At 38.8% G+C, this 144,179-nt stretch overlaps 1 protein-coding gene across 1 annotated transcript; it reads left to right on the forward strand.

Annotated features, from left to right (window-relative positions):
- Nucleotides 1–17,388: 17,388 nt before the first annotated feature.
- On the forward strand, nucleotides 17,389–103,873 carry Csnk1g3 (casein kinase 1 gamma 3). The gene is made up of 14 exons (XM_028871838.2): nucleotides 17,389–17,647; nucleotides 41,305–41,730; nucleotides 47,706–47,746; nucleotides 51,342–51,411; nucleotides 58,676–58,824; nucleotides 60,773–61,007; nucleotides 73,145–73,243; nucleotides 73,351–73,434; nucleotides 75,706–75,854; nucleotides 76,606–76,701; nucleotides 80,117–80,212; nucleotides 93,591–93,697; nucleotides 94,351–94,374; nucleotides 101,530–103,873. Exons 2-14 carry the CDS (start codon nucleotides 41,553–41,555, stop codon nucleotides 101,582–101,584), a joined length of 1,383 nt encoding a protein of 460 aa, XP_028727671.1. The 5' UTR covers nucleotides 17,389–17,647; nucleotides 41,305–41,552; the 3' UTR covers nucleotides 101,585–103,873.
- The last annotated feature ends 40,306 nt before the right edge of the window (nucleotides 103,874–144,179 follow it).

Consider the following 144,179-nt stretch of genomic DNA (forward strand, 5'->3'; position numbering starts at 1 on the left):
TGAAATTAAAGGTTTTAAAAAAATCTTACATATTTCATGGAATCGACAAAAATTTACTCTGGAAAGGATGTGGGTCCAGGAGACCTTTGAAGGTCAATGTGGTTGGATTGCTTGCACATGGGCCCACATGGAGTACGTGCTATTAAATATGTGGGCTTGTGGGTAGGAGGGATGTGTGTGTGTGTGTTGGATGATGGTGGTGGATGGATAGCATACAAAACAAATGTGACACTAAACAACTATTTATCTATGTAGTATACAATAAATATACAGTATTTTATGTGTATAGACTATATATGCAATAATTATACACACTATGTTCTATAAACTGTATGTTATCAATGTGCTTTATACATGTGCATTTAGAATGTAGTTAGCTATAAAGCTGTAGTGATTTCTTTTGTGACTACTTCATCTCAAACGAATCTTGGTTCATACTAGCTTTACAGTATGGTGGTAGCCTTACACCACATTAAAGGATCCTTGGAACATATAATCTACTTGGAGACAGTAGAGACACGTATGGAAACAGCACTACCAAGACCACAAGGAGGCAATCATAAAGGAGACAGCCTTGTTTGTGGCAAGAAGAGAGCAAAAATGAGAGCTTTGCCGAGACTGAATGTCTATAGCACGCCACACTGCTTTGAAACACACTCTCTGTTTAGGCATGGACTCGGTAACCCACTGTTTAATCAGATTCTCGAGGCAGGAGACCTAGCAAAGATTTAAATTTGTTCTCATATTTTCATTTCCCAGCTGTTAGAATCCCCAGTGCTCTTATTTACATATAAAGTTGCTATATTAAATCAGGGGACGTTTCTAAAGGGGACGGTCAAAAATAACTAAGGTGCCTTGTAATCTCAGCCACACTTCCAAGGACACAGCCTCCTACCCTCTGCCCCTCCATGTCCCATGTACTGGGTGTGACGCTGAGTCTCCTCACAGGAGAGCTGATGTGGCACTTGCTGAAGCTGGAAGAACAGAGCAAAGAAGGTGGGAGGCAGCTTCCTCCACAGCGAAATCACAACCTTTCTTTAAGAGGCACCCTTGACGGGTGGCACTACATTCTCTGGGGAAGGGAGGGGGGACCCTCCCTGACTTCATCTTCCATGGGGACTGCGGTGTATGCGGAACTGCTTTTGACATGTGGTAACCTTCATTTCATCTCAGAGGCTATTGGTTTTGAGGACAAGCAGCGTGTAAAGACGCCAGTAAGCCACCAGCCAGGTATAGATTTATAAAAATGGGTTAATTTAAGATAAAAGAACAGTTAGCAAGAAGCCTGCCACGGCCATACAGTTTATAAGTGATATAAGTGTCTGAGTGATTATTTTATAAGTGGATTGTGGGACTGCAGGGCTTGGGGAACCTGGAGAGAAGCCCTCCAGCAACAAATGGCGCCCAACGGCTCGAGTTTCTACCTTAAACCTGAGAATATTTAATAACCAATTCTAAACAGAGCCAAAACCAGGTTCCTGCTTCATGTCTCATACCAGCAGCTAGACGCCGCAAACCGCAGGTTTGAACACTGGCGGGTTCCTGGCGTGTGCGTTTGACCGGCAGTATGGCGGAAATGAGGCGTCTGCCAGCGGCACATTAAGCTGTGTGGTAGATTTAGTCTTTAGTAGTATTTAAAAAAAAAAAAGAAAGAAAGAAAGAGGTTTCTGGGCCACACCCTGCTTTGATAAGAAGCATAGACCCACTATTTCTGAGAATTGATGGCTCCCAGAGCTGGTGGAAAACGTACCACCGCCATAATTATGAGAATTATAAGAATTACGTTATAAAAAATTGTGGATGATTCCAGACATCAGCCTCAGACCTCCATACTTATCGACATACACCCATAGATGTGAATGTGTATACATGTGCATGCACACCACACATAGACACTTGAAACAGAAAGCTAAAATAATTATTAATAATTGAAAACAAATACGGCTGAAAAGATTAAATATGTAACTAAACCATTATTCTACAAATAATAGTTCTTTGGCTTAAAGAACTTGTAATTCGTTAAGATTTATTGCTTTTGGTTTTGAGTCAGGGTCTTGGCTGGCTTGGAACTCACTATGTAAGTCAGGCTGACCCTGACCCACATGGAGACCTGCCTGCCTCTGCCTCTGCCTCTGCCTCTGCCTCCCTAGTGCTAGGATTAAAGACTCATGCCACCAAGCAAGATGTGACAACCAGAATAAGAATTAAAACTTTTTTAACTATATAGATGATAGACAGTCTCTGAAGTTCTTTCTCATTTTTAAGTCTTAATAACGTCTCTTCAATGTGTCTTTTTACCTGGGTCTTCCAAGTGTAGTCTTTCAGCCATTCAAATTTAGCTTTGTGTGAATCACTAATTTAGCTGGAGTGGGGTGAGAGTGAGGCTAGGTGTTGGGAAGGTGGCATGTAGCTATGATCCTCGTACATTGCTGGTGGATGCAGGGGGGAACAGGAGTTCAAAGTCATCCTCAGCTAGATAGAGAGACCTTGAGGCAAATCTGGATTAAACAAGGCACTACCTCCAAACAAAACATCATTAATTAGGATACATCTTGTTCTTCTTTCTTCTTTTCCTGTCCTCCCTTACGTAAGCAAGTTCAGGGTATAAAAGTTCATTGTAGACTGATAGTGTATCCCAGAGTCTCCTTATTTATCTTTCCTACCACATCAAGAGAAATGGTGTCAATAGGTCAGCATTAGAGTCAGTCACATCTGTTTGTGAATCCTAGCTCTGTCACAGATTTATTTTATTTTTCACCATGTGGATGGATATGTGTGTTTCTGTGTGTGGGTCTGTGCAAATGAGTGTAGGTGCTTGTGCAGGACAGTAGAGGACATCAGATACCCTAGAGCTAGAATTACAGGTGACTGTGGGCTACAGAACATAGACTATGGGAATTTACATCCTTTTTGAGAACATTCTTCACCACTGAACTGTTTCTTCAGCTCCAACTCTGAGTCTTCTCTTCTATGAAAGTGGAAAATGACACCTACGAACCAGAACAAATATTGGGAAAATAATGGACATTCTTCAGTAGTTTTTAGTTTTATCCCATCCCATTTATGACTGCACAGATCCTCTAGGTAGCTGTCAATTAATTATTCTAAGAACCAGATGTGGCAGTAGAGCTTTATCAGCAAGCTCTTTCTAACCTCCAAACCTATGAAATACTAAATTTGCATTCTTTGAAGCTACTAGGTTTGGGATGATTTGCAGCTGGTGGAGAGTAATATAGTGCTATGCTATATTTGGAGTCTGAAATAAGGAGCTTGTCTTCGAGCCTTTTCAGTGAACCAAGCCACACAATGCTTGTGAGATCGTGATGATATTCACACTTCCAAATCAAATTTAGCTTGTCTCTCTTCATTTGTATGCAAAAGGTAACTTAGATAGAGGCATACACCAAATCTGGCTTTATATGTTTGAACTGGAATTGAGAATCGGGTGTCGCTGTCAGTGCCATGGCTACATGACACATGACAAGGAGGGAGGGATTTAAAATCCTGTCTCACCAAGAAGGACTGACTGATACAAGAGCTCTGAAGTGATTGGTTCTGTTAGTCTGTGTCCGCTTGACACAGACTGGAATCCTCTGCAATGGTCTTGCTTTAGCATACACATGACTTGGTAAGTTTTAGAAAGTTATGAATGATTCTCCTCCACCCATTCTATTGTGTAGTCTGTTCTAGAACTTTCCATAATTTAAATAGTCTTTAAACACCGCGAACATGGAAAATGAAGGTGTTTATTATCCCTCCCTTAATTATGATTTTCATATTTATGAATAGCAATAAGTGAATGAGATGAAATCCCAGACAAAAAATTTAAAAGAATATTCCTAAAAATATTTAGTGAAATCAAAGAGGCTATAAATAATCTTAAAAATGAATTATAAGGGAATACAAATAAACAACTGAGTGGACAAAGGAAATCAATACAAGGACTTGAAACAGGAATTCAAAAAAGAGAAAGTTTTACTGAAAAAAATCAAATTGAAGTTGAGAAATGAAAAGTTCAGTTAATCAAGTAAGAATCACCAGTAGAATGGATGGAGCGGAAGTCAGAAGGTCAGGAATGGGAGACAAAATAGATGAGTTAGAACAATCAACCCTTACAAAGATAAAACAAAATGAAAGTGTGAACAGATGAGATCTATGAAATAGCAATAAAAGACCAAACCTATAAATCATGGGGATAGAAGGAGGAGAGGAATTTAAGACTAAACACACCAACAACATTCAATAAAATCATACCAGGAGGTTCCCCAAATCTAGCAAGATTACAGTCTAGACTCATGAGGCGTTTAGATCACCAAACAGGCAAGACTAGAAAGAACCTCCCTAGATCATACTGTAACACTAAAAGCAGTAAACACTGAACATGGAGGAAAAGCAGACTGATGGCCACAAGAGAGAAGCGCTAGGTCACAGAGAGATGAACCCTTCACAACCACAGCAACATTTCTCAACAGACACTCTAAAAGCTGGGAAAGAAGGACAAAATGTGTCCCAAGCACTGAAATACAGTGATTGTCAGGCTATATTACTATATCCAGCAACATGACCTGTCACTATAGAAGAAAAGAGAACTTTCTATGACAAAAACAAGCTAAAGGAATTCATGACCACTTCATCAATGCTACAGAAGATATCTGATTGAACCCTTAAGACTAAAGAGAAAATCCAGGAAGCTATAACAAAGACTAGTGGAGGCTAGAAGAGTAGGAAGCAAAGGAAGACCAGGAAGACATCAAACATCACATCAACAAAATGGCAGGAATTAGCACCCATGGTTCCATTATAACCTTGAATATTAATGGCCTAAATTCCCCAAATCAAAAGATTAGCAGATTGGATTAATAAGTAGGGTCCATCTATTTGTTGCCTGTAAAAATGTACCTTACCGTCAAAGACAAACGTTAAGCTTAAGGTGAAGAGATCAAAAAAGGTGTTCCAAGGCAATGGAACTAGAACGCTAGCAGAGGTGCTGTTAGAATACTTGACAAAACAGACTTCAAACTGAAATACGGCAGAAAAGATGAAGGTCACTTCATACTGACAATATTGCAATTTTGAATATATACACGGTAAACAGTTGTGTATCCAATTTAATAAAATAAACAGTAATGTTTGTAAAGGCACAGATTAACCCAATACAGTAATAATGGGTGACTTCCAATAAGCCCTTCTTACCAATAGGTAATCTTGACACAAAATAATCAGAGCAACATTTGAGTTAGATGATACCTTAAATGAAATGAACCTAACAGCCATCTACGGAACATCTCATCTAAACACTACAAAATATCCATCCTTCTCAATAGTCTATAAAAATGTCTCTGAAATAGATCGCATAATGTGATACAGAGAAAAATCTTAACCAATATTGGAAAATTGAAATAACTCTTCTATTCTGCCTGGCCTCGCTGGAATAAACCTAGAAGTCAACAGCAAGAGAAAATACAGAACACACACAAATTCATGGAGATCGAGTCACACACTATTGAAAAATAAGTGAATATAGAAGAAATAAGGAAGGAAATTAAAAATTTCCTAGGAACGAAGATGAAAATACAACATACCAAAGTGTATTCGGTACAATGAAGTGGAGCTAAGAGGTAAGTTGAGTCACAAGTGCTCACTTAAAAAAAAAAATCAGAGAAAGCCAGGCTTAGTGCTAGCAGTCCAAACCTTTGCAAGGTGGAGGCTAGAAAATCAAGAGTTCAATGTTAGCTTGAATTTCTTGAGGCAAATGGTGTACCGAAATTAAACCAAGATGCAATAAACAATTTAAATAGAGTTATAACAAGGAATTAAATAGAAACGGTAATAATAATTTTATAGCTAAGAACCCCCAGGTCCTGATGAATCCATTGCTGAATTATATCAGATGTTTAAAGGAGAAGTAACACAAATGTTTCTGGAACTACTCATAAAATAAAAAAGAAATTCATGCTACCAAATGCTTTTTTATGCAACCAGTATCACCCTGATGTAACAACCAGATAATGATAGAACAGTAAGAATAAACGAAAATTACAAGCCAATCTTCCTGGTGAACATAGACGCAAAAGTTGCCAATAAGATACTTGCAAATTGAATGTTAGAACACTTCAAAATGATCAGTCACCATAATGGAATTGGCTTCATCCCAGAGATACAGGAATGGTTCAACATATGCAAATCAGTAAATGTCATATATCACCCAAATGGATTCAAGGACAATATCACATGATCAGCTCAGTACATGTAGCCACAGCTTTCTTTATAGAGGCCTTGTAGAGACAAAGAATATAAAGGATATATTTCAATGTAATAAAGGCTATATATGATAAAGCTATAGTTAACACCCGGGGAAGAAACCTCAGACTAAAACCAAGAACAAGACAAAGGTGCCCACTTACTGTACTCTTATGCTGGAAGTCTTAGCTAGAGCCAATAAAAGGGATACAAATAGGAAAGGAAGAAGTCAAAGAACCCTTATTTGAAAATGGTATGATTTTATCCATAAGATACCCTAAAGCAGTGGTTCTCATCTTCTTAATGCAGAGACCCTTTAATGCAGTTCCTCATGTTGTGATAACCCTCCTCCAATCATCAGATTATTTTGTTGCTACTTCATAACTGTAATTTTGCTACTGTTATGAACTGTACTGTAAGTATCTGTGATTTCTGATGATCTTAGGCAATCCCTGTAAAAAGTTCATTCAACTCCCAAAGGGGTCATGACCCACAGGTTGAGAACCAGTGATCTAAACTTTCTCAAAAAGTTATGCCCACAACTGACAAATGTGATTTCATGAAATTAAAAGGCTTCTGCACATAAACGAAACAACCAGTATAGAGACAGCCTATAGAATTGGAGAAAAATCGTTGAGGCTATACCTCTGACAGAACATTAACACCTAGTATATACAAAGAACTGAGAAAACCCAAAACACCAAGAAATCTGACAACCCAATCAATCAATGGGCTAATGAAATGAGCAGACATTTCTCAACAGATAAAGTTCAAGTGGCCAATAAACATAAGAAAAAACTTAGATCTGACTAGCCAGGAGAGAAATGAAAAGTAAAACAAAAGTGAGATTGTATTTTATCCTAGTCAGAACAACAGTCATTAATAAAGCCAATAACAGCACTCGGGAGGCAGAATCAGGCGGATCTCTGTGAGTTTGATGCCAGACTGGTCTACAGAGCGAGATCCAGGAGAGCCAGAGCTACACAGAGAAACCCAATCTCAAATAAATAAATAAATAAATAAATAAATAAATAAATAAATAAATAAATAGCAAATGCTAGGGAGAATATAGACAAAGGCTTATGGGAATATAAACAAGTACAGTCACTATGGAAATCTAAACACACAAAACACACACAAAACAAACAAACAAACAAACAAACAAACAAACAAAAAAACCAGAACTACCATATGACCTAGTTATACCATACCTGGCTATTTTCCTAAAGGAATACAAATCAATGTAGTCCAGACTTGCACTTCAGTGTTTATTACACACTATTCAGAATTAGCTAAATCATGGAATCAACCTACACATCTACCAACAAAGGAATAGATAAAGAACTGTGGTATATACAGAATGGAACTTTTTTCAGCCATAAAGGAGAAAGAAGTTTTATGTCATTTGCAGGAAAACCGATGCAAAGGTAGAGAATTATAATGAGTTAAATTAGTCTTTGGAAGACATTTGTGTATTTTAGATGCTATGTGGACAGTTAAAATCATGTATGTGATACGAAAACAGAAGCCAACTGCCTAGGGAGACAAGGGTTTAATAGGAGCTCATTTTATATTGACAAGATCAAATTGTTACCATTTTCTTTCATCTATTGATTGTAATCCTAGTATTTACTACAATTTTAATTACTTTGCTCAGTGTTTTATTTTGAGTGCAGTAATAATAAGCCATTATTATTAACACTTAATCTCATCCAAGTGAGTTTCCTGATATCTGGAAAAGTATTGTAAAGCCAGATTTTTATTGTAACCTTGATCATGATTGCAGAGCACCCTTTTCACACCACTTATAGACTTCCAGTGAAAAATTAATGTGTAATCAAAAGATATCAGAAGGAAGCCCAGGACTGCATCATCTGTTCATAGAACTCATGCTCTGTAACTGGATTGTCTTAAATGTTCCCTAACAAGAACTGGTTTTGTTAGAGAACTTGCAAAAAAGCTGAACAAACCAACAACTTGCTACCCTATCACCAAGTGCCCAGATGGCAACACGAAATTTACAACACAAGCCGGGCGGTGGTGGCACACACCTTCAATCCCAGTACTCAGGAGGCAGAGGTGGTTGGATCTTGGTGAGTTCGAGGCCAGCCTGGTCTACAAAGCAAGTTCCAGGAGAGCCAGAGCTACACAGAGAAAGCCTATCTCAAAAACCATAGGAAAAAGAGAGGCAGGGGGGGGGGGGGAACTTAGTAAAGAAACCAGTTGGTTTTTCTTTTTGTTTCTTTTTTTAAAGATTTATTTTGTATTTAGTTTTTTTTATTATGTGTGTGTGTGTGTGTGTGTGTGTGTGTGTGTGTGTGTGTGTGTGAATGCAGGTGCTTGAAGAGTCCAGAAGAGGGTGTTGGATCCCTTGAAGCTGGAGTTAGAGGCGGCTGTGAAACCTCTGATGTGGGTGCTGGGATCTGAACTCAGGTCTTGGGCAAGAGCAGTACTTGCTTTTAACTGCTGAGCCATCTCTTCAGCCCCAGATGGTATTTCATGATCAGCTAGACCATAAAGAAGACCATAAATAAGAAAGGTGCATGGGATATTGGACTGTACCGACTTTCATTATTATATTATTATAGATATACATTGATAAATATACATTAATACATATGAACGGAACAGTTCTGGAAAGCAGCAAGTGTTGGCAGTGGGGTTGAAATGTGTCGTCTGTTAGATCAGGTTACTCAAGCTGGCAGAAGACAAAGCTTTTAAGTCACAGTCCGAAGGGTTAGGCCTGTAACTGGCAGGGTGTCAGTAAGGAGCTGAGGTAGACTGCCTGGTGACAGGATGCAGCTGTACTGGAACACAAAGCTTTGGCAGGGTGGGATCAGCTCTGTCGATTATCAGAACACGAGCCAGAGTCCAGAGGGATGGGCGGGTAGCAACCGGAGTGAAGCAAGGCTGAATTCAAAAGTTCACAGGGCAGAGTCAGAGCAGGCAAAGGGAAGCCAATGCACGCTCCTCTCTCTTTGTCCCGCCCCAGCCTGTGGCATGCCTACAGGAGGTAGGGCCCTCACTGCTGAGCAAAGAGAAATGGGGGGAAAATCATCCAAAGGAAATCAGAGTGCCTTCAGGAAACGATATACAGGTGGGGGTCAGATAATATCCCATAAATGTTCATATACATCTATGAAAATCAAGACTCCTAGGGCCCGAAGGAGGTTCACATGATGTTTCACCACGGGCTCCAACAGTTTAAGACCATAGATCCAGTTCTAAGTCTTAAAATCTTACAGTAGGGATTATCTTGGAACTTGCTGGTTTCACTTCCAATCACTGTTAATGCCGGGCTGGAAAACAGAGATTCCTGGGGGCCTTGTGGTGTCTAATAATAGCTGTCTATTTAGTGCTTCCTGTATGCCGGACAATGTGGTAAGTATATTACAGATTTATCACTGCATTTAGTCTTTCTGGTGTCAGTATGCTATAGGTGTTACTGGCCCACTTTACAGAGCAACTAAAGTCAAAACTACTTAAGCAGCTTATGCCAAGAAGGAATATAGAAGAAATCTCCGAAGACACCTAACTCTATAGTTGCAGAAAGAAAGTAAATGGAAGTATCTTCTTGCATCAATTTTAACTTTTGTTAAACTGATATTTGTCCCATCAAATATGAAAACAACACCCTCAGAGAAGCAGGTGAGAGGATACAGAAATGTGGAGAATTCAGCAGTATAAGGTGGTGAAGACAGGGATGACGTTAACAGGAGGAATTATCCAAGTAAAACAGAGATTAAAGAAACAGAATTAGACAAAGAAGCCAGCTTCCTTGTTTACGGTCCAAAGGACACACGAAGTTCTCCCTGCCATTGGCACCAGTGAGGTCCCTACCAAGCAGAATGATTCAGCAATGGGGCATGATGATTCGCTTAGAAGCGTGAAGCAGCCTTGTCCAGTGACGTATGCTCAAGTCGAAACTGGAGCTAAGTGAAGAGAATTTCCGTGCAAATGCATACCTGCCGTGTGCTGGTTGGGAGTTTAGGAAAGGTTCCAATTTTATTTAGGAAAGGAAGCTGAAGACTCTAGTGTTACACACGCAGCAGGCATTAGGCAGATGGGTGAGTGGCAGAGCTCAAAGTCTACTGTCCCCAGAGCTCAGAGGCAGCGGGCAGAGCCCTGCCTGATTCTTACCGATGGAAACTGACTAGACATCGAGTCTTGCTCAGATTTGGCTCAGGAGCTGTGATGGGCTCCTGAGGTGAAGGTAGGGAGATAGGATTCCAGAATCATAGAAGACAAGAGGGGAGGAAAGGAGCAGAGACAAATTATTAAGATTACCTAGAGAAGCCAGGATTCATGTGTTACCCAGAATTCAAGCTATCCTGGAAACCATTAAAGGAGAAAACAAGACAGCTTTAGCTAAGTCTTCCATTTGTCACAAAGCAACATTCTCTGAATAAATAGTCTTGCTTCAAAGCTGCCAAAATTCAGGACTCCTAATGGAAAAAAAAAAAATTGCCTAGCAGGGGATTAGCTACTCTTCTTGGCAAAACTTTTTTTTTTTTTTTTTTAATTTTTAGCTTTTTTTTTATGGTGTTTTGCGTGTTGGAAGATTTTCTTTTGAAGTTCTTAAGCACTTGGCATGGTTATCCAAAAGTTGCTGTTTCTTATTTACAATGTATCTGCCCTTTGGTTTCTCTTTTATTAAAGATGAACTACTTCCTATACCAAGTGTATTATTTTGAGGAGTGCTTAGGAGTGAATTTTTGTCTTTCCAAAGTTTATGTACTCAAACTTTAAATCCTAACACCATGGTGGTATTTGCAAGTGGAGCCTTTGGGAGGTAAGCCAGTTCTGGGTCAAAGTCAGGGTACGGAGCCTTCAAGATGGGATTAAGGTGAGGACAAGAGAGATCACTGTCTTCCCTGTCCACACACAGAGGTACAGGCATTTGAGGACACAGGAAGACTCTAATCTCAAAGTCTAGACAAAAGCTCTCTCCAGAACTTCGCTTCCCTGACAGTTAGGTGCTGGAGTTCCCACCTCTAAAAATGTGAGAAAATAAATTCATAATTTTAAAACATTCAACTTGTTATATTTTGTTGCAACAGTCTGCCTTAGTCTGTTTCCCACTGAATAACATAGCACACAGTCTGAGTAATTTATAAAGAGATTTATCTGATGTCTTAGTCAGGGTTACTATTGTTGTGATGAAACACCATGACCAAAAACAACTTGGGGAGGAAAGGGCTTATTTCACTCACAGTTCCAAACAACAGTTCATCATCAAAGGAAGTCAGGACAGGAACTGAAGCAGGGCAGGAGCCTAGAGGCAGGAGCTGATGCAGAAGCCATGGAGGGGAGCTGCTTATTGGCTTACTCTCCATGGCTTGTTCAGCCCACCTTCTTATAGAACCCAGGACCACCAGCCCCAGGGATGACACCATCCACATTGGGCTGGGCCCTCCCCCACAAATCAGTAATTAAGAAAACACCTAGCCGGGCGGCGGCGGCGGCAGCGCTCACCTTTAATCCTAGCATTTGGGAGGTAGAACCAGGTGGATCTCTGTGAGTTTGAGGTCAGCCTGGGCTACAGAGTGAGATCCAGGACAGACACCAAAGCTACACAGAGAAACCCTGTCTCGAAAAACCAAAAAGAAAAAAAAGAAAAGAAAAGAAAAGAAAAGAAAAGAAAAGAAAAGAAAAGAAAAGGAAGCACCTTACAGACAGATCTTACAGAGGTATTTTCTCAACTGAAGCTCCCTCCTCTCCGATGACTCTAGTTTGTGTCAAGTTGACATAAAACTAGACAGGACATTTGGGTTCACAGTACTGGAAGCTGGGAAGTCCAAGACCAGGTGGCTGAATGGCAGAGGGTGTAGGGGCTAAGGGGCACACAAAAGACCGAGTGAGGAGCGGACTTGCTTTATAGCAACCTGCTTTCAAAGTAAGCCACGCAGTTCTGTGAAAGGATTCACTCGCCACGTACAAAAGGCATTAATGTACTCTAAGAAGCTCTGCTCCCATAACTCAAATGACTCCCATCAGGCATTTCTGCAGGGAAGAATTTCCCTGACCATTTGGGGAATGGTCCAAACCTTGGTTCAGCTTGAATTAAGAGAAGTCCAAAAATTGGGGTTTTTATTAAACTTTTGTTTTGTTTTTTTAGAGACAGGGTTTCTCTGTGTGGTTTTGGTGCCTGTCCTGGAGCTAGCTCTGTAGACCAGGCTGACCTTGAAGTCACAGAGATCTGTCTGGCTCTGCCTCCTGAGTTCTGGGGTCAAAGGCGTGCACCACTACCACCTGTCTTTATTAAACATTTCTAAAGATCATTTTTATAAGATGATAAAAACTCATGAAAGTTTTGTGATTGTTGTATATACATTTTTTCCACCTACAGAATGCTTTAAAAATCCTACTGAGGATGGTAGAAACCAGCATGTTGACTCTTTCTAGCAATAGTCGTGTAACAGTTGGTGTTTCATGAACCTTGGGGACACCTAAAGCAATGTTTACTCACCCTAAATAAGCACTGAGCACAGATCAAAAGTTCCAACTTGGTGAACTGGTACGTTTATTTGGCTTAGTTATAGAACGTGGCCGAGGGATTACTTCCAGGTGTGTGGGTAACTGCTCCGCAAACAGCTGCATCACCAAAAAGTCTCACTCTACATAGATAATAATCTACGCCCCCCCCCCTTTAACTTACTGCACTTTATATATTCAGACACCTCCTGAGAACATGAGAACATGTGAAGCTTGGGCAGAATTACAGTAGGAAGGAGTGACTGGAATCTTGGATGGATGTTTAATGACCTTTCTAACCCCTTTCTTCTATAAGGGAACATCAGGGCGATCGTTTTAAACATTTATTGATAATTCCTTATGTATACTTTGATCATGTTCCTCCTCTGTTACCTACCCTCTTTTATCCCCCTCCCATTCCCTCCAGACCACGTCTTCTCAAAAACTCCCTTTTATACGTCCATTTTTTTCTCTTGATCCACTGAATTTAATTAGGGCTTTTTGCAATGCGTAAGGGAAGGGCTATTTATTGGAACACGGGCAACTTACTGTTGGCTATATCACTGAAGGGAAGTAAGAAATGACTCTCCCTTCCTCGGGAGTCATTCACCACAGAGAACTCCTCTGCAAGGGATGGGGCCTCATGAGCACCTCCCCCATCTGTGATGGAATGTTTATAGGCTTGCTCGTGGGGAGGTCCTGTACAAACAGCCTGGCTGCTCCGAGTTCATGAGTGCAATGGACCACGCTAGGTCCAGAACACAGTGTTTCACAGTGTTCTTCCTCATCCTCCAGCTCTCACATTATTTATGCTCCTTCTGTGATATTTCCTAAGCCTCAGGCATGGTGTAGGGGTGTGTGTGTGTGTGTGTGTGTGTGTGTGTGTGTGTGTGTGTGTGTGTGTGTGATATAGATGTTCCATTTAGGGCGCAGCCATTAACAATCACGTGTTCTCGGCACTTTTACCAGGTATGAGTGTGCATTAACCTGTGCTTACTGAAAAAGAAGCTTCTTTGACCAAGACTGAAAGTAGCATTAATCTATGGGTATAAACATAAATATTTAGAGGCCAGTTTGACACCATTTCCAATGAGCAAAATGACAGTGGTAGGGAGGTTCCCTCTTAGAGCCTATGATGTCACTGACCAACAGGCTTTTGACCAGGCCTATAGTACCCAGCATGAATTCCCTCCTGTGGAGAAGGCTTTGAGTCTAGGAAGAAAGTCAGTCCGTATTCCCATTACAGTCATACCACTATTGAATCAGTGGGCACATCTTGTTGGGAATGTCAGTGTTGTAGTATGCTGGGTCCAACACTGGGTATGACTGGTGATGATTTTGTCTTCAAGTTGCCTGCATAGCACCTCTGGGCTCTAGGAAAGGTAGCCAGAAGGAAGGAAGCTTCCATTTTAGTTTGATTTCTCTATGTCCTGCAGCCAAAATGTGTGGTATCCTCAGCAATAAGATCTTACCTTACCGTCCTGGTGGACCATCCATAGCAAGGGAAACATGTAGCTGGAGTTTTTCTCTCTGGGTCCGCCAAGCCCCGGCAGTCCCGTAGCCCACTTATAAAATAAACATATAGACGCTTATATTATTTAAACTGCTCGGCCATTAGCTCAGGCCTACCATTGTCTAGCTCTTATTCTTATACTCAGCCTATTTCTGTTAATCTATATGTCGCCACGTGTTCCGTGGCTTTACCTGCTGCCTTTACATGATGCTCTCTGGACGGCAGGCTGGCGTCTCCCCCAGCTTCCACCTCCCCCCTCCCCGCCTCTCTGTTTGTCCCGCCTATCCTATACTTCCTGCCTGGTTACTGGCCAACCAGTGTTTTATTTATCAATCAATCACAGCAACATATATTCACAACATACAGGACATCCCACAGCAGAAACAGGCTTATTATTTTGGGGGTCTCTGGAGCCTCCCTGATCAACACTCACAGTGAGGTATCACACCAACTGGATCAGTCTTGTGGATTGCTTACACATCATGGCAGCTGCTTTGAAGAACACAGTAGGGTCTGTTTTGCCTTAGAGGATAGCATTCTACAATTTCGAAAAAGTTTGCCATGCAAAACTTTCCGTAACGGGAGTATCTGCCGTATGTGGCTGGCATTCTCATGGAGCCCTTCCTTTCTGCACCCCTTGATTGCAGGATTCTCTTTAGATGAGGTGATTAAAATGTGTCCTTCTTCTTCCAGCCCCTGGCTATTGGTACAGCGTCGCGTTTGGTTTCATTTTTCTTTTTAACCATTTGATTTTTCTTAATTACATCTCTGCCACAGGTATTTGACGGTAAGGATAATATTGAAAAAGAAACAGATGAGTTTTGTTTGGTAATGCCTCACTCAGGCTTTATCCTAGGTCAACCACCAAATCACCACAGTAGCTTTCCGGTTACAGGTAAAATATGTGGAAGAAAAAAATGACTGTGTCATCTGGCTTTGCTTCGAAAGGTTTTAATAAGCATCTTAATCTCATAATTTCCGGCTTATAACCTACTGAGATCCCTCTTTCTCCTGCTTGGAACCTCATTTCTTCAGGAGGAGGGAAAATGGCCACCTTTGCTTTCCATAGTACACCATTTTCTCTTTGCCACACAGCAAAGAACTGGTAGGAAATGGGAGAAACTTGACAAACGGAAGTTTTCAGTGTGCTATAAAAGGCTGCGACTACCTGAGCACGTAAACAAAAAATATCAGCCGAGGGTATGAGCCTGAAGAATGGCTGCGTCAGGTTGAGCGACACAAGCAATCTGCATTGGCTTGCAAAACAGCAGGCTGGACAGCACACACTGTCTGCTGTGTGGAGACACGATGCTCTGAGGAGCTGGGTTGAGATGTCTTTGGTTTGGCTTTCCCTTTGCCGATACAAACTATTTTCATTGTTGACTTTGTTTTTTTTTTTTTTTCCTTACAAGTTATTGGGAGAGGCTGAAAACTTAATTCCTACCTAGATTTCTTGCTGGTTTCAATTCAGGAGTTTCCAGTCAAATGTCCATGAAAAATATTTACTTAAGTGTTAGAAATGTAAACATTCTCACCCACATCCAATTAAAACATATTTAATCCACGTATTTATATTTGTGGTCCAATTTGAGGGTTGGCATTATTTATCGAAACTTGGCCTGGCCTGGTGACTCAGGCCTGTGATTCCAACCGTCTAGGATGCTGAGGCAGGAGGATAACAAAGTCAGAGTCTGCCTTGGCTACAGAGTGAGTTCAATGCAAGCAAGCCTGGGCAATTTAGAGAGAATGTCTCAAAAAATAAGAGGGCTTTAGATGCCTCAGTGATAGAGCATTTGCTTAACCTCAGATACGGTGATTTATCTGAGGTAGATAGCATATAATGGCTGGCTGGCAGTGAAGGGCAATGTATTTTATAGACATTTCTCTTCCGTTTATTGAGATGAGTTTAGCTCCATTTCTTTTCTAGTACTGGGTCCTTGGAAGATCAGTTTTTTAGACCAGAGACTTTGGGATATGTTGTTGGAGGAGATGCATTATTACCTATGTCTGGACATGTATAAATCTTACCTGTTCCCCCAACATACCTGCCCCCTTACTATGGACTTAATTCCTGAAGGCTAGTTAAGATTCTGTTACTAAGTCTCAAGTCAGCCCCAGCTGCCTTAGCTCCAAAGTGCACCCAGCCACCTACCTGCCTGTTTTAGCCTCCCCAGTAGCTGGGATCACAGGGTTGTGGGGCTGCGCCTGGCTGTACTGTATTACTCAGTGATGGTGTGTGTTACTCATGAAGCAGTGTTTAACGAAGAATATAACCCTGTGCCCTTTCAAAGTGGCCAGAGTGGCCTGGGAGGTGGATTCCGAAACCTCTGATGCCAGTTTTGAGCTTGACAACTTAATGATCTGAGTCACGCTTAGTGTCCGTACTCCTAGGGGCTGCATTTGGAAAAAAAAAAAAAAAAGGCCATCACATCTATGACACAGTATTAGCTCAGGGGATGGAGACCTGAGCTCACAAATGTGAACCACAAACCATAAATCTAAGCATCCCGAATCCGTGGTATAGCAGCACTTGGGGTCAGAAAGAGGTGGATCCTGATTTGTTGGCATCAGGAGGGTCGTCCAGACCCTGCTCAAGAAGGCCTTGATACCCTGGCTGGGCAACGGTGCCCTGAACGCTCTGTGCCTTGATGCTCAGCAGCAGCATTTCCGTAGCTCTCCCCGTTCTCTGCAGACCTGGCTTAGCCTGCCTCCCACGGCTTCAGCTGGAAGCCACCAGGGACCTACAACCGCTCCCCTCTCGCGCGCCGCTCGCGCGGAGGCGGGGCGGGGCGGGGCTTAGACTTTCTAGGTCCTGCCAGCCAATGAGCGCGTGGCCTCCTTTCCGGCCGGCGAGCCAGCCAATCCGCGCCGGCCGGTGTCATCTTCGGCTCCGCTCGGCTCTTTTCGCTGATGCGGGCAGCTTGGGGGCCTCCGCGGCTGGAGAGACGACGAGACGCTTTCCTTTTTTTTTTCTCTTCCCCCCTTCTTTTCTTTCTTTTTTTTTTTTCCTCCTCTCATGTGTTCACTTCCGGGTCCGGTGCCGCTCCGGATGCTCGAGGCCGAAGGATGTTTGACCTCCGGATAAGCGAGGCGCCGCCGTGCATTCATTCCCGGTTGCATCGGTGGCCACAGCCGCGGCCCGGACGGCGACTCGGCGCTCAGCGGCGGCAGTAGGAGGCGCCGGGCGGCGGCGGCGGCGGTGGTGGCGGCGGCGCCGGCGGCGGCGCGCAGAGCCAGTAGACGCGGGCCGGGCCTTCCCCCCCCTTCGCTCGCTCGCTCGCCCGCCCGCTCGCGCCTTCCTTGCCCGGCCTCGTTCATCATCTTCTGCGGCCGCCGCCGGCGGCGGGGATGTGCCGGCGCTGACGGGCGGGCGGACGCGCGCGCCGGGCCGAGCCCGCTGCCCGCGGCGGCGCCTCTGAGGTAAATTCCGGTCGGCGGAGGCCCGCGGGCGGGCGGGCGGCCGGGCGGAGGGCGAGCCGGCGAGCCAGCCAGCCAGCCAGCCAGCCAGGGGCGCGGGCGGCGGGCGAGGCCGGGGCTGCGGGCCGGGCTGGGGAGGGGCCCGGCGGCCGCGCGGCTTGCCCGAGCTCCGGGGCGGCAGGGAGGAGGCGGCGCGGAGCAACTTCCCCCAGCCGAGGAGACGGCGGCGGCGGCGGCGGCGGCGGCGATGGAGCGGTGTGCCCGAGCGAGCCTTCCGCCGACTCCGAACTTGGCCGAGCCGTTCGGGGCGGGGGAAGGCGGCGCCGTGCCTGCCGTGGGCTCCGGGGTCGGGCTGGTGTGTTTACCGGCTCGCGGCGGCGGCGGGGGTGTGGGGGGGAGGAGGAGGCACCGCATGTGTTGGGTGCGGGGCAGTGATGGAGATCCTGGGTGCTGCTGGGGTCGGGGGAGGTCGGGCCGTGTGCCGGCCACCATCGCTCCCGATCGCCCACCCCGCGTCTCAGGACGAAAAGTTAAAGGGGTGAGGGAGAAGTCCTGAGTGGCAGCAAGCGACTGTTGCTCCGGGCTGGGAAGGAGTTGGAGCTGTGTTGGGATGGAGTGTCCGGGCTTAGGTCAGTGCCCCCTTTGGGCATTCTGTTCAACGTGTGTGTGCCTGATAGTAGGAGATGAGATACCTTTGGAAAATAAACGGACGAAGACAAACTGTTTTCACCCTTGCAATGATACTTGGTGTTCGACCACGGGTAGAGAGATCGAACTGTGAGAGTGGGATGCAATCAACAAATTTAAATGTATGCTTCTGTGAAGACGCTTTCCCTGTAGACACAGCGTGGAAGAAAAAAATAGTCACAAAGTTGTGTAAGAATAATGAAAATTAGACGTGAGACTGGTTTAAGAAATATATGTACTCTGACAAAAATCAAATGCTTTGCTTCATTTTAATTGCTTATTTTTGAGATGTGCTTACGGTGTTTTATAATGGTTACCTAACTTGGCTTTCACTGTGATTCTGTCCCAAGATAAGCTGTCCATATTATGTATATTAGGTTTCTAGCTGCACAAAAATTAATATTGTATTTATAGGCCCTGGAAGAAAGGTGTTATTAAGTACATTGTGTGTCTTTCACCTACATTCTTAGTACACTGTATAGATAGTTTTGCTTTAAGTGAGCTTTCATTTCTGGATATGTATGCATCATGTAGAAGGACTTCATACAGGACTTGGGGACAGAAAGGTTTTATTATTTGTTTAGGTATTCATTTTGGAACTTTGAGACAGAGTCTGACTACATAGTTTGGGTTGGACTTGAATTCTTTATCCTCCTGCTAAGGCCTCGTGAGTGTTAGGATAACCAGCAAGTGTTCACTTGCTTTTAATGTTGATATGGATGAGACTTTTTTTGAGATTGTGGGAGATCTGGAGGAATGATTATTGATGATTTATGTGCTCCATGACACCCCCCCCTTTTGTCAGCTTAAAAATTAATGAATTATGTAATTATTGACATTTTCATTATTAGATTTGCAAATGTTAATGTATAACATAGACCTTCCAAACACGAAAGTCATTTGTTACTCTTTTCAAAATAAAGTACTGGGATTAGAATCAAATGTTAATTTAATGAACTCATCCCTTTACCACTTGATGTTATTAGAAAAACAGGTAGAATTATGAAGATGAATGAGACTCTAGCTCCCTTCAAGGGAGAAGCAGGCATGGTCACAAATAATTGCAACACAAGCTTCCTGTAGGTTTTATTAGAGTGGGTAGAAGCATGGGGTGCGTGTGAAAGACACTAATTTGGAGGGAGTTATGAATGAGCGTGGAGCTGTGGCACTGTGTTTGGGCCTTAAATATTCTCATAGGCACAGGAGACTGGGGACAGTACTTTTCCAAGTGAAGGGCAGGGGGCGGGCACTGTGGTGGCTGGTGATAGAGCACCTGTTGGGCTGGATGCTAAGCTGCTGTGGAAGAGGAGGCTGTGGAAGTAGGTGGAGAGCAGGCCATGGTTCCGAATGCCTCCTATTTAACAGTGAGTCAGTTTGAGGTGTGAAGGTTCAAATGTAGCTCTTCCGTGGTGTCAGGAGGAAGACAAGTAAGAATGCTGTGTTTAAGGAAACAAATTATAACCCAAGAGTGAGCTGGCTATCACCTATGCTACCGAAGGGGAAACTGGTGAATACAATGGACATCAGTTTATACACGGCTTTATAATTTTTCTTTACTTACATTTGATTATGGGTGTGTCTGGTAATCAGGTAATTGGTTTTACATGGAATAAATCAGGGCTATAAAAATGACTCAGGAAGAAATGGGAAACTCTCCAATTATTCCTGTGTTCCCTGTGATCCATCCTGTCATCTTCTCCCTGCTGGGAACAGAACAGATCATTTTCTATGCTATAGTTTTTGGTTCAGTTCTTTTCTCTTTCCCAGAATAGAACAAGTATTGGTTTAATTATAAAGGGCATCCCCAAACAATATATACAGTTAAATAAAGGGAGTACTGACATATTAAATAACACAACAAAATGCAGGCCATTGCATAATCTGTTACTGTGAATGCATTTGAAGGTGAGATTTGCTGTGGATAAAATATCATGAGAAAAAAATCTACACATGAAGAAAATTAACTGTAATAGGTGGTAAAATGGAAATAACCACGGTTCCAGGTAAACATGTATGAGGTTTTTAGTCATCTTAAGATCAGTAGACTCTAAAATAATTTAACCCTCAAATCGCTATCCAAGTAGTGCTTAGAAAAATACCACCCTCATACCATCAGTTTCTGAGTGCTTGTAAAAAAGTGAACCATGTTACAGTGAAGTTTTTTTTCCTCTTTCTAATTTCTCTCAGTACTAACAAGACCTAGATTGTGACCGAATTTATATTATAAACCTCCTCCTAAAAAGCAAAACTAGCCACAGTTTACTTTTAAGTTTACTTCGTGTAAGACCACTTTGAACTCTTCTGGGGGATTAAATGATGGGACTCCCATTTTGAGAGCAAAGAAGTCTAAGTGATTTTAAGTAAGCTGTTGAAAATATATTTTGGGAATGGCAGTGTATATTTGAGTCCTCCCCCCCCTAACTTCACAGTCAACCAATATTGTTTTTTCTTCAACTTTCATATTCTTTTTGTCTTTATTCAAGCAGTTGGCATTAGTAATATTATTTGATACTGTTAGTATGTTCCAGTGTTGGCTCTTTAAGAAGAAAGTTGGTACTTTCTTTGGAAGTGGGATCTTGGGGATATAAGTCTTTTTTCCAGTTGCAGGGAACCTATAGGCTCAGAAAACAGAGTTTCAGTGACAAGCATTCTCTTTGTGTTGACCCACAAGATAGAATCATACTTGGGGCCTTATTTTTGGAATCAAGTATGCATTTGTTAATGAGGAATGACTGGAGGACCTGGGAACGTCTTAGAAAATATGTAATAAGGTGGGGATATAGCTCAGTGGTAGACTGCTTGCCTCAAATATTGAAGGAGAGAGGTGTGTGTGGGGATTATTTTTAGATACTCACTGTTAGGCATGTTTTCCTAGCTCACTTCTCAAAGTTGGAGTTTAGAAACTGTGTTTTCCCTTCTATTATGGGACCTGGGGTTAGCACCTACTGATTATGTTCCTAGACTATAAGTGGTTATTTCTTCTCATCCATTCCAGTCTCTCACCTTAGCATTCCTAACAATGAGTATTGGTGTTTTCTGGGTAGAAAGAAATACATTTTGGCCATTTTCTTTATTAATAATATAAAACCTAGTTAGAATTAAGTTTAATAAATTTGTGGCTGAATCATGTCAACTTTTTTTAATAGCTTTCAGTGGTTTAAGACGAAGACATCACATTAGTTATACCAGTTGTTTTTCTTTAACTGCTTTATGCCTTTTTCACTAGTATAGTAATGTTAGACTTGAAGTTGTGTTCAAGTTTTTATTTGCATTTAGCCAATTCTGGATTGCCTAGAAATACTTTCTTTAGCTTCTAGCTACATTTGGTGTGTGTGTGTGTGTGTGTGTGTGCTGGGGAAAGGGGAGGAGAGGAGATGGAGGGTAGGGTTGGCCCTGCCGGTATGCTATTCATGGAGACTTCGCAAACGGTTGTGAAGGTACCGAGGTCTGATGCCTATAGATCTTCATTTCAGAGCTTGCTGATATGGATCAGTTGTTAGAGGGCTGATTGGTGTGTAGACTAACCAAAGACTCTTGGGAAGACTCATTGTAGGAGAATGCCTCTTAAGTGACCTCTGTTTAAACCCACTCATGAGTTTAAATGATACTACTGCCTTCTCCTGTTGGAAGTAACGAGCAAAGCCCATGCTGCGTGGGGTGGCAGTAAGCTACTCTAGTTTCCTCTTGAACTTTCATTCCTCCCACTGTCCCTCCTGAGAATCATTTGTGTTTATGCTCCACAAACCATCGGTGGCACTTATATTTGATTTTGTAATCACACATTGCAGTAAAACCTTGTTCAGCAAATTCAGAGGTTAGAAACGTGTTTGTATGAGAACCGTTTGGCTGTGTTGGAAACAACAGTGTAGCAAAACCAGTTACAGTTGAAATATGGGGGTGGGGGCATGAAATGATTTTAATCCAGGACAATCATAGGAAGGCTGCATTAAGTGTTGTGAGATCCAAGAGTGCACTGTAAATGGACCTTGTCTTGTTTTAGCTGTAGTAAATTATTTAGTGTCTATGGGGTTTTTGTTGTGGTTCTGCAGATTTAAATTTTTTCTCTCTAAAGCTAATTTACAGCTGTTGATAAACTAAAGAGGAATCTACTAAAATCTAATCTCCTACTTACACTAGCTTTAAGACTTACTTAGTAATATCTCTTAACGACTGTTCTTTGTTTTGTTTTATTTTTTGAGATGATTTCAATCTGTAATGCAAGGTTGCCTGGAATTCACTATGTAGCTCAGGTTGATCTTGAACTTTAAATCTTCCTGTCACCTTCCCAAGGCTAGGATTATAGGCTTGAGCCACTTTGCCTGGTTGCATTTTCTTTTTAAAACAAGAAGGAAATTTGGGTATTCCTGAACCAACCAGAAGGTCATTTCTCAGAATAAGTTGGTTAAACTCTAGTCACGTGACTAATGTTGGTCTCATATAGTTTGCACAGCACTTGACCAGATTTCGTATGCTTTTGTTTTCAGCTTTTATACAGCATCAGCGTTGAAATAGAGCCTTATCATTTCAGTAGCTCTTCAAGTGAAGTAGGGACTGCTAGGTGAAGTGGTAGGTGAGGTTGTTCTTAGAAAGTAAAAATACCACTCCCTTGATGTGTATCGGGAACACTTGAATATGATGCAAAGCATGCTTGTCTGATGGCTTATGATTGCTATGCTGACCTGCCTAACTTAGCTGAAGTTGGAAAGGAGAATTTGCAGTTGAAAAAATAACAAGGTTCAGGTTGAGAAAGAGGCAGGGAGATGCTGTTTTTGTGGCTTCCATTGCTTCAGAAGGCTGAAATGCAATGCACTGAAGTGCAGCATTGAATTGGGATGGCTCAAGGCTGTCTTGAGTAGTTGTTTGCCTTTCTGTGACTGTGCTGACTCTTGCCTGTGCTCTTGATGTATCTTAGGCTGCTATCATCACATCGGAGATGTGTATTGGCAGAGGAGGGAGTGGAGCTTGCTTACCTGCCCTCCTTCATCTTGTCCCTTCCTCCCAAATCAAAGAAATCTTAGCATTGGCTTACCAGCATAGTTTTTCCTTCATATTTTATTGATCAGAATTAATGGTGTATCTGTTTTATCCAGTTGGGACAAGGGAAATAGAGTTATGTTTGGTGTCTACTAGTCAGGATATACCCCTTGCCCTGCAGTTACATAGTGGAGAGAGGATATTTTGAAAATAGTGTGAGGAGGAAGAATGGGAGAAATGGATATTAGAGATGTAATCAATAGTGACCATTATATCTGCTTGTTTTGAGACTGAAATAAATAATGCATGTAAATGCACTTTGAACTCCATGGTGGTTGTTATACAGATGCAGTGGATGGAGGGCTAGAAAGCTTCCATGGTGCTGTCTTAAATATACTCTGGCTGAATATTTTTCAGCACTAAAAATACTACTAGTTTTTAAATTTACCAACTTGACTCACTAAAATAGGTTATTCAAGTAGTAAGATTCTATGTTTTACATGGCACTCTTGAAACTATTCTAATTTCAAATCAAAACATTTCATGACTACATTTATTTAATTATTTACCAAATTGCTGCCCTCTGGTCCTTGTTCAAAATCCTGCCTACACCTTTGATCTCAGTAGACTGCTTTGTTTCTTATACCAAGTGGAGAGGAAGCTCTCTGTGGAAAGAAAAAAAAAAAAAGTCAGACAAGCTTGAAATTGTGGAGTCTCAATGACAGGAAGAAAGGGTGGTGTCTTACCAAATTTGAGAACAGGAGACGGTGGTGGTGGGGTGGGGAGGCGTGGGAGAATCACACAATTTTAAAGCTGAGTGAGTCATGGGAAGGTTGAGTGAAATATTGATGTCATGCACTTGATTAGTAGAACTCTCATCTCCAAATTACTAGTATCATACACTTCTGACCACCTGGTGGGAGGCCATAAAAGTAGTCTTGTCTCTATGGCAGATTTGGGCTGTGACTGCAGATCAGCCAGCCAGGCATTTCTAGGATGGGTACTTGGTTCTTAGTTTTTGGAAGCATTTAACCCAAGGGTTTTTTCTCTAAGTAACAGATTCTTTTCATTCCCTTCAAATAAGCAGCAGTGACAAACACTAAGGTGCACATCTGTGTGACGTACACTCACTGGATAATCTCAAGCTTGACCTGCTCCAGTGAAAATGCAAGCAGAATGGGGATAGAAGGCTTACATATTTTCATTCTGAAGAAAGCTATAGTAGACAGTTCCTACCTTCATTGTATGCGAAGGAAAGGCACAGATACGTACATGTGTTCATATATTTACTAGTTATCTCCCAGAAGAATGTTAATGGAAGTTATTTATAAGTGATATTGTTTAGAATTATTGTTATTTTTCTCTCTTTAGTATTTTTCTGTACTTGAATTTCCAGTATGTCTGTGCATTCCTTCATCCAAAAAATGTCTTTTTGTTTGTTTGTTTGTTTGTTTGTTTTTTGAGTAAAGAGAATAGATTTCTAGTGAGGAATGTTTTCTGCCAGCTTAGGTATTTTTACACATAATTTTACTGCCATCATGTAATACCGTGAAATAAATGTTCCTTAAATGTATTGGTACATACTTTGTGATTCTCTTAAAGTTTTGAGTTGTGTGTGAGAGTGTGTGTGTGTGAGTGTATGTGTCTGTATATATTCACATGTGTATGTGTGTGTGAGTGCACTTGCCTGGAAGTGTGCTTGTACAGGCTAGAGTTCAATCAACTTCAGGTACCTTCCTCTCCACCGTGTCTGTCACTGGACCTGGAGCTTGCTATTTGAGCTCCACTGGTTGTCTGGGAGCCCTGGGGTCTGCCTATGTGTGTCATGTCCTCTCCACCAGCACCCTGTGCTGGGATTACAGGCGTGTGCTGCTGCCGTGCCTAGCAGTTCCACCCGAGGGCTGGGTATCTGAGTGCAGGTCCTCACGCTCATGCAGCGAGGACGTTACTCACTGTGCCATCTCATAGACCTCTGCAGTTTCAAGTTAAAATTGGCCATGCGATGTGAGAACTTTGGGTATAAATGTACTTTGGAGAAGTAAGAGCTTTCTCAGTATTTTGAAAGGATTGCGTTGTATATTTTTTTAGATTTGTTTTTACAAGAGTACTAGACAGTGTATTAGAATGTGATATATTTAGAGTTAAGATTATGTTCAGAATTTCCTTTGTGAAAAGGGAAGTGAAAATGCTTTTTTCCCTTACACCCAGTCTGTGTCATGTTTATTTTCTATTTCTTTGAAATACTTACTCCAGCAATGAATACTGCATATTCATAAGGTAGGCAACTATGTTTGGTAAAGTAATGGAGAAGAGAGAACATTCATTCTGTTCCACTGGTCTTATGTATGGCTTATGCTGTGTAAACATCTGCCCATGATGTCCTTAAAATGAAATTGTAATCAGGGATTGCCTGGCACCAATTTGCAGGTGTAACTACTAGGCATTAGTTGTTGGGTAGGTGGCATTTGTTGGTACAAAGGTTTATAAAGCATTATTTTGTATTCATTCCTGGAATCTGAAAGTAATATTACCTGAAATACTTACTAAATCTAATTCTTCAAGACATGGAATCTTGTGATACCAATTTTCATTGAAGCAAATGGTTGATTGTTTTCTGATTTCTTTTCTAGCATGCGAATATCAAGGTATATTGTGGCTAAAATATCTTTATATAATTGAGATTCTATAAATTCTTGTTGTTTAGAAGGTATTAGAATGTTGCCAGTTCAAAAAGCTATTCTTTTGTATATTTTCTGATTTGTTGAAAGTTAGTTGATTAAATGAAATATGTATTGTATGCTTTGCTAATTATTTTAATACTGTACTTATAAAAGTTTTTTTGAAGACTGCAAAAATAATTTGTGAGTATTTAGGATGAGAAAAATTAAATAAATGGTTGGGCAGTGGTGGTGCACACCTTTAATCCCAGTACTTGGGAGGCAGAGGCAGGTGGATCTCTGAGTTTGAGGCCAGCCTGGTCTACAGAGTGAGTTCCAGGACAGCCAGGGATGTCTCAGAAAACCCTGTCTCAAAAAAACAAAAACAAAACAAAACACAAAACACAAAAAAAGTCAAATAAGTGAAAATGAATCTTATTCCATAGAATCTCCCTGCTTCCCCATGGTAAGAGCAGAAAAGTTTATTTACAAGATTACGTTTATAGACCTGACAGTGAAATGCGAACACCTTGTTAGGGGATGAGCAGAGAGAAAGGGCCCTGGAGAACATTTTCTATCAGTGGCTTCAGCCCAGATCCCTGCTAACATTTTCATAGGATGTTACCCAACTAGTTTATATTTGAATGTGGTGGTTGAGCCAGAGTGTTGGCATATTTTGGATTTCTATAGGCTATTCCAGTTGGCTGCAAGGTCGAAAAGAACTGATTTCCTCCTTTCTTTATACACCTTTTACCATTAAAAAACAGTGACTTCATGCTATCATTTAAGTGGGGATGAGGTGTGAAGATGCTAAAAGAAATGCATGGGAAGGGCATGGTGGGTCATGGACCTACAGTCCCAGTGCTCAGGAGACCACTTCCGGTGAATTGCCATGAGTTTGTGGCCAACCTGGTCTATAGAATGAGACCAAAATAAACACACACACAGACACACACACACACACACACACACACACACACACACACACACACACACACACACACACACACACAGACACAGACACACACAGCTATTACCCAGAGGATCAAGTTAAAAAAGTGACTTCTCAGAGCATCGGACCCAGCTTCCTTGGTGAGGCATATTTGTATCACAATAGTAATTTTTGGTAAGCATAGCATCAAAGCTAGAACATTTAAGATAGCCTGTAAAGCTTTTTAAAGGGAAATTTATCAAGATGAAATTACAGCAGCAACTAGGGAGTACCCTTGGAAGTATCAAGAATTAAGTAATATAAATATATCTCTAAAATGATCTTTAAAGAATGCTTGCTAATTAAAAGTTGCTCATTTTATGTTATATTAATCATATTTACAAAATCATTGTTTTTTTTGTAGTTTTTTTCTTTCTTTCTTTTTTCTTTTTTTTTTTTTTTAAGTTTTTGAGACAGAATCTTAATGTATAACCCAGACTGCAAAACTTTGAATTTCTTTTCTTAGCTGCTAAGTGCCAAAGTGACAGGAGTCTCCTTGGGGACAGAAGAGACTTCAGTGGTCATGTAGTAGACTGTACTTCCTCGTTCTCTTGTGTATCATGGCTAACAAGTACCTCTGAGTTTTCTTCAGTAGAAATAGTTTTATTTCAGTAGTAGTATATTTATATTGTATTGTCTATATTGAGTATAGTTAGGAAATGTATACACATTAATACACTGTGATAATAATAGGTGTGTATAGGATCCTTTTGTCATTGATGACTACTTAAGTCCTTTTTTGTGTCTCATTTGATGCTAACTTTTGGCTCAGGAGTAGCCTTACTCGTTACAGCACTTCTGGACTGACAGAATGGGAGCAAGCCTTTTCTTTTTTTCTTTTTCTTTTTTTTTGGTTTTTCAGGACAGCCAGGGCTTCTCTGTGTAGCCCTGGTTGTCCTGGAACTCACTATGTAGACCAGGCTGGCCTTGAATTCAGAAATCTACTTGCCTCTGCCTCCTGAGTGCTTAGGATTAAAGGTGTGTGCCACCACTGCCCAGCAAGGGAGCAAGCCATTTTATGCATTCAGTTTGGTTCCAAAACACACACACACACACACAAAAACACACACACACACACACAGAGCATGGTGGCAAGTTTTTGCTATTATTCTATAAATTATAAGGATTAGATTTCTAAAAACTATCCTGATATTTAAGAATTTGTGGCAGAGAGCTTTTAACATTGCATACATAGGATTTGGAGAGCATGTTATTTATGAGTTATGAGTGACTTTTGGAGATTATTTTTAGTTCAGCAAAATAATACAGTACCATGGTAAAGTCGACACGCAATAGAGTAATGAGCACTTTTCCAGGACTACAGTTTGTTACTAATAATTTTACTATACAAAATGTTCTAAAATACTAATTTATTTTTTGGCATGGATTGACTTGTTTTAAAAATTCAAAATCTGTCCTGAGATGTTATCATTAGTATTCTTAAAAATTTTTAAATTGTGTATATGGTGTGTGTGTGTGTGTGTGTGTGTGTGTGTGATTGTGTGGTGTTTATGCATGTGCTGTGATGTGTGTGGAAGACGGGGGACAACTCTGTTAGTTCTTTCCTTCTAGCTTTTGTGAGTCTGGAGATCCAGTTCAGTTTGCCATTCTGTCATGACAGGATCCATTGTATGATGAGCAGTCTGGCTGGCCCTTTAGGTGGTTTTTTTTTTTTTTCAGTATTCAGGAGCCAATCCAGGGTCTTGTGCATGGTAGGCAAGCAATCTGCCAGCTGAGGTATATCCCTCATCCTAAAATGTTACTCTTACTTCCTTATTTTATATATTTGTAGGTTTCATTATAGACTTGGCAAATGTGTGATTTTTTTTTTTCTTTGTAAATGTGTTATCCAGTCCTTACTGGGGTGTGTGCAGACTCTATATTACCTGTCAAAAATCCTGAGACTTTCTGAAAACTAAAAAAGGTGACTGCAAGCAAGAAGTTTGAAAGGAGCTGTGTGGACTTGGATGGATTTGCATCTGCTTCTTAACAGAAACTACTTACTAGGAGTGTTTGTATATTACTTCCCTGGATAGTTTCAGTAGATGCAAGTTAATATTTTTTGTTTTCTTTCTTGTAAGTTTATGCTCATCAAAAGGACTTTACTTTAATCTGAATCAGTTTCTTTAACAGTTATTGGGAGTCCCTCTCCTGACTGCATGTCCACTTTTTCCTGCTTTCTTTAGTCCTCTCCTTACCGAGTAGCTAACCCTGGATCTTGGGCTTGACTGAGGTCCCAGAAGCATAGTGTAGTTAGGATGCTCAGTATGGAACTGGTTAAGTCTGGGCTTAGCTGAATGTTCAGGTGCTTTCTCTTTAGTCTCCAGGAATATATCAAGGGTATTGCCCACGATAGCTTCATGTCAGAGCACCTGCAAAGCAGTCCTCTTTTTTATACATTTTGACTCTGCTCCAGCCCCCCTTAATGACAGAGTCAAGGGTGTGGTTGTAATGTCTGTTTTAGTTCCTTGAACTTCCTTAATTTGTTTTTAAGTCACTGCTGTAAATATCTTTATACCTATTTTAGCTCCCCTTGCTTTCTAATCCTTGTCTTCTTGGTTAGCTTGATATTTTTCCCCCTTCTTTCTTGTAATCTTCTCATTCCTCCCTCAAAATAATGCTCCTCAAGAAACTTAAAATTATGGCATTCTGTATCAGAATTTTTTTTGCTATAAAGAAACAAATCTGCATTTAAAAGTCTTGTAGGCACTTGCTGTCGGGGAATGGCACTGATTGTGAGGTATGGTGTTCTGTGTATATGTTCTTCTTGCTCTCTTTTCATTCTGAAGGGTATGGGTCAGTGAACACTGCTGTCATGTGCTTTGTTACCTGTGTTTTTGAGTGTACCAAGACACCAGGTGTTTGAAGGTGTACATCCTGGAGTGAGCATGTTGAACCTCGTAGATAGCCGACTTCTCTACTTAAATACAAGACCTAGAACTTAGGGTGTGGTTCTGTACACTTGGCATGTGTTCAGAAAGCACTGGACCTTTGTTGTAGTACATGGTACACATTATATTACTGCCTGTTTAAGCACCCTGTCAAAAACTGGACATGTCTTATTTAATTTCTTTGTTTCCATGTTTGGCCTATAATAGGCCTCTAATGGCTGTGCATTTGTTGGATAAATAGATTGTTTCATCTTTCTATTGGGAAGATTAGCATTTTAAAAATTACATGTGTGTTTATGAGCATGCATTTATGCACTCATAGATGGGTAGGTCCTATCATTCTCAATATTATTTCTTTAAGACAAGGTTTCTCTGAACCTGAAACTATCCCATCTGTACCTCCCACAACACTGACTGGGGTTACAGGCACATGAAGTCACCAGCTTTTTATGTGGGTCGAGTTCAGACTCAGGGCCTCATGCTTATGCAGCAGGCAGTCTTACGTCCTGAGCCATTTTTCTAGTCCTCCAGCTTTTACTTTAAACATTTATTTCTAGAGTAAGCTTATTAGAATTATTTAAAAGAAAGTAACATTTAAGAGCTTTTATTGTTCAAATAAGGTAGTATATGTATGTTGTTATCATTCGCGGTGTCTTTTAAGTACTGGGGATTGAAGATGGGGCAGTGTACATGTAAGCAAGTGCTCTACTATTGAGCCATATCCCTTGCCCTCTTTTTATTTGTATTTTGAGGCAGGGGCTCACTAACGAAGTTAACCAGGTGTCCTTGAACTTGTAAAAAGCTCCTATTCATCCTGTCATAGTGCTGGGATTTATAGACCCAGACTTTCTAAGCCCGGCTTTTTTTTTTTTTTTTTTTTTCCTTTTTCTTTTTGGATTGTAGCATTTTGGAGAGTCAGAATTGCAGTATTAAAGACCTTTGATCAATGAGATATTATTTTATTTCTCATATTGTGTCTTGGAACTATAAATTGCCTTACAGCTTTATGGTCAGCATTCTGTCCCTTTATTCAGAAAAGAATTGGCTATGTGGATTAATACTCCCAAATTTCTAAGAACATTTTCATTGATCATTGATTATTCTTTGGAACAGTTTTTAATGTGTTCTATTATTGGGAAGAAAAGTTGAGTAGCATTACTTCTGCTTTTGAGGACATCAGATTAACAAATTGGAGTATCTCGATACTAAATAACATTGTTCTCTATGCTTCCTTAACATGGACAGTGAAATGCAGAGGTTTGATTGGATTCAGTTTCCGATGCTTTGCTTCTATTGGAAAGATTTGAACATTCTTCTATGATATTAACAATCATTCCTCATCTTTGTTTAGTTTCATTATATTCACCAGGAGTCATATAATGGTGACTTATTCTTTATTCTTGTTAATTCTTGTTCCTTATTCATTTATTAGATGAAGGTGTGAGTGAGTGAGTGAGTGAGTGAGTGAGTGAGTGTGTGTGTGTGTGTGTGTGTGTGTGTGTGTGTGTGTGTGTGTGTGTGTAGGCCAGAGACTGACATCTGGTCTCTTCCTTACTTGTTCTCCATTTTGTTTTTGAGAGAGTGTTTCTCACTGAAGCTGGCTCTCAGGATTTGGCTAGACTGGCTAGCCAGCAAGCCCTGGGGATCTTCCTGTCTCCGCCTCCCTAGTGCTAGGATTGTGGGTGCATGGTATCATTCCTGGTTTAGTTCAAAGACTGTACTGGGGCTTAAATTTAGCTCCGTGCACTTACAGAGCAAGCACTTACCCCCCCCCCCCCCAGTGCTCTCCAGCCCTGGAATACTTTTTTTTATAAAGCCAGTGCTTCCATGTTTCTCTCACTGTGTTGCCCAGGTTGGTCTACAGTTTAAGATCCTCCTGCCTCAGATGCAGTGTTTAGCTTTTTATTTGCGTGCTGGAGATCTGAACTCAACTCCTTGCTTGTGTGACTGAACCATCTTCCCAGCATGAGGTGGAATACTTTCAATGAGAAGATTTTCATCAGTTAGAGGAGATTTTTACACCCCCCCTTTTGACTATTTGAGCATTCCATATTTGCAAATTTTCCTAATTGTTAGCATTTATTTGTAACCTGAAAATTAATACGCCTGCTGCTATTCCAGTGAGTCACAAACAGGAGCATACAAAAGTAGAAAAAACTTTGATCGAGTCAGTGTGTGTTCCCAGCTGAGGTTAAATAAGGTGACTCAGTCTCCTGGTTTTGCTTTTCATAACGAGTCCTTTCCTTTCCTTTTTCCTTTTGTGATTTTGTTTAAAATGACCCCAGACCTACTACTGAAGTGCTGAATGATGTTCCTAAGCACAGGAAAACTGGTGTGTCGTGGACAAAATAAGTAAGTTAGTTCGGGTGCAGATATAAGTGTAATGTTGTAAAGTGCTTTAAAACAGAAACATACATAAAGTAAGTTGGTATATTAGTTGGTTGATTGAACTTTTGTTACAAAAGAAAGAGTCTGGAAAAAACCTTAAATGTATTTTTCCTAGGAACAGTGGTTCAGTGTTTGATTATTCTGTATTTGCACTAACCTGATAAAACATTGTGAATCAGATGTTTGATTTTGATGAACAGAAGAATTTTTTTGACTTTCCTGATGAACAGAAGTAAAGATTTTTTAATGACTATAAAAGGTATACTTGAAAAGTTGTAGGTCATGGAAGTATGGATAATATTCACCCCAACTCTTCTGCTTGACTTCCCCATATCCACCTCCTCAGCCCCTTCCAATTTCATGTCTTCTTTCTTTTTTAATAACTCACCAAGTTCAATCTGTGCTGCTCATGTACTCATGGGTGTGGGGCCATCTGCTGGAGTGTGGGTCACCTACCAGGGCCACACCCTTTAGAAAACTGGCTCTCCCTCCCCTAGCAGTTGGCAGTAGCTCTTCAGTTACAGGGGAGGCTCATGAACTCCTCCTCCCTCTCTGTAGTGTGCCGACTGGCTTGATCTTACAGTCACAGCTGCTGTGAGTCCGCAGTGCAGTGGTCCTTGTTATGTTCCAAAGGCACTTTCACGCCTACCTCCTCACCTCTGGTTCTTAGAACCTTTCTTCCCCTCTTCCTTGACAGTCCCTGAGCCTTTGGGGTGTGAGGAGGAGTGTAGTATGCACTTCCTACTTCTGCCTGAGTGCTCTGCTGACACCGTCTTTCCTCTGATTAGTTGAGTTCTGTGCTTGCCATTGCCTGCTGCACAAAGAAACTTCCCCAGTGAGGTTGGAGGGCTGTGGAAAGATGAATTCTCGGGACGGTTCGATACTGTGTCTCTTTAGCAGAATAATAGTAATAAATTCAACGTAGGGGCCTGTGAGCTCTGGAGTCATGGGTTCAGAGTCAGATTTATGGTACTAGGCATGAGTTTTCTAGAGCAGGCCTGGAAACCAATTGGAAAGCAGCAGGTTACATTCATGAGGTCGTTCCTACTGTTGTACCCCTGGGTGTATCTTGCCAGACTAGTTGTTACTGTAATTCAGAGGGTTCCATGGTAGAAGAGGTTTGTTGGAGGGTTAGGCAGGTCAGTTCTGGGACTGGAGAAGTAGTTGATGGAGTGATAAAATATTCCTGTTTCATTTCCAAACTGTAATCAGCCAGTGGTTCTGAGGGCTTCTCTCTCACCATCTTACCTGGAAAGACAATTCTTAAATGGTCAGACTATGAGTCTGATCCGCAGTTCTCTGTATGTAGATAGTACGTGCTTAGAAGACTGGGTAGTTTACAGTTCTGCTGACAGTTGAGACATGTGGGCTTCAGGAAAGATGTATGGGTGTTCATACTCACTTATGAGGGGCTGGAGAGATGGTTCAGTAGTTAAGAAGTTAAGAGCACTTGTTCTTCTTTTAGAGGACCTGAGTCTGGTTCCTAGCACCCATGTCAGGTGTCTCTCACACACTCTAATCTAGCTCCAGGAAATCCATCACCCTCTTCTGGCCTCTGCAGACACCTACACATATGTAGCACACACACATAAACATACACATAAATAAATATAAAAAACAAATCCACTTGTGAAATTGATAACAAAAGACACTGTGTGGACTTCCACACGCTCACATCCTAGTGTATTGGTCTGCTTTCTGTTAGCATTCTGAAAACTTGAAGTTGAATGCTTTTATAAAGAAAGGAAGTTGGCCTGATGAGATGGCTCATTGGCAAAGTGTCTGCTGTGCAACCATAAGATCATGAGTTCATATTCCCCAGATTCTTGCAAGAGATCCAGATGTGGTTGTTGCATACATCCCTAAGTCTATTGCTGGGGAACAGTGGAGGCAGCTGGATTTCTGGAATGTGCTGACTAACTGCTCAAGTCAGTCAGTACTAGTTTCAGAGAGGGAACCCATCTTAAAAAGATAAGGTAGAAAACAATTGAGGAAGACAGCCACAACTTGCCACACGTGTGCACATGTATGCATACACACACGCATAAACGTGATCACACAGACACTATATGCTCACATTTATGCTTCACCCTCCCTCCTCCAATAGAAGTTGATTTAGCTCATAGTTCTAGAGATTTAAGGGCATGCAGATGACATTGGCTTGTTCTGGTGAAGAATTCATTTTGGGTGTCCTTATGGTTGTGGATGGAGCGTCACATGGTGAGACAGGAAACCAGAGGGTAGGGGAAGCTCTTTTATGACACTTGGGAACTAAATTACTTCCAAGGGTTTATCTTGATGACCGTCTAGGTCTGATTTTTTTCTAGGACTGCTTAAAAAAATCACACTATCTTTTAGTATCACACTGGGGACCCAGTTTTCAGCATGTGAGCCCTTGGGGACACGTTCAAACTATACCTATCATGGTGTCTACTTACTTGAGAATAGTCAGATCTAGATGGCTAGAAAATTCTTTTAATTAGACTTACAAATTTTCCTCTGCTGAGGAAGTTTAGAATTTGATAGATTCTTACTTAAAAATTGTCTTCATTGTACCTAATTATAATGTGCTATGATTTGGTATTCCTCTTGTTATATATTAGTTTTAATTGTAGGAATATTTTTGACCACAATCTATAGAAATGTATTTTACCTAAGATCAGTACTCCTTTCTCTTTCTCGAGAGCACACACACAAATGCATGCACGCACACCCACCGTTCATTATAGAACTGAAAGTCTCATTAAACATTATTTTTGGGCCAGGCATGTTGGCTCATGCCTTTGATCCCAGCACTTGGGAGGCAGAGACTAGTGGGTCTGTGAGTTTGAGGTTAGCCTAGTCTAAACCAGTGAGTTCCAGGACAGCCAGGGCTATGTAGGCAGACCCTTTCTCAAAACAAAACAAACAATAACAACAAAAACAATATGATTTTCCTTATTACAGATGTGCACTCTATTTTCTTTTCTAATAGACAGTGTCATTTTAAATAACTGCTGTTTAAGACCCACGAGTTAGTTAGGTGGATCCTACCTCATCCATAGTTGAGAGAAATATAAAAACCAGTTAGTAATCTCTTTTTTCTTTTAAATTTCTTTTCCTCCCTCCCTCCCTCCCTCCCTCCCTCCTTTCCTTCCTTCCTTTTTCTTTTCTTTTTTGCATTTTTCCCTCTTTTAGGTGGTAAGTTTCAAAGGCTAGACAGTCCTGGATCATCTTCATAGGAATGTACAGGGGCATCATTGAAATCCAGTTTCAGAAATATTAAGTCATTTTAGATGATAGGTTCTAAGTCATTTGAGACAATTTTTGTAGTGTGTAATTAAAGAAACTGATGTCCATATTTTTGACATTGCAGCTAATGATTTAACTTTAAAAATAAGTGTTTATTCTTTTTGTAGACAACTATGGTTGGAGTAATGCCAGACCCCAGGAACTGGGGCACTTGCTGCTAACAGCATGTGATGCAGTGGCCAGCCATCACATCGCAAATGTCTCCGTTCATTCACATTTCAGAGAGGCTTGAAGACACATATTCTGAGACAGTTTTTCATAGAGACTGAATAAAGCGTTTGATACCCCAAATGAGCCTTTTTGTAATAAATACATAGTTTTAACTTTCTACTTTTTGAGAATTTTATGCATGAATACTTTTCATCATTTTCACCCTCTCCAACTCCCTCTATGTCCCCTCTACTCCTTTCAAATTCAAGGTCTCATCTTTATTATTTTTATATTCATACATATATACACACAATACATACAACCTAGTGGGTCTGTTTAGTGTTGCTTATATAAATACATATATATAATTTTTTTTTTATTTCATGTAACAAACCTGTGGGGAAATAACACTGTCACAAATAAGATTTGAATATAAAATTTGATATTAACTTTTTGTTACAGTTTTGTGCTTGTAAATTTTAATGTTTATTAGAGGTTCATGGACTAGTTCTTTTCCTTTTTTAAAAAACTACAACAATATTTTGAAAGTTAGTATAATATTAAATTATTTTAAAAATCTAGAACTTCTCATGGGTGTCTATTTGACATAGGAGGTGGAATGTAACTACACAGATACATTCTAAGACTGTTTCTCTGTTTTATCTAGGTCAGCCCTCTGTGTAAGGTCTTAAATGATTGAACCATGCAGATTAGAAAATCTGATTTTCTGTTTTGAAGATTTGTCAGTGATTGTCAAATTAGAGTATACCAGTCCCTGTGTGTCTACACACAGTCAGGTAATACTAGTGTTCTCCAGATGGAGAAGCTCTTTTATTAGTGGATGTCAGTATATCACAATTGAAGCTGTTCATGAAAATAAGACAATTGATTATTCATATTTGCTCTTTCTTAAAGACAATTGAAAAAGCACCCTTTTGGCTAGTTCCCTGTCTTTTAACATACATTTTGTTACCACTTATACACATTCATGTAGCTAACTATGTTTACTAAGTTTAGTAGAAAGATTAGGATTTCAGTTAAAGGGGAAACAGCTGTTAGAAAAATTACAGTATCCTCAGGCATTATAAAGATTTTGTGTTATGAAAAATTGTGAACAGGGTGTGTTTCTGTGACACACCTCAGTAGTTACGATGCCTAATCTTTACGATCTACTGTTTAGTCATGTTCCTTGTATCCCCTGAGTTGACTGTTTCTCTAAACACATTCATAGTCTCACTCTCGATAATATCTGTAGCTATAGTACAGCACTACTACACACTACACACCACACACTACAGCACTACTACACACTACAGCACTACACACCACACACTACACACTACAGCACTACTACACACTACAGCACTACACACTACAGCACTACACCACTACTACACACTACAGCACTACACACTACAGCACTACACACCACACACTACACACTACAGCACTACTACACACTACAGCACTACACACCACACACTACACACTACAGTTCTTTCCTTAGCTATTTTTCTAAAGTAACTGGAATTTAATTGAACACAGCAAATCATATCTAGTCATATTTGTGCTTTGTGATCGACTACTAGGAAATGCAGAAATAAATTCGCTTTGTGTGGGTGCTAAACTGAACAGTATGTAATATTTCTTCCTCATTTTCTGACTTAAATATTTTTTAGGCCTTTGATAGTATGTCTATTGAAACTATTCTAGATATTTAAAAAAACATAGTTGAATTTTCAACCACTGGTGTTAGTATTTAGACAGATTGTTTGTGAGATTTATTTATCTAGTTTTCAAGTGCTGGGGCTGGGGCTCAGGTCCCAGGTTCCACTTGCATGTGGAAGGCAAGTACTTTATGAAAGAGCTACATACCAGCCCTGTTTCTAAGAAGGTGTGTGTTTATACAACAGTTCAGTGAGGAAATGGAAGTGTACCTTGTTAGTTGTTCATTCCTCCTTAAAGATTGTGTCATCGTTGAAAACTATGGGTTCTTCCATCAGAAAAATGCTGGAGAGGTCATGGATTTCAGATTAAGAAGTCCCCAACCCCTTCCAGGTCAGTAAACTGAGAGGAGTGCTTACCTCTGGGAAGGCAAACATGCTGAGGAGGGAGAAATGTGTAAATATCCGTGGAACATTTTTACTTCATTTGTGGATTATTTGGTTTCTTATATGTACAGTATGGTTTTGGATAGCTCACTATTTAAACATAAATGAAAAGCTATACATCGAAAATACAAAAAATTTCCAAAGAAAATAATTTTTTTTCTAAATGGAAAAAAAGCAGAGAAGGAATTTTATTTTAAAAGTTTCAAAAATATTGCTATTATATTAGTTAATAGTTAACAGTTCATTAACTATTTAAAAGAGCTGCATCTTAAGATAAGCTTTATGTAAAAATAAGGGGGATATGCTTTGAGATATTGTGCTAAGCTTTTGTTTCATGAATAGGCATCATTTTTTAATATTTATTTTAAATTATTTATGTATATTTGTGTGCATGCATGTGTGGAGGACAGAGGGCAGTTTTGGGGGATTGAAGCACTATGCCTTTACCCTCTGAGCCATTCAATCAGCCCAGCTATTATTTTAAAAGCCCTAATTTGAGGTGCAGTGTACATATAACACCATGTGCAGGTTTTCAGTGTAGTTTTATGCATTGGCAAATGTATAGCTGCCTATACTGTACCTTAATGAAGGTATAGCACATACGTACACATCCATGAGGAAGTTCCTCCACGATATTTTCTAGTGAACTATCCTCTACCTGGTAAACCATGGCTGATTTCTATTCCTGTAGCTTAGTTCTGCTGGTTCTAGGATTTCAATGACTATAACTCATTTGTGCCTGATGTCTTTTGAGCTACTTGTGATTCAGATAGTATCCTGTTATATGAATGTTTATTCTTCTGTTGAGAATACTTTGATTGTGTCCAGTTTTGGTTAATTATAAATAAGGTTACAATAAGAATTGGTGACAAATCTGTCTGAATACATTGTTTTATTGATAGATCATAGGATAAATATACTTTATAAGAAACTGTCAACTATTTTATACTTGTACCAGAAATTAATGACAAGTCTATTTGTTTTTAATTTCTGCTAGCATTGTTATTGATAGTCTTTTAAAGTTTTGCCATGCTTATGAGTATGAAATGATATTTTTATGGTTTTAATTTGTATTTCCATTGTTATGATAAGCAAGACTTCATATATTTATTGACTATTTGCTTACATTCCTTGTGGAAAATATATTCAATATTTTCCCATAAAAATAAAGTTTATTATTTAATTGTATATAAATGCAAATTCATAAAAGTATGCACTAATTTCCCTTAATTTTTGGTGTTTCTGTTTAGTTCTATTTATTAACTTTTAATCTTATTTTTCTTTTATATATCATAAGCTTACAAAGCTATTTTCCATTATGGTTCTACAGTTTTTGTGTTTAGACATATGATTCATTGCATATTATTCTTTCATGGGTCGAAGCAGGTTCATTTTTTTTTTTTTCACACAGATGTATGGTTATTGTGACCCATGTCACTTTGGAATCAACTTGGTGCCTTAGTGGAAAACAGCTGACCATCTGTGTGGCTGTTTTGGAGTCTGCTGTTGCGTTTACCCGTTCTGTAGTAGCTCCACATTATCTTGATTACTGTAGCTCCCTAGTAAGCTTTGGCATCAGGTGCTGTATATTGAATGTTGTTTTTGTGATTTGAAATTGTTTATTCTAGATTCTGCATTTCCACATCTACTTTAGGAATGGTCTTCTCAGTTTAGAAAACAAACTCACTGACCAGTTAGTTGCTTGGGGTTGTGTTGATTTTATAGATATTTTTACAAGTTACATTTTGAGGTGTTCTGTTCTCCTTCCTTGTTTCATTATGTAGCCCAGTGAGGGCATTGCAGGCATATGTCACCACAGCCCAGCTTGACACCGTTAGTGCAAGGAACGGAAGCCCACTTGGAGTGTTCAGATGTGACGCAGCTGCCAGACCGCCCACAGAGGTCACATGCATTTGCTACCTGAAATTTCTAAAGGAAGTGTGTGATTGCTCTTTGAAAAGTCCCCAACATTTTTTCTTTAATGCTTTAGTGTTTTCATCTGTATTTTGGAAAATTCAATACATGTAGCTAGGCATGGTGGTATATAGCTGTAATGTTAGAACTTGGGAGTCTGAGTCAGGAAGATTGTAAGTCTGAAACCAGACTGTGGTACAAAATAAAACCCTGCCTCTAAAAGAAACATCTCTTAGCCTTGTGAAATTACTTCTTTAAAGACTTAGTTTGAGTGTTACATAAAAATTATTTTCCTTGAGAGATATGAAGACTATGTTTTTGTATATCAGTTTTGTGACTCTTTCCTATATATAAAGAATAATAAATATTTGAGTAAATGAGAAGATACTTTTGAAATGAAGATAAAATAAAAATATACTTTTGAAAAGTCTAAAAATTAAGTGTACAGGAGTGAAGAAAATAGCTAAGATTTAAATGTGTTGTTTTTTTTAATGTGTTTTTGAAATGTGGTGTTTTTCCGCTTTTAAATAGAATCGCTGTATTAATTTCCCAGACTTTTTTGAGTACTCCTTTTTCTAATTGCAGTAACTTTAAATTGGGATGTCTAGGCTAACCAGTGTAGATTGTTTTATGACACACTCAGGACTTTTTTCCTTTGTTGTTTTAAAACAACCAGCTCTCTGATTTTTAAGTTTTGTGTTTGTGGGGGACAGGGAGCTGCCTCAGGAGGAAAAGTAGCTCCTGCACAAGCATGGGGACCCGAGTTTGGATCCCAGTGCTCATGGAAGAAGGCGGGCATGATGTGTGCCTCTGTAACCTTGTCACTGGAAAGGGGCACAGGCAGGCGGGCCCTTGGAGCTTGCTGTCCTGCCAGCCTAGCCAGTGAACTCTAACTAGGTTAGTAACCCCCCCCCCAAAAAAAAAAAGAAAAAAGAGAAAGAAAGAAAGAAAGAGGTGGGGAGTGATTAAGGAAAGACACCTGTGGTGACTTAAATATGAATGGCCCCCATAGACACATATATTTGAACACTTGTTCCCCAATTGGTGGTGCTGTTTGGAGAGGTTCCAGAATTCTTTGGAGGTCTAGCCTTGCTGGGGTCATTGGGGTAGGCTTACATTTTCAGTCTTACCCCGCTTACAATTTGCTTTCTCTGCTTGCTACTTGTATTGAGATATGATCTCTCAACTTCTGTGTGAGCCACCTGATGTCTTGCCTTCCTCACCACTGTGGCCAAAATAAATTCTTTTATAAGCTGATTTTGATTATGTTTTAGCAAAGCGACAAAAGCTGGTAAAATACCTGATTGCTACCTCTGGCCTTCATACATACATGCACATACGTGTGCCCACATACATGCTCATGGTCATATAAACATCTATACGCATGTACACATGTACACACAAATACACATTTTTTTTTTTTTAAAGTTGAATTTGGTTTTTGTGGTGTTTGGTCTTAAAGTATGACATACAAAGTAATGGTAGATTTAAGAGTCTACTGTGTTTTGATTTTAGGGACCTCAACAGGTAACCTAAGCTTTTGTCATTCACTTTCCTAAATATGTGTGTTATCTTTGTTGACAGTTTTCTCTTTGTAATGTTACAGCTCTCTATCAACATCAGCTTGTATCACCGAGAAGATAATTTTGAAGACATACTTTGCTGAGAAGACAACTGTGAAGAGTTGTCCGAATGGGATGAACACGCATCAGTTGACTGTCTATCCGCTGAAGTCTGAATGCTAACGTTGCTCATCGGGTACTGTTACCTAGTGATGCACCTACTCTTACAGTACCCCATTTCATTGTGCTCGTCTTGATTAAAGAATTCAAAGTGGAGTACCGCAAACTTGATATGGATAGTAAAAAGAAAGACAAGGACAAATCAGATGATAGAATGGCACGACCCAGTGGTCGATCAGGGCACAGCACTCGAGGAACTGGGTCTTCGTCATCTGGAGTTTTAATGGTTGGACCTAACTTTAGAGTTGGGAAAAAAATTGGATGTGGCAATTTTGGAGAATTACGATTAGGTAAGATTGTTTCTTTATTACATAATGTGAAGAGAATTTTTTTTTAACCGAATACACTTGTAAAGCTACTTTCTTGTTTTAGTTGTTAAGTTCTTCCATTGTACACATTGGGGGCTTTAGTTGACCATGGTTTCTCAAAGTGCTGGTTATAAAGAATGCAGATGTTGGAAATTTCTTAGTTATTTGTGCTTTGATTTGTAAGGAATTCCCTAGTATCTAGATGTCTATTTGAGATTATTCTTATTTCTTAAGAATGTGAGAAAACAAGAAAAAGTCAATTTAAAAGGCCATGGCCTGTGGCACTTGCTCTTTCAGAGCACCCAGGTTTGAGTCCCAGCACCATGTGGCAGCTGACAACCACTTGTAACTCCAGTTTAAAGGGATCCTGTGCCTTCTCCTGACCTTCCTGAGCATCAGACTCAAGTGCATAGTGCACAGACGTACGTACGTACATATGTACGTATGTACGTATGTATGTATGTATGTATGTATGCATGTATATGCAGGCAAAACACCCATACAAAGGTCATAGCTTCCAGGAAGTCTTTTGTTGTATAGTGTATTTTGGGTGGATATTTAGGTTCCATTTTCATATTTCAAAACATTTAGTAACTGATCACTTTAGAATCATATATGTGGCTTAAAGTCAAAAGTTAAGATACTATGTAAAATTAACTTTTACTTATTATAATAGCTTCTTTCTCTGCACCGTTCTCCTCTTTCCTTTGCCCTACTGTGCCTAGGCTAAGATTCAGGGTCATTTCTTTAACAAGGGTCTCAAGTATCTACTTATGCTGTAACAGTGTGGGAAATGCTGGGCTTCCTGAAGCTCCTAACTGTCCACTTCAGGAACCTGAGGCTCCACAGGGAAGGTACTTGCTGAATGCCACAGAGCGGTTCAGTGACAGATAGAGATGTGAGATTTCAGTCTTCTTAGTCCTAGTGGAGTAGAGACTGTCTCCATTGAAAAGAAACATGGAATGTGGCATGGTGTCACACGAATCAGTACTAAGGTACATTAAGGCTTGCCTCACTAGACCAAGACTGTGAACTTGAGGGAAAAAAAGACTTCACAGTTTTCACTGGGTCCCATCAGTCATTTAAAATAGAATGATTTGTATGTTTCTACTGAGCTATCTCTTATCATCTTGTAAAACATCCTGCTTTGTAGTGTCTTTTCTATTTCATTTGTTTTGTGTTGCTAATGTACATTAAATATGAATGAATGAAGAAGCAAGCTAATAAAAGCTAGTGACATTCTTTGTACATAGCTATAAACGATGTAGTTGGCAAATTTCTTTGCATTTAGTAGGGACTAAAATGTTTGAAAGGACAAATATTTAATGGCCTATTTTTCCAAGATAGTATTCTTACTTGGGAGTTAGAGAAACTAGATTACTTACTTTCTGTCAAATTTTTAGATCATCCAATTCTTAACATTGATCATATACTGAAAAAGTTCATGAATCACTTTCTAGGCTATTATAAATATTAAATTTAAAGTATAATATAAAGGACTAGCACAGCCGGGTGGTGGTGCCGCACGCCTTTAATCCCAGCACTCGGGAGGCAGAGGCAGGCGGATCTCTGTGAGTTCGAGGCCAGCCTGGTCTCCAAAGCGAGGTCCAGGAAAGGCGCAAAGCTACACAGAGAAACCCTGTCTCGAAAAACCAAAAAAAAAAAAAAAAAAAAAAAAAAAAAAGACTTGGGGGAGTCATACTCAGCAGTGACTGATTTCACTTGTTTCAGCCACTGACTTTACCTACAGCAAGCTCACTGCAACATTAAGCTTCTCTGAACTAGTTTTTGATACCAGCACCAATTTATTGAATGAATTAGGCTAAATTGAAAGATGAGGTACCTCAGATCCCTCTGGCGCTAGCAGTCTTTACTTGGTGTTGTGTAGAGGAGGGGCAGGCGAGAGCCCTGTGTCTAACAATCCAAGAGTTTCTATAGCCTCAGTGTCTGGTGAGCTTATTGTGCATTGTCTTGACTTTTATTTTATCAAGTGTCAGTGCCGAGGCTTCTTCTTCCTCACCACCCTCTGTTTTGTGTGGGTGTTTTGCCTGTATGTATGTCTGTGCACCATGTATGTGCAGTCCTGTGGTGGTTAGAAGAGGGTGTTCAATCCATTGGATTGGAGTAATAGATGGTTGTAAGCTGCCGTGTTGGTGCTGGGAGTTGAACCTGAGTCCTCTGAAATACCCAGAAGACTTCTTTGGACATCTTAAACAAACAAACAAAAGCAAAAAACCATTTTGTTTGGGGAGGACCTGTGCCTCCTAGAGTTGATCAGTTCTTAGGAAAAGAGCATTTACCAGAGACTTAAGTAGGGGCATGCCTTGTGTATGGGAATTATCCAGTCTCCAGCTTTACACTCTTTATCCGCCTATATGTCCAAGGACAGTATTCTGTGCTGTGCTATTAGAGACCAGCCCTCCACCCAAAGGTCATTGGAACTATGGAGACACATCAGTCCAAATCTGTTTACCTTGTCCTGTCTTCCCCCAAACTCTATAATAAAGGCCTTTGCGTCAGCTTTCCTTACCTTCTTGTCTTCTGCCACTAACTCAAACAGGGTGCTTCTGCAGTCCTTCATGGCAGTGGTTCTCAACCTTCCTAACTAACACTGCAGTGTTTACTACAGTTCCGCATAAATTTATATCCGTTACTACTTCATATCTGTAATTTTTCTACTGTTATGAATTGTAATATAAATATCTGTGTTTTCCAGTGGTCTTAGGTGACCCCATGAAAGGATTGTTTAACCACCCCCAAAGAGACCATGACCCACAGGTTGAGAGTGGCTGCTCTCTGGCTTTCTGTATGATGCTTTCAGACTTGTGAATATAATTAATTTTAGTTTCCCGAGTTTCTCTTCTGTTTCCTTTTGGCTGTGTCTGATTGGCATTACATTAAAAAAAAGTCAGAAATAACTTTATGAGTTACCATATCTGAAATAAGATACGGTACCTTTCGACATAAGTTTCCACAGGAGTTTATAACTTCTCTTAATTTTGTTTTTTTCCTCCTATTCCTGAATGGCTCACAACTACTTATTTTGATGTTTGTGCTTGAAAATTAGTGTTGAAAGTTCCATAAGCCTTATTCTCCATTATGTAAAGATTTGGGTAAATTCATCATTTTTATGTTTATTGACTTTTCTTCTGCAAAAAAATTTCTGAAACACTTGAAAATGTAAAATTAAAGAGTAGATGGTGGGGCTGGCAAGATGGCTTAGTGCACAAAGGCACTTGTCACCAAGCCCGATGACCTAAGTCTAATCCTTGGTATCCACATGACGACAAGTCAGACTAACTTCTGCAAATTATCCTCTGACCACTACATGTACTCCATGGAACATGCATGCTCACCCCCGCCCCCTCCCATAAAGAAATAAATGTAAAAATTTAAAAATTGACAATGATGCTATGACAATGAATTTAAAAATCCCCAAATACAGTTTTTTTTTTTTTTTAAACAAATTATTTTGTTTTCTTCACATAACCCAGACCAGAGGGAGAACACTCAGGGTATCTGTATCCTGTATGTTCAGTGTGGGGCTTTAGTGTCTGTACTGTGATCTTACTAGCTGCTACTCCTTTCCAGTAGCCAAACAGAAGAAGGAAGAAGATTCCGGGACATATTACATTCCTGGAAATTGGAGGTGTTGTACTTCATGTCCACTGGTGTGAAGTTAATTACTTGGCTACACTAAGCTGAAAAAGAGCCTGGAAAACGTAGTTTGTAGCTAGCTGGAAAACTATTTTTAAACTTGAACATTCTTTATTATTGGAAGTGCAGAGTTAATACTGATGTCCCTGCTATAAACATATATGTAACATTTGAAGGACATAGTTTTCTGTAATAACTCCAATTCCACAATATTGGTAAAACTTCTTTGGGTTCAGTGTAGCAGAAAACGGTATTGGAAATGTCACTTGAAACAGATTAAGATATCAATGAACTCGGCCCTGGCCACTTAAGAGCCTTAATGGAATTCTCTATATCCACTTTATCTTACTCATACCACAAAGACAGACACACTTTGTACACCATTCACTTTTGTGTGTAACACATATTGATTAAAATCTAACTGTAGGACTATGGCTGTACTCAGTGACAAGACTGTGTATTATTTAATCATCACTCATATTTATGATTGTAATCCCCACCATTCAGCCTGATCTCTAATATTAACAAAGATGATGATGCTTTTTAAGATTCAACTTTTTTTTCCTTCTTTCTTTTTTTGCTGTGACATGAAAGATTAGACTATGAAAGCCAGCAAAAATGCTGATGTGTTTTGGTTCTGTGGAATCTATATTTAATAGTTCAGAATAAAATTATATAGTTATGAAGAGAATATAATGCTCTGAAGAAACATTTTTTCATTTTTGATTCAGTCGTGACTAGGATACCAGTCTAAAATGGTTACTAACACTCTTCACTTAGATTTGCTAGAGGACACCTACATTTTAATACATAATGAATTTCTAAAAAAGTGCATGAAAACATCTCTAAATGTGAAACTAGTTCCTTAAAAATATAAAACATTCTCTAAATTTTGAAAAATATTTATGTAGGCTTATTTAGTTTCAGAATGAAACTTGATCTGTACCACTTGGTATTTCTATTGGGTTAAATGTTTCAAATATGTTGAGTTTATGAGATTGATTCTACCCAGCATTAATATGACTATTTTTTTCCTTTACACATTTTTATGCAGTAAGGACATTATTTAGACTACATCATGAATATTCTGCTCTGTAAAGATGTAGGTAGCACTTCTGAAGCTGAAATTAGGAGCTTCCTGAAAGGTTAAGGGGCACTGTACAGAAAAATGCCAAGCATGAAAATTGATAACCTGCCTGTTTTGTGTTTAGTAGTCACTGTAACCAGAGCCACTTTCTCAGTTTAAAAACAAGCAAACAAGTCATTCTGTTTTTGTTACAATAGTCACTCATGCTAATTGAAAAACTACTGGAAATTAAGAAACAACATGTGCTATTTTCATTTCATTCTTTGCGATGTACTTGTAAAGATACATGTTAATTTATATTTCAAATTGTTCTTCTGTGCTTATTGACTCTCAAATTCTTCATAGTGTTTTTTTTCCTGGGGCTGCAGATGCTGACCACTGGAATTTTTTTAGCTTATATCCAACACAAAGATAATTGTAGTTTATTTAAATTCTTTGCATGTTAGTGATGTTAAGCCTGTATTCTGATTTGTCATTTACATACCTTTGTACTTAACATAATTTTCAGTATTTAGAAGTTTAAAGTATTTCATATAACCAAATATGCATAAAATCCTGTTCTTCACGTTTTCTTATCCCTAGAAAGGTCTCCATATATTGAGATAAGTATTTTTTGTTTCATTTTTTAATATTTAACTCTAAATAATTTGTTTAAGTTGAGACATTAATAATTCTCTTCTAAAAGTAGTTAATGAGGTTTTTTTTTAGCCAGTTATTGATTAGTTTTCTTAATTATGTTTTAGACATATTCCAGAGTTTTTATATATCTGGATTTTTTTAATATACGGATTAAATTAATATGGATTAAATATGTGGCATAATAATACTGTATTTCATAATGGTTTAAAAGGAAATGGTGGATGGGGAGAATCTTCTTTCATAAAGGTATTCTGGCTTAAAATGGATTCAGTATTCACTTGAATATTGGTTATTTTCTAAGTTGCATGCAATATAACAACAGTCAGAATATTTTCCTTATTATAATTGGATAATGTATTTATTAGTACCGATTTCTACTTGGAATATAAGTGAAATATTAAATGCATTATCGAGTTGATAGCAATTTCCTTTTTTTCAGAGTTGGAAGTAAAAGCGTTTGCTCTATTTAAATGTCTTACATATTTTTTTTTGTAAAAACAGTACAGGTCTGAAAGTTATGTAAGTTAAATTTAAAAGTATTAGCAGGATCTGACTTTTTTCTTCCTTTTTCAAGGTAAAAATTTATACACAAATGAATATGTGGCGATTAAACTGGTAAGTTCATGATTATTATTCTACAATTATTTCCTTTAATTATTGGCTTATTAATTTTTCATCTTTACATTTTATAACTTGGGTGTTCATCTAAAAAGAAAAATGCTTGCATGACTGACGTTTTGTTGATGTCTCCAAAGCATATCATGATGTATAGAATCTCAGCGTTTTCTCTGCCATGAAAACTCTGTCCTTACTTTGGCAGCATCATGGAAGTGAAATTTTGAAGTTTGGCAGTGTTTTTAGTTTAGAAAGGTATTTTTAAGTGGATAAAAGCAAAATTTTTCTTTCTGATTCAAACATTTAGACAAAATAACTATGTCTTTAGCATTTAGGATCGTATTTGAACGCATACTTCCAATTATCTTCTAATGTTTTTTTCTACTGGTGTTTTATCAATCTGGTAAAGCTGGTTGTTGCTTGACTTTCAGGGATTCAGAAAGCCATGAGTGTGGGTAGTAGCAAGGAGAGCAGTCATGGGAGTAAAATTTCATGTGCTCAGTGTGACAGGTACAAAATAGTTGCCTCCTGGAAGAATTTGTACCCAGGGACTGCTTTTATTCATTTATTTTATCATTCATCTATTATTTATTTGGGCAGAGTCTGTAGTTAGATCTGGCTGTTTTAGAACTCATTATGTAGACCAGGCTGGCCTTGAACTCCCAGAGATCCACCAGCTTCTGCTTCTCCAGTGCTGGGATTAAAGGCGTGCTAGGAATGATTTGTATAAGGCGTATTTTCTCTTTCTGAGTGACAGGCAGGTTTCCCTGAGGTCCAGGTTGGCCTGGTCTTCTCATTCTCTTTACCCTTGTCACCCTTGTCCTGACAGTGTGATTGTGTTATTAGGACAATGTGAGTCAGACTGTCAGAGGAAGAGGCAGTGGGAAGGAATCCAAGGAAAAAGAAAGCCAGCTTATGAGCTGCAGTGGAAAGTCCCTCCTACTCCAAGTGTCGTTGTCACGCTAAGCACCAGGCTGTGGCCCCACAGGACACATGGGACCGACACTTGACTTGTACAGTCTCTGGTTAGCTTATGGCAGGATTGCCACTGCTGTTTTTAATTGGATTTGTGGCTATCAGTTATGAGATCAGTTAATATAATCAAGCTCTCATTGATGGCAAAGTTGAGAAAAATCATTTCTAATTTTTTATGAGAATTTTTTGCTATTAAGGCCAGGTGCCCAAATTAGTATAAATGTTTTATTTAAAATATATTTAAAGTTTGTTCTTTATCCATGTTATAAATGTAGACAGTGTATCTTGATCATACCTGTTTTCTCCTTCTCCCCTTTCTCCACTTCTTCCAGTATGTCTCCCTCCTACCTTATGTCCCTTAAGAAACAAAACCCAAAGGTCACCGAGTCCCATTAGTGCTGCCTGAATTCTTGTGAGTGTCGGGCCATCTCTGGAGCATGGTCAACCTGTCACCCCCACCCACCCTGTTCACTTTCCCTTCTCCAGCAGCCATCAGCTGTCAGCTGTGCAGAATGCTTTATGCATCCCTGCCCCCATCCGTGCTGGGACGTTGTCGATGGGCGTAGTCTTGTTCAGCACCTCAGCTGTTCTCAGTTCATGGGTGCAGTGGCCGTGTCATGCCAGAAGACAGCGTTTGCAGCGCTCCTTCCACTCCTCCGACACTGGCATTCTTTCTGTCCCTCTTCAGGAAGGTTATATTCCTTGAGGGCTTAAGGAATAAGGTGGGGAATATGAGAGGACTGATAGAGTTGTCCCATTTAGGGCTGAGTAGTCAGTAGTCACTTGTTCTCAGCACTTTGACCAGTTATGCATTAGGTAATTTTAAAGGGCTACATAGAAAGCCAGTTTCAGCAGACAGGACTCAGTGTATAGGAATCACAGCAGAGAGACTGAGCCTACAGGAACTGTACAGTATTTAATGGGCATTCTGATTTTGTGTGGAATTGTTCTTTTTTTTCACGTTCTAGCCCATTGTATGGCATTGGAACCTCCAGGATAGAAATGTGTGGTGTTCTGTGCTAGTGATGAAGCGGCCATAATTAACAGCTGTGTGCAGAGGAGACAGGAGCCGCTGCCAGGCTGCCTACTCCCTGGGTCTGGTTAATTCATCAGGTGTGACCCCTCCGGTCCTGTTATTTTCAGACTTGGAACTTGTCCGTCCTGTTCCTTCCACTGGTGCCTTAGAAACTGCCAACCGTGTCATCTTCTAGTCTCTCTGTACATGTCCGTGTAGCCCTTTCATTTCAGTTCATTTTGTCTACTTCTCTTTTCTGCCCTTTTCTGGGGAGGTGTGGGGGCAGGGCTCCCTTCCTTTACTCTGACTATCGTTTTAGGCAGGTTTTTTTTTTTTTTTTTTCTAGCTCAGGCTGGCCTTGATCTTGCTGTGTAGCTGAGAATGACCTTGAACTCAGGATCCATTTCTGCCACTTTTCCAGTGCTAGGATTACAGGGGTGCGCCTTCACACTCAGCCTGTTTGTCTTTTTATAAGTGCAGTGGTCAGCATTACATACAAAAATTGTAACTACTCATAATTTAGGGTAACTGGGAACGTTTTTACTTTCGTGTTGTGAGAGAAATATGGCCTATAGTCACATTCTCCTAAATTTATTGGAAAGTCAGAAGAATGTGTTATTGCTGTTGAAGTACAGGAATCAAGTTGAAATTATTAAACTAAGTAAGGACCATTTCCCTTTTTACCTGGAGGACATCAGTGATTAAGGTGTATATTTAATTTCATTTGTGATGGTGTAAGTGGATATTATTTCACATCTTAAGGTTGTATATTTTTAGAGAGTTAATCAAAATTTATGAATAATGGGGTGTTATATGGAAGGTACTACTTTCACTATTTTATATGTTACATTTTATATTATACACACAGACATCCATGCATATATAGAGGGAGGGAGGGAGAGAGGGGATCATAAAAAGTTTTAACTATTTTACAGATGAGGAACTGCAACATACATCAAAGTTAACTTTCCAAACCACATAGCTAGTGAAGTGGGAAATCGAGGGTTTAAACCTTGTATAATTTGGTTTCAATCTCCATGCTTTTAACTACTACTCTGTATTGCCCCTCAAGATTTAAGCTTACCATTTTCTATGAATAATCCTTATGATTCTAAGTCTCTAGTACACTTCATATATATTTATATATACCTCCTTGGGCTTCTCATTCTTGTTTTTTTTTTGCTTGTGACCATTGCTGCCCACTTTCCCATCACTGCCTATTAGACCTTCTCACTGTATTGTTCAGATCTCTAATGATGTGGCTCCTACTTTCCCCTCATAATGCATCGACATAGTCTTTCTGTTAACCTTTTACTTCCCTCAGTCTTTTTATTCTTTTGTTGTGTTTATCTTTCGTTGCAGAAAACTATGCTTTTAATTTAATTATTTTTTTAAAACCTTGTTGGTTCTTCTGATAGCTGCTCAAATACTTACATATGACTACAGATGGTATCAGATTTTTTTATATAGATCTAGAGGAATAGAGATACCTAGTAGAATATTATAGTGTATATGAGTTGATACTACACTTTAAAACATTTGGAGTTAGAACCTAGTGATTGTCTTTTAACTGAAATGTCTTTTGTTTTTCAATTGTTTGCCTAGGAGCCCATGAAATCCAGAGCACCACAGCTGCATTTGGAATACAGATTCTATAAGCAGTTAGGATCTGGAGGTAAGTTATATGAATTTTAAAATTTGGAGTAACACAGACTGTCATAACAATAATTCTTTAGTTTCAAAAATAATATCTTAAATTTGATTACAGAGACTTCTTTTTTTTTAAAAAAAACGTTCTTTATTGGGGCTAAAGAGATGCTTCAGTGGCTAAGAGTACTTCCTGCTCTTTCAGTACACGAGAGTTCCTAGTAGGGCATCCAACTATAGTTCCCACTTCAGAAGGTGGTGTGCATTGTGGTGCATATGTGGAAGATAGGGGATGGTGTGTAGGCGTTGGTGCTCTCTCTCCACCTTGTGTGTCTTGGGAACTAAACCCAGGTTGTTAGGTTTGTTGGCAAATGCCTTCACTGCTGAGCATCCATATTGTTAGCCTTTATAGCAATATTACTGTTGTTATGATGGATATAAAAGTGGTTCCGTAAATATATCCACATGGAGATCCCTGGAACCTGTAGTTAGCATATAGCATTCATTTGAGATTGCAAGATTATCCTGTATGTTGTCTAGGTAAGCCTACATGCAACCACAAGTGTCTTTACTAGAAAAGCAGAGACATTTGACACACACAGAGAAGAGGAAGACTGTATGCCCATGGGGGCATTGATTGGAGTGATCTGAATGAACTAAAGAATACCTGCAGCTCTAAGATCCTGAAGGAGGCTCCTGGGTTCTCTCCTAGAGCCTGTAAAGAGACCATAGCTCAGCCTTGATTCAGCCTCATGAAACTGATTTGAGACCCTGGCTTCTAAGGTGTAATGCAATTAGTTTTTGTTATTTTAAGGCATCAAATTTGTAGTAATTTCTTAACAGTAGGTAATGCAAGTATATTTATGAAGTTCTTAAATCTTAATAGGAATAGAGATTTTGCTATTGGCAAATATTTATGGTTAAAATTTCTACTATGTGTTACATTGTCTTCACATTGAAGCTTTCAAGTGCCACTTTTGTTTATTCCTATTCTTCTAATTGTAATGATATTACTTGTACAGTTTTTCTGTAGTAGGGTATATTGTTTCCCTAGATTTAATAAAATAATTTCTTGATGTGTATTTCTGTATGCATGTTTACATTCTATTTGATAGAGCTGTCTGTTTCTTCATATGATACAGAGTTTGCATTTCCTCCCACTAAGAGCATATGCAAATAAGTAGTCCTTGCAGTGTTAGTAAACTTGAACATTTGTATTAATGAATATATTGTAGATTTTTTATGTAGTGTCCTTCTCTGTTTCTTCTGAATAGTTTTGAAGTCTGTTTTGCCAGATATTAAGATAACTACATCTGCTTGCTTCTTTGATCCATTTGCTTAGAATACCCTTTTCTATACTTTACACTGAGGTGATGTCTATCCTTGATGTTAAGGTGTGTTTCTTGGAGGCAGAAAAAAAATGGATCCTACTTTCAAATCCAATCTGTTAGTCGGTGTCTTTTCCTTGGAGAATTGTGGGTTAGTTATTAATGAGTAGTATTTATTAATTCCTGTTATTTTGTTGTGGTAGTGGTGTTTTTCTACCCCTCTGTTGATGAACTGTTCTGGGATTATTTGTTTTTTTGTCCTCTTGGGTATAGTTCTTCAGACTTCTTCAGACCATCACTTTAGACTGAGTGCTTTCTGTGGAACTGAAGTGCTGGGCAGAAATTGCTTAAATTTGTTCTTATTGTGAAATGTTTTCCTTATTCTGTTGATGGTGATTGATAGTTTTGCTGGGTATAGTAGTCTGGGCTGGCACCTGTGGTCTTTAGAGCTTGTAGAAACATCTATCAGTTCAGGCCCTTCTGGCTTTCAGAGTCTACATGGAAAAGTCAGGTTTTATTCTCATGAGCCTGCCTTTATATGTAACTTCATCTTTCCCCTTTACAACTTTTAATACCATTTCTTTGTTTTGTACATTTAGTGTTTCGATTATTATATGTTTCATTTCTGATCATGTCTGTTTGGTGTTCTGTATGCCTCTTACACCCTTGATAGGCATCCCTTTCTTCAGATTGGGGGACTTTTCTTAAATGATTTTGTTAAAAATATTTTCTGTGCATTTGACATGGTTATTTTTTTCTTTTCTTTTCTTTTCTTTTCTTTTCTTTTCTTTTCTTTTCTTTTCTTTTCTTCTTTTTTTCCTCCTTCCTCTATACTTATTACTCGTAGGTTTGGTGTTTTACAGTGTCCCAGATTTCCTGGATGTTTTCTGCCCGTTTATTTTTTTTATTTTTTATTTTTTAGATTTAACATTTTCTTTGACTGAGATACCTTGTCTTCAAGATCAGAAATTCTCTCTTCCTTGTCTTAATCTGTTGGTGAGGCTTATCTCTGGGGTTTCTGTTTGACTTCCTGAGTTTCAAACCAGGCACTATACCAAAGCGTGAAAAGTGGTGGTTTCTTAAAGTTTAGTTGCAGTATAAAGTGAGAAGCTTTCACCCTGAGTCTATATGTTAAAATCAATTATCCAGGCAGGATTTTGCATCTACATGAAGCCTTGATCTCTTGGAAGATATTGTTTCATTGACATGCATATATTTCAAATACTGATGTTTCGTTGTGTTGCTAGAGTTTTCCTGGCTGGCCCACAGTCAGGACAAATCTCTCTCACCCGCCAGTCCCGCAGCCGCTCAGACCCAACCAAGTAAACACACAGAGACTTATATTGCTTACAAACTGTATGGCCATGGCAGGCTTCTTGCTAACTGTTCTTATAACTTAAATTAACCATTCTATTAGCCTATAAGTTGCCACGTGGCTCGTGGCTTACCCGTACCTTACATCTGACTTGTCATGGTGGCGACTGGCAGTGTCTCTCTGCCTCAGCCTTTTACTTCCCAGAATTCTCCTCTCTCCTTGTCCCAGCTATACTTCCTGCCTGGCTACTGGTCAATCAGTGGTTTATTTATACAGAGCGATATTCACAGCACATTGTCCAGATTGGACCATAATAGATAGTAACACAAAATTTTGTTAGAATATTCGCATTTTTTTTAAAGATTTAACTTTTAATTTGTTCTTGTCATGCATCTGGATCCCATTTATCTCCTGGCCCCTTCACATCTGTTCTCTGTCCCTGCAACCCCCCCCCCCCAAAAAAAAAATAAAATTTAAGAGAAAAGAAAAAAAAATCATCTCAACTTGGAAGCTGCAGTGTGACCCAGTGAGTCACAGAGTGTACCTTCCAGTCCACACATCTCTACTTGCAAGTGTTTGCTCTAGAGTCATTGGTCTGGTTCAAGGCCTCTGGCTTCTGCTACACTATCGATGCTGGGCCCTCACTGGGACTCTTCTTGGGTATCCTGTTGTTGTCCCCGTGTTGTGGAGATCATGCAGCTCTGGATCCATAGAACTGGCCCCTTCACGTGCTCCAGTAGTTTATAGATTGGGTGGATGTTGGGGAGGGCTAACTCAGCCTTGGTTCTGGCAGGGTTGGTCTGTTCGCCAGTTGTTCCCCATCCTTACCACAAGGGTGAGCTCTCCAATGCTGTCCCAGCTAGTTCACCCTATGCAGCAAGGGGCAAGGGGTGGGGTAGCTTCTCCTGCTGTCATGCCCCAGGCGGGCTCACCCACACCTGCAGAACCAGGGCCAGCTCTGCTGTTACCAGGTGAGATGCAGGGTCCACTCTCCCGAGTGCTGCAGTTGGTGAGGGGCAGTTCTCCCACTTGCCAGCAAGAGGCAGGGTGGGGGGAAGGGTATTTTTCCCTTACCCACACTACCACATAGCAGAGGGGGATGGGACCAGCTCTTCCATTTTCATGCCCTCAGGATCAGTGCCGCCTGTGCCCCTGCGAACAGGGTCAGCTCTATTGTGCTGCCCGGGAGAGGTGTAGGGGCTGCTCTCCTGAGTGCTGCAGCCAGTGAGGGTGGGGCCAAACCAACTCTGTGCAGCCACAGACATCAGCACTGGTAGCAGCTGCAACAGGGCCATGGAGTGGGCAACACCATGTCCCTGATGGAGAGCCCTGGGCGGGGCTGGCTGTGTGCTGGCTCCTTTTCTTCTTACTGCCTGGGGCAGGCTACCTTCAGAATATTGAAGTATTATAAAGTTGTTATGGTCGTATTAGTAGCTACAAATTTTACAAAATTGTAACTCTTGCTTGAAAATTTGATTTTTCTTTTGACTTGGTAACAGTTTTATCAGTTTGTCTTGAATAGTTTCTCTGAGTTCTCAAGAATGCTTTGTTTTTGTACTTGTCAAAGGATAAGACTTCAACAGTAGTTTAGTTTAAGGTTTTAGTTGGCTTTATTTGTTTTTCTTTTTTTGATGTAGGTCTTGTAGTCCACATTGGCCTCTAAACTCACTGTGTATTGGAGGATGACCCTGGACTCCAGCCCTCCTCTTCATGTCCTTAGTGCTCTATTTGCAGGTGCCATGGAGGTCACCATCCCAGCTCAGAATAGACCTGTAGTTCTCCAAGGCTAGAGATCAAAACCAGGGCATTAGGAACACTAAACAAGAATTCTGTCACTGAGCTGTACTCTCAGCTCAGTGTTTCTTTTTTAAAAGATTGCATCAGGACCAGGTATGGTGGTACACACCTTTAATTTTGGCACTACAGAGGCAGAGACAGGTGGATCTCTGAGTTGGAGGCTAGCATCGTCCGAATAATGAGTTCCAGGCCAGTCAATGCTAGATAATGAGACCCTGTCTCAAAAAACAAAACAAAACAAAAACAAAAACTGCCTCAGTGTCTTTCTGTAAACAGCCCAGGTAAGACCCCAGCTTAAGAGTGCCAGGGTTACAGATCTGCAACACTTGTAACGTGGAATTAAGTGGCTTGGGGAGCTGAGCAACAGGAGTGGTTTTATACACAGGACAGGGCTGACAAAGCAAAAACAAGAACAAGAAGCAGATTGGCCATTTCAGAATTGCTTCCCTCATAAGGTAGTGGAGGAGAGACAGAAGAGTACACAACACGTGGCTAATTAACGTCAGATTATGTCACATCACTTTGTGTAAGGATTAAAGTGGAGGGAACTTAAACGTCATGCTGATTGAAACTAGCCCATCTAGGAAATTCCTCCTGATTCCTTGAAAGGTTAGTTAAACAAGTCTTATATTTGGTAACATGGAGCTTTATCATGGGTAGATCCATTTTGATTGTGTTTGTTCTGTTGAAGTGTGGTTGAATGGAAGAGTTCAAAGTGGATGTTCTTGTCTTGCTCCCAGTCATTAGTGGATTCAGTTTGGTCTCTCACCATTAAGTGTGGTGCTAGCTTGTAGCTGACCATAGATGTGCTTTATCAGACTTCATCAGCTGATAGTCCAAATTTTGCTGAGAGTTGTATTAGATGTTGCCTTTGTGTTATATGACTTCTTCCCCATTATACTAAATGTGAGTTACACTGGTGGATTTTTTAAAATGTTAACCCAAGTTTGCATTTCTTGGCTAACCTCAGTTATGGTATCTTACTTGATTTTATATGAATAATATGATCAATATGTATTTAGTGAATAAAGATAATAATGCTCATTAAATATTTTTCCATTTTGGGTAACATTTGAAAAAAATTGACCACAAAATACTAGTCATATAATAACCCCAATTTTTTGAGACTTGATTCAGAGATTGCTTCTCTACAACTTTATTGGACAGTGGATGGTGAGTAGAAAGAAGTAAGTAGAGAAGTCCTGTCATTAAGGAACTTTAAACTTTAAATAGTTTGACAAATTTTGATGATCTCCTTTACTTACCTCTTGTAGATCAGAGAGAACAAACTAAAGAGTGGAAATGCTTTACTAGAGATTGTTCAATTGAGAACATAGTGATTAGCAACTTTGAGTGCTGTGGAGGAGAAGACAGAATTGTGGGAAGAACTTTACAAACTGTGTAGTGGAGAGCTGTTGAAAAGTCCCAGGAGCAAGTTCTATGTCTTGACTGTTGCTCCAGGCTCTTATTGTGCATGATTTATTTTAGTCAAGACAGGATTTTAGTTGCAGTGAGCTTTAGTAAGTCGTTACACATATGACGAGTGACTCTTGCAGGAATTGTTTGCGCTTAGGTGGTGTGCTCTCTGTTGTTGTTCTGGAGAGCGGGTACAGCCTGTACTTGTTTCCATTCTCTGTACCTGCCACAAGTGTAGTATTCCATTCCCCATGTCCTGCTGCTGCATTCATTGTTCATCTTCACACTTGAAATATGGTGGGCACTCTTGCCCAAACTGCTCTTATGGAGACCCACTTGAGGGTGAATGACACCCAGCCACACAGCACCACTGGTGAACGTTAGGACAGTCTGGGAATGTGATTGTGCTGGCTCCTAGCTTCCTAGTTCCCTTTCTTCTGCTCCTGCAACAATTGGCACTCAGATTCATAGGATTAACAAGAATGAACCTATTTCCAAAGTTCTTCATTAAAAAGAATGGAAAGGATTTTGTTTTAAATTGTATATGGAAAGATAAAAAGCCTCAGTGCTAAAATCATGGTGTGAGTCTGGGCTGTAGCCTGAGGTTAATATCCTCTCTGTACTCACTGGTTTTGTTTGTTTTTGTTTTTGTGGAGTTTTTTTTTTTTTTTTTTTTTTTTTTTTTTTTGTCAGACTGCAATTCCTAATGGCTGTAGGGTAGAGGTCTTATGTTCTTAGAGGCTTTCCACCTCGTATGTGGATCTCTTCATAACACAGAGCTTGTTTCTTTACGGCTCTCTAGACAAGCTCTCACTCATTCTAATGGCTTTGATTCCTAGAGCTGCTTTTTAAAGAAGATGAGGTAAGGTTAGACGATCTAGACTCTGCCTTTTGATTAACTTAAGATCTGCTGATAGGGACTGCGCGCGCGCACACACCACCACACACACACACACACACACACAAACGTGTTTTATACCTCCCCATACATATAACCCTAACTGTAAGGGTGAAATCTTAGGAATTTTCCCACACTGGTATTTATTTGGGTTGATCTTAGCAGGATGCCAAGCATGGAATTAGTAAAGACAGCAGTGACTACCTAGTTCAATAAAAGTAGGCTCTTCCTATTGTCTAAGCCTCTTTAAGTAAAGCTCAGCAGATGAGATTGTAGAGAGATAGTAATGTACTTTTATGTGAGTCCAGGGACACAGCTACAGTACCTGTGTACTGAGCTGCCATGTGAACATCAAGGAGTGGGTTTAGAGAAGAAGGAGGTTCATCAGAAAAGGGGTTTTTGTTTTTGTTTTCTGAAAACGATAAAGTTACTGTTAAAGTTACTAGAAAAATTAAAATGTAGTTTATTGGTTTTTCAGGAAAAATGGCTTAGTAGATAAGATGATGAAATTATTAAATAGCCTTTTCTTTTTTCCTAGATGGTATACCTCAAGTTTACTATTTTGGCCCTTGTGGTAAATACAACGCTATGGTGCTGGAACTGCTGGGACCTAGTTTGGAAGATTTGTTTGACCTATGTGATAGAACATTTTCTCTTAAAACAGTTCTTATGATAGCTATACAACTGGTAAGTAAAGCAGGGTGTTGGAGGTTGCTTGAACTTCAGTTTTTTGATCACAAGTTCCCTCCCTCTCTCTCACTGTATTCCTTTTCCTCAGTCTCTCTCTTGGTTTTTTTTTTTTTTTTTTTTTTTTTTTTAAAGACAGGGTTTCTCTGTGTAGTTTTGGTGCCTGTCCTGGATCTTGCTCTGTAGACCAGGCTGGCCTCGAACTCACAGAGATCCGCCTGGCTCTGCCTCCTGAGTGCTGGGATTAAAGGCGTGCACCACCACCACCCGGCCTATATCTTGGTTTTTTTTTGAGACTCAGTCTCATGTAACCAAAGGTTGGTCTCAAACTCCCAATGTAGTGTATGTTGGTTTTGAACTACTGATCCTCCTGCTGTCTCTCCTGAATGCTGGTGTTACAGGTGTGCACCATCATGTTTGGCTTTCATAAATTTAAGTTAAAAGTTCTATTAAAGTTTTTTGACCTTGTCATATGGAAAATTTGACCCATGTAATAGAAATGTTTTTTGCTTTTTATATTGTCTTTCTAGGATTCATAGAATGTAAAATTACTGAGTCAAGTGCATTTTAGTAGTTAAAATTAATATTTTAATTGGAAAGAATGCTCACTTCAAGGGTTGAGGTTTTTCTAACACTTTTCTTGTGTAAGATGAGAACTTTAAATCCTCAGAAAAAGAGTTTTTAATCTTGGAAGTTGACTTTAATGACCTAATAAGAAAAAAATCTAATGAGAAGTATACTTCAGTATTTAAATATCAGAGAAACTATGAGGGAACATATGAGATGATTTTTAGACAGTTTTGACATAAATGCCAATATAAGTATGCTATAGAAGTCTTGGAATTGTTTTTATTCACTTAGTCATTAATTCTACCTCTGCAGATTTATGTTGGAAATATTTGGGTCACTTACAGTTTTATGTACAGGGATAGATTAAAATTGTAAAATAATGAGTAACACCCTGTGGTGTGGAGCTAACAGGTGAATTGGATAAATCATGAATAGTTATAAAGTAATATGTAGCTGTTAAAAACTGCATTAAAAAGTTTTGTGACCTAGAACATGTTCATAAGATATTGTTAATTAAGGCATGGGTCACAGGAGTGTGCGCCACAGTTTGTTAATAAACAGACTAGAACAGCTCTTGTAACTGTATGCTGACATGGCACTGTTAACCAGGATTACCACAAATGGAACCTTAGATCTAAAAGTGTTTGTTATTTTGTATGTTAAACATTGTTTGAGAATCTGAAAATATTAATATAAATATACTATATTATGGTTTATTTATCACTATATAAATATACCTGTATATTTATATAGTTAATATAAATAGTTAATATAAAAGTTATCTTTATAGTAATAAAAAATTAATATAAATATATGTGTTATTATAGTTGGAATTCAAATTTTTCTAGTTTTAAGATTTTAAAGTGTTTAATACCTGGAAAAATAAAATCTATTATGAAAAAGAATACTGAATGATGCTAATTTTTGATGCTGTTTTTTTTTTTTAAAGGTAAAATTACATTCTTAAGGTTTTTTGATTATAAAAATTGCCTGATTCTTGAACTGAGGAAGGATAGTGTTAATTTTATGAGTGTTTCTTTAGTTTTGAGTTTGAGGTTTTTATTTTTAATCAGTAAGTTTTTTTAACTTTATAACCTAGCATCTTCTGAAAATGGTGACTGAGTCTGAACTTACTGCTAGGAAATCCATATCTAACATTAGACACTTTCAGTTACCTGTGACCTTGACAGCAAAGACATCCATTTTAAGTCCTAAATGGATATATGCTCTTTAAGGAACTGAAGAATGGCATCTTTTTAACTTTAAAGGGTTGAAACAGTTTCTAATTGTTGTCTTTTTTATGTTATTTTTACTGTGAAATTCTGTCTTGGTTTTATCATTAAATCTAAAATAAAAATCTTTTTCTCTTTCCACTAAGATTTCTCGCATGGAGTATGTCCACTCAAAGAACTTGATATACAGAGACGTGAAACCCGAGAACTTCTTAATAGGAAGACCAGGAAACAAAACCCAGCAAGTCATTCATATCATAGATTTTGGTTTGGCAAAGGAATATATTGATCCAGAGACAAAGAAACATATACCATACAGAGAACACAAAAGCCTTACAGGAACAGCTAGGTACATGAGCATAAACACACATCTAGGAAAAGGTACGTGGACATGTGTGGAAGCTTGAATTCTGCTGTGTCAATAGTGTAAGTTTGTTTGCTACTATGTTTCAGTGTTTGCAGATTAAAACAGGTCACATTGTAATTTTTATTCACCACATACCTAGAGTTTTCTTTCATTTGTATTTTGATAAGACTGTAAAAATAAGGTCCTGTATAGGGTAAATGTTTCCTATGATAACTTGAAACGTCCAACCTTGATACAATTAGGGGATCCATTTATATATTTCTTTTTTTTTTTTTCTTTTTTTTTTTTTTTTTTTTTGGCTTTTCGAGACAGGGTTTCTCTGTGTAGCTTTGCGCCTTTCCTGGGACTCACTTGGTAGCCCAGGCTGGCCTCGAACTCACAGAGATCCGCCTGGCTCTGCCTCCCGAGTGCTGGGATTAAAGGCGTGCACCGCCGCCACCACCACCCGGCTATATTTCTTTTTAATATGAGGTAATGCCCAATTTTAACTGAATTCAGATTATAACTCTCTTATACAGCTAGCCAGGTTAGTAGCAACCTGACTAATTGGGTATAATGCTAACAGCATTGAGTATAAAGGCAAGCAGAGCTGGCTTCCAATGCTGTCTAGAATATTTTTCCTAGCAGTATGGCTTTGGACATGTTATTAACTTTAAGAATATATTTCCTATATGTATGTATAGAGAGTAAAAATATCAACCATATAGCATTTTTATGTTTTTTTTCTTCTTTTTTCAGTTCAGGATCTAATTGGAACAATGTATTGTTTGTTGTATAGCTTTAATTATTTTATTTTATTTTTTTAAATCAGGTCTACATCCTTTCCGTTCTTAATTTTTCTTTATAGTCTTAATCTTAATAAATTTTAGGAGCAAAGGCAATATTTTAGAATGTTCTTGGTTTGGGTCACTTATTTTTTTCTCGATTAGCTATTGTTATGCATTTTTAATACACATTCATGAGGAAGCATAGAAGTCTTGTTCTAATATTGTGTCAGGGTCAGTTGGTGTAATTATTTCCAGCTGGGTCTACTCACTTACTTAGATGCTGTCTATTTTCCCTTGGCAACTAAAAAGCATGTTGTAGGTAGATCTTTGAAATTATATAAGCATGCTGCTCTTTACATTTCTTTTGAGATAGGGTCTAGCTTCAGAGCTTAGATTGCCCTTGAACTTGAAACCCTCTTTCCTTGGCCTCTCACATTGTGGGACTATAGGCATGTGCTACCATGAAAGGGTCTTTAATAAATTGTTACCTGCTAGATTCAGCAGCTACTTGTGATTCCCTCTCTATTTCTCACATATTTATTAGCTGATATCCTAACATCACAAACTTTGCTTTTACCCAGTTATTGATCTGTACAGACTGAAAGTTTTTATTTGCTGGAGTATTTAATAAATACATCGCTGCCTTTGTTTATTTTGATTCCCTGAGTGTCTCGCTTTGGCTGCTGATTGCTCCTTTAAAGCTGGCCCTCCTCCTGACACGTTCAAGCACTCTTTGATCACTTTCTGGTTTTGTAGTTACTCTGGTCCAGGCATATAGCCAGTCATGCCTATAGGATGCCCTGGGTCTCTTTATTTGATGACGACAGAATTCCAAGACCAAGATTTAGCCAGTGGTTAGTGCTTTTTGCTGTTCTTTGGTATTAACCACTGGTGTCTGGGTAATGTGTAAGTGTGTGTATCCCTATACACAGAGGGAAATAGCTTATACACATGCACATATTTACACAGATACTAGTGTACTGCTAGTAAAGCTTCAAGGTGGTACTGGTACTTCTGAGTTTTGAGTCTGTTTACTACAAAGTAGTACTCCCCTATTTATGTTCATTTCCCTTCTATATTTTTATCTTCCTTTGTTTTAGCAGTGAGACATCTGCCCATCACACTATTACTCAGGTTTTGAAAGCTAGGCTACTCAGAATATAGCTTCAGAATTATTGCTAAATGGCACTCCTTTGTGAAGCAAGCTTACTGCACATAATAATTTTAATTGTTTATCAGAGTTCTTTTTAAACTCGAAATAAAATTTATGTTGGATAGAGCACAAATGCTTAGGTATAGAATGTGTCAATAAATATCTACACTGCATAATGAAGCCCTGTCTTTTTTACGTTTCTTCTAGAAGCGTTATGGTTTTGGTTTCTAGCCCTGTCTTTTTTACGTTTCTTCTAGAAGCGTTATGGTTTTGGTTTCTGATATCTGTGGCTTATCTAGAATTAGTTTTTTTTTTTTTTATATAAGGCAAGATAGGGGTTGAGGTTTTATTCATGGTATATTCATTCAAACTGAATTGCCTTTTTCTTTAAAAATCATTTTTACGTTGTATTTGCTATAGGTTTTTCTTTTTTTTTTTCTTTTTTCTTTCTTTCTTTTTTTTTTTTTGGTTTTTCGAGACAGGGTTTCTCTGTGTAGCTTTATGCCTGTCCTGGAACTCATTCTGTAGACCAGGCTGGCCTCAAACTCATAGAGATCCACCTGCCTTTGCCTCCCGAGTGCTGGGATGAAAGGCGTGCATCACCGCCGCCTAGTACAATATGTTTTTCTTAAACCATGCTTTGTGCTTATATCAGAGGAAGCACAGACTTGATTTTCTGCTTTTAGATTCTGTTTTAGCAGCTTAATCACAAGGAATAGGCAGGAATGTAAACCAATTGTGTGTTCATTTGCTCAGGTGCCTTAAAGCAGCGACTGCTCTGGGGGTTGAAGCACCTTTTCACAGGGGTCACATACCAGATATCCTACATATCAGATATTGACATTCTGATTCTTAACAGTAGCACAAGTACAGTTATGAAGTAGCAATGAAAATAATATTATGGTTGGAGGAGTCACCACAATATGAAGAATTGTATTGAAGGGTCACACCATTGGGTTAAGAACCACTGACTTAAAATATAATAAAATAAGATGTCGACAGGACCCTAGGAGCTGTCTAGTCCAACTTCTAATTTTTGGTGTTTGCTTCATCTCCAACAGTTTTCCTCAGACTTACCCGTTACAGACTTCATGTCTTTACTCTGCTGCTCAGTTCTGAATTAGGTAGCATTTGGCATTGTTGCTGGCAGCCTGCCTGATACTTGGATCCTGATACCTTCTCCTTTACACATCTGAAATGCGTGAGAAATGGGAGGCTGCCTTTAAGCATAGTTTCAGACATAAAATGATAAAAGACAGGCTTTATTGAGATAATATTTTTGGTGAGTCCTTTCAATAGCAAACTCCTGCCAGCCTTAAAACACAACTGGGTAGAGGTACTTTTTGAAACCAGTTACACCCACATTTCCATGTGCATTGTCTGAGAAATCTTCATTTCATGGGAGTTGTTACAGACCATTTCAAAATAGCTAACAGAGTTTCACAACTATTTTATTGTAAGACATGAGGTCACAACTTCCTTATGGGCCAGTGGGTGTGTGTGTGTGTGTGTGTGTGTGTGTGTGTGTGTGTGTGTGTGTGTGTGAGACAATGGTATATGTGGCAACTTTCTATTTGTAGAAAAGGCAAAGTAAATTTTTGTCATTGTTAGGAAAGGCCTTCAGAGCTTGGGGAAGTGGCATTTAACTGTTGTAGGAATCCACAGACAACAAAAGCTTTAAGATTTACTTTTCAAAGGCCTATCTGTGTAGCAAGTCTAATGTAGATGGGTAATATTGATAGAGGAAATGCTTGTTTGCCAGAACACAGGAATTCCTAATTTGAAATAATAAGACGCATGTGATGTATGTGGACATGGGTGTTTCATGTGTCTTAAATTTAAGTTACATGACTTGCTGAAGAGTGAAAAACCAACAAAAAAGAAAGAGGACCAGAGAAAAATGGGACTCTCGATTGTGATTTTGACTTTGTATGTGTCTGACTGAAGCCTTCCCAGCCCTCCGTGGATCTTAACCACCCTCTTCCTTCTCTGTCCTTTCTCCCTTCCTTCCTTCCTTCTGGCTTTTCTTTCCTTTCGTTTTGCAGTGCTAGAGAATCAACTCAGACCATTGCACCTGCTAGGCAAGTGCTGAGCTGATAAACTACATCCCAGCCTGTCAGGGACTACTTTGAAGGCATCAGTAATTCATTCATTCATTCGTTTGCCTCTCTTTATTTATATGGAAATTCAAAAGAGAAAATTGATTGTTGGACAGTGCATTACACAAGCATTTTTCCTTTTGAAGATTAACAGTATCAGATTTAATCAGAAACAAGGTATTTCTAGTATACTATAGATGAGTAGTTTAAAACCCACATTGTATAGCTTTTTATTTTTATAATTGCTATTGATCTTAATATGGCATAAGGCCATTTATGCTCAGAAGACAGGTACAGTGACTTAGTTATATCTTTGCATATCTACTTATGTCACTGTCCAAAGTGAAATCCTCATAAAGCTGTGTGACAGATAGGGATTTCCACTGTCACTGAATGAAAGAGGCTGCTGCTGCTGCTGTTTCTTTCTCCTCCTCCTCCTTTGTATTTTCATGCTGAATTGTTTTAGGTTAGCTTTCATTAGATGTCTACTGTTGAATAGCTTTTGAAAGACTTGCTTTGAGGCTCATTATTTTAATTCTTGGATCACTCTTCTGCCCTTTTATTTTTTTTCTTGTTGAAATAATTTAAAGTTAGGTATTCACCCCCCCCACACACACACACTCTCTCATACACACATACACACCAGACAAGCTTAGAGAAAATGCATTGTATTTTTATTTTTTGTGAGTTTTTTTCTTTCAGCTTTATTTTGTTTTACTTTTGCCATGTTGTATAAATGTGGTTCCTTGTGGCAGCACCTAGCTTTTCCTTTATCTTGATTTGTTTCTCTTAACTTATAAGCCAGACTTACTAAATTATAGCTAAATTGAGAGAAATTTTAAGAGAGAACTTGTTTAGAAATTAAGTGACTATATGTGTTGAGTTCTTTCTCAGAAAAGAAATGAACATGTTTTTGGTTTTCTTGATAGTGTTGTGTTGTGTGTCTAGATGAGGGAGCTGTTACTGCATATTGTGCTACATAATTGTTTTGTTTCTTTTGTGTCAAGACAGTCTTTTGGTGCAGCCAGTGTGGTGTGAAACTCAGCTCAGGGTGACTTGGAACCCAGTTGTGTTTATCAGGCTAGGTTTGAAGTCGGCATTCTCCTGCCTCAGCCTTTAGAATGCTAGGATTACAAGCATGTACTTTCATTCTCTGCTCTTATATTGTCATTGGAAAAACACCAAAACTCATCTTTATTAGGTATTTTGAAAAAGTGTGAGTTCAGTGAATTTTGTGGTAAATGCATTTCTGGATATTATGCAGTAGAGAAAACTGCTAAAACATTTTATAAGGAAATACTAAAGCAATCTCGAAAGATTTATTTTTAATTATGTGTATACATATGTGTTTGTAGAGTACAGTTGTCTGTGGGGCCAGAAGAGAATCTTGGATTTCCTGGAGTTGAAGTTACAGGTGGTTGTAAGTTGCCCAATGTGGATGCTGGGACTTGAACTTAGGTCCTTTAGGAGAGCAGCAAGCTCTCTTAAACACTGATACCCCTCTCCAGCTCCTAAATATAACCTTGACTTATATGTAGTAGATATTTTTAGTTTTATGTTTACAAAAAATAATTTATACTCTCTTGAAGAGTTTTTATTCTTTGATTTCTCTTATCAGTTGGTATTTGTCTTTTGCCTTTGTTGTTTTTTGGTAGGAATTGAAGTAATAAGTTTATCTTTTATAATATATACACATATAATAGAAAGTTTTCTGCTTCTAAACAAGACATTTGGCATATTCTGTTGTTGAAAGAAATAAATTTGAGTTCATGAAAAAAATGGTTTTCTGGTAAAAATGAAAATGTAATTGATATGGACAGCTACAGATAATTGAATAGTACTATCCTATCTTAACTGGGAAAGTAATGTTGAGTTTTGACTAGAAAAGCATTACAGGAGGTCTGCAGTTACCTTGATTTCATTGATCGGCTTTCCCAAGTGGACAGAATGCACAGCAGCGGATAGAGTCCTGCCCTGTTAAGTGCTGGAAGTTATTTAACCCGAGCCTGCATTCCAGACTGAGAGAATAGTTTCTCCTTTCAGTGAAGTTAGAACTTAAAACCATCTGAGATAACTGAGGTTCCTCAAATGTGTTGTTTATGTAATGCATATATTTTTACTGATAAAAGTCTAAAGTGATTATATAAGTTAAATTGCTTTGAATTTATTTAAAAGAAATTTTAACTGTATTTAAATCTCCATTTCTAATTTTTAGAAAGTTACATAATAAATCAAAGCTTTGAGGGAAATACCCATTTTCAAACAGGGCTTTTTAGTTAAATGCTTTAGAAAAAATGTGAGCAGGTCTTAGTAAGGGCCTGATAACCTGTGAGAGATCTTTTTCATGTAACAGAACTCTAGCAAACTTGAAGGGTGTTCCTTAGTTACTCTATTTCAAAGAGAAAGCTTTCTTGTGACTTCTATTACTTCCCACTTGGTGACATTTATTTCTAGGTGTCACTTGGTAAGAGAACACAAAGAAAGCAATTATGACGGTAGAAGGTGTTTGGTAGTCGGCTTACTTTACTAGCTTCTGTTTATGGCTTGAATTTATAATGCCTGGTAGATTATGAATCTAATACTGTCCTTTGATGGAGTGGTACAGGTGAGATCACTGTATGATCTTTTTTCCTTAACTACCATTCTGATAGAATAGAAATGGCTTTTTGTGCTGTTTCTCTCTTTAACAGAATCCTATTGTAAGGCTAAAATTATATATATATATATAATATAGTGTGTGTGGGCAGTGTTGGGGTGCATTTAGAAGGCTAGAGGACGACTTAAGGGAGTTCTTTCAAGTCTTTGTAAGCATATGCTATTTTACACATAAACACACACACAGACACACACTCACAATTCACTCTCTGGTAATTTTTTATATTGGTAAATTTGTATATTTTCTGGGTTTTGATACTGTTGTATAAAGATACTAGTTTTTAAATTTAGTTTCTGATTACTCATTGCTAGTATAGAAATCTGTTTGATTTATATATTGGTCTTGTATCCTGAAACCTTGATAAACTCACTAGTTTCAACATTTTGCAGATTACTTAGAATTTTCTACATTGAATATTTATATTGTCTATAAAGAAAAATAGCATTTCTTTTTCCAATCTGGACATCTTTAAGAAATTTTACTTTTATACTTACTATTTCATGTGTGCACATGTGTGTGGGGTTGCACATGCCATGGTACTCAAATGGAGGTCAGAGGCCATCTTTGTGAAGTGCATTCTCTCACTCCTTTATGTGGGTGTTAGAGTCGCCAGGATTGCTCCATTGCAATGGCCTGTTGGCCCCCGAATACATTTCAATAATTAAATGATGTTTTTTTTTTTTTTTCTTTATTGTACTATCAAGAATTTTCCATTGGGTGTGGTGGCTCATTCCTTTAATCCTAGCACTTGGAAGGCAGAGGCAGGTGAATCTCTGTGAGTTCAAGGCCAGCCTGGTGTACAAAGAGTTCTAGGATAGTCAGAGCTGTTACACTGAGAAACCCTGCCTCAATAACCCCCACCCCCCAAAAAAAAGAAAAAAAATAATTTTCCATATGATACTGAATAGAAATAAAGTAATAGATATTTTTATTTTTGGTCCTGATGCTAGGCTGTGTTTCTATAATTTAAAATTTATCTTAGGCCAAGACTATTGGAGGCAGTAAGATCACAAAGTCAAAGCTAATAAGTGTAAATTCAAGGCCCTTTTGGAAAAGTTCATGAGAACTGATCTCAAGTAAAAACAAGCAACGGGAGAAAAAAAATGAAAAAGAGAGCCGGGAGTTGAGCTCGTGGTAGAGTGCTTGTCTAGTATCCCCGAGACCCTGGGTACAATACTCAAGTCCTACATAAAATAAAATGAAGGAAAAGACCAAGAAAAAAGAATGGTACAGGTTTTTCATAGTTGTCTTTTGTTAGGCTAAAGAAATTTCTATAACTTATTTTGAATGCATAAGTTTTAAATAAAAACTCATAATATGTTTTGTGGTGCTGAGGATCAAGCTGAGGATCTTGTGCAAGCTAAGAAATGCTCAGTCACTGAGACATTCTCCCAGTCCTGGCTGAGAATTTTTATGATGAATGCATGCTAGATTTTCACAGATGCTTTTTGTCTCTGAGATGATCGTAAAATTCATGTCTTTTAAATTTTAATTACCAGTGTGTGTGTGTGTGTGTGTGTGTGTGTGTGTGTGTGTGTGTGTTACATGAGTGTGAGTGTGCAGTATGCAGCACATGTGGAGTCCAGAGCAGGTCATCAGGGCTTTCATTTATTGCCTCATGACAGTCTTATGGAACTGGACGCTCTTGGTAACTTCTTGTTTCTGCCTCCAAGTCCTGGGCAGCCATTTCTGGTTTATGTGGTTGCTGGGAATTCACACTCAGGGCCTCATGCTTATAGACAGAGCAAGTATTCTTACCCATTGAGTCCCCATAGATTCTTCTCCAGTCCCCCTAGATTCACCTTTGAAAGTTAAATTAATCTTATATTCTAAGGGTGAAGATTACTTATTCAGGGACTGTTACCTTCTTAAGGATTTTGTGCTTATGAGATATTTCCTATAGTTTTTGTAGCTTGCAGTCATTTTGTTTGAAATAGGATAATGTGATGAGTTGAGAACTCTTATTTCTAAGAGTTTTTGTTGACTTCTTGGCCTTTAGTAGAATTTATCAGTTATGCTTTATATTTAGGTAATGTTTTAAGTTGTATTAAAATGTTTATGTGCATATGCATTTATGCATGTGTGTATGTATATATGGGCCCAGATTATGTGAGAGACTTTTTCTGGGGAGATTAAATGCTCACATATGTCTGCTCATCTCAGAAAGCAAACTTACAACAGACCAAAGTTAACAGTTGCACTGGAGTTCAATTTGGTGAACCAGTGAGTTTTTAATTGAGGTTACTAACAGGAGTATGGGTGAAGAATTCCTTTCAGAAGCAAGATGACTCAAAAGCAGCCTCATCACCAAAATGCCCACCCCAGTACAGATGATGACGCATGAAAGTTTCGCTGAAGCTTTCTGTATAGCTTCTAGGTGGCTCAACGGGTCTTAGAAACCTCCTGGTGAGATAGCTGTCATTATCTTCTCCAACAGTTGTTTAATGCTTCTGTAACCTAGAGGGGCTCTAATGAGTCTTGCAAACATCAGCTTCCCAGACATAAGAAGTTTGCTTAACTTGAGTCTCATGAAGTCCCCTTCTTCTCCAATAGAATGTTTCAGTTTAGAGGCAATGGCTATACAGCACATGTGTGGTAACACGTGTATGTAAAAAAGATCAGAGCGCAAGCTTGGCTTCCATCGTGCTTGAGACAGGGTTTCTAGTTGTTCACCCTTGCATATGTCAACTTAGTTGGCCTGGGAACTTTGAGAATTCTTCTCTTTGTTCCTGAGATTACAAATCCATGTTAGGACATCCAGCGTTTGTGTGAGGACCTGAACTGTGGCCTTTATGCTTGTGTGGCAAGTGCTTTATCCACTGAGCCATCTCCCCAGTTCATACTTTAAAATTTAAATTAAATGTCTTTCATTGGCATAGAGCTATTCACATACTCTTGAAGCAGTTTGGTAATCAGTAAATCTTTTTGTCTAGTTCACCTCAGTTGCTGAGTTGGCACAATGTTGGTTCCTAATTTTTAAAAATCACTCTTTTTTTTACAGACCATTCATGGTCTATAAGATCTGTTCTAATGCCCCTTCTGTTGCTCCTGTCACTGCTAATTTGTGCTGCGTTAGTCTAGTAAGAGGATTAATTATTTTATTGAAGCTTTCAAATAATCAACCTTTTCTTTTAGTTTTTTGTGTTAAATTTTTGTTTTCTGGTCACTGACCTCTCTATATATATCAGCCCCCATGCCCCGCCAAACTTATTTTGGGTAGTATTAATATGAAGACAGATAAGTAGTCAGAATATAGAGTCCCGAATATGAACATAGATGGCCAGCTGAGTTTTGAGAATAATGCAAAAACAGTTTTGGGGGCAGGGAAAGTCTTGTCAAAAATTGTATAGCCAGATTATCATATTGACAAAAATGGATCTATTATTTCACTCTATACCTAAAGTAAAAATAAACTTACTTCAAAATGTATAGTAGGTTTAAGTATAAGAACCAAAGCTATAAAATCTATAGTTATAAAATAGAAATCTGTGGTCCCAGAGATTTTTTTAATTGAACATAAGCCAGTAGGAATAGTAAGAGGAAAATTATCAGTAAATTGGACTTCATGAAAATACAAAACACACACAGTTCATGAATGATTTACAGTAGTAACATTTGAAGTTCAAGAGCATTAGTCATCAATAAGATACTGTTGATCGCTGGTAAGCTTATATGTCATAGCTATTGGCCTGGATAAAATGTAAAAGACTGACAGTGCTAAATTTCTAAATAACTGGCAGTCTCATATTGCTGGTGGGGATCTGAAATGGCACAGCCTCTTCACAATGAACTTTAGAAGTATCTTAGGAAGCTGTATACGTACTGCCATGTGATGATCTGTTGGACTCCTAAATATTTACTCAAGATGGAGGAAAATGAGTGGTCTCACAAAGACTCAGAATGTTCATGATATTCTCCCTCCCACAGTAACTGCAAACTGGAGCCTACTTAGGTGAATAGGTGGGTTTATTGTGGTTGTCTTCATGACCAGCAATGAGCTCTTGATGCATGGAGCTCTATGGCTAAATCTTCACAACATACTGAGGGAAAGAATCCAGATATGAATCTGTGCTGTATAATTCATACTGTATGAAAAATCTAATCTGTAATGACAGAGTTAAGTGGGATCCTGAGGCCAGAGGTTGGAGGTGGAAAGGGAAATAGATAGCAGTGCTATTTAGAGTCTCTGAGAAACTTCTTGATTGTGGTGGTAGTTATACAGGTGTGGTGTCAAGGTTATAAGGTATTCCAGTGAGCAAAGCTTTTCCCTCTAGGAATTACCAACCTGACTGTACTCAGAATTGTCTACTTGGAAAATGCATAGATCTCTGCTCCACTGTATACAACGAGTCAGTTACCACAAGAGGCCAGTTTCTCTGAGCTTTTAAAAGTTTCCAGAATGCTTTCAGTTTTATTCTGGAGTTTGGAAACAATATTTTCTTTATATTACTTTTCCTTTTTAAGACTCTGAGACCCTAAGTAGCCAGAGCCATTTTCCTGGGTTTTGAGAATAATGAGCTCTCTTGTAACATGTTGTCTAGGAGAATGATAGATACTGAGTAACAGTGTAAGCATTATTTGTAACCTGAAGCAAGTGCTTTGGGAACACAAGGTGGAAAATCAAAGGTCTCCTGACCTTTCATCTTATTGCAGATCAGTACTTTGGAAAATTTGTTTTTTCTGAAAGCATTGCGTATTATTTGGAATAATATACAGTAGGGTGGCTCATTTGAGAAACACAGCTTGCATGCTGCATTTAAAGCATTTTATCTCATTTGTTAGCATCTTTGTATTATTTTAAAAATCAAGGAATCTCAATTTTTCAGTGATAATATTGAAATATTTACATGTACATATTTAATGTTAGTCTGTTACTGTCAGTCATTTATATGCTACATATTTTGTTACAAAAACAAAACAAAAATCCTTAAAATAACAGTTGTTCTAGTAGCATTTGGGGAAACAAATAATAGTACAGGAGTTATTAATGTTGATATGTGTTATATCTCACATGATTATTTATTAGTTGGTTACAATACTGTTTATTGTTAATAGAGAATATGTGGGATGCAAATTTTATGCTCATATGTGTTTAGGAAACTCAGTTAAAGAATGATAAGCACTTTCAACTCCAGGGTTTCTCAGAACCTGTAGCTTGTCCTGTTCTGACTCTTTAAGATGGAGCTCTAGGATACAGAGAAACTCAATTTGGCCATCGAACCTCTTTTCTGCTGGCCGTTAGTTCAATGAGTAGGTATCTAAGCAGGTAAATAAATTTCAGTATCACTGAAGATATCTTATGGCAGTATTTTAAAGATGACAGTCTGTAAAAAGAATTTATATATGATTTTGTTACTTATAGATAGTAAATCCATATTTTACATTAATGTCATAAATGTAGAAATAAATTATTCTCCATTTTTTCATTTTTCACTGGCAGGTGAAAGTGAAATTTCATATTTCTCTTCTGTTTCAGAGCAGAGTAGAAGAGATGATTTAGAAGCTTTAGGCCATATGTTCATGTACTTCCTGAGAGGCAGTCTTCCTTGGCAAGGCTTAAAGGTAATTGTGTTTTGTGTTTCTTTATTGGAGTACGTAAAATCTTAATGTGTATTAGGCCTTCTGTTACAACTAAATAGTTTTTAAAACACCACATTCTTGTACTCCTCTTTCCTGCTTTAGGCGACACATTAAAAGAGAGGTATCAGAAGATTGGAGACACGAAACGAGCCACACCAATAGAAGTGTTGTGTGAAAACTTTCCAGGTAATGGACAGTGATATATTTCATAAGTTGAGACATGTGCTTATGCACAGAAAAAGGCTAATTTTCATTCCTTAAGTTTATACGTACTTTTTTATATACATTGAAAAACATGAGCACTTTAAAAATGTGATTTAGGGGTTGGGGATTTAGCTCAGTGGCAGAGTGCTTGCCTAGCAAGCACAAGGCCCTAGGTTCGGTCCTCAGCTCTGCAAAAAAAAAAATGTGATTTAAAAGTTGTCAACAATTACTGCATAGAAACAGTTTGTGTATTTGCTCCACAAGATGGTATTATATGAAGAAAATTTCGTCTTTTAATTATGTGGAGACCAGCTAAAAGTCATGTTTCCTGCAATAATTCATTTTTAATAAGTTGAAATATATGCTGAAGAATATAAGTGATGTCCTTTAGTGCACTTTTCGTTATTTGAGTCTCAAGGTCAAAGTTGTTAAAGATATTACTTAATTTTATTTTCAGAGTAGTATAAAATCTTACTGACTTTATTAATTTTAGGGAAATTTTATATTAAAGAATATATACTTTGAAAATAATTCTCTAAGCGTTTATGGCAACTCAAAAGCAAAAATTTACTTAAATAAGTTTCCTAATCCTAAATTAAAAAATGTTAATGAGGGGCTGGAGAGATGGCTCAGAGATTAAGAATACTGACTGTTCTTTCAGAGGATCCAGGTTCAATTCCCAGCACCCACATGGCAGCTAACAATTGTCTGTAACTCTAAGATCTGACACCCTCACACAGAAATACATGCAGGCAAAACACCGATGCAAATAAAATAAAAATAAATAAGTTATTAATAAAAGAAATGTTAATGATTTGTTAATTAAAAAATTATGTTTGAAGTCAGGCGGTGGTGGCATATGCCTTTAATCCCAGCACTGGGGAGGCAGAGGCAGCCGAACTCTACGTTCGAGGGCAGCCTGGGCTACAGAGTGAGTTCCAGAAAAAGTGCCAAAGCTACACAGAGAAACCCTGTCTCAGGAAAAAAAAATGTTTGAGATAGAAGCTTGTTGAGTTACCCAGGTCTGTTAGTGGCCTTGCTCTGTTCCTCAGGCTGGCCTGGGCCTTGCTGTCTTCCTAATTTAACCTCCCAAGTGGCCTGTTCCATTAAGCTTAGCTGTTGATAGTTACTAAATATCTGATATGGTTTGCATGGCAACATGAAGTGTAAAGAAGACTGACTTTGTTCAGGATAGAGGTCTTGTATCACTTTGTATTCACTGGCTCTTCTATGTAATGGTATCATAATAATAAAGTCAGTGCTCTGAAATAGTATATGTTTCCTTATTCATTGTCAGTAAACCTTATTTTCTCTTTTGAAGTAACTTTTATAAATGGAAGATTAAACAATATTGGTGAGAGTTCCAGATGTTTTAGGTGTGGATAGATTGACTATATTATGAAACGTACAAGCAGTTTTCCAGGGAAAATGGAGGTGCCAAGATAATTAGCCCTGTAATTGGGATTAGGTAGCAAGTGGAATAGTGAGAAAGTCCCTCTGTGAGGAAAGTCACAGGGCACCATGTTGCACTGGGAATGACTGAGGGGAGAGGGGCAGCAAAATCTTCACATCTGAGAGTTCAGCATTGGTAACCTACTGTTTCTATCTGTAGTGATGGAATACTCTTTTAACTAGTTAACAACTTTATCCACTAGATTTTTGTTTTTCCTTTCTTTTAAAAGTATAAACTTAAAAAAAAAAAAACGTGGTATAGAAATTTGTATATTAACCAAGTAATTGTTTGATTGAAATGAAAAGAAGGTTCTTATTGTGTTCTTGCGTCAGAATTTTTTTTTTTTGAGATGATTTTGCCTATTTTGCCAGCTCAGAAGGTTAGAATTTTGTCCCATGTTAGTAAGTTAGTGTATGTTACTGGCGCTGAAGGAAACACAGCAAACTAATACAGATGCTCTCACCTGACCTGGCTCCAGCAGTATTTTAAGTAAATTTTAAAATATGCTTGAAGTATGCCTTGTGATTAGACAATCATATCATTGAGCCACTAATTCAACCTCTAGTACAACTCAAGATACCTATTAAAATATTATTAAAAAAATGTTTTAACCTTTGGTATTAATGTCACAAACAACTAATGGCTCACTTCTTTTCTTCTTGTTTCTATTCTCCCTTTCTTTCCCCCTTTTTAATTTTGCTATAATTTAAATTTTTAAATTGAAACAGAATTTTGTTAATTTTTTATTAATTGACTATTACAGAGATATGTAGTCAGAATAACTTTTATTTCCTTTCTAGAAGAAATGGCAACATATCTTCGATATGTACGAAGGCTAGATTTTTTTGAAAAGCCAGACTATGATTACCTAAGAAAGCTTTTTACCGACTTGTTTGATCGCAAAGGATATATGTTTGATTATGAATACGACTGGATTGGTAAACAGTTGGTGGGTACTTTATGCTGTTATAATAGAAGATTATTTACAGTATTGTAATAGTACAGAATATTTCCATTGAAGATTGATTGCAGTTTGTAAGGAGTTCTTTTCATTTCCTGTTTGGGGACATTTCTTCAGGGGTCACCATACTGGGAATTGTATACAAGTTCTACCACTGAATATCCTGCTTTTTGTAAAAGGGTGATGAGTTATTTTGTACTTTTTATCTTAATTTGTTTTTTAATACCAAATACGATATTTGTATATAGTATTCTTATGGAATTATAGTATTGCTGTTTCTCTGTAGTAGCTTATGTTCTGCTTTGATCAGAATTAAGAATTGTAAAGTTTCTTCTCTGAGTCAAGATATTAAATATATAATTTTTTTTATTTAAGAAGTATTTTTTAAATTTTTTAATGTTTATATATTAGTGTTGGATATGAGATTCATAAATATATTTTCATTTTTAATGTGAGAAAGTAACTTAATAACATTAGAAGACCGTTTATACACATAAAAGTTAATACATTGAGAAGTATTTAAATGTCTTAGAAATACTTTAAAAAGTAGCTGTGTTCTCTTTGCTTTACCCTAGAAGCTTTTATCAATGTGCTTGAGAACAGTGTTGCTTCTTGAAGACTTAATTTACTTAGCAATATCATTTATTGGTTCACTGATTCTTTTAAGCAGCTAATGAGACTGTTTTTGATGGGAATCCTGAAGCAAGCTATTCCAGCACTAACTGTTGTTCTCTTGTAGCCTACTCCGGTGGGTGCAGTTCAGCAAGACCCTGCTCTGTCATCGAGCAGAGAAGCACACCAGCACAGGGATAAGATGCAGCAGTCTAAAAACCAGGTTTGCTGCCCTTTGGATATGAAGTCTTTCCTTTCGTTGTTGAGATGTGCCTTTTTCTTCAATGGGTCACACATCATACACACATGAAAGGACTGAAAGTACTTGTGTTCCGGAAACTTTTAGTTTTCGACATTAGTTTCAGAATAATTATCATTTCCTTATTCACGGTACCAATTAGTCAAAGCAAGCAATATTTGGTGCTGTTAAAATGGAAGTGTTAGAATTATAACAACTTGTGCTCTTTCTCTCTCTAGTTAATTCAGTAAGTTATTTACTGAGTTTCTGCTGTTTTAAGTGATTTTGTATTCATATGTGTAGAAATACAGAGGCAAAGCAAACAGTCTGTAAGAAGTAATTTAAACTGAGTGATTAGGCGGTGTTTAGTTAAGAGCTCACCCGTCCCTGGAAGCTGACAAACGTGAATGTGTTGTCACTCTGTATAAGTTTATATCTTAAGGCCTGTTTTCTCACCTATAAAGTAGTAAGTAACAATATATGCTAACTTCTAGAGTATAATTTTTAATTAGAATTCTAATAACAGAATAAAATAGAAATAAATTTACTGTCAGTAAATCTGAACTCAAGGATGGTGTTGCTCTTAACAATTTTTTAATAAATGCACAGATAGCTGCATTTGGAAGTAGAATAAACTGTACCACTTGGAATATACGCTTGGAATATACCTCTTGGAAGAATATGCTATATACATTTGCATATCTAATACAAAAAAAGGTTGTTTCTTGTGATGAACCTGCTGAGTAAATGGACTTATTTAGGCAGATACTGGAGTAAAGGCATTTAAAGTGTAGTGAGCAGGAGATAGGGAAAAGAGAAGAGGAAACAGAAGGCTTGGGAAAAGAAGAGAAAGGTAACAGAAAAGCAAGATGCTAAAAATCATTGATTATTAGTTTGAGGAATATAGGTCAGCATCGTTTGATGGAAGAGATTGTAAATTGGAGACATAGCACATAAGAAAGTGGGTGAGATAAGATGGAGCATGAAGAGTTCATGTTTCCCGAGGAAGGCCAGGGGCAGCTGTTGAAAACTTCAGTGTTTTCATGTCTCTTTTTGCAAGAGGATTTTCTTTCTCCTTAAGAATTTTCTATCTCCTTGAATCAGAGTGTCTAGAAATTCTTAGTTACAGCCCTGTTTAGATTCTAGCTTGCTTCTTTGTATTTTTACTTCTTTTATTCCATTAAAGTCCAAGTGATGGTTAAAACAAGATGAAAACTAAAGGGCAGAATCCAGTCATTAAAGACATACAGCTAAACAAAATGCTCACTTCCGGGCATCTTTAACAACACGTGTTGTGAGCTCATTTAGAAAGATTGGGTTTAAGAGTTGGACACAGAAAAATTGGCACACTGAAAAGTCTCATGAATTAATTCAACTATAAAATATAATTAGTTGGTAACTTGAATGATCTGACAAGATAACTATATAAGTATGCGGCTCAGAAGTCGAGATGTAGTGTTTCTGTTTTCTAAACTAGCATTCATTTCTTGGATGTTCTTGGAAGAACGTCAGTGACTGGTCCTCTCTAAACTTTTTGCTCAAGCTGTTGTAGGAAGGGAAGCCTGCAGTGTTGAACTGCATCATAACTTAAATGCTTTCAGGCTTCTAACTTTCTACTCATCACAGACATAGCAATTTTAATGTAAACTCTCTAAGGGTGGGCTCTGTATTTTCTTCGTAGTTGTTTTTGCACTAAATGCAGGGAAGATTTTCTATGTATGTGTAATATTTCACTAATCCTTTGTGATAGGTCTATGTATGGGATTTGAGACCTGAATATACAGTCTCCTTGCTAAAGAAAAGTGAATAGAAAAAGTTCTTAAATATCCATGCATCAGTGGACAGTTTTTTTTTTTTTAAATGACAGACCCTATGGTTCACAGTCCCAAAGAGGAAAAACATGAGTTTCTTAAAAGGGCTTTACATTTTAATGACTGCAGACAGAGAACAGAGTCAGTGGCTGAAGTTCAGGAGAACTACAGTTACATATAAAATGTTAGGTACGTGCTAGTGTTTATACAGAAAGAGCGTGCATAGTTTTGAATATTTTCTCATAGAGGTCTACTACCAGTTGCCACAGATTATCTGTCTCACTTTAGTGTCTTTTTAGATTCGATTTCCTGTAATTTATTCAGTGTCAGCTACTAATCCACTGAATTCGACTATGCAGTTAGAGAGTGATGAAGACAGAACTCTCTCACAGTGGTTTTGATGGCAAACTTCATGCCATGGCCTATGTAATTTCACATTATACAGTTTAATTTAGGAAGCTTACTCCCAGGATGATTTTTTTCCATGTCCTTCTACTTATGTTTAACATCTTTTCCAGAAAGGATCACTCTGGCCTCCAGTGAACTTAGGTTCTCTTTATAGCCGAGCATACTTGGCATTTTGTGGCAAGATTTTGTGGAATTTGGTTGGAAAAAAAAAGAGCAACAGAGACTTTAGAACATGTGTAGTCAGTGTCAGGAGCTTGGTAGCACCATTGAAGCTGTCTCTGGTGGGAATTCCCACTATGTCCGTGACCTTAGGATAGTATTGAATGTCTTTGTCTTTATCCATGAAATGAAGAGTTTATCTAAAGTTGCTCATTCAGAACTGGGTTTTCAGAACTCTCCCTTCTCTTAGTGCTTTCTGTGTGCTCCTGAAATAGAGAGAAATTGATTGCAATTGAGAAGCCATTCTAATTTTTACTAGTTGAAAACTTGTATCCTGTACTTAGTCCCATACAGATTTGCCAAAGGGACTAAGAAAATCCACAATTTTCAGTCTGTTTCATAAAAGAAGGCTCTTTAAATAGAGCCATTTTTTTTTAAATTAAAGCAGTTAAGAGGTTCATAATTGTGAGATGATCACTTTTTAAATTATTTTATTATAATTTCATAGTATTGTGCATAATGCTTTTTACTTTTCAAAGACCTTTTCTGTTTTCTCCTGTTATACTTGCAGTAGAAAAAGAATACAGCAAAAGAGAGAAACATTTCCTAGGATCTCAACCTTTTAAGGATTATTCTGTTCACATTGCTAAACTAACTCCTCATGGAGGAACCACTGAGGTTCTATAAGGAAGCGTGGTAATGGCTTCCGGTGCACTCCCGTCCCTTCACTCCCTGGCTCTTGGTTCATTCATTTATGAACTTGGTGGAATCTGTGACTTCCCAAATTTTCTGCTTCTCAAATTTTATGGTTCTAACTTATTTTTATTGCTGATTATTACTCATTTTAACAATAAAAATTATCTTTCATCTTCAGAGATAAATAACTGTATGTATGATTCAGAATAGTAAGGCTATTTTAAATTTCCTTTTATACATTTGTTTTGTATATTATAAGGATGAGATGTTTAACATATTGGGTTTTTCTTCTTCCATGCATGCCACATGCATTAAATAAATGGCAGTCGGCAGACCACAGGGCAGCTTGGGACTCCCAGCAGGCAAATCCCCACCATTTGAGAGCTCACCTTGCAGCAGACAGACATGGTGGCTCGGTACAGGTATTTTCTGATTTTTGCATGAGTGATTATTCCCCAGATTTATACAACTAACCTTTTTTTGAGCTCATGGCATGATACTCTATCCTTATGAAAGCTTGTTGCCAAATTCTATCCATAATTCTATTCCTTTGTTACTTAACCAAAAGCAAAGTTAACAGGGTGCAGGAAGACCACTAGGGATGCTACAGTTTGCCTAGGTTCATTTTTGCAAGTACAAGCAACAGTAGTTAAGTCATACTCATGGCAAGTTAGAAAAAATGAACTTGAGCTGAGCTTGATTTTTAAATGTTAAGCTAAATATCTTTATTAATGCTTTAAACAAAACATTTACAAAACTTTTCCCCCTTTTACTGATTTTACTTCCTTCAAGTTTCCTTCATAGAGATCTCAACTTTTTCATCTGTACTACTTGGAAACATGGCCCAGTTTGCACTTAGAGAAAATAGCCATCGGGCTCTCCCCTTTATAGATACTCAGTAGCTGTGGTTTCTGCACATTTAAAGCAGATCTTTCCTTACGGTTTGCTTCCTCTTTCCATCACTTCCTCACGGGAGCAGCCAGCTACTGCTCTTCACTGCCCCGCCTCTAAGTCTAACTGTTTAGGTGTGATTGTAGAGATGGCAGACTGCAGCTTCGTAGGTCTTTAAAGTGCCTCTTCAGGGCAGTCTAAATGCTAACTTAAAGTAACTAATGGTCATTCTCTCAACCTGTTTCAGTTTGAAAACCTTATGTTTTGGTTTTGTTCCTCTGCATATTTCTTCTTGAACAATTTTCCATTATATTTTATCAATTTTACATTCTTTTTTAATACATTATTAATCAGCATAATCTACATTGAATCATTTTATTTAAATTCTAGAACTCAGTTAAAAATTCTTAGGAGTTATCTTGTTTTCCTCACCATTACATTTTAGAGATAAATTATGTAACCACCCATTTTTATATATAAAAATATGTAGATTTTTAGTAATATGTAGTAGAAATATTTGAATAGTTATATGAATTCAGGAGTGACAGACTCAGGAAAAGTTAAGTGAGCAAAGTCTATTTAATTTGCATAAAATATTTACATATATTTTTACTTGCTTCTGAGTTCACTTGTTTGTGTTATGCTCCATGTTTTGCTAGTGCCCAGGGAGATCTGTAGCGACTAAGGCTCTGGTAGAAATCTGCCCTACATTTCTAGCGTTCCTTGGAGTCTGTTCTCCTAGCCTGTTATTCCTCTTGTGTTTCCCAGGATGAGTGAGTCTGACGTTGTTCACCCCTCAGCAGTCATACTCTGCTTTCCCATGGAGGACTTGGACTTCTTTTCTTTCTAAAACCTTTCTGTCTCTTAAGACTCCATCCAGCTTCTTTCTGATATTCAATAATGTGATCAGTTTACCCAGTAGAATTCTAGGAATAAAATGAATGCATAGATGAAAATAAGAAATGATGCTCATTCTATTGATTACATTTCTTTTTAATCTTTTTTTTTGCATTTCTTCTCTTTTTCTTACATCCCGACCACAGTGTTCTCTTGCTCCTCTCTTTTCATTCTTAAATGAATGCAGTAAACATTTAAAAAACTTTAATGAGAAATTTACTAATACCTCAAGTATTGCAATGTAAGAATCTTATCCCATTGTAAAATAAAGATTGGATTTATTTAATTAATTTGCAAATTATTGTATGCACATTCAGAATTACTTGAATTATTATGATTATGTATACTTAGACTAATGAAAGTATAAATTAAAACTAATAAGAATGAAAGGAAAGTCCTAAAAACTAACTACTGTGAATATTATAATTGAGTACTATACTTGATCTAAATAAAGGTAGAAAGGGAAGCAATGTGTGTTCTGTTATTCTCATGTCATATAAAGGGAAATGGTACAGAGTTTTTAAAAACTTGCTTTTGTTTTGGCCTTTTTGAAGGATTAAATCGTGTGTGTGTGTGTGTGTGTGTGTGTGTGTGTGTGTGTGTGTGTGTAAAATCTTAGCATGTTAGGCAAGAGCTCTAACATGAAGCTGCAAACCCAGCCATAGCAGTTATCTTCCATAGGCTTTTCCTAGTCAGTAGTAACCTCTGTCACTGTAGTTTTTATGTGGAACAGTGAAGCACTATTAAACATTCTAGGCTGTTTAGAGTTGACCATGATAAAATTTCTTGAAGCTTTTGACTTAAAGAAAGACACATAAGATAGCTCTTATTTTGGGTATGCTGTGTATATAGTATACATACGTGTTCAAGTGATTGTGGTCACATTTGCATATATGTGAAAGCTGGAGGTCTATGACAGATAGCTTCTTCACTTGCTTCCCACCTTAATTTTTTGAGACAGGGTTTCTCCCCAAACCTGTAGCTAACTGATTGGCTAGGCTGACTGGCCAATGAGCTCTAGGGATCCACTTATCTCCACTTATGTGATGCTGGAGTCACAGACATTTACTGTCTTTACTTGGGTTTTTACATGGTTATTGGGGAATCCAAACATGGGTTCTTGTGCTGTCGTGGTAGCTACTTTACTGCCTGAGCCATATCTCTGCCCTTGATGAGCTTTTAATGGAAGCTGAGTAGCAGAGTCTAAACTTGAACTTTCTGCCTGTGATAAATGATAATAATTTAACAGACCAGATGTACTTGCTGCCAAAATGATAAAGACTGAGATTTTCAAAGTGCTAGCTAAGTACAACCGATTGGTTTTGTAAATCAGTGACTAACCTTATTTTATTCACTTCCTAAAAGTGAATTATAAAGACATAGCCAAGAGAAAACATTGTCAAATTCACTTTTTCTTCCTTTTATATTTATTTAGTGAAATGATGGAAATATGTAGCTATATATCTAAGAAACTCTTTCTGCTAGAAAAATGAAGAATAAATTAGTATATCTGAAGATGTTATTTTGAGTCTATTCTTGCCTGTGTATGTTTCGGAGAGCCACTGAGGAATTTAGTGTGCCCATCTCTGTTAGCCCATAGAATCATTGCAGTGGATATTGCTGGGAAAGACACCTGCCCATTTATAATTTTGACCATTCATTATTCAGAAATAGCTATGAAGGTTATTTTTAGGTGTTAGGCACTGTTGTGGGCTCATGGGATGAAAAGAAGAATGGAGAGACAGGAGGCTGTGATAGGCAGGCATAGCACAGTGCTAGGAGAGTATTTAGAGAAAACATACCTAAAAATGGCCCAGATTAATGATCAAATTCTCGAGTAAAAAATACTATGAATACAAAAGCATCAGTAGCGATTATCAGCTGAAGAAGGCAGTAGGGAAAGAGGAGTGTCTCAGGCAGAGAAAAGAGCATGCATAAAGTTGTTGAGGAGAGGGATACACTTAGGAATTAAACTCAGTAGTTATGGGTGTTTGTAAGAAATGAAACTGGGAGCTGTGTGGCTTTTAAATTGTGAGGGACACAGTAGTCCTTGTTACTAAATTTGAATCTTATTCTGAAGCTCCTGAGGAAACATAAAGAAGATTATGTAAAGCTAGTCCTGGTGGTGGTGCATACTTGCAACCTCAGCCAGAGACAGGATCCCAGGAAAGCTAACCAGCTAGACTAGCTGAAATCAGTGGGCTCTGGGTTCAGCAAGAGACCCCTTTCTTAACAAAGAAATTATAGAGCAATAAAAAAAAACACCTGATGTCAACTTCTGGCCTCTCTATTTCTATATGGGAAAATGCACACACATTCATTCACACTCCCCTCACACTTGCAACACTCGCCCTCTCTCTTTCTTTTTCCATATATATAGTTTATGTCCATCTCGTCTTCCTTGTTTGTTCATCTGCTGATTTGCATTGGTGATGATTCCTTATGTTGGCTGCTGTGAATGCTTTGTCACTAAGCATGGGTGCCCAGGTATCTGTAAGTATTCTTGCTCAGATTCCTCTGGGTATACACTTAGAAGTGGTACAGTTGGGTCATGTGGTAATTCTAGTTTTGAATTTGGAAGAAGAGTCATCTTGATTTCTGCATTGGTTGCACTACTTTACTGGCACACTAGAAGGGTATAAGGGTTCCTTCCACCCCTATCCTTACCAGCTAATGCTGTTGGATTTTTGTTTTTTCTTTTTAAGACAGTCTCACTGTGTGGACACAGGCTACCGGCAGCCTCAAACTCTAGAGGTCTGCCTACTTTTGCCTCCCTGCACAGGGATGAAAGGGGTGCTCCACCATGCTTGGCCTTGTTTACTTGTGCTAGCTGGTTCGACTCAAGATGAGATGGAGTACTGATGTGCCTTTCAGTCACTGTCCCCTGACAGCTAAGGGTTTTGAATACTTTGCATGCGTTTCCTAGTCATTTGTTTTTCTTATTTTTAAAAATGTGTTAATTTGCCAATTTATTCATAGAGTGATCTGAACTTTTGGTGTTGAATTTTTTTAGTTGTTTTTTTTTTTTTTAATATATAGATTGTAGATACTAACCTTCACTCAGATGCATAAATGACAGACATTTTCTCCCGTAGGCTGTCTCTCTACTCTGCCAATTTTCTATGCAGAAGCTTTCTAATTCCACCCAGCCACAGCTCTCAGTTCTTGGATGTTCATATCTTGAACTATTTTCCTTTTCTTTCCTTGTGCAGTTTCAGGGCTTCACATTTTACATTAGGTCTCTTAATCCATTTTAACAGATTTTTGTGCAGGGTGGTAGAGATCTAGTCTTCATTCTGTGCATGCAAACAGCCAGTTACCAGACATCTTTATCTCATTCATGATTTTAGAGGTAATGTTTTCAGTTTTTCCAATTTAGTATATTGTTTGTTATGTATAGTTTTTATGATGTTGAGGCATGCTCTGCCTATTCCTTGTTTTTTATCGGAGCTTTTATTATGGAGATGCAGAACTCTGGTAATACATCTAGTAAGATATTCGTGTGCTTTCTTTTCCCAAGTGTATTTGCTTATAGTATTACATTTATTTATATGTATATAGTAAATCTTTCATGCATTCCCTGTAATGAGGTAAATTTAGTCATGGAGTATGATTCTTTTTAATGTTTTTTAATTCAGCTTTGCCAGTATTTTTTTTTTTTTTTTTTTTTTTTTTCGAGACATTTCTCTATGTAGCTTTGCTTTCTGAATCACTTGTAGCCAGCTGCTCAACTCACAGAGATCGCTGCTCTGCTCCAGTGCTATTAAGGCTGCGCCACCGGCACTTTGCATATTTATTGAGAAATTTTGCATCTCTGTTCATCAAGGAAATTGACACTTTTATCTTTCCATTGTTTCCTTATGTGGCTTTGGTATTGGTAACATTTTCTTCCAAGGTTGATTTCGGAATAGTTTCCCTTCCTTTTCTGTTTTAAAAAAGTATTTGAAAAACACTAATGTTCATTTGTTCTTAGTTCTGGGAGAATTCGGTAGTGAGTCCCTCCAGTCCTGGGCTTTTCTTTGTTAGGAGACTCTCACTGCTTCTGTCTTGTTGCCGATTTATGTTGTTTAAATCCTGCTGATTTAATTTTTGTAGATAGTACTATATAAATATAATTTATTTATTTCTTCTAGATTTTTCCATCATTTAAAAATAGAGGTTTTTAGAGCATTCCCTAAGGATCCTCTGGATTTCATTGTTATTGTGATGTCCACCTTTTCACCTCTAGTATTATATTATGTTATATTATATTATATTTATATTTATATTATTTTGGTCTTCTGTCTTTTTGTTTTGGTTAATTTGGCTAAAGGTTTGTCAATCTTATTTATATTTTCAAAGAAGCAACTCCTTTGTTTCATTGATACTTTGTATCATCCTCTTAATTTCTTATTTTATGAATTTTGATGGGAAGCTTCTTCCTTCTGGTGGTCTCAGCTGCTGTTTCTGCCCCATGGATGTTTAGTTTTCTTGGACATGACCCAGAGTTCTTTCCTGTGGGTGTCATTCTTGCTGATTGTTTCTTTGTTTATGCTGAATGTAGTGTTTCTTCGATCTTTCTGCAGGCCCTGATATCCTTTCTTCTGCTCTACCTGGTCTATGGGTGATGTTTGCCACCCTTTAGCTGAGTTTTTTTATTTCCAGAGTCCCTCCCACCCCCTCCCACAAATTCTCCGTTCTTACAGACTTTCTTCTATGTTGCTGATTTTTGTATCTATATCTTGAGTTGATTTTCTTGTTGTGGACTTGACCTTCTAGGAGTCATTTGTTGCATTTAGAAGTAGGTTTTGCATTCTTTGTCTGACATTTCAACTGTTTCGGTGGCTTCTGGCCTCTTGGATATACTGTGCTGCCTTGCCTTTTTGCTTGTCCTGTGACCTCTGTGCCTGCTGCTTATCTCTTTTGTATTTCAGGTTGTTCTTAATGAGCAGTTCCTTTGAGCTCAGCCTCAGTACCACTCAGTACAAAACATGCTGATCACTGATACAATAGCAGCAATTAAAAAACATACATGATAGAGAAATGCACTTAATATCAGTTACAGCCCACTGATGCACTGCCAGTGACTACAGAACAGAAAATAGCAAAGATAATGTAATGTTCTGTAAAATTAAAGGGCGGAAACAGGGAAAGAAGAACAACAGAGGAGGAAGCAGGGTTAAATAAAAGAGGAAAGGAAGAGAAGTGAAGAATATTACGAAGAAAGACAAAGAAGAGCTAAAATAAGATGGTCTAATAATGAGAAAATGTATAAACTAGACAAATGTAAGAACTGTTAAAAAAAAACCATAAAGGGCTTTTTTTTTTAAACACAAAGTAAAATTAAGATGCTGCTAACAGCACAGTCAGAGAAAAATGGGGAAGCATAGATGGAAGCAGATGGAGTCTTAGAGTGCCTTCTTGGTGGGTCCTAAAAGTGGAGTCTTACGTTAGTGGTGTAGCCACTTGTAAGTTCTCAGTGCTCTGCAAATAACCTGTAACTCATGTTCTCATAGTTCCCATAGGACTCTGGTCCCTCTCCCCATGCCAAAAAGTCCTGTATGTTGGAGGACTGGTTGGGAAGAGGAAGGAGATCAGTAGAAGGGGGAGGGAGACAAGAGAGAGTAATGGGGTGAATATGATTAAATACCTGTGTGAAATTATGCCTAATTAATCTATGCTAATAAACCTTTAACAATATAAATAAAAAGAACATAACCAGAATATTGCCCAGTCCGTAATAGCAGAAGTTTCATCAGAGAACACAACATTAAACCCAGACACAATTTTGAAAGATAAAGAGGAATTATATGGTTGTTGGGAGAGTGGAAGCTATAGGAATTGTGAAGGTTATTGTGAAATACCCTGCTTGTAGAGGTGGCCATGCAATCAAATATTATCTCACTTAAAAATAGTAGAATCGGTGTCTTCAGGTAGAGGCACGAAGGTAGGTAGGGATCTGTTGAACCTGGAGAGTCTTTTTTTGTTTTTGTTTTTTTCTCTTCACCCTCCTGGCTGGTGCTGAGCCTAGACTGGACAAGTCTGAGGTAACTGGCAACAACGTCTTTCCTTTTAGTAGCTTCTATTCTTTATGTAGCAGGAGACTCTGGTAAGCATCCTTAGCTTTGCAGTTGGTGGACCACACAGACTCTTTCCTGGTCCCATCTGTTTATACATGCTGGGATATCTAAATGTTCTAGTCAGAGATGCCCCCTTAGTGTGTGTATTGGGGAGTTAGAGAAGCAACACAGCATCCAGACCTACACAGTCAGACCAGTCTCCCACTCACTGTTTGCTTGTTTTTTGAGACATGGTCTCTTTATGTAACCCTGGCTGTCCTGGTCTTGGATACATTGACTAGCCTGTCCTTGAACCTACAGAGAATCAGCCTGCCACTGCCTGTGCATACTGGGATTAAAGGCATGCACTACCACGCCTGAAAGTTTCTACTTTGAAAATCTGCCTAGTATTGAATTCTGCTGGAGGCTGTAATGTCAGGCAGTCCATTGGTACTTCAGAGTTCTCAGTCCTTGTGGCAGTGAACCTTGTGGCAGAAATGTGGTTTCAGAAACTGGCTTATTAGCTGATGACTGGCTTGGGCTTCTTGGAATTCACAGTAATTCCTAGGTGATAGGCAAGCTCTTAGTGACTGAGGGTAGGGCTGCTGGCCACCATACGCTTTGCTGCCCAAGCTGAGGCTGCTGACTCTTTCTTTCTTTATGACTGCCTGCTGTAATTAGCTCTCACTTAAAGCTGTGTTGGATTGGGTCCAGGATCCTGAACTATGATTGTTCCTTGTTATCAGGCTCCCAGGGTAATTTAATCTTAAACACTAGGTTCCCTCTTAAGATGATACCTGGCCACAACACTCTGAGGTATGGGGAGTGGTAGAAAGGACCTCTTCTATACGCTGACAACTTGTTACACTAGAGGAGTTACTATCTAACTAAAATTCAAAGTACTTTCAAGGCTTGTATAAAGTGTGTGCTTGTTCTTTGGGCAGGGTTGCTGGTTTCTTTTCATCAAGGTATCCTTGCTTAACTTTAGATGGGTACTTCTGTTTTCCTCCTCCCCAGAGAGCTGTGCAGGGCTGTGTCCCTCCTCCCCAGAGAGCTGTGCAGGGCTATGTCCCTCCTCCCCAGAGAGCTGTTCAGGGCTGTGTCCCTCCTCCCCAGAGAGCTGTGCAGGGGCTTCTTTTTTCTGCATCTGTATTTTCCATTGGTTCTATCACTTTGTTTCCAGTGTTCTTCCACTGTATTATTTCTTTGGAATGAAGTATAAATTTCTTCATCTTGACCCTTCTTCATGGTGTCACAAAGAAGCAGCTTCAACCTGTCTTCTTACACTGGAAGCTTAAAGATTCCTTTGGTAAAGACTTGATTAAAGGGAGAGAAGTATAAGTCAGAGACAAAACTATGAAAAGTCAATAGCTGAAGCTGGGTGTGTTAGCTCATGCCTACAATCCCAACACTGAGGAGGCTGAAGGAGGATTGTCCCAACTTCAAGGCTTATAGTCTGGGGTACAGGTGTCTTTAAAAAACCAAAAAAATCAGCAGAGCCTGGTGGTACACACCCTTAATCCTAGCACTCAGGAGGTAGAGGCAGGCTGGTCTCAATGAGTTCGAGGCCAACCAGGTTTAAAGAGGGACTTCCAGGACAGCCAGGGCAACTGGCACAGAGAAACGCTGTCTTGAACAACCAAACCAAACCAACAAACCAAAAAACAAAACAAAAAGTCTGTAGCTGAGTTGCTGGGCTGAGTAGTAGAGGTGAGAGAAATGAAATGATTGGAAATATAATAGAAAGTAGAGTTTGGTTGGATCTGGGGGCTAGGAAATTAGAAGCACAGTTGCCACCCAGTTTGATGGATGTGTTTCTGCCTGGCTGATCAGATCTCCAAAACTAGGTTTTAAAATATACTGGTCTTAACAGATATAGTAACCTCCAATTCCATCATAGCTGAGCCTTTCATTGGAGTACAGCTTCGTTTAGCTCATCACCATTGAAAGTGGATTCTTTCAATGTAGTTGGCAACTGTAAGCAAGCGGAAGAAGAAAAACCTTAAGGATACTAGTGTGCTGAATGACCTCCTGATTGTTTGGGAATCTTTTATGGTTGGGAAGTTTTTTATTTGAGCCTTAGGAATGATGTGATTTTTGAGAACCTAGGCCAAGACAGGTATAGAATCATAAATCATCTAAAAGATACATGTGGCTAGGTACTGTTAAGGAAAATGAAAGAATATACATCATTGTAGTAAGTAGTCTGATATCTTTGCTTGTACAAATTCAGATTCAAATATAGATAATACTGACAAAGTTATGCAAACAGAAGTATCTTGCAGTGGTAGCAAATATACATGGTTAAACAGGAAAAGAGTGATTTTTACTTCATAGACAGCTCTCAGTTGTGCTTATTGTGTATATGACCTTTCAAAAGACATTTCTAAAACCAGTCTTAGTCTTCTGTCGGGTCAGTAACAGTGCAGAGTTAATAATGAGGAACAAGACTGAGTGACTACTGTAATTCCATCTACTCTCTATAGTTTTCTAGGGTATTGATAGCTACAAAAGAGCATTTATAGAAGGATGTAGTTAGCGTTTCTATTGTGTAAATAATTCCACCCTCTCTAGTTTAGGAAGTTTCCTGGTGAGTCACATTGGTATGGATCGTTATGATTCATTTATTGTGATCTTCTCTTTTAATAACATTTTACATTAACCTCTCCAAAGATTTGAATACTCAGAGAAATTTGCTACGATTAATGTCTCTATTAGTGAAAGTTAAATTGAAAACCTACCTTATCTTGGTGTAAAGACAATGAAAACTGGTTGTGGTGAATCATACCCGTGGTCCATGAGAAAGCCATTTTACTGTGGTGCCATCTTTTAAAATGACAACTATATTATTCTCTAGTTATAGTTTTCAGAGTATGTAGTGATTTATGTGTTCAGTAGTGTGAGTTCAATAAGCTGAAAAATACTCTTTTAACTGAATCTCACATATAGCATAGTTTTTAATAAATGTCTTAGAGAATGCTGGTATATGTGTGTTTTAGTATTTCTGATATATTTAATGGATAGATGGCTCTCTGATTCATTAGTATTGTGAGCCTGTACTGTATGCTTGGTAACCATGCCTTTGAGAAATGAAATAGAAACTGGGAAGGTATAAGCATAAGTAGTTTGTATGAGTTTGTTATATTGGAAAATATCAACTTTGCTTTTGAAAATCCTTGCCCATGAGCCGAGCATAGTGACACCAGCACTTGGGAGGCTGAGACAGCCTGGGTGGCGCTGCAGACTCCTGGCTCAATCCACTTCCTCCAGAGTCCTTGGTGACAGAGGCGCTGCCTTGTGTGAGGCCTGCTCTGTCGTGTCTAACTGAGAATGGCTTCTGTGGGAATTGCTTGTGGGCTTTCTCCTCCTATCCTCTGAAACTTGGTAGTGAAACTAGAGTCAGTTCTTAAAATACTAACTGATGTGGTTGGTTTTCTTTCCCCTCACAGTTGGAGTATCAGAGCAGAATGTCTTCAAGCATTATAACAGTAAACCATAAGATACCTCATTATGCTCTGAAATGCCAAACTTCAGATTATCTGTCATTTTTATAAACTTTCCTGAAAATAAGTCAGCCTGAAAAAAACTGATATTTCAACCTTCTAGTGTAGTTAAGATTCTAGAAATGCCAGCTAAACAGACCCATTCTAGTAGCTAGAGTTTTCCTGCCTTGCCCACAGTCAGGACAAATCTCTTTCACCCGCCAGTCCCACAGACGCTCAGACCCAACCATGTAAACACAGAGACTTATATTGCTTACAAACTGTATGGCCATGGCAGGCTTCTTGCTAATTGTTCTTATAGCTTAAATTAATCCATTTCATAAATCTGTACCTTGCCACGTGGCTTGTGGCTTACCGGAGTCTTCACATGCTACTTGTCATGGCGGTGGCTGGCAGTGACTCCAGACTCAGCCTTTCACTTCCCAGAATTATTCTCCTCCTTTTCCCGCCTATATTTCCTCCTGCCTGCCTGACTACTGGCCAATCAGTGTTTTATTTATAACCAATCAGAGCAACACATTTGCCATACATAACATCCCACAGCACATTCTTTAGAATCTGACTTGTAAAATTTTAACAAATGTAATTGCTTAGTTGATTGATTTGGGCTTCCCTATAACATGTGCCTTCATTTCTCCTTTATAACATCCCTCTGCAAAAGGCTGGCTGATTGCTTGATCTCTGGCTGTATGTATTGGTCCCATTCCAGCTGATAGTTAGACACTGCCATGTTTCATGTCATAGTTGAGGGCACTGAGATTTAGCAAGATCAAGGTTTCTTTCTCACTCTTGCTTCACTGGTAGTGGTATAGCTAGTTTGGGGTATGGATCCATCATAGTATAGACTCTGTATAAGTCTATATAGAGAGAAGAGTGATCAGCTAATTAATACCAACAGATAGATACAGAAATTTTGTAGGGAAATGAGGCACAAGCAAAGCTCACAGAATACAGTTTTCAGACTTTCTTGCTGTTTTCAAGAGAATTCTTAGTTTGAAAGTAAAGACAGAGCAGATGGAGTGATAATAAGGAGAAAGTGAGTGGAAGGACCTTAGGAATAAGGGAAGCATGGGATGTGAGTATCTTTTTAAGTTTAGTATTAAGAGGAAATAAAAGAATAGGGTAATTAAGTGAATTTGTATTTTAGGACCTTGGATAATTTAGGAATTTTGTTATTTTAATCTTAAAAGTCTTAGAATATCATTCATGCATGGCTGTATTGGTTTATTCTGACAAATAGGTAGAAGGCCTGTTCTGTGTCAGGTATATTAGAGAGCAAGGTGAGATTACTGTTCTTATGAAATAGTTTTAATAGAGGCAGAATATTAAGAACAAAATAGGTAACTCAGGAAATAAGAACATCCAGACAAAACCAAACGCATACAAAGAAGCCAGGTGTAGATGTGTGCCTTTAATCCTAGCACCTGGAAAGCAGAGGCATGCAGAACTCTGTGAGTTCAAGTTCCAAGATATCCAGGGTTACAAAGAGGTATCATGTGTCAAACATAAAAATAAACAAATACATGAATAAAAATCAACCCAAATGACTTATACAAAGAATCAAAAATAAAGTACAGCATAAAAGACTTTCTGTGTGGAAATTTTAGGCATTATGGTAGAAAAAGCCTGTCATAGAGGTGCTCTCTGGGGATCTGAGAAGTAAGACCACCCATTGGTCATTGTAGAACCTAGCCAGTAACAGTGGTCAGTGCTAAGGCCTGGCCTGATGTATTAGATAGAGGCTGGTGAGCTAAGGGGTTAGGGAGGTAGGCAGACAGTAGATTATGTGGGACTGTAGCATGTGGGGTAAAGAATACAGCTTTTTATTCTAAGTTAAATGAGAAGCCAAAGGTTGAACTTTTCAGAAGGGAATTATCACAGATTTATACCTGGAAAGGAGTACTCTGGTTGCTTTGTGGATGATGTATTTTACTTGTGATACAAGTCAGAACAGAAGACTAATAGCTTTTTTGCTCTTAGGAAAGATCATGTTGTTTTGGTACTGGAGTCCTAGTGGTAATAGAGGTAATGAGAACTGACTAGATATAGATAGTATGTGTTTGGGGAATATCTCAGAGGACCTATTACAGATCAGATGTGGGGTTTACACGATGAGGTGGAGGGGTGGTTCTGTTGTTCCTTAAAATAGGCAGTGTGATTTGGAAGTCTCCGTGATTACAGATTGGAGGAGGGAAAGTAGATCATATGTACTGTGCCAAGAAGATGGGCACACAAGGGGAACTGATGGAAATCTCAGTGTAGGAGGTAGTTTCTAGAAAGAAGCAGAAAATAAGAAGTTTAAAGATGGAAAGAAAGTAAGTCAAAGGCACATTAGATGGTTTTGATCTACTAATTATTTTGTGTTCCTCATTAACTTTCTAATTTAAATTCCTTAATCTTTACTTAGTATATGTTATTATGTATATGTGTTTGATATATATAAATATTCTTTCTCTTTCCTTATAAAACAGGTTGTAAGTTCTACAAATGGAGAGTTAAACACGGATGACCCCACGGCAGGACGATCAAACGCGCCCATCACAGCCCCTACAGAAGTAGAAGTGATGGATGAAACCAAGTACGTTTTGTTTTGCTTATTTCAGTATGGTTTCTTTTGGGGGGGTGGGGTGGGTTCATAACTTTTCATGCTTGAACTTTATAGTTACATCCAATTATTCCACATATTATTTTTTTTGTAGGGAGTAGAGCACACAAAAGAAGTGATATAATTGATTATCTTAATCACCATTAAAGTACTACTACTTTAGTAAATACTTCCTTAATACAAAAATTGTTATTTGGGAACTGTGCTTAAATTTTCATTTAGACTTCAGGTGGATCTCTGTGAGTTTGAGGCCAGCCTGGTCTACAGAGCGTCCAGGACAGGTACCAAACAACACAGAGAAACCCTGTCTCGAAAAAAAAAACCAATAAATGAATGAATAAATAAAGAAACTTAATAGCACATTTAGCTTTTGATATTAGGAACATTGCACTGATATTATTACTGTATTAATTATTACTTTTCAATAAGTATAAGTACTTGGCATTGTAGGATACTGCATGTTTAATGTTACTTTAAGATTAATTTTTAAGATGTAAATTATAGTAATACTGCTTGGAAAAATTAAGCATGCAAAACAATGTGATCATTTAATTATGGGCTATTTTTGATTATATCTCTTTCTTCCTCTCTCCCCTTTTCTTTTCTTTTTGTTTTTCTGTGTATAGCTGCCAGAAAGTATTGAATATGTGGTGAGTTCTCAAGTGTAGGCAGGCAGAAATAGCTCCATTGACTACAATTTCAAAGATTTAGCACCATTTAAAACAAACAAAAATATTCTTAATTTAGAGATTATAATTGGTAAAACTGAAAATTCATTGATGCCAATAACATTAACTCTGAGAAGCAAGAAATAATTGTTGAGGAGCTGTTTTGCCTGCTGCAGCTTTTTTTGCTTTAAGTTCCATAGTTTGGGGGGCACTTTTTAACTGCATAGACGACACGCCAGCCTGCTTGTGCTTGTGCATTTCCTTTGTGACATGGAAGTTGTTATTTGTTATTTTAAGTAGAAAGCTAAGTTTTTGAGTTAAACTTTTTATTTCCCTGTTTTCAATTTTTGGATACATAATCTTTCCCCCTACAGTATCACTAAAATCTTATTTCATTTACTAACCACTACTTTGAAAAACCTCTTAATAATAATAATAATAATAATAATAATAATAATAATATTCTTAATAATATTCTTCCTGGGAGAAATAGTACTGAATTTTAGTTATTTTCTGGTATTTGCCTACAGTTGCAATCTGTGTTTAAGTGCTTCTCTCAATTTCAAGACAAATTTTAAGTCAGTTTTGCAGTGAATAAAGGCTTAGATAGTCAGTTTTAAAGCCTGTTAGTCATTTTACTTACATCTTTAAAAACACTCATTTGCTAGCTGAAAACTGAGATAATGTGGATATTTATTTTTAGCAAGTAGTAATCCATTTCCATCAGTTTTCATTTTAGAATTTATTGGTGGTATGACTTAATTTATTTAGTATATTTCAAGAGATATTTAGTCTGCTATTTACTTGTTTGTTTTTAAATAAAAAGTTACCATAATGGCCTGTATTTGAATTTTAGGTAGAGTACTAAGGACAGTTATGACGTAGGGTGGTACTTTTTTAGGCCTGTTTCTTTCTTCATAAAATGCTGTAATAATATCCACCTCACAGGGAGTTGAGAAAAACAGTAGATGTGACAAGGTTCCATTACTTTGTCTGTCCCGTTCAGGGACTGTGTCGCTATTATCACACTTACTTATTTCTTCATCACTGACTGCTGATACCTTTCTCATCTGTGCTCTTCACAGGAGTGTGCTTCTTCCATCTCTGTCCCACAGTCATTGTTAAGCCTGGCTATCTGTGTTTACTTCCTTTTAGAGACTTTCCATCCAGTCTATCCATTCTCTATATGTTCATTCAGTGGTTACACTGTTGAGATTTCACTTGCAGTAGTAGATATTAGACATGGTAAAGCTATGGATTTGTAAAGAAATGGATCACTTTGTGACTGAATAATCAGAGATTGCTTTGTAGAGTGGCTTTCAAAATGGTATAATCTATGGTTCACTTAGTTGTGATGCCTGTGGTATGCATGCAAATAGGCTGGCTTTTCTCTCCGGAAGCATTGTAGGACAAGAGTGAAGAAAGCTATGAGACTGCTGTTCCTGAAGGGACTGTCCTCTATTCCTTGGAGGATTGTGTCCAGATTTCTTGATATGACATCAAAGGACTTTATAGCTTGCTTACTCTAGTCATTTCCTGTTTTTTTCCCAGACTCAACTTGATTCTGATACTATATATTTTACTACTGTTTTGTTAATCTGCCTGTTGTTTTCTTTATACATCTCTCACATCATGATATCTTTCTCAGTGTATTGAAAATAAGGCCTCTTACATCTTTAGACTCCCAGGGGTTAAAATAGAAAACCACAAAAGTTATTAGTAAATAATTCACTAAAGCAATTTACCATACCCATGAAATGTATTATTATATAATACAAAGAAGTGAGGTTGAAAATTCTTCTATGTGAAAGGAACAGAATATTATGTATTATATAGCTCTATTTACATAAACTGAACAGGGCAGTAGTAAAGGTACAGGTCAGGTAAAGGTAGTGATTATCTTTGGGAGAAAAGAAAATGTGAGGGACTGACAATAGATAGCAGGGTTCCTTTAAGGGTCTCACCCTTCCTAATGCTGCAGTCCTTTAATAGAGTTCCTTGTGTTTTGGTGACCCCTACCATAAAATTATTTTGTGGTTACTTCATAACTGTAATTTTGCTACTGTTAGGAATTGTAATGTGGCTATCTGATGTGTGACTCTCATAGGTGTTATGACCCACAAGTTGAGAACCACTGCTTCAAGTAATGAGGCAGCTTTGAAGTTGGTAGTCGTGGTGTCTGTACAGTTCTATGAATAGACTATTTGTCTGCATTGTACACTGTATGAGGACAAATGTTACGACACATGAATTATATCTAGGTAAAGTGGTATTGAAAGATAGCAACCTGTGGGGTCAGGAAACTTGATTCTAGGTGGGTTGCACAAATCCTCAGAATTTCTCTTCCTTAAAGCTCTTCATTCAAACTCTCTTTAAACAAATTTTTTTCTTTTCTTTTAGTCAGATTAAGTCTTAGCATTTCTATAAGGTCATTAATGTTGTTCAGATCCCTGAGACTAAGGAATATGAACATAACTTCTTTTTCTAGATTGCATCCTATCCCCCTTCTAATATTTATTGGACAAATTATTGTTATGTTTGGTGATTGGATGATTATGAAGATATTTCAAAGCTTACATATGATTTGAGCAGACGTGAAGTACACCTTTCAGTTTTCAGCCTTAGATGTGTTAAGGTTTTATGTGTGTGTGTGGGGGCGTTGTTGAATCTAGTGCCTTGTACTGTAAGGCAAGTACCTTATCACCAAGCTATATTCAGTTACTATAACCAGTATAGGAGAGAAGTGGAGTTATAGAGGATACAACAAGACTGTGTGGTGTGCACTATGGATGGAAAGTCAATGCTTCCCCTTCTTCTCGCTCTTCCTCTTTTCCTTCAAAGATAAAATGAAGAGGATCATGGAAATAGATGGGGGACCAAAGTTTGAAGAACTCTGTGGCCCCAAAAGGCTTAGCCAGTGAAGAACTAATGATGAAATTGATGAGCAAGAGGGCATGGCTGTACTTACAAGGACAAATTGTCAAGTAGAGACTTAAACTGTGAATCTGGCTTTTTGGAGGTGGAGGGGAGGGGCATGGTCTCTAGTTCAGGCTAGCTTGAGCTTTTGATCTTGCTTTAGTTTAGCTGGGATTATTTAGGTGTGGTCAACTTAAAAGGAAAATTCTGTTGAAAAATTCTAAACTACGGTATAGGCAAGATGAAATCTCTGAACTAAGCCAGCTTGAAAAAGGTGAGAAGGTTGCATCATTTTAGAGAGAGACATTAGTTGTGAGTGGATAGAGAAGAAGACAGGACATGGGACTATAGGTGTCTTCTTGAAGGAGTTACATTCATAATCTTGTTCTGATCTGAACTCTTGCCTAGCTTAACAGTTCTTCCTTTTTAAAATCAAGAAATCCACCCGGGTGGGGTGGGGTGGTGGTGGTGGCATTTACCTGTAATCCCAGCACTTGGGAGGCAGAGGCAGGTGGATCTCTGTGAGTTTGAGGCCAGTCTGGTCTACAGAGTGCCTGCAGGACAGCCAGAGCTGTTAGACAGAGAAACTTTCCCTTGAAAAACAAACAAAACAATAAATAAAAATTTTTTAAAAATCAAGAAATCCAAAGATAAGGAATTGTACTATGACTATTAATTTTTATGTAAAATATGTATTTGTCAAAAAATAAGTATTAGTTGTTAGAAAAGGTGCTTTTCTATATGCTCATTAAGCCATGGCTGGAGAGACTGGCTTCTGAAGTCCTGAGTGGGTGGTACAGGCTGGATGCAGGAATAGTCTGCACAAAGGTGATGCTGATGAGTCATTGTAGAAGGCTGTATATAAGAACCTCAAATCCGGACAGGAAAACATGCTTTACTTTGATTGAGAGAAGTGAGTGTATAATATAGGTCCAAGAAAACAGCAGCTTCTAGAGAAAGAGGGCAGTGAGTGAAGTGGAACAGCGGTGTGCTGGGAACAGCAGAGCCAAGCTTAGCTCACTGTGGTTTGAAGATGAATTTCAATGGCATAGGCTCTTATTTGCCAGTTCGTCTACACTGGTGTTAGATTCACATGACCTCACTTGTTTCTCTGATTTTGTTTTCAGTTCTGAAAGCTAAAGTCTTCCCATTTGTTAAATAGCTGCCTTTTGAATATAAGTATTATTGGATACAGAACCTATGCCAAGGCTTATCCTTGAGATCCAGACTTGGCATTTTAAGAATGTGTCCTGGGTTAGTTTTCTTCAAAAAAGCCTCACGATGGTGCTGAAATTTGTGTTTTGTAGGCTACAGTAGAGTTTGTGGCCCATGGGTAAGAACTCTAGATTCAGAACATACCTATGATTTTGACTAGACCTTACTGTAGTGTTTGGTTGTGTGAAGGAGGCAAATCTTCAACAAATACTAAACAAGTGGTAACTTTTTGCTCATTTGATGGGCTATTTCTGTGAGCTCGCCATGCCATGGCTTCCTTCTGTAGTCAGACAGAATCATTTAGAGTAGTAGGAAATGCAGACAAAAGACAACCGGTGTTATGAGAACAGCCCTGTTTCAGGTGGAGTGCTGGGAAGCAGGAGATAAGTGAGAGGACGATTTCTCAGTCACCAAGCCTATGAATCAGCTGGTTTTGAAATGACTTTTATCTTAAAAACCAGCGGGGGTTAAAATTTGAATTTACTCCTTTAATGCTGCTGCTTTGTGGGCAGATGCATCATAGAACACATATCAATGCTGCCCTCTGGTGGTAATTGCTTTAATAGTATGCCATCCTATTTAATGGGATTTATTCTAAAAGTTATGTGGATAATCCTTTAACGTTGTTTTTGAACTTAAAGAACCTGTGCCATTAGAAATTTTCTTAAAATTTATTTAGTTTCAAATAAACGATTTGATTGGACATGCTTCCTTTATCCAATAGTCCTTACATTAGAAAGAAAGGTTATTTAACAAAGGGAAAGAACTTGGCTCTCAGAACTAAAGACAAAACCAAAGAAATAAGTGAGGCATGTGACTACGGCCCCAGTGTGGACAAGCTGGCAGTGAACAGCCTGTTTATCAACACTTGCATTGCATTACATTCCCCACCATTAAAGGCTTATATAACTTAAAATAGCTTTTTAGTACACAGAATATGAAGGGATATACTTTGGAGCTTGAAATGATAAATGAAAATATATAGAAACATTTAATATCAGTAACAAGGACTTTATATTAAACAGTACTGAATTTTCATTGAAATAACACTCGTGGTTGATATATTATGCACCCCATTAAACTTATCTGGGGGTCAGAGAACAGAACAGCCACTATAATAAACATAGAGGTTAGGCAGTGGTAGCACATGCCTTCAATCCTAGCATTCTGGAGGCAGAGATCCATCTGAATCTCTGTCAGTTCAAGGCCACACTGGAAACAGCAGGCATGGTGACACACCTTAAATCCCAGCACTTGAGATCTCATGTCTTGCTTGGGAAAGACACACACACACACACCTTGAATCCCAGGAAGTGATGGCAGGAAGCAGAAAGGTATATAAGGCGTGAGGACCAGGAACTAGAGGCCTTTTAAGCTTTTAGGCTTTTAGCAGCAGTTCAACTGAGATCAATTCTGATGAGGACTCAGGCTTCCAGTTTGAGAAAACAGGAGGATCGGCTGAGAAGTTGGTGAGGTGAGGTTAGCTGTGGCTTGTTCTGCTTCTCTGATCTTGCAGAATTCACCCCAATAGCTGGCACTGGATTTTTTTTTTTTTTTAATTAATAAGACCTCCTAAGACTTGTGTTATAATCACTTAATTCTTAAATTTCATATTTTAAATATTTGATCTATTTCTTTTCTTTTAAATGACTTTTTCTTCTCATTTTACCTTTTACTCTGTGGTTGTTTTCTAGTAATGGGAAGATTACTTGAATAATATTTTACCCCCTCTATTTGAGGCAGGGCTCATGTATTCCAGGGTCAACTCGAACTCTGTGACCTTGAACTCCTGACCCTTCTGTCTACCTCTTACCCAGTTGATGTGGCATTGAAGATTGACTCCAGGGCTCTGTCCACTGAGCAGTGTCCTTTTGAGTTTCTAGTTTTGAAAATTTATATATTTAAGATTTGAGAAAGTATTAGTTATTATAGCTGAAAGTAAACATGGCTGGTTTTCTAATTCCTGAAACAGTATTTTGTACTTAGTGTTTGTTTTATGGCCCTAGCTCTAATTTAGACCCATGAATATTTCAGTATATACACATAAACACACACATACATACATACACACACACACACTCACTCATTTCAGCTTTTTCTGGATAGTTACCTCAGTGAGGTAAAGTTTATATGTACATGTTTTTACCTAGGGAAAAAGATAAGGATTGAACATATAGTTTTTTAATTATGTATTTAGAAAACCTATATGTTTAAAACAAGTTTGTATATATAGTTTTTGAATTATAAAATGGATTCATTTTCTCTATTCTATTTTAAATGTTAAGTATAAAATTACTTTGATAAATAATTTAAAAAACTTAGAATAAGTTTTGACTCTTAAAGTACCAAAAAGGTAGAAGCAGGTGGATAAACAGTTCAGTCATCCTCATCTATATTGGAATTTGAAGCCAGCTTGGGCCATTTGAGAGTCTGTCCAAAAAACCTTAAAATAAGTGCTCATCTTAATGTTGTACTTAATCTGTTTTCTCTTTCTGTTGATAAATATGGTAGGAAATACTTGTTAATCATTGTTATTTTGTTTTGTTTTGTTTTAGATTCTAAACTGATATTCACTAAAATGAAATAGGGTCATTATTGCCTTTGTAACAGTGACTTTAGGAATCAAAACTACCAGACAGAAAGGGAGGAACTATATAGATGAACATTATAAAAGCATGGCACACAGAGACTGTTGAATGTCCTGAGTAAGATGGGGCAGATCAGTTGAGAGTTAGCACTGTAGATTTTCACTTCTTGAAGCAAAGCCTTTTGGACTTCCTGGCTCCTTTTTATGTTGCACAGAATGACCCGCTCTACTCAAAAGGCATGCTGATAGGACATAGTCACAATAACTGCCATAGGGTCACTAATACCAATGCTTCGCTGATATGTTCACTATCTTGCACGAGCCTGTTGCTTTTTATGACTATCTAAATTACTATGACATATCCAGTCTCTGATCACTTCAGTGTTTTTGTAATAAAGGAACATCTTCTTCATCTGCAGGTGCTGCTGTTTTTTCAAACGAAGGAAAAGGAAAACCATACAACGTCACAAATGACTGGATACAGACAGATCCTGGGGAGTTACTTACATGTTCATATGCTGTCTCGTGATTAAAATCATCTCTGTAGTGACCACATATATTTTCAAGGACTCACTCTTGAAACAAAAATGTCATACTTTCATATTTCATTTTGTTGTTTGTCTTACATTCATTTCCGCTCCTAATTTAACTTTATGGAAGCTTTAAAATTTTGTCAAAATGTGAGTGCTTTGCCCATCATTGAATGGAATGGACCAATGAAGTGGTATTGATGAACACAGTTCCAGAGGACATTTTCCAGAAGCTCTTCTGTTATAGAAAACGATACAGGTGTCCAAGTGTCAATTAATTGCATCTAATTTGATTTTTTTATGTCTTCTATAAAAGCATAATCAAACAAGAATTTTCTTCCCAATGGATAGTGCAGCAGAGAAAACAGTTGCCCAAATATTAAAAACAACTTTCTTGAAAAGTTCCTATTTTGTGACATCTGCATTGATTTCAGTATGACTTATGGTACTGTTATTCATGAATCATATTGGCATTCTATCTGTGAAATCAAGGTACAGTCACTGCCCAAAGGTACTGAGGGAAAAGCATTATGGGATTGGCAAGCAGTGGTGGTGAATAAATCAGAAGAAATGTGGGAAATAGGAGCGTGGCTTCTGCTGTGCCACTGTGTGCAATGTGGCTGCAGAAGTGCCTGAAGCTCTAATAATATTTGTGTGATGTGACTCCATGCTTCCAGAGGATAACGTATGCTAGATAGCGAAAAAATGAGTACTGGAGAAGGAATCTATGTCGAAGTTCAAAAAAATACACTAAGGAAAGGAAATAAATGTGAAACTTGTTGCGGCGTGTAAGGCTAGAGCCCCTTGAAGCCTGCTGCTGGATGGCCACATCTCCCGGAAGCAGAAATCGGAGGACGTGCCATACAGTGGTGGCTGTTTGTTAGGTAGTTCTTGGAGTAAAGAAAAGAAACACCCTCCCAGCAATAAACACTGGGTCACTCTGTTGCCCTCTGTGCACATTAGTCTCTTGTATTTACTTTGCTAGTTCTCTGAAATTTCCTGTCTTGAGCATAATGTTGATGATGGGAGAATGTTTGGAGAGGGTGGGCCAGGTGCTTTGCCTCCAGAGCTTTCACAGTGCCTGCATATGAACAGTGAACAGTTCTGTTATTAGCTAAGTCCATTCCACTTTGCAGTGTGCTTTGTTTTAAGCCATAAGGACACAGGCATACTTTTGTCACATTCTCTTAGCCAGATTTTCAAGAGTTAAAACAAAAGACTGGCTAGAAAGATACTGTTGATCATATCACACATTGATTTATAAAATTGTTACTCTTTCCATGCATTCTCTTCTCTGTCATAAGTGTGAACCTTCAGGTATGCTTATTTATTTTTTTTTTTGTCTCAAGGTAACATTTAAAAATATGTATTAAAGGAAATGAATCCACTTTTTTTTTTTACTTCATTATTGAATTTACAGGTATTTAATTGTATTTTGTAATTTATTTTTCTTATAGCCAAAAGTTCAATGTGTTGCTTTTGATAAATTGGGCACCCATATGAACATCATGAATCAGGACATTGTTTATCATTGTTTCTTTTAATCCTATGAGCAATCTTTTTTCTTGAATTTTGAAGACCTATACTCAACCTAGAAAACACTTGCTGTATAATTTGGTCAGCAGTTTCCACTCTATTTGTATATTGTCATGAGGTCTAAACTGCAGGAGTTAAATACTGAATGTTTGGTTTTGTTTGCTTTGAGCAAGGTAGATGGATGTTTTGGCCATTTATAATGTGAAACCACTTCTTTACAGTATTTGACCAAATTTGTGTGTCTATGATATTTGTAAATACATGCGATATCTGTATTTCTTATCATAAGCCTATTTAGTTTTATTCTCAGTAGGATTTTTTGGACTGTACAGTGTTTATATGATCTGAACTCCTTATACATAAGAAGGTGTGTATATTAATCCAATTATGGACTTAAATATTTTAAAAGTATGAATACCCTTATTTGCTGCAAAGGCCAGTGTGTAGACATTTGCTTTTTAGCAATATTTTTAAGTGCTCCATTTTAGTGTCAGAGGATAAGTCTTTGGCACACAGACTGGTCAGTAATAGGTAATGCAGGTATGTTCAGGTTAAGCCAACAATGTTTTGCATTTTTATGCTTCTTTTCTGTCAACACTAATGAGGTCAACATTGCCTGAATGTCTGAATACTGAAACACAGCCCTGTTTAAAAGTATGTAACTGAAAAAGAAATAAATAAAGGTAGTTTTTTTAAACTCTCTTTCCCCTTTCCTCTAACCATGAGTGAACTGATGCCTTTCACTGCTCCACAGTGGTTTAAAAATGAACTTCTGTTGGTTTATTCTGGAGGAGGCAGAAGGAACCCGCTCTTGTCATGTTTCTGTTTTGTTCTTTGTTGGAGCACAGTTGTAAGGAACACAAAACAGGAAGAATCTAAGCTTGCTTTGTTTTCACTTTTTAATATATATATTCTGAGTTACTTAGAGCAATTAGTTAAATCTGTCTTCTAATAACTTAAGGGAATAAACAATGATTTTATTGCTTTTTTGAAAATGAAGTCATGCTATTTATGGAAGTTCATTGTTAATTAATTTTAAGTGGATAAAGTCATTGCAGATGGGGAACATATATTTGCAACAGTAATTCAACTTATCGTTATGTTGGTCCTTTAAGCAGTTTTACCAAATGGTATTAATGGAGTCTTGTTTACTAAAGGATGCTGTAGGCAAGATAAGGCAAGTAGAACCATTTAGCCTGTGACCAGTATGTGCATTACGCACCAGAGACTTCACAAAACAGGAGAACAGAAGAATGTGGATCAGGGAGATGACTCAGCAGGTAAGAGTGCTTCCTATGCAAGTATGAGGGCTTCAGTTCAAATCCTAGGAACCCCTGTAAAAAGCCAGTATAATTAAGCATGCACCTGCTACCCCAGCATCATGTCCTGCAGTGACAGGAGGATCACTGGGGTTGCTGGCTGCCAGTTTAGCTCCAGGTTCAGTGAGAGACCCTGCCTCAAATGAATGTGGAAATGATAGATGTCACCCTCTGGGTTCTTGGTATGTCTTAGTTAGGGTTTCTATTGCTGTGACCAAAGCAACTTGGGGAGGAAAATGTTTATTTGACTTACACTTCCACAGCACTGTTCATCATTGAAGGAAGTCAGGACAGAAACTCAAACGGCAGGAAAGAGGAAGCTGGAGCTGATGCAGAGACCATAGAGGAATGCTGCTTATTGGCTGCTTCTCATGGCTTGCTCGGCCTGCCTTCTTAGAATCGAAGACCACCAGCCCAGAGGTGCCCCCACCTACAATGTACTGGGCCCTCTCCCATTATTTACTCATTAAGAACATGCCTTATAGCTGGATCTTATGAAGGCATTTTCTTAATTGAGGTTCATTCCTCTCAGATGAATTTAGCTTGTGTCAAGTTGGCATAAAACTATCCAGCACAGTCTGTGTGTGTGCACCCATACTCATATACTTACAACACACATACACACAGAAGCAGAATGGTCTGGGGATGACACATAATCTTCAATGGGCTTTACCTAGGAAAAGCAATGTGATCTTAGAGTGGATTCTAGTCTCCGTGACTGTATTTGCATTAGTAAGAACTTTTCACCTGCCAATGATAAGAACTAACTTGACTTGAGCAATAAAGATATTTCATTTAATTGTGAAACCCAGTAAAACTGGCTCCTGATAGTTAATCTTGGCACCTGCCCTTCTCCTGTGTCATCTCCTGGCTCGAGTTTCAACTTACTGTTTTCACTTTCAGTGTGAGGGTCGAGTGGCCACTCAGATGCTACTGTCATGGTAACCAAGTAAAAACAGAGAGCAGTTTCCAGCAGGTCCAGTAACTTTCCATGTCCACTGGAGCTTGTGCCTGTGGATAAAGAGCTGCTGTTCTCCTGATGGCTGGGCCTGAGTCATGGCTCCATGGTTAGGAAACACTTGAGAAGTGCCACGTGAAAGGACATTAAGATATTTAGCCATGGTCGAATCTGATGCTTGTAAAACAACAACAACAAAACCCCACTGTGTTTAAGTGAGTAGATTTAAAATAGGTAGGACTGGGTGCTCTAGATACATTAGGAATGAGTAAGAGTAGGTTAAAAGAGAAATGTTGATGGTTTAGGGTAGGGTGTTTGCCAGCAAGGAAAAGAAAGGTAGTTAGCAAGTAGACTCACTAGTTATGTTACTGCTCATGGAAATGAAAGTGTAGGAATCACAGATAACTAGCTCCAAGTATCTCACTTGGATATTTTAAAAGATAGTGACATGTTTTGCTTAGACATGAACTTAGAAGATGAAAAGATGAGAAAGTCCCCAAATTTGGTGTGGGATATGGTAAATTTGAGGTGCATTTAGTGTATTCAATGAAATACATGTAAAAAAGTACAGGATGTGAGTCAAACTCAGAAGAAATATAAATGTAAAAGTTATCTGCATAAACATGGTTATTAAAGGCATTGTAATGATAAGCTCACCTGATTAGAAGAAAGTAAGTTAGGTTAGGGTCTCCTATGAAACATTTACATCTTGATAAGTAATGTAACATTCAACATGTTATGCATTCTCAATATTTGTGTGACTCATTTTGGGCAGGACTCAAGAGGCTTACAGATGTGTCTCTATTGCTATGTTTAGTTGAGATATTTGGAATTAGAAAACATTTGTTAGTTTTGGAGGGGAGTAATTGGAAAACAGTGTGGTTTGTGGAGGAGGTAATGATTGCCTAAACATAGAAAAAGTATGCAGACTTGCTAGTATTTAACCTACTGTTTGGCCTCCGGTATCAAGGATTGGCTTTTTTGTTGTTTCGTTTTTGTTTTTAGCTAGATGATCATGGTATGCCAGTAGTGGTCAAAGACTCTAACTTTTGAACTTGTAATATTTACTTCACACTGTTGCGGATTAAAATACCCCCTTGAATTCTTTACTGTTGTGTTACAAGCTTGGTGGTGCCTGTATACCGCTGGTACGGCACGTTTCCTAGCCCGCCTGCCATTGACCTTGTGCTGTGACTGTATTATCTCATTGAATGTGAAAAGACTAATGGGGGAAACGTGGAGGGAAAAGATAAAGTTAATAACTACTAAGCAGCAGAATGCAGATATCCTCTCTCAATCTGAGAAAAACAAAATGTAGCATAAGACACAAACTCAGTTTTTAAACTTAGCATTACTGGTTTTCAGAATTTTATAAATAACATCTTCAGATATTGCTAACATAGTGCATGGTTGCATTTGAAAAATGTTTGACTTTGGGTAAAAAAGGGAATCTCAGGTAGTTTAGCTGATATGTTCTGGTCAGCCTTTCAGGACCATGCTGATAGGTTAGAAGAGTTCAAAGTTTATTTTCCTGAGTACAAGTCAGCATGACTAGAGCTTTGTTGATGTTGAAGATCGATGACTATTTTGTCTGCCTAGCTTTTACCAGAGCCACAAGTTAATAAATTAACTTCTTTATCAGAATATATAGATCATAACCAAAGAAAAGGACTGTGACACCATTATTAGGTAATATTACTGGGATATGAAAATGATTTTTTCTTCTTCTTTTAAGCCATGTTCTTAGTTTTTAGCCTAAACTGGTCTTGAACTCAATCTTCTTGCCTCTGCCTCCTGAGTACCAGGGTTGTAGGAGTATGTTACCATTGCCAAGCATGAAATAGTTTTGTTAAAACACTTGTTCAGAGGGTATTTGTTAGGTTGTAGTTTCTCTTAATTGGAAATCATTCTACTTCTCTGGCCTAGGATTGGCAAACTTTTGGGGGAGGATAAAATTTAGCCTTTATTGGTGAAGAGGCAAATTTGGGACTTATATACTTAAGCAATTAAAAAAAAACCTCTATGCATATTTTGTTGGTGAAATTCAACATATATTAATACTTGGATACAGTTTTCTTGTAATACAGGTCTGCAAATGATAAGCATTTGTTTTTTATTGAGGAGATGCTATTTCACTTACCTGGAATTTAAAATTGATCATAAATATTTATTTGTTGATGATCTTGAATGTGTTTTCACGAATAGATGCTATCAAATACTCTTATCAGTCTTTGTGGTCAAGATTCGCTCTTGATATTTGCTTTTAAACATACATCATTCTGAAGGTGAGTCACTTCCTAACACACCTGTCAGATGCGCTCCTCTTGTTTGTTCTGAGATGTTGGTTTGGGACTATGGAATGTGCCTCTGTACTTATATTGGGAATTCAGACACATAATACAGCTGGTTGAGTTTGGAAACTGCAAGCACTGCCATCAAACAGCTGTTTAGGAGACACCATACTCTTGTTTCCCTTCCTGACAGAATGTACAGCTCTAGTAATAGTTAACTCTTCACTAGTTAAACACAAATGCTTACACAGTATAACCTGCTAAGTAGGAAGTAACTATCAACTTTAAACAGCTGACATTCCCAAGCTTTGCAAATTTGCCCCGTAGTATATTTCTGCATTATCCATTGCAACATATCAGTATACTTCAGGCTGTACCAAATTGGTGTTTTCTCAACTGCTTTTTCTTCTTCTGTTTGACGCATTCACAAAAATGGATCATTGAATCACTTTGATCTCAGTATCATCATCTTAGGTAAAGAACTGGGCAGTATTGGTAACACCTATTGTCTTTAAGAAGTCAAGGAAAAACTACTCAAACCAAGTTGCTTTGGTTTTGAATTTGAATCAATCATCAATGACTGTAGTGTCTTCACAACTTACTGTTGGAAAGCTTAGACACAAACAGGTTTCTTTTCTTGGCTGTTGCAGTCAAATGCAAGTAACTCCATCCCATTGCTGTAGCTTTTTGTTTAGCTAACAAATGAACCACTCAGGAAGTTCTTTACTCCTTTCTCTCTCTTACCCCACACCTCTGTGTGTGTGCGTGTGCGTGTGCGTGTGCGTGTGCGTGTGCGTGTGTGTGTGTGTGTGTGTGTGTGTGTGTGTGTATGCATGCATGGGTGAATACTGCTGTGATGAAATACTCTGCTCTGGTTTTCTAATTGTCCTAATGCTTTCCTTGAAAATATTGTGATGAGTGCTTGCTCTGGTAATACGGAAATACATTCTTTTAATACAGCTAAAGTATCATTGCATGATGAACACAATGCTTTGCCATGTAATTGTATTACAATCCACATTCCACTGTGCCTTAAAAGTGCAATACTTAAAGATTACTTTTTTCAATGATGAATATGCACTGGTAATAAAAAATAAATGTCTGTCTGAAAATATGTGGCACTTGAAGTACTTTGAATTATAGTCATTACTGAGATTTATAGTGTTTTGCACAGCAGTGCAAAGCAATGAAAGTGCCACATATGGTCTCTGTCACAACTATTCAGCTCTGCTTTTGTGGCACGAAAGCAGCCATATACAATATGTAAATGAATGAGCATGGCTGTGTTCCAATGAAATTTTATTTATGGACACTGCAATTTGAATTTCATATAATTTTTATGTGTTTTGAGACGTTCTTGTGATGTTTTTCAACCATTTGAAAATTTAAATATCATTCTTAGCTCATGAACTACCCAAACACAGAATATAGACTAGATGGGCTTGCAAACCACATTGAAAGAATTTGGATGTTTGAGGAAAATGATGTTTTATCTAATTGAGAGACATTACTTACCCTAAGATGACCTCTTTCATACAAAAGGAAACTGCATTTTGAAGTGGTACCAAGAATTCCAATGTAAAGAACAGCCCATAGGGGAGCTAGGAAAAAAATAGACAAGGTAAGGCAGACTCCCATGTGAACTTAGATGAGTGGCAGTGGGTGATCTTGAAGAGTGGACTCTGGGATTAGACAAAATTTAAGGCATTAGAAGTCAAGCAGATGGCCTCTCCTACGTTAGGCGAATGCCTCTAACCCTCATTCCCTGCCACAGATAAATGTAATTTGGATCTAAATTTATTCTTTCAAGCTTTGAACACTGCCAGTTTATTTTTCTTAGCATTAGTTCTCTCAGCTTTGGTTGTAGATGACAGCTACTCTGTCACATGGTTCAGAGGAGCAGTGTCCTTGTTATGTTCTTAATGCTGACTACAAAGTGCTGTTGCTCTTCGGGGTGAGAATAAGGTTTGGTATTTGTTAAATGTCTTGGATTAAAGTCATCATGCCTATCTGCTTATTCTATTGGTCATTGGCATATCATACTTCTCATCTAGTGACACTTAAAAATGATTAATTTTATACCTTGCTCACTCAAATGGCAAACAGAAGAGGCCCAGGGCAAAGCCTTGAGTCAGGCCACAGGAATCTTATGTTAAGGGCACTATTTACCCTCTGTAGCACTAATGCAATGTATCAGTGTTCTTTTGAAACAGTGGTGACCTGCAGTCTTTGATCACCAATATATTCTGCGATCCAGGCAAACAAGTGGTTTCTTTTCCATACTGTTCTTATATTCCATCAGGGGAAAAAAAGGGTTCACAACAACTTTCTTGATACGTGTTTATTCCTAAAGATTTCCATTTGTATTTCTGATGTCGATAAACTGTCTTTTTATTGCATCTGATCTCCCACAGACTCATCATTTGCCAATCTGTGGCTGTATAATCTCCCTTTCCTTCTAAGGAGATCATCTTATTTCTCTGTTCCACTTGCCTCCTGATGGTCTCTCAGGGTGAATTTGTTGAGGTGGATCTGAAGAATTCATTGTCTTTTGAAGTTTGGCACCCACCTATGAAAAGTCTTTTCTTCTTGCCCCTCCCTCACCCCTTAGATGGAATATTGTTCATGGTTTAAATAAAATCAGCAGAAGGTAACAAGCCAAGTTGAGTGTTAACATTTTCTCAGCCAGTCCTCAAATTTTCTTTACACCTGCTGCTCTGTGTAGTTTATGAAGCCCTTGTATTAAATCCCAGCTAACTGGGAAACTAAAAATCACATCACTTCTTAAATTGCCATAGAGACTGATTTTTCATTTCTGCATACATTTTAAAATCTGATCTTGGAGAGAAGATATACTTTTCATTTTGCAGGCTTCCTCTTCTTTTTCCCTTTTAGGATCATGAATTGTAGGATTGGAATCAGAGTTGTGTTTCTCACTCAGAATTATAGATGGTAAGATGAGGCACTAACATTGTCTCGAGCAAACACTTCTACTTGATCAGTCAGTTCCTGTGTGTGTGTGTGTGTGTGTGTGTGTGTGTGTGTGTGTGTCTGTGTGTCTGTGTGTGTATGTCATTCTGTCTGTGTGTATGTCTCTCTGTGTTTGTCTCTGTGTGTGTCTGTGTGTGTGTGTGTGTGTGTATGTGTGTGTGTGTGTGTGTGTGTGCATGCATTCCAGACTAGTAACCTCAGCTTTTCGATCTTGTGTTTTCTGGGAGACTGGATTTTTAGTATTGTCAGATTTCCTGGCCCTGGAAAATTAGAGGTTGAGATATCTGGATTATTTCAGTTTTCTTTCATTAACATTTACATCCAATAATTTGTATTTTTTGAATACTTTGTGCTAGATAATGGCTTGTACACTTTAATTTGATTTTCTTGGGTCTCAGATTTGAGGATATTTTTTCATAATCCCATCTCAATTTCCTCTCATCTGCTCAGATGCTCTGGTGTGTTCTGACTTGAGTGTCCTGCACTCCTTTTAGGGAATGTGTGTTTCTGATAGACTTGCGGGCTCTTTACCCCCTCCATATACATTCTGATCAGAAGCTTCACCGTGCCCAATGTCACCAACTCTGACAGCACGTTTCCTATGCCACCTTATGCCTAGCTTCACAGGTTTTTTTGCACTATTGTGGGGACATATTGCCACACTACTTGCTTAGTCTATTTGAGTAAAACTCTTGGTACTTTCAGCATGGCAGTGTCATAGCAACTATTGTAGTGTTTTTAGCTAATTTTTTTTTAACCTCCATTTGTGTTTGTTGTAGAAATTACTTTTCACTCTTGCCAAGATGTCATGAGACTACATTCATTCTAGCTATATGACCTTGAACCACCCTGGTCTTCCTTGGCTTGGGTTTTTGTGGAGACACTTTCATATTAATACATATTTTTTTTTTCACTGTTCACTCCTACATTTCAAGTTTGGAAATATATTTGCAAGCAGTAATCCAAAAGGATTCCTGAAGAATGCATAATTTTTTGAAAATTATGAAAACATTTCTACTACCAATACATTTCCAAATACAAGACTGAATAACAGATTTGTTACTTCTATGTAGCTAGAGAAGTTTGTTTTCAAAACAGATAAAATTCAGTCTTTAGGTGTGAATGGTTTGAATAACAGTCCTTTTAAATTCTTAGTTGTTTGAGATCCTTAAGCATGCAAAAGCTTTGAACAGGAGGGTCCACAAAGAACCAGTGTTCTGTTTTGGGATCCACTTAGGCCAGAGCTGGGAATGCCTTTGTATCATCTACATCAGGACCAGAAGCACTTAGAACTAGGCTTCCTGCCAAGGTTTGACCATCCACCATGTCTTCCACATGTAATATTTATTCATGGGTAGTGTGATGTGCTTGAATTTGTTTTGATAATTTTCAGCACCTTTCAAGTGAAAACATAAACCAATACAGTGTGAGTGAATGAGCTAGCAACACAGCCCGGGCTCAGATTCTGTCAGAAAACCTTGCCCAAGAGGAGCCCCTTGGGGAGAGGTTCAAGGAGGAGGCTTCAGTTTTTAGGATCGGTGGAGCTAGCTGTGTGTTACTAAGGGGAGGATCAATGAGAATGAGCCAACACCAGCAGCAGAGTGATGTGGAAGAAAGGAGGCCTGGAGTCGGGAGGTGGCTAGGCTGGGTCTCCAAACTCGGGATGGTGCAGAGGAGAAAAGCTGCTTAGGTTCTGGGGACTTGTCTGTGAAGAGGTGAGGAAGCCGCTTCAGTGCTTCTAGTGTGGCTGAGAGTCACAGTGAAGGCTGTCCACAGTGTTGTCTGGGACAAAGGGAACTGTCAGGAGTGTGGGGTGTGTGCTTTAAAATGTCAAAGCACACATATAAAATTACTTCAAGTGGTTTTGTTTGAATATTTGCTATTATTGACCTTCATTTTTCCTTTAGGCAGCATGTAAAATTACCAATAGATGATTGGATTATAAACGTGTTTAAAAGAAAAAAATCTTTCCCCTTCTGTTCTGAGAATCTACTTATAAAATATATTTTTATATGAGAAATGTTACATAAGCCAATTACTCTTGTGAAGAGTCCTCAGCATTACAAGACATATTATGTACCTAACTGGCATTTCGTGATGTTCCATGTTAATCATCCTACATCCTTACCACTATCAGTGTGGCAATGTAATCAGCCCATGTGGTGGTATTGTGTATTCTAATAAATTTATCTGGGGTCAGAGAACAGACAGCCACTAGATACAAAGGCTAGAAAATGGTGGCACTCACACCTTTAATCCTAGCATTCCAGAGATAGAAATCCCTCTGGATCTCTGTGAGTTCAAGCACATTGGAAATAGCCAAGCATGGTGAAATGCCTTTAATCCAGAAAGCAGCCTTAATCCAGGGAGTGGTGTAGAAAGCAGAAAGATATATAAGCGTGAGAACCAGAAACTAGGGCATTTGGCTGGTTAAGCATGTGGCTGGTTAAGCATCAGGCTTCTAGCGGCAGTTCAGCTGAGAGCCATTGGATGAGGACACAGAAGCTTCCAGTCTGAGGAAACAGGACCAGCTGAGAACTGGCAAGGTGAGATAGCTGTGGCTTGTTCTGTCTCTCCGATCTACTAGCATTGATCCCAATAACTTGCCTCGGGTTTGACTTTATTAATAAGAACTTTTAAGATTCCTGCTACAAGCCCAAGCAGTGCTAATGCCACTCTGTTTTACTTCCAGATGTGTAGACCAGATCACAGTGTGTGTGTGTGTGTGTGTGTGTGTGTGTGTGTGTGTGTGTGTGTGTGTGTGTGTGTGCGCCTGGTGTATGCTCCTGCTACCATACATGTCAGGAGGTCAGAGGACAACTTGTGGGAGTTAGTTCTCTCTACCATGTGGATTCTAGGGACTGAACTCAGGACTTTTTGTTTATGGAAAAATTAATAAACAGTTAAACAGAATAAGAAAATGATTCAAATTCTTGTTGATCTGTCATGGCTTAAAATATGAAATTAAAATTTTATGTCATAACAAAATAAATTTTAAGTCTGGCTAGCTAAGGGCCAATCTTGTTTGCTAGTTTAGACACAGATGAAAGTTTCTGTTTGTGTATATGTCTATATAGTCATATCCATAGGAAAGCTCTGGGGGAAAAGTATGATTTTATGTATCTCTTTTCTCTCTGCTTCTATCTATGTTTATAGGGAATTAAATGTGTGGTACTAAATAGAAATGATAGCTTACAGCCAAATAGAAAGTGAGAGCAGATGAGCAGATCAGGAACATCTCTCCTTGACTGACCTGAAGAGTTTCTCCCTTCAGAAGAAACTGTTCTCTGAGAACAATGGAAAGAGGCAGATTTATACATCTTTCCTCTACCTTTGAACAGCTACATCACCGAGTGCATACTACCTAGTTCTCTGCGACAGTTACAGTTAATAGTGATGACCAACTTGACTGGATATAGAATCACCTAGAAGACAAACATCTGGGCACACCTAGGAGGTATTAACTAGATAAAGTTAACCTGGGGCAAGCTTTTAAGGGATTGTCTAGATGACTTTAACTGAAGTGAAATACTTACTGTGGAGAAGCACCAGGTCCTTTGGGATCCTGGGTTGAATACAAAGGAGCTGAGCTGAGCACTAGCTTTCATGGGCCTGTGCTTCCTGGCTGTGAAGACAACAGGAGTAGCTGCTTGATTTCCTTGTTGTGATGGACTATACCCTCGGGTGTGAGCCAGAGTGAGCTGTTCCTTCCTAAAGTGGTGGCCCTGGTGTTAGGGTTTGTTTGTTTGCTTTTCTCACAGCAATGAGAAAAGTCACTAAGACACTATCTTTTGAGATCACAGTCACCCAACAAATATTTCTCTTAAACTATTATAAATTGTACAGCTCAGTGGCATTAAATACATTTACAATGTTACACATTTAGCACATTGCTGTCTAATTCCAGAACGTTTTTATCACCACCCCCCTCAAATAGTACCTACTAAACAATACTTCCCATTTTACCTCTGACTCCTGCCCCTGGCAGCAGTATTTCAGTCTCAATTATTTGCTTCTTCTGGACGTTTCTTATGCAGAGTCCGATATACCATATTACTGTTAGACCTTACTTCTTACAATTAGAATGTATTTAAGTTTCACTCATGGTAAACACAGTTCCTTTCTATGGCTGAGAAACATTTCTGATTTATAAAAATACCACGTTTTGTATAGCCTCGTATCAATTGAAGTGGATGTGGGTTGCTTCTACCTTTTGGCTCTTCTGAATGGTAGTGTTGTTAGCATTTGTGTACCAGTTTTTATTTGGTGCATATATATGGATGGATATGTGTGTGTGTGTGTGTGTGTGTGTGTGTGTGTCCGTGTGTGTACACACATATATAGATACATATATACATATATAATCTCCATTTTTTTTTTTTTTTCAAAACAGGGTTTCCCTGTGTAACAGCCCTGGCTGTCCTGGAACCTGCTTTGTTGACCACGCTGGTCTCAAACTCATAGAGATCCACCTGCCTCTGCCTCCCCAGTGCTGGGATTAAAGGTATACCCCCATAGAGGCTAGAAGAAGGCATTGAATCTACTGGCACTGGAGTTTCCAGACAGCTCTGAGCGTCTTAAGGTGGGTGCTGGGAATTGAGTGACGAAGGAATAGTTTTGCTTCTTTACAATTGAAATTTGTTTCTCTGGGCCTGGAGAGATGGATCAGGGGTTAAGAGCACTGGCTGTTCTTCCAGAGGACTTGGGTTCAATGCCCAGCACCCACATGGCAGTTCACAACTGTCTGTAACACTAGTTCCAGGGGATCTGACACTTTCACACCAATGTATGTAAAATAAAGTTAAATAAATTGAAAAAGATTATTTCTCCTGAATTTAATTTTTTTGACAATCTGTCCTCACGAGAACATCCAGGATAATGTTGAATAGAAATGGTGGGAACCTCCAACTTACTCTTTTTCCCTATCTCAATAGGAAGACCTCATCAGCTCAGTATCAGCAGTAATTGTGATATCAGTTGTGGAAGTGTCCTTTTATTTGTAGATGGTTATGTGTGTGTTTTGTTCTAATTATGAAAGAGTGTTGGTTTTGTCACATGCCTTGTTTTGCATTGATTGAGATCATTATATAGTTTTGTTTGTTTGTTTGTTTGTTTTTTGTTGTTGTTGTTAAAATGGTGCATTCCAGGGCTGGAGAGATGGCTCAGAGGTTAAGAGCACTGACTGCACTTCCAGAGGTCCTGAGTTCAAGTCCCAGCAACCACATGGCAGCTCATAGCTATCTGTAATGAGATCTGGTGCCCTCTTCTGGCATCCAGTCAGACAGAACACTGTATACATACTAAATAAATCTTTTTAAAAAATGGTGTGTTCCATTGATTTCATATTCTACCCATCTTGATACAGAATCATATATATGCTGTTGGGGTTAGTTTGCAAGAGTTTTGTTGATGTTTTTGATTCATAAGGAATACTGATCTGTTTTACTTGGGGCCTTTACATCTGGCTTTGTTATCAGAATACTGACTTGAAAATGAATTTATTTATTTTGAAAGGATTTGAGAAAGATTGATATTGATTCTTCTTTAGACACTTGGTAGAATTTGTCAGCGAAGCCATCTGGTCCAGGGATTTTGGGTTTTTGTTTTGTTTTGTTTTGTTTTGGTGGGATGTGTATTTTTTCTCTTCACTAATGATTTACCCTTTTTACTTATAGGTGTGTCACTCTATTGAAGAAAACTGAGTTTTTTTCCTCTCCCAGAAGCTGTCAATTAAAAATAGATTATTTTCTAGGGGGTGGGACTTTGTGCCTACTTCTCCACAGTGGGATTTTGTGAAGCTTGAACTTGTGCAGGTCTTGTGCATGCCATCAGAGTCTCTGAGAGTTCTTATGTGCTCAGCTCTGTTGTGTATTGAAACACTATTTCCTTGAAGTCATCCATTACCTCTGACTCTTACAATCTTTCTACTTTTGCATGGATCCTTGAGTCTTAAAGGGAGGGGTGTGATAGACATCCCATTTAGGACTGATGTATAAAATTGTATCATCTGCCAATAATGATACTTTGACTTCTTCCTTTCCTGTTTGTATCCCCCTTGATCTCCTTCAGTTGTCTTACTGCTCTAGCTAAGACTTCAAACACTATATTGAGTAGGTAGGTATAGAGAGAGTGGACATCCTTGTCCTGTTCCTAATTTTAGTGGAAATGCTTTGAGTTTCTCTCCACTTAAAATGATGTTGGCTACAGGCCTACTGTGGATAGGATTTTTTTATGTTGAGATATGTCCCTCATATCCCTAGTCATTCCAGGAAAAGACTTTATCACAAAGGGTTGCTGGATTTTGTCAAAGGGCTTTTTTGTGTCATGTGGTTTTACCCTTTCGTCTGTTCCTGTGGTGGATTATGTTTATTGATTTACATATGTAGAACTGTTTCTGCACCTCTGGAATGAAGCCAGCTTGATGGTGGATAATCAAGCCAGCTCGGTATGTTCTTGAATTTGGTTTGCAAATATTTTATGGAGGATTTTTGCACGTGTGTTCATAAAGGACATTTGTGTGATTTTGGTATCTTTGTAAAAAAAGTGACTTTGTAAAAAAAGAATTTGGAAATGTTCTTTTACTTTCTGTTCTAAAGAATAATATGAAGACTATTGGCATTAGTTATTCCTTGAGGATCTGGTAGAATTCTATGCTGAATCCATTTGTCCCTAGGCTTTGTTTTTTTAGTTGAGAGGTTTTTAATTACTTGCTTCTATTTCAGTGGGGATTATGGATCAGCTTAAAGTGTTTATTTCCTCTTTATTTAACTCTGGTAGGTGCATGTATCAAGAAATTCATCCATTTATTATAGGGTTCTCAGTTTTGTTGGAACACTGCATCTCTGGAATGAACCTGCTTAATGGTAGATAATCATTTCAATATGTTCTTGAATTTAGTTTGCAAATATTTTATTGAGAATTAAAGTATGTCCTTATGGTTCTCTGAATTTCCTTGGAACTGTTTTTATGGCTCCCTTTTCATTTCTAATTTTATTAATTTGTATCCCTTATTTCCTTTGGTTAATTTTGCTAAAGGTTTTTCAATTTTGTTGATTTTTTTTTTAATTTCATGTATTCTTTGGATTTTAAAATTTCTGTTTCATCAATGTCTGCCCCAGGTTTAAACATTTCTTCCAGTCTACTCTTTGGGTGTTGTTTCTTATTTTTCTAAAGCTTTCAAATGTAATATTAAGTTATTAATATGACTTCCCTCCAGTTTTTTTTTTTTTAGTGTTACGAAATTTCTCTTAGAAGTTATGAAGTTCCTCTGAGAACTGCTTTGTTGTCCCATTGATTTAGGCAATTTGTGTTTTCATTTTCATTCAGTCTTAATCCAATTACCTTTTTGATTTCTGTTTTGACCCAATTTTCATTCAAGAGTGAGTTGTTTAGTTTCCACATTTGTATACGTTTTGCCTCTTCTATTACTTTTTTAAATGTAATATTTTTATTGACTGGAAATTGCACATAATGTACCCCAGTCACATTCACTTCCCAGTCCTCCCAGGTCTTGTGACCTCCCCCTAAACAAAATAAGAAGAAGAAGAATAAAAAAAAGAAAACATCAACACGACCTCAGGTGGCAGCCCAGGCTACATATATCAACATGACCTCCAGGGGCAGCATGGTCTACTGACATCAACATGGCAGCACAGACCACAGACATCCCTGTGGCCTCTGATGTTACAAGACTAGCAGCCAGTCCATGCACATCAATATGGCGTCCAGCAGCAACGTGGACTATGGACTGTAACATGACCCACGATGGTAGCACAGACTATGGACATCTACATGGATCCAGGTGGCAGCATTGACCCCTGACATTTCCATGACCTTTGGTGGTAACACAGGCCATGGACGTCAACATGGCCTCCAGCGGAGAACAAGACCAGGGACACCCCCCTGAGCCTGTATCCACAGCATGGACCACAGACCTCAACACAGCCCTCAGCTACAGCATGGACTATGGTCACCATCATGGCCCTCAGTGATAGCACAGGCCACGGATATCAACATGGTTTCTCCAGACATTCACATGGACCTCAGGCATCAACACTGCCTGGGGTGGCAGCAGGGACCACGATGGCCTCGGGGGGCAGCATGGACCCATGCAGGGCTTACAAGGAGGTCCAATCCAGAAAATGGACTGTCCTCCATCTCAGACATCCAGTTGCTGCTCAGAACCAGGACTGCTGTCTAACCACCCTGCCCATCCTGCTTGGTATCGGCATGCTTCCCCATTCATTACATCCTTCTCCCACACCTATCACCACCCTGTCGTCTCTAGTTCCACCCCTCTCTACCTCATTCCTGCCACTCTGTTCCTCTCTCTTTACCACCTCTCCTTCCTTGTATTTGTTCATTGAAGTGGCGTTGCCAGCTGCAGCATGTCACGCACACACACACACACACACACACACACACACACACACACACACAGACAGGCATACTCATTGCAAACGAGTCATGGGTCTGGTTCAAGGTCTCTGGTTTCTGAAGCACCATAAGCATTGGACCATCACTGAGACTCGTCTGGGATATCCTGCAGTTACCCCCATCAGGGTGATCTTGTGACTAGGCGGAGCATACTGGGGCAGGATCTGTGTGAGCTCCAGAGCACTGCATACCCCTTCACTTTTGATGCTGGCTACCTTGAGGCTCACCGGGTACTATCGCTGTACTGCTCTCTTCTCCCAGCATGGCGAGCGGCCGTGGGCCGAGGACCAGCTCTATTAATTAAAGCCATACTCTTTGTCCACTGTGGCAATGCTCCCATATTCCTCCCATACCCTACGTGGTATGTCACCACGTCTGCAGCTTCACCATTTCCCCCTGTGCATTGGCTCTGTTCTGCCATCTTTCTTCCCAGTTCAGTGAATTCATTTTTTTAAAAAAAGCTTCTCACTCGTCTCTAGTTGTTCCGGTCTCTGCAGACTCTTGCTGCTACCACCTCATCTCCCCTTGGCACCTTCATGGTCTCTCAGGATTCCTCAGAGCTGCTCCAAGGTCCCATGTTGGGTGCCAGTGGCCACTGCCAGCCATCTTTGATTACAACTATGCTTCAGGTTTTCATCTTTTATTTATTTATTTGTTTGTTTGTTTATTATTAGCATTTATTTTTAACAATAACTTTTCTTCGAAGATTTTAGTTCACACAATATGGTATCTATAAGGTCATGTAATAAGGGCTCAAAGCACAGTTTGACTAACTAACTTTTCCTTTTACTCTATTACAACCAAGAAGTGAAAGGTGTAGGCCTCTCCTTCCTCCCTCTCCCTTCTTTCAGGATCTCATGATGCCTAGGCTGGCCTCAACCTCACAATGTAGCTGAGGCTAGCCTTGATCCTTCTGCCTCTACCTTCCAAGTGCTGGCATTATAGTTGTGAACCACCACACACAGTTCTGAGTCTCTTATTATTTTTTTTCTTTTTTCTTAATTAATTAATTTATTTTTTAAATTACACTCATGATATTAATCACATTTGTGGTATTCATAGATTACATTTGCAGTATTCATTCAAATATATATATTATATATATATATATAAATTTTAAATGTTGAATGTCATTTCTTGAAGGGGGTAGGAGGTCTTAATTACAGGCTTACAGCACAATGGGAGGACCCCGGAGGGCAGAAGTTCGCTACTGATGTTTTACAGTCTTGCATCTAAGCTGTTAACGCCCATTATTCAGGATACAGAGACAAGGAACTTCCCTTAGGCATTCAGGAGGGTGAAACCTGGCAGGGAATTAGCATTGGGAGGATATCAAGGTCAAGGTCCACAAGCAAGGCAACAGTTACCCAAAATGGGGGCCAGGACCCTGCAGGTCCCCCTTTTATTAAAAAATGAGATTCTGACTTGGGTTGCGTGGGACGCCTGCCCAGGCTACACAGGTGCTCTGTCTTAGGTTGGTGAGTGCCCCCCAGGCATGAATACTCATTATCATATCAGCTTGTAGGTGTAGTAAATGTTGGAATGGATTGACTCAAAGCACTGGATCTTGGCCAAGATTGCAGCTGAGTTGGTCAGCCTGGATCTTCAGACAGGTCTTCCTGGTGGTCTCCCAGCCATTTGTGTTGTTATTGACATCCAACTTTGACCTGTGATAGTTATATAGGATGCAGGATGTTATTTTAATTTTCCTATTGTTGTTAAGACTAACTCTCTGTCCTAACATGCAGTCAATTTGGGAGGAAGTTCTGCTGAGAAATTAGTTTATTCTTTAATGTTTGCTTGGAATGTTCTATGGATATCTGTTATGTCCATTTGATTTATGGTATTGTTAAACTCCAGAGACTTTTCTGTTTGGTTTTTATCTGAATGGCCTGTCTACTGGCGAGAGTGGGATATAAAAGTCACCCACTATCATTGTATGAGGGTCAATATGTGATTTTTTTTAGCTGTAGTAGTATTTCTTTTATGAAATTGTGTAGCTAGAGTTTTCCTGCCTTGCCCACAGTCAGGACAAATCTTTGTCACCTGCCAGTCCCACAGCCGCTCAGACCCAACCAAGTAAACACAGAGACTTACATTGCTTACAAACTGTATGGCCGTGGCAGGCTTCTTGCTAACTGTTCTTACAGCTTAAATTAATCCATTTCCATAAATCTATACCTTGCCACGTGGCTGGTGGCTTACCGGCATCTTCACATGCTGCTGGTCATGGCGGCAGCTCGCAGTGTCTCCTCGCCTCAGCCTTCCGCTTCCCAGAATTCTCCTCTCTCCTTGTCCCACCTACTTCCTGCCTGGCCACTGGCCAATCAGTGTTTTATTTATTGACCAATCAGAGCAATTTGACATACAGACCATCCCACAGCAAAATTGAGTGCCCTTGGATTTGGTGCATAAATGTTTTGTACTATAATATCCTCTCCGTAGATTTTTTTCTGTAATGAATATGTAGTATCCTTTCCTATCCCTCCAGACTAGTTTTGGTTTGAAGTCTACTTTGTCAGTTATGAAAATAGCTGTATCTGCTTGCTTCTTAGTTCTGTTTGCTTGGAATGCCCTTTTCCATCCTTTTACCTTAAGGTGATCTGCACTTGACATTGAGTTGTGTGTTTTGGAGGCTGCAAAAGGATGGATCCTCTTTTCTAGGTCATTCTATTAGTCTGTGCTTTTCTTGGGGGAATTGAAATATCAACACTGAGAAACATCATTGAACCATATTCATTAATTCTTGCTATTTTGCTGTAGTGGTGTTTTCGTTTGTTTTAGACCTCTTTTGGTTAACTATTTGGGATTATTTATTCCTTGTATTCTCTCTTGTGTATTTAACCTTCTCTTTAGGCTGAAGTTTTCTTCTAGTGTCCTCTGTAGAATTTAATTGGTGATATAAATTGTTTCAATTTTGTTTTATTGTGACATCGCCTCTTCACCATGTAAACAGATACCTTTTCCTAACAACACCAAGTAACCAGGACAAGTATTTGGTGATACCAGAGCTTCCCTAGAGCTGGCCATTTCATGAATTATAACTCTCTTTCTCAATATATATGTGTGTGTGTGTGTGTGTGTGTGTGTGTGTATTCTCCAAACTTGTACACAGAAAAAGGCCAGAAGTCTGAAATAATATGATATTGAATAATTTCCATTTGCCTTCATGCTTGAATGTATCAGGTAGACCTGAGAATATAGTGACTCTTTATCTGTGTAAATAGTGACTTTGAAAAGGCTTTATAGAGGGCCAGAAAGATGTCTCAGTGGGTAATGCACTTGTTTTTCAAGTGTGAGAACCTGAGTTCAAATCTCCAGCACTCAAATAAATGCCAGGCCTGACAATCATATATAATACCAGCTCTCAGAAGGAGGAGACAGGGGATCCCTGAGGTATACTTGTTAACTACACTAGCTCAAATAGCAAACTATGGAGAGACTCTTCCTCAAAATATAGAGAGTCATTGAGGAAGATACCCAATGTCAGTTAACCACTGGCCTCTCAATGTATGCATGTGCATGTAAACTCTCACACACATGCAAACACTAATACATACATACACATGTACACCACACACACACACACACACACACACACACAGACTTTATAAGTTTGATGGTCTCCATAAATGTAACAAAAATTTAACATTCATTTTATTTTTAATAAATATATCTAATTAAGTATCTAATCTAAGTAGAAACTGGAGTTTTGTAGTAATATTTCTAGCAAAATTATATGATAGCAAGATGTGACACTCTTTACTATGATATTACAGGGTGCTCTCATATGGCAAGTCACTTTTGTAAAATTATTAAAGGGAGTCATTGTAACTGTTTGACATTTAATTTAAACTGTTTTATTTGAAGTGGAATCCTTGAGTTCTGCTTTTGATATGGCTGAATAAACCCTGGCAGTGAAGTGTAGACAAACACAGAAAGACATTATAAGGTAGCCACATGTTGGATCAAAATTTACTTAATAAAAATTCCAATATTTACATTCCTTTTGTGATACTCTTTCTCACCTGTTGCACCTAGAATCTTCTCTGAGCCTGACGTGCTTAGATTAGAAGGATCCACTGAACAAGCAGAGGGGGAATTTCTCTAGTGTCTTCCACTCAGAGGTCTTGAGACTACTCAGAGCTGTGTTGGTGATTTCTTAGAAGCCAGGCCAGAAACTGCCTCCCTGTGACCTGGTAAGGAAGTGTCAGGATAAGAAAAGAAAGAAAACTATCAACAATAATAAACCTCTGTTCCTCAGAGAGAGGGGAAGAGCTTCAGAAATCCAAAAAGGAGTGATAAGACAGCTGGACATGGACACACACATGCACACACACACACAGACACACACACACACACACACACACACACACACACACACACACGGTGGGGGGAGTCTTGGTAAAGTAATGGCTCAAACAAAACGAAAGCCGGGCTGCTATGGTGACAAGAGGCTGGAGTCCTACCCACAGGACAAGCCCACACTTCTCACTAGCCTCACATTCAGCTGTGGGTCTTGCTGAGACAGACTCCTCTTGAAAGATGGGTAACATATGCAAACAAGTAATATAAATGCTTCAGGGTGGTGGGGAACCCAAGAAATCAGTAACTTAAATGTTTTTTATTCTTTGGGAAATTACACACATACAGACACTTCATATATCATGTATTTAGATCATATTTACCCCTTCCCTCCAGCTCCCTACCTGACACTCCCCCAGCAATGGAAATGTGCTATACCATGTAAACTTCATTCATATACACACATATAAATGCACCACATAGCCTTATATCCCCATATGAGTGCAAATATATTGGATATACTTTAGTTCTTTTGCCTTTTAATTTAAAAAAAGATTCTATATATTGTTCTGTATTAACACATATATTACTTAGTAGCAAGAACATAAATTGAGAAAACTCCTAAAAGTAGAAATTACAACTTTTGAAAACTATTGATCTGTTTAGGATTAATAAACAAATAAAATTTGCCAAAACTGGAGTCAGAATCTAAGTTGATTCATTTCAGATGGTTACTAGTTTCTTCAAAAATATATTGTTGATTAATACACCTCTCTGTACATTGCTTCAAAATATTTTATTGTATTGTATATGACTTACTGCACAGATTACAAGCAATCTTGATGCAAGTTATAAAATATTTGATTGGTCCAGGAATGATGGTATGAGCCATTAATTCCAGTGCTTGGGAGGCAGAATAAGGCAGATTTCTGAGTTTGAGGCTATCCTGAACCACATCATGAATTCCAGGCCAGCAGAGACTCTGTCTCAAAAAAGTACATAAAATATTTAGTTAACTGAAACCTCATTATTATTCCATATACATAAAAGTAGATTTCATTTTGTCTAGCAGATTTACTTATTTGGCCTTTTAAATCATCATAGCTTTAGAATAGAATTTGTTATCCAGTTAGGACACTCACTTAGTTTTGTGGGGTTGTTTGCTTGGTTTGGTTTTTTGAGACGGGGGCTTGCTGTGTAGCCCTGGATGGCCTGGAACTTGAATATTCTTCCTGTTTTTGCCTCCTGAGTACTGGGATTACAAGTGTGAATCACATCTCTTTTGGATGTAGTCCTTACAAATCAGTGTTTTTGAGTTTAACAAAAATTATATTCCTGTATTCTTCCTGTTTTGCCTCCTGAGTGCTGGGATTACAAGTATTAATCACATCCCTTTTGGATGTAGTCCTTACAAATCAGTTCTTTTGAGGTTAACAAAAATTATATTCCTATGATTGCATTGGATAGAATGATTTATGGAAATTTCTATCATATAACACATAGTCTCATGTAATAATTTTAACTTACCTGGTTGTATTATTGTTTGTTTTGTCGTTGAGTTTGAGACATCTATTGGTAGTTCGTGCTTTGGGCCTTGGTTATGAGCTGATAGACTTGTGGAAAGGAACTGGACATTGAGAGAATTGGACATAATGAATGGATCAACCCTTGATGTTTTTTATGATGTGATAGCGTTGTTGAGAGGTGAAGGGGATTAGGAGGTGAGGGCTAGTTTGGAGAGCAGATCATTTGGGATGTGTGTGAAAAGATGTCTCTTGACCCCTGTGCTTCTTCCTCTGTTTCCTAGCCGCCAGAAAGTGAGCAACTTTGCTGAAACTCACTCTGTCACGGTGTTTGCCTCGCTGTGGGCTCCAAGTTATGGAGCCCACCATGGACCAAAACATCTGAATCCATGAGTCAAAATGAACCCTTCCTCTTTCCAGTGTGTGTCACAACAACAAAAGTCTGACCCATTCCTCTATCCTTTTTTTCTCTTGTAATTTACAATTAGAGTATTGCTTGACTCTGCTCAGGGAAGACCAGTTTAAAAAAAAAAAAACAAAAAACACAAGCTAGTGACATTTCCCTTGGCTGTCCTCCAGAGCTACTCGGTAAGATCCTGTAACTGAAGACACAGCTCACTTTGGCTGCAGGACAGAAAATTCAATCTCAAACCAACCTAGAAATTTCCTCCCTACTGGCTAGCTTTCTTAGTGCCAGAGGTGCTCTCCAGGCTGCTGGGAAAGGAAAAAAAAAATGTAAATGGTCTTATCCAGTGCTAGACCCTTCCTCTACAATATGGGCCTGCAAGTCGAGATGTGCCCATTGGTGTGCTGGTGGTATGGTTGATACGGGGTAACTAACTGCCTTCTGATTGGATTCAAGGCTTACTCCACAGGAGGGATTTTCTTGCTTGGTACTATAATCCTGGTTAAAAGCCCATAGTATCTGGGAAGGTTATAGGCCCAGGGTAGAACGTGCTTGTAGCAGGCTTTCTCAGACCACCAGCCCCGAAATCATGACACAGAGACTTATTATTAGTTATGAGTGCTTGGCCTTAGTTTAGGCTTTTTTTTTTTTTTTTTTTTTCTGGCTAGCTTTTTAAAAAACTTAACCTGTTTCTCTTCATCAACATTTTACCTCAGGGCTTTTTATTTTTCTTTCATTCTGTATGTCCTACTTTCCTGCTTCCTCCATGTCTGTCTGTCTGGCCCCTGGCATCTACCTCTCTCCCTCATTCTCTCTCGAGCCTAGATTCCTCCTACTTATTCTCTCTGCCTGCCAGCCCCACCCACTCTCTACTGCCTAGCTATTGGACATTTAGCTTTTTATTAAACCAATCAGGTGCCTTTGGCAGGCAGGTGAAGCAAATGCAGCCCATCTTTACATAGTTAAACAAATGCCGCAAAAACAAAAGTAACACACTTTTGCCTAGTTAAACACACATTCCACAACACACCCTGGTTTTTATTTTACTAAGTAGTCACATTGTCAGTCAACATAACTTGTACATATTTGTTTATACTCCCAGACAAGAGTTACTATGAGCTTTGATTGGAGAAGCTGTTTGACATGGACAGCCATCAAGGCAGAGATGCATAATTGATCAAAGTGTTGAGAAGGAGACACTGAGTGCTCAGCCCTAATGGGCCGTCTATATCATCCCCACCCACTACTAAGGCTCAGGGAATGTTTCTGCAGAGGAAAGGAAAGAATGTAAGAGCCAGAGGATGGGGAGGAGTGCTGTGAAATGCATTCTTCTAGATGTGACGTAGTTATTACACAGATCAGCTCACAGCTGCCATGGTCACCTGCACGCGATCAAGCTGCCGAAACCCCAGTGTAGATGGGAGCAGTGCTTTCAAGTGGTGTCCCACCCCTCAATGAGAACTGATTGGCACCTGGTAGCTGCTTTGGGGAAGAGAATTATTGTGGGTTTTTGTTTTGCTTTTGACAACGACCCTACTAGTAGGTTTCCTGTGTCCCAGTAGATAACCCATGCACATACCTGCAATACTAATTGGATTTAGAAGACTATGAAGAAAGCTTATTAGAGGCTCAATGAACAATCCTGTGGGCTCATCTGACTTCTCAAAATAGCATAGAGAGTCAAATAAATTACTTTACCCAAGAGATTAATTTGTTGGTTAAAGAAGTGTTTTATTAATGTGTCTTTCTTACTGGTTTTGAAAAGGGTTACTTTTGACTTAAAATTTCAATGGCTGTGCATGTTACAAAATTCTTTATGTTGTAGAGAATGAGAAATAACATCACTCAGTTAAAAAGGCACAGGCGAGAGGGTAGGGAGAACGAGGTTGAAAACCAGCAAAATGACAAATAGGGGAAGGTGCCACCCTTAGCAGCCAGGAGCATGTTTAAATTACACTGAACGGCCTAAAGACACAAAACATCTCATTTTTCTTTGCATGAAACTGGTCTGACCTTCACAGTTCTGACATAACAGGATGTGTTATTGCCCTGGTTAACGCTACTGCCTTTTTGACTAGCTGTTAAGCAAGTACTCAGCATGAATAAATATAGTTAGAAATTGTTAGGGAAGATCCCCAGGAAGAGTGCATGTTAAGCAGTAACACAAATGTAAGCGCTTCCAGTAAAATGGAATTCATAACGTAAAGGTCAAACCTGCCTAAGAGAGACTTTCAGCTAGACTATTGAGTTGAAACACCAATTCTCGTTTTGTCTTAATAGTTAGTGACGTATGGTAGCTGAGGTGATGGGTTTTGGTTGAGTGCAGCATACAGCATTATTTCATGCTTGATTCAGCAGAAATGTGGATGACTTCTGTAGGACCATGATAAATGGCCAAATTCCCTCTTCCTGAAGCCGAAATGGATGACTAAAGACATTATCAACAACATAGGCTGTCAAAAAAAATAGTGTAGGTACTTTTTAGCAACGGTGTGCTTTTCCTTAAACACTGAGGATATTGTGGGATACTTTAAAATAGAAAAGAGTCAGATGCTTATTTTTAAAATCTATCACTGGATACTTAGAATTGATGCCACAGATGTAGCAGAACTTGTATAGAGATCAGAAGGTCCCTAATACCATGTCTGAAATGGTACATGAGCCATTAAAGGAGGCCATATCCTTTGGATTTACTTACAAACTTCATAGTAATTTTGTCCTGACCAAACGTGTACATTTCTCAAACATATTGAGTCCTAGGTTTATGCTAGTCACTCTTCTAAAGATATAGAGAGACGTAAAACCTGGTTCTTGCCTTCAAAGCTTTGGGGGAGAGCAGGGACATGGATCACAACCTTCAAGATCCTTAATTTAATCTACTTACAAGGCCCGATTGTCGTAGAAAATAAAATTAGCAGTGTTGAGGAAATCTGAGGTTATAAGAGAGCCATCCAACCGTACCACAGGGAGAAATGGAGGAAGCTTTTAGGGGGACCTATAGTTTGAGGAGGGAAGCTTACCAATCTCTGGGCCGGTTTTTAATGTTTCAAAAGATTTGGAAACTGTCACTTGTTCTTATCTGTTCTTCAGGTTCATGGAAATAATGTTACTGGGTCCATGTGTGTGAGTGCTTAGAACATGCTAAGTGCACCATGCTTTCACCGAGGGCAGTGTACATGGTGTGTGTGTGTGTGTGTGTGTGTGTGTGTGTGTGTGTGTGTTGTTTTTACTTCTTCTGGCCTAGAGGCCATGGATTCTAAAATCTGAGTAGGAAAGGTAGAGGTAAAGAAATATTAGATGAGGTTAGCTCTCTGGCTAGCTGTAGGAAAAGTTCAATGATATTACTAAGCATTCTGGATAAGGAAAATATGTGTTAGTTTTTTCAATGGTTGCTGTAACAGTTAAAAGACAAGCAGCCAGTGGATTTGTTATTTCTGATGACTGTGAATCAGAACCCTGAAGTTTGAAGTCAGTTTTTCAGGTGACAGCCCTGGAAGGTGGGGGATAAGTTTCTACTGTAGGACACTTTAGGGGAGAATATGTATAAGAGTTACAGCTCTGAAGGGAACGGTCTCTTGGCAAAGTTATTTGGGCAGCTGGGAGCTACAGATATCACAAAGTCACACTGCACAACAAACCTCATACAAGAGATTTACTGGGAAAGACCCAAGAAGAGGGCTGCCTCTGCTTGGAAGAGAAACAGTAAAGAACTAAGCAGGAGGCAGGCTTTATATAGGGCTTCTTGGGGTAGGGGGTGGGAGGTTTTCAGGGTGGCTGGGAATTGGTGGGATTTTGTGGCCTGGTCTTGGGCAAACTCAGGTTTTAGTGAGATTTTGTGGCCTGATTTGGGGCTTTTTTTTTTCTTCGTAGGGTGGAGCTTGGCCAGATGCATCTTAAGGGGCTGAAAACAGCTCTTATGGCCATTGCAGTAGTCTAGGGGTAGGATCTGGCCACTCGTACCTTGAGGGGCTTACGGTATGCCCCTTCAGCACCTGGAAGATAGTGACATTTCTGAGCCTGTCACAGGGTTATGGCTAGTGTTCTTATGACCATGTTAGCTTTTTTCTCCCTCTGAAATCTTAACTTGCTCCTTTAAGGGATGCTTAGAATCACAGGTATCTTAGTTACTTTTCTGCTGCTGTGCTACCATGGCCAAGAGCAACCAGGGGAAGAAAGGGTTTGTTTCTGTTTACAACTCTTAGGTCACACTCCATCCTTGAGGGAAGTTGGCATAGAAATCCAAACCAGCAACCCAGGGGCAGGAAGTGAAGCTGAGACCCTAGAGGAATGCTGCTGAGTGGCTGTATCAAGTTGACAAAACAAACAAACAAACAAACAAACAAACAAAAAAACAAACAAAAACAAAACTAGCTGTCATAATGGGTTCTACCTGGATAAGAGCCCAACTAATTACAGGTCATGATCCTTTAATTTAATCATATCTGTAAGTCCCTATCATTGAAGCGATGCTAGCCTACTCGACCATGTGGTTCTGGCAAGCCTCACCCTTCTCCCTGATTCCATTTGCCTTGCTAAAAATCATTAGATTACATTCCTAAAGCTAGTCACCGAGGTCTATCCCTTATTTGACTACTTCCTCTTCTTTCCAGTTATCAAAGTATTGAAGTTCAGCAATCAAAAGCCCCCTTTGGCTTACCTAATGAACATGCCCAATTAAATACCTCATCCTAACATGGGGGTTCCTATTTTACCTTTATAAACCACCATTTTCCTATGTGCCACTTCTGTCTTCCCTCTATCCAGAGGCAGTTCTTTGCCCTCCCCCAGGACAAATACACTACCCCTTTCCCGTTATTCCCTTCCCCATCTCCCTCATCATCTATTTTCTGTCTTTGTCTCCTGTCTTTGTCTATCTCTCTGTGCTCTGTCCCTGTAGGGAAAATAAATCTCCTTTGTGCTGAGAATTGGGTCTTGGGGGTCCTGAGCTGATACTTTTCCTTTCAACCATCAGATAAAATTACATTGATAGGCTCTAGAGATCACTGCGTGACCCTGTTGGAACCATTATCCAGCCAAGTACCAGTTATAAAGGAAGAGGGCAGCACTGTTTGTGTTGCTGCTGTATTTTGTCCTTCATTTCTAATTTGTTCCTAACATGTTTGCACCACTGCACATAGATAGGGCTGCTTGATAAAGAGAGAAGTCTACTGGAGACGTTGAGCTGTTGGCCCTTATGTGACTTCCTGAGGACATGAACAAATACCTGCTCACTCCAGATAGAATACCATCAACAGACCAAAGTAATGATTCCACAAAGGTGCAACTCGGCAAACAATGAGTTTATTGGTCTTACTCATAGTGTGTGTGAGGGGTTGCCTGGAGGACCATTGGTGACACAAAGGTACTGCATCACCAGAAGGCATGGGTGAGGAGCCACTGCAGCTGCATTCCTAGAGCTCCTTGCAGAATTGCAGGCAGCTTGGCTGGCCAGACTTTCTTCTCCCTGGCTGCTGCTGCTTTTTAACTCCTTGGGTGGAGTCTTAATGAATCTTGTAAGTTTCAGGAGCTTCTTGAGACTTGTAAGTTTTGTTTATTTTCTGAGTCTTACGTGCCTCTTCCACCTTTATGATGACATTGATACACAACAGAGCTATATGCTATTCCTGTGAGTCAACAGAAAGTCTTATTAGTTGGTACTGAATTTAGAATTCTGTCCTAGTCTCACACAGGATTTATCTATTAACTTTACTCAATGTCTCTCAACTTCACTTAAATGTGTACAACAGCCCTGTTGTGGCCAAGCCTGAGCAGCATAATGACACACAAACTCTTGGGAAGGTTGAGTTTTTTAAAAGAATTTATTTTTATTCTTCAAAAGTTTCACACACTTATGTGATGTATATTGGTCACATCCACCTCCCACCTCCCTCTTACCACCCCCATCCTCACCCCACCTCCCTCCAAACTTAATGTTCTCTTTTCATTTATTTATTTATTTATTTATTTATTTATTTATTTATTTATTTTTAATAACACCCTGGGGCCAGTTAGTGCTGCCCACATGTAAATGGGTGTGTGCCATCCACTGAGACATGGGCAACCTACCAGTGGCCACATTCCTAGGAGAGTGACTCTCCTTCCTTTGGCATACATCAACTTCCAGTAGATTCTCCAATAGGTGTGCGACCTTGGAAGCTCCTCCCTCAACCATGAGGGGATTTTGAGAACTTTGATCTTGCATAGATTGCCACAGCTCCTTGTGACTTGGTTTGTGATAATACTGAGCACAGTGCATTTGTGCTCAGGGGACATTTGAATAGACTTGGATCACGAAGGAGAAGAAACAAATTAGGGCAGAGGTGACAGTTAAGTGCAAGGTATGTCATATTGCTTTGTTTTTAAGAATCAAATTAAATCTGAGTCCATGTTCATACAGGTAGGTAAGATGCCCAATATCAGTTAGGAACTGGAAGCTCTTACTTGGCTCTAGAGTTAATAAATCCTTGAAAAATAAGTCAGGCCAGAAACCTGGGAAGGAGTTTGGTCTTTGCTGAGCACCGCTGGTCAGACGATGCTCAATGTTTTTGAGCCCATGTGGACCTTAAAAGTGGGTTCCCTTCAAATCCTCTGTAAAGTGAATACACGACTTCTTTTACAGTGCCATTTATACATGATGATGACATCCTCAGAGCAGCGTCAATGATTGTGTAGCTCTTTTACTGGAAGAAGCCAAAAGAGTGGCTTTTCTTAATGATATATCATTAAAATGTGTCTCACGCTCTTGACTTGAGCCTAGTACGCCTACTTTAGTGGATAGGTTATAGTATATACTTTCAAACATTATAGCTTAATTACAAGTAACTTTGGGAACTCACGAATAGGTTCACCAGATTTTATTTACTTATTCATTTATTTAATTTTAAATTGTCATTTATATAAGCCAACTGAATTCATTTACCCCTCTGAGCATTCACAGTATGTATTATTTCTGTTTCTTATTTAGGAGTGTTGATTATACTCATGCTGTATTTCCTTTGACCAAATGACAGATTTTTTGTCCTAATACTTTAATTCTGTTTCTGTGTTTTCAGACATGGCTTTGTTTCCTTTGAGTGCCTCTAATATAACCCTGCTGTGTATGAGCTACAATGTGGCTCTAACAGCTTGCTGACAACCTGCATTTTCTGATCTTCCCCGAGTCCCTCTATATCTTTCCGAAATTTTTGTTTCAGAGGAGCTGTAATTTTGAAAGTTCATTTTACTTAGGAAGTATTATTTTATGGGTGCCAGATTTGTGTGCGATTCCCCTTATTTGTGTTGTAGTCTTTGTATTTTTTTTTCATTGTTGGGGGTGGTGGTGGCCTCTTCTGCAACGTGTTCTTTTCTTTAAGATTAAAAAAAAAATTTCCTTTTAAAAGCATATTCAATTGTTCCTCAGCTTTAGCACTGTTGCCATTTTATTTTATTTCTATGTAATTTTCAGATAGCATCCCTTATATTCCAGGCAGGCCTCAAACTCTGCTATGTACCCAAGGATAGCCCAGAACTTCTGATCTTCCTGCCTTCACTTCCTCCATGCTAGGGGGAACAGGTGTGCACTGCCATACCTGGTTTTATGTTGGGGATCAACCGCAGGACTCCATGCATGCTAGGTAAGCTCTCTGTGGACTGGGGCCACATCCAGCGCCCTAGACTTTATTCATTTATTTGAGAACTTACGAGGACTTTATTTTTTTCCTATTTGAGTTCTCAAAAATGTGTCTCAGGCAGGTATGTTCTTTAGTAAGGTTTTATAGCTATGTTCACTTCTGCTCAGTTCTGAGACTTGCCCGTAAGAACATTCACTCTAAACTGGCCAGGGTCATGGTGGGCAGCAACCCTTTCCCTGACCTGTTTTTATACTCTCACACTTCTGCAGAGGGGGCTGCCTCAGGCTTGCTGGAGTCTTTCCTTGGATCTTTGCTTTATACATTTTTTCTGGAATCATGTGTTCACGGTGGTCTTTATTTTGCTCCTGCTGTTCCTGATGGCTGACTGTCCTTGTGCTTTTTGGCAACATCTTCAATAGGGTTGTTTTGCTGGGGCTGGTGGTTGTCCTCAGTTCTGCTCCTAAGTTCCTTAGCTGGTCCTGCTTGATGTACCTCTCTATTTGTTTCTTCTCTCTCTTGGATACTCAACAGTACTTTTTTTTTTTTTTTTTTTTTTTTTTTTTTTTTTTTTTTTTTTTTTTTTTTTTGTCTCTCTGGGCTTTGTGTTTCTTCCCCTAACATTTCTGACTTTGTTTCGTTGCTAGTGGCTTTTTTTTTTTTTTTCAATCAAGTCTCCCATCCTTTTATTACAAGGTTCTGCTTTGGCAAGGCAGCAGTCAAGAGGAAGCACCGGAGACTTCTCTAGGCAGTGTTGAGTTACGGAGGTCTTTCTGCTGGTGTGTGCACACCATCTTGATCCATCTTCTTGTCCCCTGGAAGGTGCCAGTCTGCAGCAACATTAGATGCTTTTGTCCAGATTAATACTTTTCGACTGCCCAGAACTTGAGGGCGGCTGTTCTCTCTAAAGAAGTGGGCCATGAGCCCAAGCACCAATCCCAGGTTGTTTTTTAATTAATGCTTTGAGAATTTCATACAACGTATTTTGATCATATTCATCCCTCACTATCCCCCCACAACGTCTCCCAGACCTGTGTCTCCCAGTGTGGGGCCATCCACTGCTGCATGTTTGACCTACCAAGAAATACAAACTCAAACCCAAATGGGGTGTTTCCATTCCATCTCCTTCCAAGGCTCAGAGATCATCATGGAAGAGGGGGCAGAAAGGTCATAAGAACTAGAGGTCAGAGAGAATGGAAGGAAACAATGTCTTCTGCATATGACAAGACCGTTGCCCTCATGAACTCCAAGCAGCTGTGGTTGGCTTCCTAAGATCACTGTGGTCAACATGCTAGCATGGAGTGGGAAGGAGTTCGTGAGCGCCCTTCTATAACTGATGAGCTACGGACACTTGATGACTTCTGGGGAAAAGAGTCAGTTTGCATTTCCTGTACTTAGGCCCAGGGCTTATCTGCCACTTACTATTGTCCACTGGAAAGAGGGGCTGATTAAGGTGGAGAGTAGCATTTTTTTCTATGAGTATAAACATAAATATTTAGAAAATGGTTCGATACTGTATCAATTTAGCTAAACAGTAGTGCTCAGTTTCCTCCTTTGGTCTACAACCCTCCCCATGGGTTTTTAGAAATCTGGTTCACAGTGTGTGTTCTTTTCTGTGGAGTGGACCTCAAATCCAAGCAGAGGATATTTGGTTATACCCATAACAGTGACGCCACTATTACACAGGCAGGCACCTCTTACCTGGCAAGTGGTTATCATAGTTTCTAGGTTCTCAGTTTTCATAGCTGTATGAGACCTTTGACCTTTTATTTCCCAGCAGACTTTGTACCTCCTTTTGCAATTATGAATGCTATCTGGCAGGAAAGAAGCTGTACCAATCAAGATGTGACATGTGGTGTCTTAAGGAATAGGGTCTTATCATGTAGCTCTGATGGGCAACCAAGAGGAAAGACAGGAGCTTATACTGTTTCGAAGGATCCTAGGGCCTCCCTGACCACGTAGTCATAAGAAACTATTCCACCCCTGACTGTGGGATTTCCAGGAGCAACTTCATAAATATAAAAAGAAATAATTTGAAAGGAGATATCCTGTAACCCCAGGTTTTGGTAACTATCTTTGTTTATGCCTGAAGCGGATTTTTTTTTCTATTATTTACCCTCGATGCTCATGAGAACCAGTCATTTGGCAGATAATACAGAGGAGGGTTAATAGGAGTGCAACGGACAGTTGAACTTTACACTATTGCTTTTGAACATATCTGCACTAAAATTTTACAGTAGAGATAGAACCAACTCTGAGTTAGGAGATCTCTCTGGCTTACAGGAAGCCACAGTATATGTATTCCTCCTTTCCTCCCTCCCTCCCTCTTTCCTTCCCTCCTTCCCTCCCTCCTTCCCTCTCTTGCTTCTTCTTCTTCTTCTTCTTCTTCTTCTTCTTCTTCTTCTTCTTCTTTTTTCTTCTTTTTTTTTTTTTTTTTTTTTTTTTTTTTGTAGCTTTGCCTTTCTGACTCACTTGGTAGCCCAGGCTCCTCGATCTCTGCCTCTGCCTCCCGAGTGCTGGGAGTAAAGGCATGTGCCACCACCACCCGACTTTCTTCTTTTCTTCTCTTCCTCTTTTCGCTTTTTTGGTAGAGTTTCCCTTCTAACTGGTACACTGTAGTTTCACTGCATCTTTCTTGGAGGTTACGACTATGTATGTCCTTACTTAGCTGGCAACACCTGCTATGTGATAAGGCTGACTGAGCTTTCTACAGCCTTTCTGTTAAGGCCCAGATGGGCACTCGAATGAAAGGTGGGTATTTTTGTCACAGTACATCCCACCTTCACAGAGGCCTGTCTCAGTCTTCTCGGGTCCTACAGAGGCTGTGTCTCTCACAGAGCTCTCTTGTCCTTCCACGGTTTCCCCTGCACTTGTCAGCACTTGTGGTTTTGTGCTGTGGTTGTTTCTCCATATGCTGTGGTTGTTTTGTAGCGTATTAATCATCTCTTGTTAAGTAACAAAGTACTCCCCAGTCTGCTGAGTTAGCCATAACTTAGCTAATTCTTTGATTATGCTGGTGAATAGGGCAGTTCTGCTGGTCCTCTGGGTTGTTACATGGCTGAAATCAGCTGAGAAGGCTGAGGCAGGTGTGTCATGGCATCTTTATTTATGTTGCTGTTCATCCTGGGTGTCTTCTTGGAATAATATTCTCAGCATTCCAAGAGGGTGAACAGCCACAAGGTCTCTGCTGGCTGAGGCTAGATAGGCACACAGCATCAATTCTGCTGCATTTTGCTGTTCAGAGCAAGGCTGACTGCTGTGGAACAATCTTTTTGTACACTGTGAATATGTATTACTCTCATTGGTTAATAAAGATTGGACTAAGCCAGGCGGTGGTGGCACACGCCTTTAATCCCAGCACTCAGGAGGCAGAGGCAGGCGGATCTCTGTGAGTTCGAGGCCAGCCTGGGCTACCAAGTAAGTTCCAGGAAAGGCACAAATCTACACAGAGAAACCCTGTCTCGAAAAACCAAAAAAAAAAAAAAAAAAAAAAAAAAAAAAAAAACACTATTAAAAAAAATAAAGAGTGGACTGGACAACAGCTAGGCAGGAAAAGGTTAGGTAGGAATTGCAGATAAAAAAAAAAAGAGGGTGGAGTTGCCAGGAGCCTCAGAAAGAAGCAAGATGAACATGCTTTGCTGAAAAAAGGTATAGCCATGTGGTGGAGCCTAGATAAGAAATATGGGTTAATTTAAGTTGTAAGAGCTAGTTAGTAACAAGCCTAAGCTATCAGCCAAGCATTTATAAGTAATAATAAGTCTCTATGTGGTTATTCAGGAGCTGGCTGGTGGTCCAGTTTTAAGGAATGGCAAAGTCACATCATCTGAAGGTGTTCAGCTAGTGTTGGAAGGAAACTATGCATTTATTTTGTCTATCACACTTTGGTTTACCCATTATGCTTCTTAATTTTGTTTTATTTTGTCTACCATAAAGAAAGGAAAGAAAATTTACTTAGCTTCCCTTCCAGAAGAGGTTAACTAGGATGAACGCCAGTAGTGATACACACACTCATGCTGATTAAAAACATAACACCACTTACCTTTTACATCTTAAAGCCTGTACGATAGAACTCAGGTAGTGACTCTATTGTGTGTGGAAAATGACTCCAGCCTCAGTGTCAGGATGCTGAGGCCTAATGTGGCAAGTCACTGCATTAGTATGGTATGAGATGTTGGAGTTTGCACTAGAGGTCAGGAAGGCTCACCTGTTCTGATCCTAGCTTTGGAATGGGAAGAAAATACTCCCCTCAGTCTCTCTCTAAGTTGCAGTAGTTCTTAAACTGTAAGCTTATTGAAGGGTTCTCAGGGGATTTTGTAGAAATGTACATCCCTGGTCTGTGTCTTCAGGAAATTCTTACTTAGAGGTATAAGAGAAGACTTAAGAATCTGATTTTGAGGGACTGTATTGTGGGTGGTTGATAGACCACCCACCTGCCCCATCTGGAAACATCAAACCTGCTCATTTTCCCAAAACTCTATGGATGATGAGATGCATATTTAAAGTACTCATTGAGCAACCATGAGCTGTCTAATTACCTGTGCCGTTTAGAATGTCCTTGAGAATAAGCCTTCTAGGGCTGGAGAGATGGCCCTGAGGTTAAGAGCACTGACTGCTCTTCCAGAGGTCCTGAGTTCAATTCCCAGCAACCACATGGTGGCTCACAACCATCTGTAATGAGATCTGGTGCCCTCTTCTGGTCATACATGCTGTATACAAAATAAATAAATAAATCTTAAAAAGAGAAAGAGAGAGAAGAGAGAGAATAAGCCTTTAGTGTGGATCCAATGCTTCTGCATCTGCCATTACATAAATAAAAGATACACTAGTTTCTCCTGAACACCATTAAAATCTGTTGATTAAGAAGTATTACCTGGGGTCTGGGAAGATGGCTCAGTGATTAAGAGTATTTGCTGCTTTTGTAAAGGACCTGGGTTCCGTTCCCAGAACACAAATGGTGGCTCACAACCATCTGTAACTCCAGCTCCAGGGATCAGAAGTCCCCTTCGGGTCTCTGCAGGCAACAGGCATTCATGTGGTACATATACACATATACAGGCAAAACACTCATACACAGAAGATAAAAATAAATAAACCTTTTACAAAGTAGTACATTTGTTGTATGATTCCTTTCTGTGGATCATACTTTTTTCTCCTGTTATTAAAAGTATAAATGAATTAATATTATAATTAATACACAGTTCTATGTTTAGTAAGCTGGAAACCTGCACCTTCCACACTCTAATATCTTCTTGGTAAACTTTCTTCCCTCAAACGTCACCCATCTGCTTCAGAGGTCTAAGCAATTAACTGAAAATTATAAAGACCAAACCTGAGTAAATTCAGGGCTGGGACTGCCACAGAAATTTATTTTTAATATCAGAAAAGAGAGTTCAACAATTTACTATTAAATGGTCCATGATCAATGTCACCAGCACATGACAATGTAATAGACAAGCTTGAAATGCAGACATAACATTTATTAATAAGCCGCTTGTAGAGTTTTGTTATTATTATTCTGTTACTGTTTTTCTTAGCCTTTGTGGGTCACATTGTAACATGTGCGCCATATGAGAAAAGACTACAGGCTGCATTTGGCCCTTGTTTATGATTAAAAAAAAATACACATCAAACTACAAACAAGGTTCATTGTAGATTTTAAAGGTGTTAGCAATTTAGTTGATAACTTTATTTTTGTCAGGACAACTCTCTGCTTGACCACTTGATGGCAGCATGTACTATGTGCTAGAACTGAACTTTTTTTTTTTTTTTTTTCTCCCTCCCCCTTTTCCTTTCCTTTATGTTGTTCAGCCTCGTTTAACATTGGTGGTGGAAAAGATTGATAGCAATGCAAATGTATTTATAACCACGAGAGATAGTCCCCTTCCACCCCAATTAGCCTTTGCATTGATTTACTGAGGAAAAACATCTATTACTGAAAAAGTCTTACAGATTAGTGTTGCATTATTTCGTTACAGTTGAAATATCTGCAGGAGAAGTGATCTCACAGATCTCACTTTAATCTAACCAAAACGTACTTTCCCAATAATTAAAAAAAAAAAATAAAGAGATCCATCATTGAGAATGCTGCTCTAGTTAAGACTTCTGCCCCACAATGTTTCCCCTTAAAGCCACATACTCAGTTATTTGAATACATTCTTAATAATGAGCTTGTGACATATTTTAGATCTTTAAAAAGAGATTTATTCATGAGCTGTTGCTTGCATAAAGCCATTGATCTACCAAGAAGAAAAAAAAGAGAAAGAAAGAAAAGAAAAATCTCATTTCTCAACTTCTTTGTGAGAATATAATTATGATCTGAACTGAAGTCTTTTTATTTTTTAATATAAAAAAAGCTTCTGCCTTTTGAAATACTCTTTTGTACCCCCAAAAGAATGGAGCTGAGGCTGAGACGCTTCCTGGAGAGAAAGACCTGCCAGTAGAATTCCATAAACATGCTGGCAACGCCTTTCTAAGGGAAGGTTCACGAGAACTCCCGTTTGAGATTTACATGGAGCAAATTGGGAAAGATTTACAAGGCAGTTACCATTTAGTGCTTTTGGCTTGAAAGAAGAGAATAGGGTTTTGTTTGTTTTTTAACCAGCCTCTGTTCTCTCCTGGCCCCTATTTCTCTTAAAAAATAATGGCATTTGGAAAAGTTTGGTGGCTTTCTGCTTTTTGAGCTGTTAGGGAAGAAGATTCCGGTAATTATAATTCATTACCATTTGGATTTATATGTTGGGGCAAGGTGAAGGTACTCAGCAGTGGGGTTCTAAAGGAAGCTCTGCTGGGTCCTCCAGGGCTGCATAGATGGCAGGAAAGTAACATGGGAAGCCTCAGACAGCCAGCTTATATAAATACCTTCCAGGCTGTATATAAATATTCTGGGCCAGGAGACTCCAGTGCTGCTGTCTGTCAGGCTCGACTCTGTTTTTCCTGAGCTTTGTATATATTTACTTACACACAATTGTACATTTCCTTCTGTTTATATATACTTGGGTATTCTGGGCCTGTGTGAAGAGACTTATGTTCCACATATATTCTTCCTATAGCTCATCTCATGCTAGCTTTAAAAATGTCTATATAACAAAAGTAATTCAAGATTACTATAGAAACCTTAGAGAATATGAATGCAGGATATGAAAACACCAGAGGATAATATGTTATTATGCTGTTACTTGAGTGTTACTGGTTACATGAATGTGTTAATATATACATAAATACAAATGTATATTCATTGGATCATATATTAGTAGTGTATAAGTGTTCCCAATCCACATGAGCACAATTTCTATTGCTATACAATCTACCTATATTTCTTTTCTAACACAACAAACTTTCATTATCTCTTATTATGTGGGCTATTACATGCTTTGATCCCCTAGATAACAAACCTTGAAATGATGCTGCTAGAGTCAACCACTGGCCTGATTGTATGCATATAGATATTTATGCAGAGGACCTGACTCCAGATGGCCTGACGACAAGAGGGAATATTTTCAAACTTGTATAGGAAGTTTAAATCTTGATTTGACAGGCGTAATTGTTGATATGTTCAGTCCCACATGAAATCAATATGGAAAAGAAAAGAAATAACAGCCTTGACAGGTCTTCCAGTCTGGAGCAGTGACTGTCTGTGAAGTCCTGTTAAAGTCAGCAGTGGAGGAAGGGAAAGCTTATGTGAACGTGGCAGAGAGGGGCTGGCCCCCTGTGTGGAGGTCTTTGTTTCCAACTTCCTTGGCACTCTGGAATATCAAGTGTCGATAGCAAAGTCCTCATCACCGGTGATGAAAGAGACTAAGAATTTATACAAATGCCAACTGCAAAGTAGAAGCAAAGCGGAAGAATTGACTGACCCAGACCTTTCACTAGCTACTCAGGTGTGTGGGTGTGTGCATGGGTGTGCACAGGCATGTGCATTCATGAATCCTGGTATCGCTGGGTAGCATAGTGCAGTCAAAGCCTGGGTCCCGGCACTTGATTCTCTGTCCTGGACCTCCTGATGTGGGGCACTTCATCTTACTGTAGCAAAGCTGACTCCATCAAGCTCATCTGGGTCTCATTTCAGGCAGAACAAAAAGTCTCAGAAAAGAGAAGGAAGCAAAGATTTGTTAGTGGTTTGATCCGGGGTTAGGCGAAGAGAAAAATGTTGAAATGATTAAGGGGTTCCTACCTACCATAATATTTTGGAACTATCCCTAAATTCTGAAGCAACTTTAAGGTCAATTAAATTCTACAGCCTGAAGAGCCTCCTTACGCTTTGGAACAACCAAGAGCTGTGCCGGATTTGTGATCTGTTTGTCTGTTCCATGTGTCATTTTACTATTTGCACAGGTCCCATCCTCTGTCACATTTTTATTTGTTCAATAAAAAAATTACATAGAAAGCTGGAATTGACATTGATTTTTAATTTATACAGAAGTTATTACAAATATTTATCAGTGTCAATTAAAACAGTTGCATTGCTTACAACATATAGGAAATCAAATTCCATAATTGCATTTCACACATGGGGAACAGTGCTGGCTTCGGGGTTTAAAGGCCACTTATAATTAAGCTCTGGGTTTAAATGAAATTGTGCTACATTCTTTTCCTCTTCTCCAAGACTGCAAATGTGATGGACAGGAAACACCGCCATGAGGTTAGTATTAATTAGTCACACAAACGCAATGCCCATTTTTGTTTGTTTCCTGTGGTGGTTTGAAAGAAAATGGCCCCCATAGGGAGTGGCACTATTAGGAGGTGTGCTTTGTTGGAATAGGTGTGGCCTTGTTGGAGGAAGTGTATCACTGTGGGGGTGGGCTTTGAAGTCTCCTGTGCTCAAGCTATACCCAGTGAGACAGTTCACTTCCTGTTGCCTGAAGATCAAGATGCAGACAGCTCAGCTCCTTCTCCAGCACCATGTCTGCCTGCATGGCACCATGCTTCTCACCATGATGATAATGGACTAAACCTTTGAAACTGTAAGCCACTCCAGTTAAATATTTTCCTTTATAAGAGTTGCCATGGGCATGGTGTCCCTTCACAGCAATAGAAACCCTAACTAAGACACTTCCCTTTCTACACCACATCATCTAGAATTGCCAAGATAACACTAAATCTCTTCCTCTCCCTTGGCCTCTCCATCTCTCAAAATATGGTGAGAAAAACTCTGTTTATTAAGTACAGAGACATTCTCCTCAGACTGTGTTTTATTAATTAAAATAGGAATGGTGTTTTTGTTTTCTTAGTGAACATGAGAACATGACTTATAATGGAAAGAGTGCTCTTTGTCATTACGTGGTAGCTTCTGCAGTACACATACTGCATTGGCAACTTTGATACTTTGAGTGTTCTAGAAGTATAATAGTTTGCTTTCTATTGCTACTACAAAAAGTGTGAGGTTTTGCAAAAATATGAATAAAAGAATTTGTTTAACTGATAGTTTTGGAGATATGAATGTTCAGATAAAATGGTCTTATATATTTAAGGCTAGGGGACCCTTAAATATAACATAACACAATAGATGGCATCTTGGTGGCAGTGTGTGTGTCAGTTCAGCAGACCACACAGTGAGACAGAATGCCAGGGACATTCCTGGCCAACCCCACTATTTTTATGATGATCTATTCTAACTAACTGGAGTTTCATGACAACCATATTAATTTTTTTGTATGTGATGCCCCTATGGATTATATTGCCCAATGAGGCCCTGCCTTTTAAAGTTTTCATCATCATGGTTACAGTAGGGATCAAGCGTCCAATAGGGGAATCATTAAGAACATGCTCAAACCATGTGCAAACTGTAACAAGTGGCTTGTTCATTAAAAAATAGGATGATAAAGATAATATCATCTAGGGAGAAAAGCAGACTTGTGGGTTGTTAGATAAATGAAAACACTGATCATAATAGGAAAGTGACACCATTAATCTCCAGTGCTTACAGAAAAAATACATTCTTGTTTTGCTTTATTATATTTGAACTTTATAACTATAGAAGACATTTTTTCCTAAACAACAATTCTGCAGACTGTTGACATTGTTATTTGATGTCTAAAGTCCTAAAGTAGGGGACAAGTAAGAGAATAGATTTGGAAACATTCCGGAGAGATAAGCCTGTAGCAAGACTCACGTGGACCAACTAGAAGCAAGAGAAAAGGAGGGAGGGGACCCAATAATTACAAACTGCGCATGATTTAAGACAGTAACCCTGGGGTGGGAGTGATGCCTCTGGGAATATATACTGGAGGAATATATACTGCTCTTACAGAGGACCTGGGTCTGATTCCCTGCACCCATGCCATACATCACTACCATGTGTAACTTCAGCTTTAGGAAACCCAAGACCTTCTTCTGGCTTCTGCGGGCACTGCACTCATGGGCACTGATCCACACATAAACACACATCATTAAAAAGAAAAGAAGTCTCTCAAACAATAATACCATTATGAAGACATGCATGAATGTAATTGGAAACATAGATGAAGTAGTTGATTTTTGAGAATGTCAAAATTGGTGTTGAGAGAAAAATCCTTAAGATAGCGTCAGTGAAGATCAAAGGCTCCCTTCCCCTTGCCAGACCCAGAATATTTGATATTAACATTGTACTAGGAATTTGAGCAGTGAAATACCTCTGTATTATGTAGCTTGTTTCAGAAAACAGAAAAGTATGAGAGCCACCCAGTTCATTACCCTGATTACAAAGCCAAATGGAAAGTATAAGAAATATTATGAGCCTTTTTTTTACTTATAAACTAGAATCAAAATGATAAATTCTAAGTAAGATAATTTAAGAGAATTTAGCAACCTAATAAAACCAGTAATAGCTAGCTAGCATTTCATCTGTCTAAATATAATGAAAACCATGCTACTTCAAAATATGTTGGAAAATGAATAATGTATCTAATTTAATACATAAGTGAGCTTTAACAAAATGAAAGGAAGCCAGCAGAGAACTGGTTTGGAAGTGAATATGATGCTGAAAGTCAGAGGAAAAGCATGGGTAGATGTACGGCTTACCTAGAGAAGGTTGCTACTCTCCCTGTGTAGACTGTATGGTCCTGCTAGCCACCCAAGATAAACCATGGGAGACGGGAAATTTGAGGACAGCGAAGGCAAAAGTAAATCTTCAGTTTGCACATCCTGGGTTCACCAGCACAGAGGGACTAAGTTACCTTTATCACAGAAATAC

This window comes from Peromyscus leucopus, chromosome 19, assembly GCF_004664715.2.
Source record: "Peromyscus leucopus breed LL Stock chromosome 19, UCI_PerLeu_2.1, whole genome shotgun sequence".
Lineage (NCBI taxonomy): Eukaryota > Metazoa > Chordata > Mammalia > Rodentia > Cricetidae > Peromyscus > Peromyscus leucopus.

Bases quoted from the DNA above. Each gene is read 5' to 3' on its own strand.
- Csnk1g3 (XM_028871838.2), top strand. From the start codon at position 41,553: ATGGATAGTAAAAAGAAAGACAAGGACAAATCAGATGATAGAATGGCA. The intron at 73,435-75,705 runs GTAATGGACAGT...TTTCCTTTCTAG, and splicing joins GTTGTGTGAAAACTTTCCAG to AAGAAATGGCAACATATCTT. The intron at 93,698-94,350 runs GTACGTTTTGTT...TTCTGTGTATAG, and splicing joins GAAGTGATGGATGAAACCAA to CTGCCAGAAAGTATTGAATA.